At 44.4% G+C, this 144179-nt stretch overlaps 1 protein-coding gene and 1 long non-coding RNA gene across 2 annotated transcripts; both read left to right on the plus strand.

The window, feature by feature from the left end:
- The first annotated feature begins 679 nt into the window (after positions 1-679).
- LOC306974887 lies at positions 680-88271 on the plus strand. The gene is made up of 3 exons (XR_013793672.1): positions 680-767; positions 57030-57054; positions 88220-88271. It is a non-coding gene; the product is annotated as an uncharacterized lncRNA (long non-coding RNA).
- On the plus strand, positions 72750-79791 carry LOC306975050 (uncharacterized protein; the record flags this gene model as incomplete). The annotated part of the gene is made up of 11 exons (XM_079572470.1): positions 72750-72974; positions 73089-73148; positions 73664-73738; positions 73834-73920; positions 73999-74088; positions 75431-75517; positions 77394-77513; positions 77594-77674; positions 77982-78050; positions 79043-79732; positions 79783-79791. Exons 1-11 carry the CDS (start codon positions 72924-72926, stop codon positions 79789-79791), a joined length of 1419 nt encoding a protein of 472 aa, XP_079428596.1. The 5' UTR covers positions 72750-72923.
- Positions 88272-144179: the final 55908 nt, after the last annotated feature.

Consider the following 144179-nt stretch of genomic DNA (forward strand, 5'->3'; position numbering starts at 1 on the left):
CCTTTGGAGTTTGGTGCTTTGAAGGTGATGTTATCTAGATTTTGTCGATTATGGACAATTTTTATTACTATTAGGATTATGGTTGGTTTGATTTGATCAGGGTTAGACTAGTTTTGGTGTAATGCTCGTTTTTTGTAATGCTTGTTTTGGTCTGCTGTTGTGTTCTGCTTCTGGTCTGGTGTAGTGCTTTTTGTCTGGTCTGGTGCTTGTTTTGGTCTGGTGTGGTACTTTTTTTAGTCCGGTTTAGTGTTTTTTGGTCTGGTGTAGCGCTTTTTTTCTGGTGTAGTCTGGCCTGTTGCTTGTTTTGGTCTGGTGTGGTGCTTTTTTTTAGTCTGGTGTAGTGCTTTTTTGGTCCGGTGTAGTTCTTTTATTCTGGTGTAGTCTGGTCTGTTGCTTGTTTTGGTCTGGTGTGGTGCTTTTTTGGTCCGGTGTAGTTCTTTTATTCTGGTGTAGTCTGGTCTGTTGCTTGTTTTGGTCTGGTGTAGTGCTTTTTTGGTCCGGTGTAGTTCTTTTATTCTGATGTAATCTGTTCTGTTGCTTGTTTTTGTCTGGTGTGGTGCTTTTTTGGTCTGGTGTAGTTCTTTTATTCTGGTGTAGTCTGGTCTGTTGCTTGTTTTGGTCTGGTCTGGTGCTTTTTTTAGTCTGGTAGTGGTTTTTTGGTCTGGTGTAGTGCTTTTATTCTGGTGTAGTGCTTCTTTTATTCTGGTGTAGTGCTTCTTTTAGTCTGGTGTAGTGCTTCTTTTAGTCTGGTGTAGTGCTTCCTTTTGGTCTGGTTTTTGTTTTGGTTTGATCAGATGCTTGTTTTGTCCTGGTGTAGTGCTTCTTTTAGTCTAGTTTAGTGCTTGTTTAGTCAGGTGTAGTTCTTTTGGTCTGCTGTGGTGCTTGTGTTGGTCTGGTGTAGTGCTTGTGTGGGTCTGGTGTGGTGCTTGTGTGGGTCTGGTGTGGTGCTTGTGTTGGTCTGGTGTAGTGCTTGTGTTGGTCTGGTGTGGTGCTTGTGTGGGTCTGGTGTGGTGCTTGTGTTGGTCTGGTGTAGTGCTTGTGTGGGTCTGGTGTGGTGCTTGTGTGGGTCTGGTGTGGTGCTTGTGTTGGTCTGGTGTGGTGCTTGTGTGGGTCTGGTGTAGTGCTTGTGTGGGTCTGGTGTTGTGCTTGTGTGGGTCTGGTGTAGTGCTTGTGTTGGTCTGGTGTGGTGCTTGTGTTGGTCTGGTGTGGTGCTTGTGTGGGTCTGGTGTTGTGCTTGTGTTGGTCTGGTGAGGTGCTTGTGTTGGTCTGGTGTGGTGCTTGTGTTGTTCTGGTGTGGTGCTTGTGTGGGTCTGGTGAGGTGCTTGTGTTGGTCTGGTGCGGTGCTTGTGTTGGTCTAGTGCTTGTGTTGGTCTGGTGCTTGTGTTGGTCTGGTCTAGTGCTTGTGTTGGTCTGGTGCTTGTGTTGGTCTGGTGTGGTGCTTGTGTTTGTCTGGTGTGGTGCTTGTGTTGGTCTGGTGCGGTGCTTGTGTTGGTCTGGTGCGGTGCTTGTGTTGGTCTGGTGCTTGTGTGGGTCTGGTGTAGTGCTTGTGTTGGTCTGGTGTAGTGCTTGTGTGGGTCTGGTGTAGTGCTTGTGTTGGTCTGGTGTGGTGCTTGTGTGGGTCTGGTGTGGTGCTTGTGTGGGTCTGGTGTGGTGCTTGTGTGGGTCTGGTGTAGTGCTTGTGTTGGTCTGGTGTGGTGCTTGTGTGGGTCTGGTGTTGTGCTTGTGTTGGTCTGGTGTGGTGCTTGTGTGGGTCTGGTGTGGTGCTTGTGTGGGTCTGGTGTGGTGCTTGTGTGGGTCTGGTGTTGTGCTTGTGTTGGTCTGGTGTTGTGCTTGTGTTGGTCTGGTGTGGTGCTTGTGTTGGTCTGGTGTGGTGCTTGTGTGGGTCTGGTGTAGTGCTTGTGTGGGTCTGGTGTGGTGCTTGTGTTGGTCTGGTGTAGTGCTTGTGTGGGTCTGGTGTTGTGCTTGTGTGGGTCTGGTGTGGTGCTTGTGTGGGTCTGGTGTAGTGCTTGTGTGGGTCTGGTGTAGTGCTTGTGTGGGTCTGGTGTAGTGCTTGTGTTGATCTGGTGTGGTGCTTGTGTGGGTCTGGTGTGGTGCTTGTGTTGGTCTGGTGTGGTGCTTGTGTTGATCTGGTGTAGTGCTTGTGTTGGTCTGGTGCTTGTGTTGATCTGGTGTGGTGCTTGTGTTGGTCTGGTGCTTGTGTTGATCTGGTGTGGTGCTTGTGTTGGTCTGGTGTAGTGCTTGTGTTGGTCTGGTGTAGTGCTTGTGTTGATCTGGTGTGGTGCTTGTGTTGGTCTGGTGCTTGTGTTGGTCTGGTGTGGTCTGGTGTGGTGGTTGTGTTAGTCTGGTGTAGTGCTTGTGTGGGTCTGGTGTTGTGCTTGTGTGGGTCTGGTGTAGTGCTTGTGTTGGTCTGGTGTAGTGCTTGTGTTGGTCTGGTGTAGTGCTTGTGTGGGTCTGGTGTAGTGCTTGTGTTGGTCTGGTGTAGTGCTTGTGTGGGTCTGGTGTAGTGCTTGTGTTGGTCTGGTGTAGTGCTTGTGTTGGTCTGGTGTAGTGCTTGTGTTGGTCTGGTGTAGTGCTTGTGTGGGTCTGGTGTAGTGCTTGTGTTGGTCTGGTGTAGTGCTTGTGTGGGTCTGGTGTAGTGCTTGTGGGTCTGGTGTAGTGCTTGTGTTGGTCTGGTGTAGTGCTTGTGTTGGTCTGGTGTTGTGCTTGTGTGGGTCTGGTGTTGTGCTTGTGTTGGTCTGGTGTTGTGCTTGTGTTGGTCTGGTGTAGTGCTTGTGTGGGTCTGGTGTAGTGCTTGTGTGGGTCTGGTGTAGTGCTTGTGTGGGTCTGGTGTTGTGCTTGTGTGGGTCTGGTGTTGTGCTTGTGTGGGTCTGGTGTGGTGCTTGTGTTGTTCTGGTGTAGTGCTTGTGTGGTGCTTGTGTTGGTCTGGTGTGGTGCTTGTGTTGGTCTGGTGTTGTGCTTGTGTGGGTCTGGTGTAGTGCTTGTGTTGGTCTGGTGTAGTGCTTGTGTGGTGCTTGTGTTGGTCTGGTGTGGTGCTTGTGTTGGTCTGGTGTTGTGCTTGTGTGGGTCTGGTGTGGTGCTTGTGTTGGTCTGGTGTGGTGCTTGTGTGGGTCTGGTGTGGTGCTTGTGTGGGTCTGGTGTGGTGCTTGTGTGGGTCTGGTGTGGTGCTTGTGTTGGTCTGGTGTGGTGCTTGTGTTGGTCTGGTGTAGTGCTTGTGTGGGTCTGGTGTAGTGCTTGTGTGGGTCTGGTGTTGTGCTTGTGTTGGTCTGGTGTTGTGCTTGTGTTGGTCTGGTGTTGTGCTTGTGTTGGTCTGGTGTAGTGCTTGTGTGGGTCTGGTGTTGTGCTTGTGTTGGTCTGGTGTAGTGCTTGTGTGGGTCTGGTGTAGTGCTTGTGTTGGTCTGGTGTTGTGCTTGTGTTGGTCTGGTGTTGTGCTTGTGTGGGTCTGGTGTAGTGCTTGTGTGGGTCTGGTGTTGTGCTTGTGTTGGTCTGGTGTTGTGCTTGTGTGGGTCTGGTGTTGTGCTTGTGTGGGTCTGGTGTAGTGCTTGTGTTGATCTGGTGTGGTGCTTGTGTTGGTCTGGTGTAGTGCTTGTGTGGGTCTGGTGTGGTGCTTGTGTTGGTCTGGTGTGGTGCTTGTGTTGGTCTGGTGTAGTGCTTGTGTGGGTCTGGTGTTGTGCTTGTGTGGGTCTGGTGTGGTGCTTGTGTTTGTCTGGTGTAGTGCTTGTGTGGGTCTGGTGTTGTGCTTGTGTGGGTCTGGTGTTGTGCTTGTGTTGGTCTGGTGTTGTGCTTGTGTGGGTCTGGTGTTGTGCTTGTGTTGGTCTGGTGTGGTGGTTGTGTTGGTCTGGTGAGGTGCTTGTGTTGGTCTGGTGTAGTGCTTGTGTGGGTCTGGTGTGGTGCTTGTGTTGGTCTGGTGCTTGTGTTGATCTGGTGTGGTGCTTGTGTTGGTCTGGTGTGGCGCTTGTGTTGGTCTGGTGTGGTGCTTGTGTTGGTCTGGTGTGGTGCTTGTGTGGGTCTGGTGTTGTGCTTGTGTGGGTCTGGTGTGGTGCTTGTGTTGGTCTGGTGTGGTGCTTGTGTGGGTCTGGTGTAGTGCTTGTGTTGGTCTGGTGTGGTGCTTGTGTGGGTCTGGTGTGGTGCTTGTGTGGGTCTGGTGTGGTGCTTGTGTGGGTCTGGTGTGGTGCTTGTGTGGGTCTGGTGTGGTGCTTGTGTGGGTCTGGTGTGGTGCTTGTGTGGGTCTGGTGTGGTGCTTGTGTGGGTCTGGTGTGGTGCTTGTGTTGGTCTGGTGTAGTGCTTGTGTGGGTCTGGTGTTGTGCTTGTGTGGGTCTGGTGTGGTGCTTGTGTGGGTCTGGTGTAGTGCTTGTGTGGGTCTGGTGTAGTGCTTGTGTGGGTCTGGTGTAGTGCTTGTGTTGATCTGGTGTGGTGCTTGTGTGGGTCTGGTGTGGTGCTTGTGTTGGTCTGGTGTGGTGCTTGTGTTGATCTGGTGTAGTGCTTGTGTTGGTCTGGTGCTTGTGTTGATCTGGTGTGGTGCTTGTGTTGGTCTGGTGCTTGTGTTGATCTGGTGTGGTGCTTGTGTTGGTCTGGTGTAGTGCTTGTGTTGGTCTGGTGTAGTGCTTGTGTTGATCTGGTGTGGTGCTTGTGTTGGTCTGGTGCTTGTGTTGGTCTGGTGTGGTCTGGTGTGGTGGTTGTGTTAGTCTGGTGTAGTGCTTGTGTGGGTCTGGTGTTGTGCTTGTGTGGGTCTGGTGTAGTGCTTGTGTTGGTCTGGTGTAGTGCTTGTGTTGGTCTGGTGTAGTGCTTGTGTGGGTCTGGTGTAGTGCTTGTGTTGGTCTGGTGTAGTGCTTGTGTGGGTCTGGTGTAGTGCTTGTGTTGGTCTGGTGTAGTGCTTGTGTTGGTCTGGTGTAGTGCTTGTGTTGGTCTGGTGTAGTGCTTGTGTTGGTCTGGTGTAGTGCTTGTGTTGGTCTGGTGTAGTGCTTGTGTGGGTCTGGTGTAGTGCTTGTGTTGGTCTGGTGTAGTGCTTGTGTGGGTCTGGTGTAGTGCTTGTGGGTCTGGTGTAGTGCTTGTGTTGGTCTGGTGTAGTGCTTGTGTTGGTCTGGTGTTGTGCTTGTTTGGGTCTGGTGTTGTGCTTGTGTTGGTCTGGTGTTGTGCTTGTGTTGGTCTGGTGTAGTGCTTGTGTGGGTCTGGTGTAGTGCTTGTGTGGGTCTGGTGTTGTGCTTGTGTGGGTCTGGTGTTGTGCTTGTGTGGGTCTGGTGTGGTGCTTGTGTTGTTCTGGTGTAGTGCTTGTGTGGTGCTTGTGTTGGTCTGGTGTGGTGCTTGTGTTGGTCTGGTGTTGTGCTTGTGTGGGTCTGGTGTAGTGCTTGTGTTGGTCTGGTGTAGTGCTTGTGTGGTGCTTGTGTTGGTCTGGTGTGGTGCTTGTGTTGGTCTGGTGTTGTGCTTGTGTGGGTCTGGTGTGGTGCTTGTGTTGGTCTGGTGTGGTGCTTGTGTGGGTCTGGTGTGGTGCTTGTGTGGGTCTGGTGTGGTGCTTGTGTGGGTCTGGTGTGGTGCTTGTGTTGGTCTGGTGTGGTGCTTGTGTTGGTCTGGTGTAGTGCTTGTGTGGGTCTGGTGTAGTGCTTGTGTGGGTCTGGTGTTGTGCTTGTGTTGGTCTGGTGTTGTGCTTGTGTTGGTCTGGTGTTGTGCTTGTGTTGGTCTGGTGTAGTGCTTGTGTGGGTCTGGTGTAGTGCTTGTGTGGGTCTGGTGTAGTGCTTGTGTTGATCTGGTGTGGTGCTTGTGTTGGTCTGGTGTAGTGCTTGTGTGGGTCTGGTGTGGTGCTTGTGTTGGTCTGGTGTAGTGCTTGTGTGGGTCTGGTGTTGTGCTTGTGTGGGTCTGGTGTGGTGCTTGTGTTGGTCTGGTGTAGTGCTTGTGTGGGTCTGGTGTTGTGCTTGTGTGGGTCTGGTGTGGTGCTTGTGTTGGTCTGGTGTAGTGCTTGTGTGGGTCTGGTGTAGTGCTTGTGTGGGTCTGGTGTTGTGCTTGTGTGGGTCTGGTGTTGTGCTTGTGTTGGTCTGGTGTTGTGCTTGTGTGGGTCTGGTGTTGTGCTTGTGTTGGTCTGGTGTGGTGGTTGTGTTGGTCTGGTGTAGTGCTTGTGTGGGTCTGGTGAGGTGCTTGTGTTGGTCTGGTGTGGTGCTTGTGTGGGTCTGGTGCTTGTGTTGATCTGGTGTGGTGCTTGTGTTGGTCTGGTGTTGTGCTTGTGTTGATCTGGTGTGGTGCTTGTGTGGGTCTGGTGTAGTGCTTGTGTGGGTCTGGTGTTGTGCTTGTGTGGGTCTGGTGTAGTGCTTGTGTTGATCTGGTGTGGTGCTTGTGTGGGTCTGGTGTGGTGCTTGTGTGGGTCTGGTGAGGTGCTTGTGTTGGTCTGGTGTTGTGCTTGTGTTGGTCTGGTGTAGTGCTTGTGTTGGTCTGGTGCTTGTGTTGATCTGGTGTGGTGCTTGTGTTGGTCTGGTGTAGTGCTTGTGTTGGTCTGGTGCTTGTGTTGATCTGGTGTGGTGCTTGTGTTGGTCTGGTGTAGTGCTTGTGTTGGTCTGGTGTAGTGCTTGTGTTTGTCTGGTGTAGTGCTTGTGTTGATCTGGTGTGGTGCTTGTGTTGGTCTGGTGTAGTGCTTGTGTTGGTCTGGTGTGGTGCTTGTGTGGGTCTGGTGAGGTGCTTGTGTGGGTCTCGTGAGGTGCTTGTGTGGGTCTGGTGTGGTGCTTGTGTGGGTCTGGTGTGGTGCTTGTGTGGGTCTGGTGAGGTGCTTGTGTTGGTCTGGTGTGGTGCTTGTGTTGGTCTGGTGCGGTGCTTGTGTTGGTCTGGTGCTTGTGTTGATCTGGTGTGGTGCTTGTGTGGGTCTGGTGCTTGTGTTGATCTGGTGTGGTGCTTGTGTGGGTCTGGTGTGGTGCTTGTGTGGGTCTGGTGAGGTGCTTGTGTGGGTCTGGTGTAGTGCTTGTGTGGGTCTGGTGTGGTGCTTGTGTGGGTCTGGTGTGGTGCTTGTGTGGGTCTGGTGAGGTGCTTGTGTTGGTCTGGTGTAGTGCTTGTGTGGGTCTGGTGTTGTGCTTGTGTTGGTCTGGTGTTGTGCTTGTGTTGGTCTGGTGCGGTGCTTGTGTTGGTCTGGTGCGGTGCTTGTGTTGGTCTGGTGCTTGTGTTGGTCCGGTGCTTGTGTTGGTCTGGTGTGGTGCTTGTGTGGGTCTGGTGAGGTGCTTGTGTTGGTCTGGTGCGGTGCTTGTGTTGGTCTGGTGCTTGTGTTGGTCTGGTGTGGTGCTTGTGTTGGTCTGGTGCGGTGCTTGTGTTGGTCTGGTGCTTGTGTTGGTCTGGTGTGGTGCTTGTGTGGGTCTGGTGCTTGTGTTGGTCTGGTGTGGTGCTTGTGTGGGTCTGGTGAGGTGCTTGTGTTGGTCTGGTGCGGTGCTTGTGTTGGTCTGGTGCGGTGCTTGTGTTGGTCTGGTGCGGTGCTTGTGTTGGTCTGGTGCTTGTGTTGGTCTGGTGTGGTGCTTGTGTTGGTCTGGTGCGGTGCTTGTGTTGGTCTGGTGCTTGTGTTGGTCTGGTGTGGTGCTTGTGTGGGTCTGGTGCTTGTGTTGGTCTGGTGTGGTGCTTGTGTGGGTCTGGTGAGGTGCTTGTGTTGGTCTGGTGCGGTGCTTGTGTTGGTCTGGTGCGGTGCTTGTGTTGGTCTGGTGCGGTGCTTGTGTTGGTCTGGTGCTTGTGTTGGTCTGGTGTGGTGCTTGTGTGGGTCTGGTGCTTGTGTGGGTCTGGTGTGGTGCTTGTGTTTGTCTGGTGCGGTGCTTGTGTGGGTCTGGTGAGGTGCTTGTGTTGGTCTGGTGCGGTGCTTGTGTTGGTCTGGTGTGGTGCTTGTGTGGGTCTGGTGTGGTGCTTGTGTTGGTCTGGTGTGGTGCTTGTGTGGGTCTGGTGTAGTGCTTGTGTAGGTCTGGTGCGGTGCTTGTGTTGGTCTGGTGTGGTGCTTGTGTGGGTCTGGTGTGGTGCTTGTGTAGGTCTGGTGAGGTGCTTGTGTGGGTCTGGTGTGGTGCTTGTGTTGGTCTGGTGTAGTGCTTGTGTGGGTCTGGTGTGGTGCTTGTGTTGGTCTGGTGTGGTGCTTGTGTTGGTCTGGTGAGGTGCTTGTGTGGGTCTGGTGTGGTGCTTGTGTAGGTCTGGTGAGGTGCTTGTGTGGGTCTGGTGCTTGTGTTGGTCTGGTGTGGTGCTTGTGTAGGTCTGGTGAGGTGCTTGTGTGGGTCTGGTGTGGTGCTTGTGTTGGTCTGATGAGGTGCTTGTGTTGGTCTTATTTATTTCCTCTTTAGTGTGGTCCTATTTAGACTCTTTGGTCTGGATGGGACTGACTTTGACCCTTTGGTCTGATGTTTGTTTGTTCCTGACTTAATGTTGTCCTTTCTTCTTTTTCTGGTCCTATTTAGACTCTTTAGTCTTCAGTCCTTTCTCCGTTTCCTTTCTTTTATGTGGTCCTCCTTTGGTCCAGCTTTAGACCCTTTGGTCTCTCCTTGGTCGAGACAGACGACCCACCTTGAGCCGGGGTCTGTCCGAGGTTTCTGGCCGTTAAAGGGAGTTTTTCCTCGCCACTGTTGCTCAAGGTTAGCTTAGAGAGGGATAAATTAGTTCAATCAAACATTTAGGTTAATCCATAATATTAAATATTAACATTAACATGTAAATAATAATAATAATAGTCATAATAGTTATACTAATTGTAATAATAGTATTTTGAATAATGAATATTATTATAATAGTAGTTGTAAATAGTAGTTCAAACATAATTCTTATTGCAATAATTCTTATTTATCTCATTAATTGTAATCTACTGTTCAAAAATACTTTTTCATACATTTTAAATAAATATATTTAAACATGGTTTTGTAAAATTGTTTAATTGATTTCTATTAATGTCTAGTTCTCTTTAGTATTTTACTTATCTTGTTTTGTTTTTCCAACTTAACATAGATTTACAATTTAGATGTATATAGTTCATGTTTGGATGATTAATTTTGTAAAAGCCAAAATTAAAAGTTATTTTCAAATAATGTATCTTCAGTTTCCCCGTTTTTTTCTTACCTTTTTATTGAATAAAATTTTGCTGTGAAAACTATCTGAATGTGTGTCCCTTTTTTTCATGTGTTGCATTTAAATTCACTACCTAAATGAAAAGTAAATAAGCCTGCTAAAAGATATGTGTGTGTATTTTTCCCTCTTTTTTCATTGTTTTGTTGAATGTGTAAAGCTAAATTAACATTAATAGATATATACATTAAGCCAGGGGTTAGAATTAAATTTGACTGAGGTCCAAATAAAAAATAAAAGTCTAGCAAAGGTTGATTCATTGAATCCTGATTTGTTTTTTGTTCGAAATATATATTTTGGCCCCTATATCAGAAGCATATTGTCTATGTACACAATGTGCCAATGCACATTTCTTCTCAACATGAGCCCTGTTTCGTCCAGGTTTAATCCACTCCTGGTTTGGACCAGGTTTAGTCCAAGTTTAGTCCATGTTAATCTTTGTGTAGTACTTGTTTTGTCCAGGTTCAGACCAGTTTCCTGCTCTTATTTTAAACAAGTGGGAAACAGCTGAGCTATTTGCACTTATGAATACATATGCATATTTAATTATATGATTAAGTTGGGTTGAGCCATATTTCAATCATTTCGCGTCTGGCGGGGTGGCGTGTGTTTAGTGAGCAATTATGATAAGTCAATGTATGTATTAAAGACAATGTATACTGAACTATACATTTGGTCAAGTCTAGGAATTATATTGTGTAGACACAGATATCTACTTTATGAAATCCATTGCATTACTGAGGGCTAGACGGGAAAATCATCAAGTATTGATGGACATCAACCCACGTGATGTAGCACTCCTGAAATGATACATGCTGACAACTGAACCCAGGAGAAGGTAACATTCTGCTTTGATATCCTGATCCTCATACAACAACAAATAGTTCACTGGTTTTGTGAATTTTCAAGGGTCAAGGTGAAGGTCAAATTTATTTTTGAAGCACATTTACAAAACAGTCATCACTGCCCTCAGGTGCTATACAGGTACAGAGTGCATAAAAAAAGAAAGATGATGGAACCTAGGGTGAGGACAGAATTATAATGACATGGTTTACTCCTTGATGATTGTCATTGCATCCATATGGCTAGCGTTTGATTAGATTTACAGTGCATCACTATTAAAAACCAACATCTTCAATTATTTGAGTCAATTGATATCAGCACATTTTCGTGTAATGTGTTTTTATTACTATAATGTAATGATTTCAAATTATGACGAGTTGTATTTTAACAATCTGGTAAACAATACAACACATTGCCTTGTGGTGCTGAACTGGACAGCTCTAACTTTTGTTGCCGAATAAATGGCAGGATAATTCTAAAATAATTTGTGCGCATGTGTATTGGCCTCCTAAATGTACTTTAGGTTGAGTTTGTTATGATGCTCGTATGCACATAATTTGGTTTGGGTGTAACAAAGTTATGTTCAGGAAAACATACTGACAACCTTTTGCATCTGCACAAAATGGCATTGAATGGCTCTTGCCCATTGGCCAGTTGCCACCACAATAACCGAGGGTGTTGCCACACCCTCACCATTTTGCAATTATACGTTGCATAGATGATGTGGAGTGGTTATAATGTCGCTGCCACTCTCGGTGGAGTTTATAAAAGAGCAACGAAATGGTGCCTTCGGCACCAGGTCACTCGATTTATCCAAAATGGCCAACTTTCTGTTGGTTGCCTAGCAACCCTGTAATGTACTTTTTTAAATTCCGACAGTCATGACGCAAATGTGTACCAATTTTGGTTTGGCTGCACCTAAGTTGACTTTGGGTTGTTGCCATGGCAACACGGTGGGGAAATGGGCGTGGCCATTATTTAATTTTTGATCGGGGTCACGTGACGGATGTCTGTGCCAAATTGTATTTGTCTACGACAAAGTTTACTTTTTTTCTCCATTCATTTTTATTTGGTGCTCTGCAGGGGGCGCTATCGCGCCCATTTTTAAAATTCCTATATCAAAACATCCGGGGTCGATGACTCGACCAACGATTCAAGTTAGAGTAAAATCGGCCACAGTATGTGCAAGTTATGACTCTTCGAAGGTGACGGCGAGCGCCGAAAACGAACGCCAAATTCATGGCGTTGCCATGACAAAACCGGAAATCCTATTAGAAAGTTTTTAATAACTTTTAATGCCCCACATGTGTAGATGATCTGGAGCGACCGAGGGGTCGCTGCGTTCAACGCCCTAGGACGAGTTCGTTCAAATGCGAGGGCATGAAATGACGCCTTTGGTGCCAGATTACTTGATGCTTCCCAAAATGGCCGACTTCCTGTTGGTTGCCTAGCAACCATGTCATGTACTTTTTTGTTTGGACAGTCATGACGCACATGTGTACCAATTTTGGTTTGGCTACGCCAAACTTTATTGCGGGTCGTTGCCATGGCAACACGGTGGGAAAATGGGCGTGGCCATAATTTACTTTTTGATCGAGGTCACGTGACGGATGTCTGCGCCAAATTTTTTTTGTCTACGACAAAGTTTACTTTTTTCCCCCATTCATTTTTATTTGGTGCTCTGCAGGGGGCGCTATCGCGCCCATTTTCAAAATTCCTATATCAAAACATCCGGGGCCGACGACTCGACCAACGATTCAAGTTACGCTAAAATCAGCCACAGTATGTGCGAGTTATGACTCTTCGAAGGTGACGGCGAACGCCGAAAACGAACGCCAAATTCATGGCGTTGCCATGACAAAACCGGAAATCCTATTAGAAAGTTTTTAATAACTTTTAATGCCCCACATGTGTAGATGATCTGGAGCGACCGAGGGGTCGCTGCGTTCAACGCCCTAGGACGAGTTCGTTCAAATGCGAGGGCACGAAAAGGCGCCTTCGGCGCCAGGTCGCTCTTCTGGCCAATATGGCCGCCATACAGATGGTTACCTAGCAACCGCGTAATATCTTTTTTTTCTTGGCTTCATGTGACCAATCACTGTGCCGAATTTTTTTCGTCTACGACGAACTAAAATTTTCGGGGTTTTCGGGATTTTGGGGGGTCTGGCCATAGGCCGCAATGTTAACGTGGTTTTTCCAGGGGGCGCTGACGCGCCATTTTTTTGAATTTTTGAATTTTGGAGATGTGAAAGTTTTTTTCTTCACCTAATTGAATTTTGGGCAAAAACGACAAACTTAAATTTTTGAGTCTCTCCATAGGCGTAATGTAATCCTGATTTTCCAGGGGGCGCTGGTGCGCCATTTTTCGATATTTTTTAATGGGATTCATTGACACTGTGTATCGCCGGGATTTTTAATTTTGGGCAAAAAATGGTGACTTTTCGTCGACGACTCGTCAAGTTATTCCAAAAAAACACGGATAGATGAAAAATAATAATAATAAGAATAAGAATAAGAAAAACTCTTACAATAACAATATAGCGCCGCCTGCGGCGGCCCATATTTATATCGTCGGAAAGGTCTCACGTCCAGTAATCCACCCGTGAGGTTCATTGTCAAATACGAGCGCGTTGCGCTCGTATTTTACCTCTTCTTTGTCAATGTTTCTTAATGCGTTTTTTTTTCAGATTTTTGTGCGAGCAACTACAAATATGCCGCTTTCGCGGCAAACACCTATATCATTGGATAGGCCTCAATGCCCTGAGTCACTCTAGTAGTGTTTTGGGCACTGGGGAGTGGCCATGGTCGATGACGAGCGCGTTGCGCTCGTCATCGACTACTTTCTTGTCAATGTTGCGCCTTGCCTGTAGTTTTCACCTTTTTTCATGCGAGCAGTTACAAATGTGCCGCTTTCGCGGCACACGCCTATTTCACCGGACAGGGCGTGGTGCCGGGAGTCCCCCCATTACTGTCTAATGCATGGGGAGCGCTCCGCGCTCTGTTTCTTGAGCGCTGCGCGCTCTTTTCGGGACGTGCGCTACGCGCACGTCTTTCTTCAGTGCGCTCCGCGCACTGCCGTACAATTACAATAGGCCCGAGCCCTGCCAGGCCGCTCGGGCCTAATAAGAAAAACTCTTACAATAACAATATAGCGCCGCCTGCGGCGGCCCATATTTATATCGTCGGAAAGGTCTCACGTCCAGTAACCCACCCGTGAGGTTCATTGTCAAATACGAGCGCGTTGCGCTCGTATTTTACCACTTCTTTGTCAATATTTCTTAATGCGTTTTTTTTTCAGATTTTTGTGCGAGCAACAACAAATATGCCGCTTTCGCGGCAAACACCTATATCATTGGATAGGCCTTAATGCCCTGAGTCACTATAGTAGTGTTTTGGGCATTGGGAAATGGCCATGGTCGATGACGAGCGCGTTGCGCTCGTCATCGACTACTTTCTTGTCAATGTTGCGCCTTCACTGGATTTTTCACCTTTTTTCACACGAGCAGTTACAAATGTGCCGCTTTCGCGGCACACGCCTATTTCACCGGACAGGGCGTGGTGCCGGGAGTCCCCCTATTACTGTCTAATGCATGGGGAGCGCTCCGCGCTCTGTTTCTAGAGCTGGGCGCTCTTTTCGGGACGTGCGCTACGCGCACGTCTTTCTTCAGTGCGCTCCGCGCACTGCCGTACAATTACAATAGGCCCGAGCCCTGCCAGGCCGCTCGGGCCTAATAAGAAAAACTCTTACAATAACAATATAGCGCCGCCTGCGGCGGCCCATATTTATATCGTCGGAAAGGTCTCACGTCCAGTAACCCACCCATGAGGTTCATTGTCAAATACGAGCGCGTTGCGCTCGTATTTTACCACTTCTTTGTCAATATTTCTTAATGCGTTTTTTTTTCAGATTTTTGTGCGAGCAACAACAAATATGCCGCTTTCGCGGCAAACACCTATATCATTGGATAGGCCTTAATGCCCTGAGTCACTATAGTAGTGTTTTGGGCGTTGCGCTCGTCATCGACTACTTTCTTGTCAATGTTGCGCCTTTACTGGATTTTTCACCTTTTTTCACACGAGCAGTTACAAATGTGCCGCTTTCGCGGCACACGCCTATTTCACCGGACAGGGCGTGGTGCCAGGAGTCTCCCCATTACTGTCTAATGCATGGGGAGCGCTCCGCGCTCTGTTTCTTGAGCGCTGCGCGCTCTTTTCGGGACGTGCGCTACGCGCACGTCTTTCTTCAGTGCGCTCCGCGCACTGCCGTACAATTACAATAGGCCCGAGCCCTGCCAGGCCGCTCGGGCCTAATAAGAAAAACCCTTACAATAACAATATAGCGCCGCCTCCGGCGGCCCATATTTATATCGTCGGAAAGGTCTCACGTCCAGTAACCCACCCGTAAGGTTCATTGTCAAATACGAGCGCGTTGCGCTCGTATTTTACCACTTCTTTGTCAATATTTCTTAATGCGTTTTTTTTTCAGATTTTTGTGCGAGCAACTACAAATATGCCGCTTTCGCGGCAAACACCTATATCATTGGATAGGCCTTAATGCCCTGAGTCACTCTAGTAGTGTTTTGGGCATTGGGGAGTGGCCATGGTCGATGACGAGCGCGTTGCGCTCGTCATCGACTACTTTCTTGTCAATGTTGCGCCTTCACTGGATTTTTCACCTTTTTTCACACGAGCAGTTACAAATGTGCCGCTTTCGCGGCACACGCCTATTTCACCGGACAGGGCGTGGTGCCGGGAGTCCCCCCATTACTGTCTAATGCATGGGGAGCGCTCCGCGCTCTGTTTCTTGAGCGCTGCGCGCTCTTTTCGGGACGTGCGCTACGCGCACGTCTTTCTTCAGTGCGCTCCGCGCACTGCCGTACAATTACAATAGGCCCGAGCCCTGCCAGGCCGCTCGGGCCTAATAATTAAAGCCGCAAGCGGCATTTAGAGGCCCTCGCGAGCAGCGTTGGCCGGTTGGCGCACGCCGTCGCACGCCACCGCAATAACCGGGGGGCGCTGCCGCGCCGTACGTGGTTCTACTGTCGCTGCCACCCTCGGTTGAGTTTATAAAAGAGCAAAAGCAAGAAATGCGCCTTCGGCGCCAGATCACGCGATATTTCCCAAAATGGCCGACTTTGTGTGGGTTGCCTAGCAACCACGTAATGTACTTTTTTGTTCGGACGGTCATGACGAAGGTGTGTACCAATTTTGGTTTGGCTACGCCAAACTTTATTTCGGGTCGTTGCCATGGCAACACGGTGGGAAAATGGGCGTGGCCATAATTTACTTTTTGATCGGGGTCACGTGACGGATGTCTGTGCCAAATTTTGTTTGTCTACGACAAAGTTTACTTTTTTTCTCTATTCATTTTTATTTGGTGCTCTGCAGGGGGCGCTATCGCGCCCATTTTAAAAATTCCTATATCAAAACATCCGGGGCCGACGACTCGACCAACGATTCAAGTTTCACTCAAATCGGCCAAAGTATGTGCGAGTTATGACTCTTCGAAGGCGACGGCGAACGCCAAAAACAAACGCCAAATTCATGGCGTTGCCATGACAAAACCGGAATTCCTATTAGAAAGTTTTTAATAACTTTTAATGCCCCACATGTGTAGATGATCTGGAGCGACCGGGGAGTCGCTGCGTTCAACGCCCTAGGACGAGTTCGTTCAAATGCGAGGGCACGAAAAGGCGCCTTCGGCGCCAGGTCGCTCTTCTGGCCAATATGGCCGCCATACAGATGGTTGCCTAGCAACCGCGTAATATGTTTTTTTTTTTGGTTCCATGTGACCAATCACTGTGCCGAATTTTTTCCGTCTACGACGAACTAAAATTTTCGGGGTTTTCGGGATTTTGGGGGGTCTGGCCATAGGCCGCAATGTTAACGTGTTTTTTCCAGGGGGCGCTGACGCGCCATTTTTTTGAATTTTTGAAATTTGGAGATGTGGAGGTTTTTTTTTTCACCTAATTGAATTTTGGGCAAAAATTCAGGACTTTTCATCGGTGGGAAGTGGCCGAAACGGCCTCCGGGGGGGGAGAAGAAAAAAAATAATAATAATAATTAAAGCCGCAAGCGGCATTTAGAGGCCCTCGCGAGCAGCGTTGGCCGGTTGGCGCACGCCGTCGCACGCCACCGCAATAACCGGGGGGCGCTGCCGCGCCCTACGTTGTTAAAATGACGCTGCCACCCTCGGTTGAGTTTATAAAAGAGCAAAGGCAAGAAATGCGCCTTCGGCGCCAGATCACGCGATATTTCCCAAAATGGCCGACCTCCTGTTGGTTGCCTAGCAACCACGTAATGTACTTTTTTGTTCGGACGGTCATGACGAAGGTGTGTACCAATTTTGGTTTGGCTATGCCAAACTTTATTTCGGGTCGTTGCCATGGCAACACGGTGGGGAAATGGGCGTGGCCGTAATTTACTTTTTGATCGGGGTCACGTGACGGATATGTGTGCCAAATTTTTTTTGTCTACGACAAAGTTTACTTTTTTTCCCCATTCATTTTTATTCGGTGCTCTACAGGGGGCGCTATTGCGCCCATTTTCAAAATTCCCATATCAAAACATCCGGGGCCGACGACTCGACCAACGATTCAAGTTACAGTAAAATCGGCCACAGTATGTGCGAGTTATGACTCTTCGAAGGCGACGGCGAACGCCAAAAACGAACGCCAAATTCATGGCGTTGCCATGACAAAACCGGAAATCCTATTAGAAAGTTTTTAATAACTTTTAATGCCCCACATGTGTAGATGATCTGGAGCGACCGGGGAGTCGCTGCGTTCAACGCCCTAGGACGAGTTCGTTCAAATGCGAGGGCACGAAAAGGCGCCTTCGGCGCCAGGTCGCTCTTCTGGCCAATATGGCCGCCATACTGTTGGTTGCCTAGCAACCGCGTAATATGTTTTTTTTTTTGGCTTCACGTGACCAATCACTGTGCCGAATTTTTTTCGTCTACGACAAACTAAAATTTTGGGGTTTTTCGCTATTTTGGGGGGTCTGGCCATAGGCCGCAATGTTAACGTCGTTTTTCCAGGGGGCGCTGACGCGCCATTTTTTTGAATTTTTGAAATTTGGAGATGTGGAGGTTTTTTTTTTCACCTAATTGAATTTTGGGCAAAAATTCAGGACTTTTCATCAGTGGGAAGTGGCCGAAACGGCCTCCGGGGGGGGGAGAAGAAAAAAAAATAATAATAATAATAATAATTAAAGCCGCAAGCGGCATTTAGAGGCCCTCGCGAGCAGCGTTGGCCGGTTGGCGCACGCCGTCGCACGCCACCGCAACAACCGGGGGGCGCTGCCGCGCCCTACGTGGTTTTGAAATCGCTGCCACCCTCGGTCGAGTTTATAAAAGAGCAAAGGCAAGAAATGCGCCTTCGGCGCCAGATCACGCGATATTTCCCAAAATGGCCGACTCTGTGTGGGTTGCCTAGCAACCACGTAATGTACTTTTTCGTACGGAACGTCACGACGAAGGTGTGTACCAATTTTGGTTTGGCTACGCCAAACTTTATTTCGGGTCGTTGCCATGGCAACACGGTGGGAAAATGGGCGTAGTCATAATTTACTTTTTGATCGAGGTCACGTGACGGATGTTTGTGCCAAATTTTATTTGTCTACGACAAAGTTTACTTTTTTTCCCCATTAATTTTTATTCGGTGCTCTGCAGGGGGCGCTATAGCGCCCATTTTCAAAATTCCTATATCAAAACATCCGGGGCCGACGACTCGACCAACGATTCAAGTTTCACTAAAATCGGCCAAAGTATGTGCGAGTTATGACTCTTCGAAGGCGACGGCGAACGCCAAAAATGAACGCCAAATTCATGGCGTTGCCATGACAAAACCGGAAATCCTATTAGAAAGTTTTTAATAACTTTTAATGCCCCACATGTGTAGATGATCTGGAGCGACCGAGGAGTCGCTGCGTTCAACGCCCTAGGACGAGTTCGTTCAAATGCGAGGACACGAAAAGGCGCCTTCGGCGCCAGGTCGCTCTTCTGGCCAATATGGCCGCCATACAGATGGTTGCCTAGCAACCGCGTAATATGTTTTTTTTTCCGGCTTCATGCGACCAATCACTGTGCCGAATTTTTTTCGTCTACGACGAACTAAAATTTTCGGGGTTTTCGGGATTTTGGGGGGTCTGGCCATAGGCCGCAATGTTAACGCCGTTTTTCCAGGGGGCGCTGACGCGCCATTTTTTGGAATTTTTGAAATTTGGAGATGTGAAGTTTTTTCTTTTCACCAAATTGAATTTTGGGCAAAAATTCAGGACTTTTCGTCGGTGGGAAAGTGGATTTCTGGGGGAGAGGAAAAATAATAATAATAATAATAATAAGAAAAAGAAAAACTCTTACAATAACAATATAGCGCCGCCTGCGGCGGCCCATATTTATATCGTCGGAAAGGTCTCACGTCCAGTAACCCACCCGTAAGGCTCATTGTCAAATACGAGCGCGTTGCGCTCGTATTTTACCACTTCTTTGTCAATATTTCTTAATGCGTTTTTTTTTCAGATTTTTATGCGAGCAACTACAAATATGCCGCTTTCGCGGCAAATACCTATATTACCAGATAGGCCTCAATGCCCTGAGTCACTATAGTAGGGTTTTAGGGACTGTTTTAGGGCCATAGTCGATGACGAGCGCGTTGCGCTCGTCATCGACTACTTTCTTGTCAATGTTGCGCCTTGCCTGGATTTTTCACCTTTTTTCATGCAAGCAGTTACAAATGTGCCGCTTTCGCGGCACACGCCTATTTCACCGGACAGGGCGTGGTGCCGGGGTCCCCCCTATTACTGTCTAATGCATGGGGAGCGCTCCGCGCTCTGTTTCTTGAGCGCTGCGCGCTCTTTTCGGGACGTGCGCTACGCGCACGTCTTTCTTCAGTGCGCTCCGCGCACTGCCGTACAATTACAATAGGCCCGAGCCCTGCCAGGCCGCTCGGGCCTAATTAAAGCCGCAAGCGGCATTTAGAGGCCCTCGCGAGCAGCGTTGGCCGGTTGGCGCACGCCGTCGCACGCCACCGCAACAACCGGGGGGCGCTGCTGCGCCGTACGTGGTTAAAATGACGCTACCACCCTCGGTCGAGTTTTGAAAAGAGCAAAGGCAAGAAACGGCGCCTTCGGCGCCAGATTACGCAATGTTTCCAAAAATGGCCGACCTCCTGATGGTTGCCTAGCAATCACGCAATGTACTTTTTTGTTCGGACAGTCATGACGAAGGTGTGTACCAATTTTGGTTTGGCTACGCCAAACTTTATATCGGGTCGTTGCCATGGCAACATGGTGGGAAAATGGGCGTGGCCATAATTTATTTTTTGATCGGGGTCACGTGACGGATGTCTGTGCCAAATTTTGTTTGTCTACGACAAAGTTTACTTTTTTTCTCCATTCATTTTTATTCGGTGCTCTGCAGGGGGCGCTATCGCGCCCATTTTCAAAATTCCTATATCAAAACATCCGGGGCCGACGACTCGACCAACGATTCAAGTTTCACTAAAATCGGCCACAGTATGTGCGAGTTATGACTCTTCGAAGGCGACGGCGAACGCCAAAAATGAACGCCAAATTCATGGCGTTGCCATGACAAAACCGGAAATCCTATTAGAAAGTTTTTAATAACTTTTAATGCCCCACATGTATAGATGATCTGGAGCGACCGGGGAGTCGCTGCGTTCAACGACCTAGGACGAGTTCGTTCAAATGCGAGGGCACGAAAAGGCGCCATCGGCGCCAGGTCGCTCTTCTGGCCAATATGGCCGCCGTATAGGTGGTTGCCTAGCAACCGCGTAATATGTTTTTTTTTTTGGCTTCATGTGACCAATCACTGTGCCGAATTTTTTTCGTCTACGACGAACTAAAATTTTCGGGTTTTTCGGGATTTTGGGGGGTCTGGCCATAGGCCGCAATGTTAACGTGGTTTTTCCAGGGGGCGCTGACGCGCCATTTTTTAGAATTTTTGAAATATGGAGATGTGAAGTTTCTTCTTTTCACCAAATTGAATTTTGGGCAAAAATTCAGGACTTTTCGTCGGTGGGAAAGTGGATTTTGGGGGGGAGAGGAAAAATAATAAGAAGAATAATAAGAAAAACTCTTACAATAACAATATAGCGCCGCCTGCGGCGGCACATATGCGCGTCGTCGGAAAGGTCTCACGTCCAGTAATCCACCCGTGAGGTTAATTTTCAAATACGAGCGCGTTGCGCTCGTATTTTACTTCTACTTTGTCAATGTTTCTTAATGCGTTTTTTTTTATATTTTTTTGCGAGCAACTACAAATATGCCGCTTTCGCGGCAAACACCTATATCATTGGATAGGCCTTAATGCCCTGAGTCACTCTAGCAGTGTTTTGGGCACTGGGAAGTGGCCATGGTCGATGACGAGCGCGTTGCGCTCGTCATCGACTACTTTCTCGTCAATGTTGCGCCTTGCCTGGATTTTCCACCTTTTTTCACACGAGCAGTTACAAATGTGCCGCTTTCGCGGCACACGCCTATTTCACCGGACAGGGCGTGGTGCCGGGGTCCCCCCTATTACTGTCTAATGCATGGGGAGCGCTCCGCGCTCTGTTTCTTGAGCGCTGCGCGCTCTTTTCGGGACGTGCGCTACGCGCACGTCTTTCTTCAGTGCGCTCCGCGCACTGCCGTACAATTACAATAGGCCCGAGCCCTGCCAGGCCGCTCGGGCCTAATTAAAGCCGCAAGCGGCATTTAGAGGCCCTCGCGAGCAGCGTTGGCCGGTTGGCGCACGCCGTCGCACGCCACCGCAACAACCGGGGGGCGCTGCTGCGCCGTACGTGGTTAAAATGACGCTACCACCCTCGGTCGAGTTTTGAAAAGAGCAAAGGCAAGAAACGGCGCCTTCGGCGCCAGATTACGCAATGTTTCCAAAAATGGCCGACCTCCTGATGGTTGCCTAGCAATCACGCAATGTACTTTTTTGTTCGGACAGTCATGACGAAGGTGTGTACCAATTTTGGTTTGGCTACGCCAAACTTTATATCGGGTCGTTGCCATGGCAACATGGTGGGAAAATGGGCGTGGCCATAATTTATTTTTTGATCGGGGTCACGTGACGGATGTCTGTGCCAAATTTTGTTTGTCTACGACAAAGTTTACTTTTTTTCTCCATTCATTTTTATTCGGTGCTCTGCAGGGGGCGCTATCGCGCCCATTTTCAAAATTCCTATATCAAAACATCCGGGGCCGACGACTCGACCAACGATTCAAGTTTCACTAAAATCGGCCACAGTATGTGCGAGTTATGACTCTTCGAAGGCGACGGCGAACGCCAAAAATGAACGCCAAATTCATGGCGTTGCCATGACAAAACCGGAAATCCTATTAGAAAGTTTTTAATAACTTTTAATGCCCCACATGTATAGATGATCTGGAGCGACCGGGGAGTCGCTGCGTTCAACGACCTAGGACGAGTTCGTTCAAATGCGAGGGCACGAAAAGGCGCCATCGGCGCCAGGTCGCTCTTCTGGCCAATATGGCCGCCGTATAGGTGGTTGCCTAGCAACCGCGTAATATGTTTTTTTTTTTGGCTTCATGTGACCAATCACTGTGCCGAATTTTTTTCGTCTACGACGAACTAAAATTTTCGGGTTTTTCGGGATTTTGGGGGGTCTGGCCATAGGCCGCAATGTTAACGTGGTTTTTCCAGGGGGCGCTGACGCGCCATTTTTTAGAATTTTTGAAATATGGAGATGTGAAGTTTCTTCTTTTCACCAAATTGAATTTTGGGCAAAAATTCAGGACTTTTCGTCGGTGGGAAAGTGGATTTTGGGGGGGAGAGGAAAAATAATAAGAAGAATTAAAGCCGCAAGCGGCATTTAGAGGCCCTCGCGAGCAGCGTTGGCCGGTTGGCGCACGCCGTCGCACGCCACCGCAACAACCGGGGGGCGCTGCTGCGCCGTACGTGGTTAAAATGACGCTACCACCCTCGGTCGAGTTTTGAAAAGAGCAAAGGCAAGAAACGGCGCCTTCGGCGCCAGATTACGCAATGTTTCCAAAAATGGCCGACCTCCTGATGGTTGCCTAGCAATCACGCAATGTACTTTTTTGTTCGGACAGTCATGACGAAGGTGTGTACCAATTTTGGTTTGGCTACGCCAAACTTTATATCGGGTCGTTGCCATGGCAACATGGTGGGAAAATGGGCGTGGCCATAATTTATTTTTTGATCGGGGTCACGTGACGGATGTCTGTGCCAAATTTTGTTTGTCTACGACAAAGTTTACTTTTTTTCTCCATTCATTTTTATTCGGTGCTCTGCAGGGGGCGCTATCGCGCCCATTTTCAAAATTCCTATATCAAAACATCCGGGGCCGACGACTCGACCAACGATTCAAGTTTCACTAAAATCGGCCACAGTATGTGCGAGTTATGACTCTTCGAAGGCGACGGCGAACGCCAAAAATGAACGCCAAATTCATGGCGTTGCCATGACAAAACCGGAAATCCTATTAGAAAGTTTTTAATAACTTTTAATGCCCCACATGTATAGATGATCTGGAGCGACCGGGGAGTCGCTGCGTTCAACGACCTAGGACGAGTTCGTTCAAATGCGAGGGCACGAAAAGGCGCCATCGGCGCCAGGTCGCTCTTCTGGCCAATATGGCCGCCGTATAGGTGGTTGCCTAGCAACCGCGTAATATGTTTTTTTTTTTGGCTTCATGTGACCAATCACTGTGCCGAATTTTTTTCGTCTACGACGAACTAAAATTTTCGGGTTTTTCGGGATTTTGGGGGGTCTGGCCATAGGCCGCAATGTTAACGTGGTTTTTCCAGGGGGCGCTGACGCGCCATTTTTTAGAATTTTTGAAATATGGAGATGTGAAGTTTCTTCTTTTCACCAAATTGAATTTTGGGCAAAAATTCAGGACTTTTCGTCGGTGGGAAAGTGGATTTTGGGGGGGAGAGGAAAAATAATAAGAAGAATAATAAGAAAAACTCTTACAATAACAATATAGCGCCGCCTGCGGCGGCACATATGCGCGTCGTCGGAAAGGTCTCACGTCCAGTAATCCACCCGTGAGGTTAATTTTCAAATACGAGCGCGTTGCGCTCGTATTTTACTTCTACTTTGTCAATGTTTCTTAATGCGTTTTTTTTTATATTTTTTTGCGAGCAACTACAAATATGCCGCTTTCGCGGCAAACACCTATATCATTGGATAGGCCTTAATGCCCTGAGTCACTCTAGCAGTGTTTTGGGCACTGGGAAGTGGCCATGGTCGATGACGAGCGCGTTGCGCTCGTCATCGACTACTTTCTCGTCAATGTTGCGCCTTGCCTGGATTTTCCACCTTTTTTCACACGAGCAGTTACAAATGTGCCGCTTTCGCGGCACACGCCTATTTCACCGGACAGGGCGTGGTGCCGGGAGTCCCCCTATTACTGTCTAAAGCATGGGGAGCGCTCCGCGCTCTGTTTCTTGAGCGCTGCGCGCTCTTTTCGGGACGTGCGCTACGCGCACGTCTTTCTTCAGTGCGCTCCGCGCACTGCCGTACAATTACAATAGGCCCGAGCCCTGCCAGGCCGCTCGGGCCTAATTAAAGCCGCAAGCGGCATTTAGAGGCCCTCGCGAGCAGCGTTGGCCGGTTGGCGCACGCCGTCGCACGCCACCGCAACAACCGGGGGGCGCTGCCGCGCCCTACGTGGTTTTGAAATCGCTGCCACCCTCGGTCGAGTTTATAAAAGAGCAAAGGCAAGAAATGCGCCTTCGGCGCCAGATCACGCGATATTTCCCAAAATGGCCGACTCTGTGTGGGTTGCCTAGCAACCACGTAATGTACTTTTTCGTACGGAACGTCACGACGAAGGTGTGTACCAATTTTGGTTTGGCTACGCCAAACTTTATTTCGGGTCGTTGCCATGGCAACACGGTGGGAAAATGGGCGTAGTCATAATTTACTTTTTGATCGAGGTCACGTGACGGATGTTTGTGCCAAATTTTATTTGTCTACGACAAAGTTTACTTTTTTTCCCCATTAATTTTTATTCGGTGCTCTGCAGGGGGCGCTATAGCGCCCATTTTCAAAATTCCTATATCAAAACATCCGGGGCCGACGACTCGACCAACGATTCAAGTTTCACTAAAATCGGCCAAAGTATGTGCGAGTTATGACTCTTCGAAGGCGACGGCGAACGCCAAAAATGAACGCCAAATTCATGGCGTTGCCATGACAAAACCGGAAATCCTATTAGAAAGTTTTTAATAACTTTTAATGCCCCACATGTGTAGATGATCTGGAGCGACCGAGGAGTCGCTGCGTTCAACGCCCTAGGACGAGTTCGTTCAAATGCGAGGACACGAAAAGGCGCCTTCGGCGCCAGGTCGCTCTTCTGGCCAATATGGCCGCCATACAGATGGTTGCCTAGCAACCGCGTAATATGTTTTTTTTTCCGGCTTCATGCGACCAATCACTGTGCCGAATTTTTTTCGTCTACGACGAACTAAAATTTTCGGGGTTTTCGGGATTTTGGGGGGTCTGGCCATAGGCCGCAATGTTAACGCCGTTTTTCCAGGGGGCGCTGACGCGCCATTTTTTGGAATTTTTGAAATTTGGAGATGTGAAGTTTTTTCTTTTCACCAAATTGAATTTTGGGCAAAAATTCAGGACTTTTCGTCGGTGGGAAAGTGGATTTCTGGGGGAGAGGAAAAATAATAATAATAATAATAATAAGAAAAAGAAAAACTCTTACAATAACAATATAGCGCCGCCTGCGGCGGCCCATATTTATATCGTCGGAAAGGTCTCACGTCCAGTAACCCACCCGTAAGGCTCATTGTCAAATACGAGCGCGTTGCGCTCGTATTTTACCACTTCTTTGTCAATATTTCTTAATGCGTTTTTTTTTCAGATTTTTATGCGAGCAACTACAAATATGCCGCTTTCGCGGCAAATACCTATATTACCAGATAGGCCTCAATGCCCTGAGTCACTATAGTAGGGTTTTAGGGACTGTTTTAGGGCCATAGTCGATGACGAGCGCGTTGCGCTCGTCATCGACTACTTTCTTGTCAATGTTGCGCCTTGCCTGGATTTTTCACCTTTTTTCATGCAAGCAGTTACAAATGTGCCGCTTTCGCGGCACACGCCTATTTCACCGGACAGGGCGTGGTGCCGGGGTCCCCCCTATTACTGTCTAATGCATGGGGAGCGCTCCGCGCTCTGTTTCTTGAGCGCTGCGCGCTCTTTTCGGGACGTGCGCTACGCGCACGTCTTTCTTCAGTGCGCTCCGCGCACTGCCGTACAATTACAATAGGCCCGAGCCCTGCCAGGCCGCTCGGGCCTAATAATAAGAAAAACTCTTACAATAACAATATAGCGCCGCCTGCGGCGGCACATATGCGCGTCGTCGGAAAGGTCTCACGTCCAGTAATCCACCCGTGAGGTTAATTTTCAAATACGAGCGCGTTGCGCTCGTATTTTACTTCTACTTTGTCAATGTTTCTTAATGCGTTTTTTTTTATATTTTTTTGCGAGCAACTACAAATATGCCGCTTTCGCGGCAAACACCTATATCATTGGATAGGCCTTAATGCCCTGAGTCACTCTAGCAGTGTTTTGGGCACTGGGAAGTGGCCATGGTCGATGACGAGCGCGTTGCGCTCGTCATCGACTACTTTCTCGTCAATGTTGCGCCTTGCCTGGATTTTCCACCTTTTTTCACACGAGCAGTTACAAATGTGCCGCTTTCGCGGCACACGCCTATTTCACCGGACAGGGCGTGGTGCCGGGAGTCCCCCTATTACTGTCTAAAGCATGGGGAGCGCTCCGCGCTCTGTTTCTTGAGCGCTGCGCGCTCTTTTCGGGACGTGCGCTACGCGCACGTCTTTCTTCAGTGCGCTCCGCGCACTGCCGTACAATTACAATAGGCCCGAGCCCTGCCAGGCCGCTCGGGCCTAATTAAAGCCGCAAGCGGCATTTAGAGGCCCTCGCGAGCAGCGTTGGCCGGTTGGCGCACGCCGTCGCACGCCACCGCAACAACCGGGGGGCGCTGCCGCGCCCTACGTGGTTTTGAAATCGCTGCCACCCTCGGTCGAGTTTATAAAAGAGCAAAGGCAAGAAATGCGCCTTCGGCGCCAGATCACGCGATATTTCCCAAAATGGCCGACTCTGTGTGGGTTGCCTAGCAACCACGTAATGTACTTTTTCGTACGGAACGTCACGACGAAGGTGTGTACCAATTTTGGTTTGGCTACGCCAAACTTTATTTCGGGTCGTTGCCATGGCAACACGGTGGGAAAATGGGCGTAGTCATAATTTACTTTTTGATCGAGGTCACGTGACGGATGTTTGTGCCAAATTTTATTTGTCTACGACAAAGTTTACTTTTTTTCCCCATTAATTTTTATTCGGTGCTCTGCAGGGGGCGCTATAGCGCCCATTTTCAAAATTCCTATATCAAAACATCCGGGGCCGACGACTCGACCAACGATTCAAGTTTCACTAAAATCGGCCAAAGTATGTGCGAGTTATGACTCTTCGAAGGCGACGGCGAACGCCAAAAATGAACGCCAAATTCATGGCGTTGCCATGACAAAACCGGAAATCCTATTAGAAAGTTTTTAATAACTTTTAATGCCCCACATGTGTAGATGATCTGGAGCGACCGAGGAGTCGCTGCGTTCAACGCCCTAGGACGAGTTCGTTCAAATGCGAGGACACGAAAAGGCGCCTTCGGCGCCAGGTCGCTCTTCTGGCCAATATGGCCGCCATACAGATGGTTGCCTAGCAACCGCGTAATATGTTTTTTTTTCCGGCTTCATGCGACCAATCACTGTGCCGAATTTTTTTCGTCTACGACGAACTAAAATTTTCGGGGTTTTCGGGATTTTGGGGGGTCTGGCCATAGGCCGCAATGTTAACGCCGTTTTTCCAGGGGGCGCTGACGCGCCATTTTTTGGAATTTTTGAAATTTGGAGATGTGAAGTTTTTTCTTTTCACCAAATTGAATTTTGGGCAAAAATTCAGGACTTTTCGTCGGTGGGAAAGTGGATTTCTGGGGGAGAGGAAAAATAATAATAATAATAATAATAAGAAAAAGAAAAACTCTTACAATAACAATATAGCGCCGCCTGCGGCGGCCCATATTTATATCGTCGGAAAGGTCTCACGTCCAGTAACCCACCCGTAAGGCTCATTGTCAAATACGAGCGCGTTGCGCTCGTATTTTACCACTTCTTTGTCAATATTTCTTAATGCGTTTTTTTTTCAGATTTTTATGCGAGCAACTACAAATATGCCGCTTTCGCGGCAAATACCTATATTACCAGATAGGCCTCAATGCCCTGAGTCACTATAGTAGGGTTTTAGGGACTGTTTTAGGGCCATAGTCGATGACGAGCGCGTTGCGCTCGTCATCGACTACTTTCTTGTCAATGTTGCGCCTTGCCTGGATTTTTCACCTTTTTTCATGCAAGCAGTTACAAATGTGCCGCTTTCGCGGCACACGCCTATTTCACCGGACAGGGCGTGGTGCCGGGGTCCCCCCTATTACTGTCTAATGCATGGGGAGCGCTCCGCGCTCTGTTTCTTGAGCGCTGCGCGCTCTTTTCGGGACGTGCGCTACGCGCACGTCTTTCTTCAGTGCGCTCCGCGCACTGCCGTACAATTACAATAGGCCCGAGCCCTGCCAGGCCGCTCGGGCCTAATTAAAGCCGCAAGCGGCATTTAGAGGCCCTCGCGAGCAGCGTTGGCCGGTTGGCGCACGCCGTCGCACACCACCGCAATAACCGGGGGGGCGCTGCCGCGCCGTACGTGCTTAAAATGACGCTACCACCCTCGGTCGAGTTTATAAAAGAGCAAAGGCAAGAAATGCGCCTTCGGCGCCAGATCACGCAATATTTCCCAAAATGGCCGACTTTGTGTGGGTTGCCTAGCAACCACGTAATGTACTTTTTTGTTCGGACGGTCATGACGAAGGTGTGTACCAATTTTGGTTTGGCTATGCCAAACTTTATTTCGGGTCGTTGCCATGGCAACACGGTGGGAAAATGGGCGTGGCCATAATTTACTTTTTGATCGGGGTCACGTGACGGATGTCTGTGCCAAATTGTTTTTGTCTACGACAAAGTTTACTTTTTTTCCCTATTCATTTTTATTCGGTGCTCTGCAGGGGGCGCTATTGCGCCCATTTTCAAAATTCCTATATCAAAACATCCGGGGGCGACGACTCGACCAACGATTCAAGTTACGGTAAAATCGGCCACAGTTTGTGCGAGTTATGACTCTTCGAAGGCGACGGCGAACGCCGAAAACGAACGCCAAATTCATGGCGTTGCCATGACAAAACCGGAAATCCTATTAGAAAGTTTTTAATAACTTTTAATGCCCCACATGTGTAGATGATCTGGAGCGACCGGGGAGTCGCTGCGTTCAACGCCCTAGGACGAGTTCGTTCAAATGCGAGGGCACGAAAAGGCGCCTTCGGCGCCAGGTCGCTCTTCTGGCCAATATGGCCGCCATACAGATGGTTGCCTAGCAACCGCGTAATATGTTTTTTTTTCTGGTTCCATGTGACCAATCACTGTGCCGAATTTTTTTCGTCTACGACGAACTAAAATTTTCGGGGTTTTCGGGATTTTGGGGGGTCTGGCCATAGGCCGCAATGTTAACGTCGTTTTTCCAGGGGGCGCTGACGCGCCATTTTTTTGAATTTTTAAAATTTGGAGATGTGAAAGTTTTTTTTTTCACCTAATTGAATTTTGGGCAAAAATTCAGGACTTTTCATCAGTGGGAAGTGGCCGAAACGGCCTCCGGGGGGGGAGAAGAAAAATAATAATAATAAGAATTAAAGCCGCAAGCGGCATTTAGAGGCCCTCGCGAGCAGTGTTGGCCGGTTGGCGCACGCCGTCGCACGTCACCGCAATAACCGGGGGGCGCTGCCGCGCCGTACGTGGTTATGCCGTCCCTGCCACCCTCGGTTGAGTTTATAAAAGAGCAAAGGCAAGAAATGCGCCTTCGGCGCCAGATCACGCAATATTTCCCAAAATGGCCGACTTTGTGTGGGTTGCCTAGCAACCACGTAATGTACTTTTTTGTTCGGACGGTCATGACGAAGGTGTGTACCAATTTTGGTTTGGCTACGCCAAACTTTATTTCGGGTCGTTGCCATGGCAACACGGTGGGAAAATGGGCGTGGCCATAATTAATTTTTTGATCGGGGTCACGTGACGGATGTCTGTGCCAATTTTTTTTTGTCTACGACAAAGTTTACTTTTTTTCTCCATTCATTTTTATTCGGTGCTCTGCAGGGGGCGCTATTGCGCCCATTTTCAAAATTCCCATATCAAAACATCCGGGGCCAACGACTCGACCAACGATTCAAGTTTCACTCAAATCGGCCAAAGTATGTGCGAGTTATGACTCTTCGAAGGCGACGGCGAATGCCAAAAATGAACGCCAAATTCATGGCGTTGCCATGACAAAACCGGAAATCCTATTAGAAAGTTTTTAATAACTTTTAATGCCCCACATGTGTAGATGATCTGGAGCGACCGGGGAGTCGCTGCGTTCAACGCCCTAGGACGAGTTCGTTCAAATGCGAGGGCACAAAAAGGCGCCTTCGGCGCCAGGTCGCTCTTCTGGCCAATATGGCCGCCGTATAGTTGGTTGCCTAGCAACCGCGTAATATGTTTTTTTTTTTGGTTCCATGTGACCAATCACTGTGCCGAATTTTTTTCGTCCGCGACGAACTAAAATTTTCGGGGTTTTCGGGATTTTGGGGGGTCTGGCCATAGGCCGCAATGTTAATGCCGTTTTTCCAGGGGGCGCTGACGCGCCATTTTTTTGAATTTTTGAAATTTGGAGATGTGGAGGGTTTTTTTTTCACCTAATTGAATTTTGGGCAAAAAATCAGGACTTTTCGTCGGTGGGAAAGTGGCCGAAACGGCCTTCGGGGGGGAGAGGAAAAATAATAAGAATAAGAAAAACCCTTACAATAACAATATAGCGCCGCCTCCGGCGGTCCATATTTATATCGTCGGAAAGGTCTGACGTCCAGTAACCCACCCGTGAGGTTCATTGTCAAATACGAGCGCAACGCGCTCGTATTTTACCTCTTCTTTGTCAATATTTCTTAATACGTTTTTTTTTTATATTTTTTGCGAGCAACTACAAATATGCCGCTTTCGCGGCAAATACCTATATCATTGGATAGGTCGTGGTGCCGGGAGTCCCCCTATTACTGTCTAATGCATGGGGAGCGCTCCGCGCTCTGTTTCTTGAGCGCTGCGCGCTCTTTTCGGAACGTGCGCTACGCGCACGTCTTTCTTCAGTGCGCTCCGCGCACTGCCGTACAATTACAATAGGCCCGAGCCCTGCCAGGCCGCTCGGGCCTAATTAAAGCCGCAAGCGGCATTTAGAGGCCCTCGCGAGCAGCGTTGGCCGGTTGGCGCACGCCGTCGCACGCCACCGCAACAACCGGGGGGCGCTGCCGCGCCCTACGTTGTTAAAATGACGCTGCCACCCTCGGTCGAGTTTATAAAAGAGCAAAGGCAAGAAATGCGCCTTCGGCGCCAGATCACGTGATATTTCCCAAAATGGCCGACTTTGTGTGGGTTGCCTAGCAACCACATAATGTACTTTTTTGTTCGGACAGTCACGACGAAGGTGTGTACCAATTTTGGTTTGGCTACGCCAAACTTTATTTCGGGTCGTTGCCATGGCAACACGGTGGGAAAATGGGCGTGGCCATAATTTACTTTTTGATCGGGGTCACGTGACGGATGTCTGTGCCAAATTTTATTTGTCTACGACAAAGTTTACTTTTTTTCTCCATTCATTTTAATTTGGTGCTCTGCAGGGGGCGCTATCGCGCCCATTTAAAAATGTCCTATATCAAAACATCCGGGGCCGAGGACTCGATCAACGAATCAAGTTTCACTAAAATCGGCAAAAGTATGTGCGAGTTATGACTCTTCAAAGGCGACGGCGAACGCCGAAAACGAACGCCAAATTCATGGCGTTGCCATGACAAAACCGGAAATCCTATTAGAAAGTTTTTAATAACTTTTAATGCCCCACATGTGTAGATGATCTGGAGCGACCGGGGAGTCGCTGCGTTCAACGCCCTAGGACGAGTTCGTTCAAATGCGAGGGCACGAAAAGGCGCCTTCGGCGCCAGGTCGCTCTTCTGGCCAAGATGGCCGCCATACAGATGGTTGCCTAGCAACCGCGTAATATCTTTTTTTTTTTGGCTTCATGTGACCAATCACTGTGCCGAATTTTTTTCGTCTGCGACGAACTAAAATTTTCGGGGTTTTCGGGATTTTGGGGGGTCTGGCCATAGGCCGCAATGTTAACGTCGTTTTTCCAGGGGGCGCTGACGCGCCATTTTTTTGAATTTTTGAAATTTGGAGATGTGAAAGTTTTTTTTTTCACCTAATTGAATTTTGGGCAAAAATTCAGGACTTTTCGTCGGTGGGAAAGTGGATTTTGGGGGGGAGAAGAAAAATAATAATAATAATAATAATAAGAAAAACCCTTACAATAACAATATGGCGCCGCCTTTGGCGGCGCATATTCCTATTTTCTGAAAGGTCTCACGTCCAGTAACCCACCCGTAAGGTTCATTGTCAAATACGAGCGCGTTGCGCTCGTATTTTACCACTTCTTTGTCAATATTTCTTAATGCGTTTTTTTTTCAGATTTTTGTGCGAGCAACTACAAATATGCCGCTTTCGCGGCAAACACCTATATCATTGGATAGGCCTTAATGCCCTGAGTCACTATAGTAGTGTTTTGGGCATTGGGAAGTGGCCATGGTCGATGACGAGCGCGTTGCGCTCGTCATCGACTACTTTCTCGTCAATGTTGCGCCTTGCCTGGATTTTCCACCTTTTTTCACACGAGCAGTTACAAATGTGCCGCTTTCGCGGCACACGCCTATTTCACCGGACAGGGCGTGGTGCCGGGAGTCCCCCTATTACTGTCTAAAGCATGGGGAGCGCTCCGCGCTCTGTTTCTTGAGCGCTGCGCGCTCTTTTCGGGACGTGCGCTACGCGCACGTCTTTCTTCAGTGCGCTCCGCGCACTGCCGTACAATTACAATAGGCCCGAGCCCTGCCAGGCCGCTCGGGCCTAATTAAAGCCGCAAGCGGCATTTAGAGGCCCTCGCGAGCAGCGTTGGCCGGTTGGCGCACGCCGTCGCACGCCACCGCAATAACCGGGGGGCGCTAACGCGCCCTATGTGGTTATGCTGTCGCTACCACCCTCGGTCAAGTTTATGAAAGAACAAAGGCAAGAAACGGCGCCTTCGGCGCAAGATCACGCGATATTTCCCAAAATGGACGACTTTGTGTGGGTTGCCTAGCAACCACGTAATGTACTTTTTTGTTTGGACAGTCATGACGAAGGTGTGTACCAATTTTGGTTTGGCTACGCCAAACTTTATTTCGGGTCGTTGCCATGGCAACACGGTGGAAAAATGGGCGTGGCCATAATTTATTTTTTGATCGGGGTCACGTGACGGATGTCTGTGCCAAATTTTTTTTGTCTACGACAAAGTTTACTTTTTTTCTCCATTCATTTTTATTTGGTGCTCTGCAGGGGGCGCTATTGCGCCCATTTTCAAAATTCCTATATCAAAACATCCGGGGCCGAGGACTCGACCAACGATTCAAGTTTCACTCAAATCGGCCACAGTTTGTGCGAGTTATGACTCTCCGAAGGCGACGGCGAACGCCAAAAACGAACGCCAAATTCATGGCGTTGCCATGACAAAACCGGAAATCCTATTAGAAAGTTTTTAATAACTTTTAATGCCCCACATGTGTAGATGATCTGGAGCGACCGGGGAGTCGCTGCGTTCAACGCCCTAGGACGAGTTCGTTCAAATGCGAGGGCACGAAAAGGCGCCTTCGGCGCCAGGTCGCTCTTCTGGCCAATATGGCCGCCATACAGATGGTTGCCTAGCAACCGCGCAATATGTTTTTTTTTTTGGTTCCATGTGACCAATCACTGTGCCGAATTTTTTTCGTCTACGACGAACTAAAATTTTTGGCGTTTTCGGGATTTTGGGGGGTCTGGCCATAGGCCGCAATGTTAACGTCGTTTTTCCAGGGGGCGCTGACGCGCCATTTTTTTGAATTTTTTAAATTTGGAGATGTGAAAGTTTTTTTTTTCACCTAATTGAATTTTGGGCAAAAATTCAGGACTTTTCATCAGTGGGAAGTGGCCGAAACGGCCTCCGGGGGGGGAGAAGAAAAAAAAAAATAATAATAATAATAATTAAAGCCGCAAGCGGCATTTAGAGGCCCTCGCGAGCAGCGTTGGCCGGTTGGCGCACGCCGTCGCACGCCACCGCAATAACCGGGGGGCGCTAATGCGCCATACGTGGTTTTGCTATCGCTGCCACCCTCCGTTGAGTTTATAAAAGAGCAAAGGCAAGAAATGCGCCTTTGGCGCCAGATCACGCGATATTTCCCAAAATGGCCGACTTCGTGTGGGTTGCCTAGCAACCACGTAATGTACTTTTTTGTTCGGACGGTCATGACGAAGGTGTGTACCAATTTTGGTTTGGCTATGCCAAACTTTGTTTCGGGTCGTTGCCATGGCAACACGGTGGGAAAATGGGCGTGGCCATAATTTACTTTTTGATCGGGGTCACGTGACGGATGTGTGTGCCCAATTTTTTTTGTCTACGACAAAGTTTACTTTTTTTCCCTATTCATTTTTATTCGGTGCTCTGCAGGGGGCGCTATTGCGCCCATTTTCAAAATTCCTATATCAAAACATCCGGGGCCGACGACTCGACCAACGATTCAAGTTACGGTAAAATCGGCCACAGTTTGTGCGAGTTATGACTCTTCGAAGGCGACGGCGAACGCCAAAAACGAACGCCAAATTCATGGCGTTGCCATGACAAAACCGGAAATCCTATTAGAAAGTTTTTAATAACTTTTAATGCCCCACATGTGTAGATGCTCTGGAGCGACCGGGGAGTCGCTGCGTTCAACGCCCTAGGACGAGTTCGTTCAAATGTGAGGGCACGAAAAGGCGCCTTCGGCGCCAGGTCGCTCTTTTGGCCAAGATGGCCGCCATACTGTTGGTTGCCTAGCAACCGCGTAATATCTTTTTTTTTTTGGTTCCATGTGACCAATCACTGTGCCGAATTTTTTTCGTCTACGACGAACTAAAATTTTCGGGGTTTTCGGGATTTTGGGGGGTCTGGCCATAGGCCGCAATGTTAACGTCGTTTTTCCAGGGGGCGCTGACGCGCCATTTTTTTGAATTTTTGAAATTTGGAGATGTGGAGGTTTTTTTTTTCACCTAATTGAATTTTGGGCAAAAATTCAGGACTTTTCATCAGTGGGAAGTGGCCGAAACGGCCTCCGGGGGGGGAGAAGAAAAAAAATAATAATAATAATAATAATAATAAGAAAAACCCTTACAATAACAATATAGCGCCGCCTCCGGCGGCCCATCTTTATATCGTCGGAAAGGTCTCACGTCCAGTAACCCACCCGTAAGGTTCATTGTCAAATACGAGCGCGTTGCGCTCGTATTTTACCACTTCTTTGTCAATATTTCTTAATGCGTTTTTTTTTCAGATTTTTTTGCGAGCAACAACAAATATGCCGCTTTCGCGGCAAACACCTATATCATTGGATAGGCCTCGATGCCCTGAGTCACTCTAGTAGTGTTTTGGGCATTGGGAAGTGGCCATGGTCGATGACGAGCGCGTTGCGCTCGTCATCGACTACTTTCTCGTCAATGTTGCGCCATGCCTGGATTTTTCACCTTTTTTCACGCGAGCAGTTACAAATGTGCCGCTTTCGCGGCACACGCCTATTTCACCGGACAGGGCGTGGTGCCGGGAGTCCCCCCATTACTGTCTAATGCATGGGGAGCGCTCCGCGCTCTGTTTCTTGAGCGCTGCGCGCTCTTTTCGGGACGTGCGCTACGCGCACGTCTTTCTTCAGTGCGCTCCGCGCACTGCCGTACAATTACAATAGGCCCGAGCCCTGCCAGGCCGCTCGGGCCTAATAAGAAAAACCCTTACAATAACAATATAGCGCCGCCTCCGGCGGCCCATATTTATATCGTCGGAAAGGTCTCACGTCCAGTAACCCACCCGTAAGGTTCATTGTCAAATACGAGCGCGTTGCGCTCGTATTTTACCACTTCTTTGTCAATATTTCTTAATGCGTTTTTTTTTCAGATTTTTGTGCGAGCAACTACAAATATGCCGCTTTCGCGGCAAACACCTATATCATTGGATAGGCCTTAATGCCCTGAGTCACTCTAGTAGTGTTTTGGGCATTGGGGAGTGGCCATGGTCGATGACGAGCGCGTTGCGCTCGTCATCGACTACTTTCTTGTCAATGTTGCGCCTTCACTGGATTTTTCACCTTTTTTCACACGAGCAGTTACAAATGTGCCGCTTTCGCGGCACACGCCTATTTCACCGGACAGGGCGTGGTGCCGGGAGTCCCCCCATTACTGTCTAATGCATGGGGAGCGCTCCGCGCTCTGTTTCTTGAGCGCTGCGCGCTCTTTTCGGGACGTGCGCTACGCGCACGTCTTTCTTCAGTGCGCTCCGCGCACTGCCGTACAATTACAATAGGCCCGAGCCCTGCCAGGCCGCTCGGGCCTAATAATAAGAATAAGAATAAGAAAAACTCTTACAATAACAATATAGCGCCGCCTGCGGCGGCCCATATTTATATCGTCGGAAAGGTCTCACGTCCAGTAACCCACCCGTGGGGTTCATTGTCAAATACGAGCGCGTTGCGCTCGTATTTTACCACTTCTTTGTCAATATTTCTTAATGCGTTTTTTTTTCATATTTTTATGCGAGCAACTACAAATATGCCGCTTTCGCGGCAAACACCTATATCATTGGATAGGCCTTAATGCCCTGAGTCACTCTAGTAGTGTTTTGGGCATTGGGAAGTGGCCATGGTCGATGACGAGCGCAACGCGCTCGTCATCGACTACTTTCTTGTCAATGTTGCGCCTTGCCTGGATTTTTCACCTTTTTTCACACTAGCAGTTACAAATGTGCCGCTTTCGCGGCACACGCCTATTTCACCGGACAGGGCGTGGTGCCGGGGTCCCCCCTATTACTGTCTAATGCATGGGGAGCGCTCCGCGCTCTGTTTCTTGAGCGCTGCGCGCTCTTTTCGGGACGTGCGCTACGCGCACGTCTTTCTTCAGTGCGCTCCGCGCACTGCCGTACAATTACAATAGGCCCGAGCCCTGCCAGGCCGCTCGGGCCTAATAAGAAAAACCCTTACAATAACAATATAGCGCCGCCTCCGGCGGCCCATATTTATATCGTCGGAAAGGTCTCACGTCCAGTAACCCACCCGTGAGGTTCATTGTCAAATACGAGCGCGTTGCGCTCGTATTTTACCACTTCTTTGTCAATATTTCTTAATGCGTTTTTTTTTCATATTTTTTTGCGAGCAACAACAAATATGCCGCTTTCGCGGCAAACACCTATATCATTGGATAGGCCTCAATGCCCTGAGTCACTATAGTAGTGTTTTGGGCATTAGGAAGTGGCCATGGTCGATGACGAGCGCGTTGCGCTCGTCATCGACTACTTTCTTGTCAATGTTGCGCCTTCACTGGATTTTTCACCTTTTTTCATGCGAGCAGTTACAAATGTGCCGCTTTCGCGGCACATGCCTATTTCACCGGACAGGGCGTGGTGCCGGGAGTCCCCCTATTACTGTCTAATGCATGGGGAGCGCTCCGCGCTCTGTTTCTTGAGCGCTGCGCGCTCTTTTCGGGACGTGCGCTATGCGCACGTCTTTCTTCAGTGCGCTCCGCGCACTGCCGTACAATTACAATAGGCCCGAGCCCTGCCAGGCCGCTCGGGCCTAATAATAATTAAAGCCGCAAGCGGCATTTAGAGGCCCTCGCGAGCGGCGTTGGCCGGTTGGCGCACGCCGTCGCACGCCACCGCAACAACCGGGGGGCGGTGCCGCGCCCTACGTGGTTATGCCGTCCCTGCCACCCTCGGTTGAGTTTATAAAAGAGCAAAGGCAAGAAATGCGCCTTCGGCGCCAGATCACGCAATATTTCCCAAAATGGCCGACTTTGTGTTGGTTGCCTAGCAACCACGTAATGTACTTTTTTGTTCGGAAAGTCATGACGAAGGTGTGTACCAATTTTGGTTTGGCTACGCCAAACTTTATTTCGGGTCGTTGCCATGGCAACACGGTGGAAAAATGGGCGTGGCCATAATTTACTTTTTGATCGGGGTCACGTGACGGATGTCTGTGCCAAATTTTTTTTGTCTACGACAAAGTTTACTTTTTTTCTCCATTCATTTTTATTCGGTGCTCTGCAGGGGGCGCTATCGCGCCCATTTTCCAAAATTCCTATATCAAAACATCCGGGGTCGGGGACTGTAGCAACTAATAATTCAAGTTAACTTTTTGCTTTTGCTTTTTGCCCACTGAACTTCTGATCAAAGCAAGTACAATATAGATCTTGTGCAAATTTGTTGCTAATAAAATGGCGCTGTCGCGCCTCTTGGAGTTTTGTGCCACTTTTTTATTTTTTTTATTTTTATTTTTCAGACCATTCACTCATAGACCCAGAGTTACGGAAAGTAACTGAGCACATGCATCAGGGCCAGTGGCCACACCCATTTATTTTTGTGTAAAGTCATATATTTGCTCCACTGACACTAAGTCTTTGTATCAGTTTGTTGGACTCACAGGTGAGTTACACCATTTCTGTGAAAGTGACTCTGATAAGAGACCCTGCAGTGAAATGCAGCTGTGAACTCACCCCTGTGAAGAATCAGGATGCTACAAATATGTTATGTGTTTAATATGTTATTAAATATGAACCACATATAATGGCCTCCTCTTCCATTATTGTAAAAAATATTGGGTACTGTGGCTTTAAGGCACCACGGTGTAAACAAGGAGGCCACGCGGAGGATTGTCACGAACAGCTCCGCACGCGGAGAGAGAGAGAGAGAGAGAGAGAGAGAGAGAGAGAGACGCACAGTTGAATCAAGCGTGATTACGTATGTTTTTATATGGTTTGACCTATCAGCCTATCAGCACTATGAAACGTGAGTGACGTCACGCGTTGGACCGGTATATAAACTCCGCGGACCCGCCCCTCTTTGGAAGTTTTCAGTTCTTCGAGAGCCGATAACTTTCTCCCTCTGCGTCTCTGAGCCTAATCCTTTTTGGACCAAGCCCCGAGAAGCCCTTTTCAGCCCTTTCTGAGCCTTTTTCCTGTGGATTACTTTGCTGTTTCTGAGTTGATTCTTTTTTGGATTCTTCTCTGAAAACGTCTTAAGGTAAGAACTGTTTTTCTTCTCTGTAGTAGCTCTGGTTTAAGCTAAACGCTGCATTAAAGCAGTAGCCACACATGTATGCCCTGCCCAGGGTTGTAATAAGTATATTTTCTGTATATTCAAGCGTTATTAAGCGTAAATATCGAGCTCTATCGTGGTGACCGTGGGGAAAGCTTGGTTTTGTGCGCTGCTGCCACAGCCAGGCTGATGTAATGTCTGAGATGGTGGAAATGAAATGGTTTCTTTGAGCTGCTCGTGTTATTTAAGTCCGTGGCTTGAGAGCATGTGTTTAGATGTGTGTGCCTGTGGTGGTTTTAGTCACATAAGGTGATTATTAGTTTTATTTTATTTGGTTTTTATGGGTAAAAAGAAAGCTAAATACTGAAAAGTCCCGGAGAGTGTGTGCGGGAGATGGTGCCGCGCGCTCATTGGCTGTGTGTGCGCGGGAAGCTTGGGGAGACAGCCAATGAGTGGCTCCGTTGCTATGCCGTTGCTATGCCGTTGCTATGCCGTTGCTATGCTGTTGCCATGCTGTTGCTGAGAGCAGGGGGAGAGACTCAGAGGAGCAGTATACTGTGTAAGGCAGGACTTTTCTGTTGGAGTTCTGGGTTAGACCAAGTCTTTCACTGTTAGACCTCATGTAGTCCTGGTTTGGTTCTGGTTCTAACTTGAGATGTTAAAGCTAATGATGACTTGTTTCTGGTAGAAGTGGCCATTGCATGTGCAGCACAGTTACTATGTCAGTGTAGATTGAGAGCTTAGAGCCAATCAGAGGAGCTGAGGGTGGAGTCAGCCAATGAACTTGTTCCTCTGTCCAGCAGCCACATTTGAAGTTCTGTTGCCGTGGTGACGAGTATAGACTGTAGGGGCGGGAAAAATATTTGAAAAATGCACCTGAGGAGGCGTTTCCTAGAGGAGCTGGGACAGGCGGGGGAGGGGGGTGTTTATGTGTGTGTGAGGCTGACGTCACAGCAGAGCCAATGATTCAACATTAAAACAAAGTATATTTTTAACCATAAGAGAGAGTTTCAGGTTAAGACAAATACTCACTGAAGTGCCAAAATAATGACACATGTACACAGTACTGTTAAACACTCATTGTACACAGTACTATTAAACACTCATTGTACACAGTACTATTAAACACTCATTGTACACAGTACTATTAAACACTCATTGTACACAGTACTATTAAACACTCATTTATACAGTTTATCAGCCCAAAAACATTGATTTGGTCATTTACGTAGATTATATCTTTGCTTACATTTTTCTATAACATGTTAAATGTTTTATGTTAAATGTTTTATCTGACATATTTCAGATGCCTCGTGGAAAGTCTTTCCGTCGTTCCCAGGCAGCAAGGGAGAGGATGGCAGAGCGGACCCCCGCTCCTGTGCAGCCTCCCACAGCTGATGATGCGGAACTTTACCGTAAGTGTTACTCATTTGTGTCACTATCTTAAGTGTAAACTGTACAGTCATATAAAATAAATACATGTACAACATAAAGATTAATAATTGAATTATTTGTTTCTTTTCTTATTAGCGAAAGGAACAGGATTCCGCCATAAGGTCCGCCGATGGCCAATGTCCAAGCTGACGGGAAAGCAGCACAAATTGGCCATCCCTCCTCCGAGCCCCAGCAAGAAGGTTTGCCTTTTTTATATTAAAGAAAAACATTACAATAATCCTTATGAACTGAAATGACTGTGCATTGTGATATTATAGGTCCAAATGATTTTCCTCTATTTTAAGTGTAAACAATTGTACTCAATTGGCAGATGATTCTACCTATCTACTCAAATCTATGTTACATCGTATTATTTAAAGAAAATTGGACTTGGTTTAGTAACTTTTCATGTTATTAACTGCCATTATTGTGCTGTGTTTTTCCAGTTTGTTCTGATTGTTGGAGCCAGCCATCTGCGCCACTTCGTAGATGGCTATGTCAAGATACCTGGCAACAAGGTATCGTTTGGCATCAGCTGCACCCCTGGAGCGAGCGCCGCGCAGCTCGAGGTCGAGCTCGCGAACGACAGCCGCCATCCATCGCTCATGGATCGCAGGCCATCGCTCGTGGTCGTGACCGCTCCCTCCAACAACCTCAAGTCCAGCCGTACCATCTCTGAGGCTGGTGTGGACTTTGGCCACTACCTGGCATCTGTCTGCAGCCGCTGGCCTGAGGTCTGTGTCCTGGACTTTCCACCTCGCGGTGATAGTCCAGTGTATCTACAAGAGCACCTGCGGCAGGAGTACCACCGTGTTGCAGCACGCATGGGTGAGTGTTATAGGGATACATTTAACTATAGAGTCTAATCACTATATATGTTTAATTTTATTTGAGCTTTCATAGACATTAATACTATGTTTGTATTTTTATGTTCAAGGTATCAAGTTCTACCCTGCGGCTGAGTACTTCCCGCTGAAAGAACAGCACTTGCGGTGCCATGATGGTGTAAGTACTCTGATATAGTTTGAATCAGATGCAAGTTCATCTGCATTACAAGTCTAGTAGAAATAATTAACTCAGTAAAATGGTGCCCAGAATAACTGTTTTTGTCCCATATCTTTCACAGGTCCATCTGAGCGACACTGATGGGGGGATGAAGCTGTACGCTGACCTGCTGTTCCAAGTGTCCTACATCCACATGGAGACACATCCCAGTCCACCCCCTGTGTCTCCACCCCCCCCCCAACCAGTCATCAGTGATCCAACACCGGATCCTGATGCCTTCACCCTGGTGGAAAGGAGACGGAGGAACAAGGTGAGACTTGCCCCTACTTTCAAAGCTTCAGCTCCATCAGTGCATGTTATTAAGACTGTGGATACTGTCCTTACAGAGGAGCCAGCTGGGGAGCCCCGCGCACTCCCAAAGGGGTCCCAAGAGGCGGCTGGTTCAGCAGGAGGTTTGTAATATTTCTAAACCATTTGGCATCTTTGTATTATTGAATTGTTATATATTAATGATTGTGTTTATTTTTATTCTTTTAAGGTGGAGTCTGTCTTCTCCATCCCGCTTTCCCCCGTTCTCTTCAGCAGAGCCATGCTTAAGAAGATGGACAAGCTTGTCCCTTCTGGCTCTGTGGAGTGCAAGGTGAGCTCTTGTGCTTTGCAACACAATGTTGAAATAATTGAAGTAAAAGTGGATGATTTGCCTTGTGTACAAATAAGTATTAATGTTGTTTTTTTTGTTCTTTAATTATTAGGCGTCACGTGCGAGACGTCAGAAAGCTGCTGCCTCAAAGCCAAGCCAACCCCAGCGGAAGGTTTGTACCTTTTTCTGCTTGATATATTGTATATTTAACCTCTTAACCCCCACCTTGACTGAGCACATTTATTCCAGTGCACCTTTACCCAAATCTAAAAGCTTCTTGGCCAGTGTAACAGCTCATTTAAAAGCTAAGATCTGCAAAAGTGATCATAACTTTTTTTGTCACATTTTTACCCCGTTTTTTTAAGTGCTTTTGCTGTGTTTTCATTGTGTTTTTATGCTTTTTCACCGCTTTTTGTCATTTTCATTGTATTTCTGTGGCTTCTTTGTTTCATTGTCATGACTCTTTAGTCGCCTTTTCAGGCCTTTTTTATTGTGTTACTGTCGCTTTTCTAGCATGTTTTTTCCAGTCTTTTTTTGAACACTTTTTATGGTTGCGTTTTCATTCTCGTTTTTATCTCCATTTTGACACTTTGGTCAAGAAGCTTTTAGATTTGGGTAAATGTGCTCAGTTCAGGTGGGGGTAAAAAGATTAGACTGAATATTTAAATACATTTCAGGTGAAGGCAGCAAAGGCAGTGAAGGTGAAAGCCAGTTCACCTCCCACTCCTACAGCACCTGCGGTGCCAGACCTGGTAAGTGTTTTAGAATGTAAACGATTTGCATGTTATTATTATAAAGCCTTTCAGACGTGAACCACAACATTCTTTTCATTTTGTCATTTCTTAAGCGGCCCCCCGCCGAGGTCGTGGTGGTGACACCTGCTCCGTCACCCACCGGTGCCGTGAAGATCCTGGACTTGAAGCTGAAGGACCGGGTAGGTGTCTTTAGTGTGGGCTTACATTATTAGTATTCAAGTATTTGTCTCATCGTATTTTGTTTATTTACTGTCCAGGCGGTGCCAGCTGTGGAGGTGACGCCTGGAAGGTCATCTACCAGTGCTGATGTGACCGCCGTTTCCCCTGCTGTGATGGAGAAGGACCAGGTTGGTGTCTTTAGTGTGAACTTATTTTATTACTACCTAATACTGATGCGCAGGTTGACCCGACACCCGCAGTGTTTTGTTGAACGTTTAGTTTTATGGGGTAAACGTATCATTAGCGTTTTTGTTTAGATGTCACCTGGCCTATCACTTCTGTATAATTTTGATCACGACTACAAATGTGGTACATTAGCAGCGCCCAAGCACATATGGGAAACACACATGTGATTAAAATAATGCATCAACAAGACACAAGGTAAAACTAAAATAAAAAAGACACAGCATCTCGTTAACCTGAGGAGAGCAACACCTTGTAGCGTCAGGTAAAGGCTGCTCCACTTTAGTCCCAAACTCTGTTTAGTTTGACGGAAAGATATTTTCATAACGTGATGGAAGTAAAGCCTCATGATAGTTTCTGCTCCTTGTTTCATGATAAGCGATTTCAAAGGTTCCTCAGCGGTGCAGTAGCAAAACAAAGCATCAAGTGTTAATTCTCCACTGACGCGCTCCTGTTTAAAGGAATAGGCCACCGTTTTTACATACTGAGATATGTTCTTACCTTAGCTTTGACGAGTTCTTTAGGACCTGTCTGGTCTTCACCCGTGCCTTCAGTCACGTAAACACAGCGCAGACGGCGTTAGCATTTAGCCTCTCTCCCCCTCTCCTCTATAGCTCCAAAACTGGTCAAGATAGAATCTGCCAAGTTCCCAAGGGGAACTATATTGTAAGGCGTAATAATACCAGGAGTAGTTTGGCATCCGCGCAGTAAAGTGAAGATTACTGGGCGGATTTCGAACTACTCCTGGTATTATTACACCTTACAATATAGTTCCCCCTTTTATCCGCTTAGAAAATCCACATCGTTTAATTTTGTGTAATTATACTTTGTAGTGTAACACTTCACGTAACCATATTTAAATAGGGAAAACGTGGAAGAGCTTGGTAGCTTCTATCTTGACCTGTTTTGGAGCTATAGAGGAGAGAGGGAGGGGCTAAATGCTAACGCCGTATGCTCTGTGTTTACGTGACTGAAGGCACGGGTGAAGATCAGACAGGTCCTAAAGAACTTGTCAAAGCTCAAGTAAGAACATATCTCAGTATGGAAAAACGGTGGCTTATTCCTTTAAGTCAGAGCAGCTGCAACGTGACTCATGTTGCAGTTTTTCAATGTGTGCGGGTTCGGGGGTTCGGGTTGGGTTGGCAAACTTTTTTTTCGGGTCGGGTGGGTCAGGTTTGATATACAGTGGGTCAGGAAAGAAAACGACCCGTACTATCTAAATATTTGTCTCATTGTGTTTTATTCATTTACTGTCCAGGCGGTGCCAGCTGTGGAGGTGACACCCGGAGCGTCATCTACCAGTGCTGATGTGGGCGCCGTTTCTCCTGATGCAATGAAGGACCAGGTTGGTGTCTCCAGCATGACCTTTATCCTCTTAACCCCTGCATTAACCGGGCACATTTTCTCCAGTTCAACTTTACCCAAATGTAAAAGCTTCTTGAAAAAAACATATCTTAATAGTGACAAAAACACAGCATAACAAAAAAGTCACGGGCTATGTCCACAACACAACGGCGGTTGTGTCCACATTGGGAACATTTTAGAGCAGTTTTGTAGGTCTTTGCTTTCAAATGAGGTATTACACTGGCCTACAGGCTGTGAACTCTCCAATCAAGAAGCTTTTAGATTTGGGTAAAGCTGAACTGGAAAAAATGTGCTTGGTTAAAGGAATAGGCCACCGTTTTTCCATACTGAGATATCTTCTTACCTGAGCTTAGGAGTTCTTTTGTAGCTGTCTGGTCTTTATGTGCGCTCAGTCACGTAAACAGAGCACAGATGGCATTAGCATTTAGCCTCTTCTATGGGACCAAACAGGAGTGAAGTTAGAAGCGACCAAGCTCTTCCAGGTTTCCCCTATTTACATACGGTTACATGAGCCTTTACACAATCCAAGTATAGTTACACAAAATTAAACATGACGATTTTGTAAGCGAATAAAAAGGGAACTATATTGCAAGGCGTGGTGATATTACTACGCCTTGCAATATAGTTTATATATCTTTTTATCCGCTCAGAATATGCACATGTTTAATTTTGTGTAACTATACTTGGATTGTGTAAAGGCTCATGTAACCGTATGTAAATAGGGGAAACGTGGAAGAGCTTGGTCGCTTCTAACTTGACCTTCTTTGGAGCTATAGAGGAGAGGGGGAGAGGCTAAATGCTAACGCCGTCCGTAATCTGTGAAGCACCTGCACCTGTGAAGACCAGACAGCTACAAAAGAACTCCTAAGCTCAGGTATGAAGATATCTCAGTATGGAAAAACGGTGGCCTATTCCTTTAAGCTTATGCTTGCCTATATTATGGTAAAAATCTGTTTTCATTAACAAAACTTCCAGCATCTGTACATGCAATGTGATTTAACCTCTTAACCCCCAACATAACCGAGCACATTTTCTCCAGTTCGGCTTTACCTAAATCTAAGCTTCTGTACTGTAGAGCAACAGTGTTACGCCTCATTTGAAAGCCAAGGCCTACAAAACTGATCCTGTTTTTGTTGTGTTATCGTTGCATTTTTGTTACGCTCTTTTGTCATGTTTTTGTTGCATTATTGTTTCTTTTCTGGCACGTTTTTGTCGCTCTTTTTCTCACTTACTTGCTTAGCTTTTGTCACTTTTTCATGGTCTTTCTTTTTTGTTGGTCCTTTTTCTTATGTTTTCATCGCTCTTTTGTCACATTTTCATCCTCGTTTTTGTTGCTATAACTTTTCCCAAAAGCTTTTAGATTTGGGTAAAGCTGGAGAAAATGTGCTCAGTTCAGGTGGGGGTTAAGAGGTTAAAGCCTGATGTACTAAACTGAAATCTAAAGTCTGTCTGTTACATTTGTTTATCAGATTTGCACAAGTAATATAAAAAGGTTTCTACTGATGAATAGCTTGTACCATTCTGTGAAATGTCCCTGTTTCAGTTTGAAGTAGTGCTTGCTATTAACCTCCTGCATTAGTAAATCATCTTTTGTATTAGTAGAGGTTAATTCACTGTTAATACAGAATTAGTTATTTTGTAGTATATTCTCAACCAAACATAAACTTTCAGGCCTTTGCCATGAAGGAAGCCTGGTTCCCCTCTCAAGTTTTTCCCACAGCATTATGAATAAACCAAGTATTGTTTTTTTCCCTATTACACATTGCTGTATCATATGCTTTGTATCTTTTATAGGGCAGGAAGAAGAGGAGGAAGGGTCACAACCGCAGTCCAAGGAAACTCCTTGTTAGGACCAAGAGTGACCAGTCACCCACTGATGACCTGAAGATCCTGGACTCGTTGCTGGAGGACCTGGTCGGTGTCTTTGATGTGAACTTATTTTATTACTATATATTAATACTTTGCTCATTGTGTTTTATTCATTTACTGTCCAGGCGGTGCCAGCTGTGAAGGTGACCCCTGGAGCATCACCTGCCAGTGCTGATGTGGGCGGTGTTTCTCCTGCTGTGATGGAGAAGGACCAGGTTGGTGTCTCTAACTTTAAAAGCATACTTTACATGCATAACCTGTCTGTGTTCCCAAGTCTGTTTAAAGCAAATATAGGCTTTACTGATGACTATTGTGATATTATTTACAATTACAAAAACACTCTACACGCTAATGTTTTACATATACTTTTTTTTAAGCCCTTAAAGACATTTATTCAATTGTAGTTCACAATAAGCCCATCAAGCCCTAATTAGTGCTAGTGCAGCCGAGAGTTGAAGCTCAGTGAGTGAATTCTGGAGGTTATTGTTTTGGTTAATTATATGACTTTATTTACCACATAGACGGAGCCCGGAGCTGGGCCACTTGGAACACCGCCTGCCAACGACGCTGATGTTCTGGTGAAAGGCCAGGTTGGTATTGGAGTGTTCATTTGAGTATTATCATTATAGGTATTATAAGTCAAAAAGTGTTATTCTTGATGAACGTAAAAAGGGTCTGTATAGTGTGAATGTTCTGTGACTTTACCTGATAGCCAAGTGCATTTTCTACAGTTTGACTTTACCCAATTATAAAAGCATCTGTACTGGAGAGCAACAGTGTTATACTTCATTTGAAAGCTAAGACCTACAAAACTGATCCCAACTGCTTTGTCGTATAGCCGCATTTTTTTACACTCTTTTCACTTTTTGTGTTATTTTTGCTTTTTTGGCATGTTTTTGTTGCTCATTTATTGCTTCTTTGTCTCTTTTTTGGCACATATTTGCTTCATTTTTGTCTTTGTGTGGCCTTTTATTTGTAGCTTTTTAGTTTCTGCTTTTGCTGTCGCATTTGTTATATTTTTGTGAACGTTTAATCATTTTTTCGTTGTATTTCTGTCACTTTTTTGTCATATTATTGTCGCTCTTCTGTAACATTTTTGTTCCATTTTCATCCACTTTTTTGTTCTATTTTGACACCTTTTCCAAAAAGCTTTTAGATTTGGGTAAAGTCAAACTGGAGAAATGTGCTCAGTTCAGGTGGGGGTTAAGAGGTTAAAGCCTGATGTACTAAACTGAAATCTAAAGTTCAGGTGCCGTTGTCTGTCACACTCGTTTATCAGATTTGTGCAATTAATAATATAAAACAGTTTGTAATGAGAAATCACTTCAAACTTACTATAAAATGACATGTTCTAGATTTAGTTTGAAGTAGTGCTTTACCACCTTATTTGGAGGTAATTCCCTGTTAAAACAGAATTAGTTATTTTTACTATATTCTCAGTCCAACAAACCTTTGTGATGAAGGAAACCTGGTTCCCCCACACTATTATCTCATAGCTTGATAAATATAAATCAAGTATTGATTTTTTCTTTGTATTATACATTGCTCAAGCATATTTATTGTCTTTTTTACAGAAGAGGAAGAAGAACAGGAAGCGTCACATCCGCAGTCCAAGGAAGGCCGATGGAAGGACCAAGAAGACCAGGAGTGATGTTGTTGTCGATGTAGATGATGGTGATGTTGAGATTGTTGGTTTTGGTCTTGATGTACCGGTTAAAGCAGGTTGTAGAAGAAAAGAAGACTCCCCCGGTGTTTCTGAGGTAAGTCAAGGTGAGTCGGTGCCGGTCACTCTTCCACGGAACATCCGTGGCTCCTTTCACCAGGGGAGTAATCGGTTCGCGTTTGCTGGCTCTCAGTGTATGGGGATTGCACTGATGAGTCTTGCTAAGCACACTGTGGGTCGTGTGTCGTTGTGGCAGAAGCAGGACTTAGACCGGACTCTTGTTTTGGGTGATGAGTTGTATAGATACTGCAAAGTTAGTGGCAGGATTGCTCCCGGGTCAAGTATGTTGTTGGTCCCAGAGCTCCCACATGAGTGGGACATTGAGGGACAAAAGGTTTGTTTTGAGTTCACTGAAGGTCTTCCCGGTGTAGTTGGTGTTGACAGTGGGGAGTTTATTGATAACATGATCATTGTTAGCCTGCGCAGTGGTTTAGAAAGAATGTTGGCACTGTATGACACCTGCCTGTTCACCATGTGTGGCAGCACTTGTGCCATCATTCATGATAACGGTGTGTACGCTGTGGTCGACTCTCACTCTCGGAGTGTGATTGGGATGGTCGATGCTTATGGCAAAAGTGTTGTGGTGTTCTTTAGGTCTATTGAAGATCTGTCTGGGCACTTTTGTCGTTTAGCACGTTGTTATAAGCGTGCGGAGAAACAGTTTGAGCTGACTGGTGTTGTTGTAACTGTTGCATTTGAGGATGTTGCCATCAGCGAGGATGTTGCCATCGTCGAGGATGTTGCCATCGGCGAGGATGTTGCCATCGTCGAGGATGTTGCCATCGTCGAGGATGTTGCCATCGTCGAGGATGTTGCCATCGTCGAGGATGTTGCCATCGTCGAGGATGTTGCCATCGTCGAGGATGTTGCCATCGTCGAGGATGTTGGCATCAGCGAGGATGTTGGCATCAGCGAGCATGCTAACATTAGCGAGCAGATGCAGTCAGTTGGTTGTAGTGTGCCTAAGGTTAATGCAAAGCCTCCAAACACCAAGGGCGTTCACAGATCAAAGAAATCTAAAACTATCCTCTCTAAAAAAGTTGATGCAGGTTTAGAGTTTATCAGCCATACTCAAAGAACGAGATATTTCACCCCTATAGATAATGATATTTGCCAGTCTTTGTGTAGGAAATTAGAAATACAGTTTGAACATATTGCTATGCCCCAAATTACCACCAGTAGGTCATTAGGCGCCCCATGTAAAAATGAGTCCATTGTTGCTGATGGGAATTGTTTTTTCCGTGCAATCTCCCTTGCAGTAAGTGGAACTCAAAAGAATCATAGAAGAATTAGGATTTCAGTTGTAAAAGAACTAGAAAAGAATCCTTTAAAATATAAGAGTTTATGGTGTCCCTATTCCCCCTCAGTTTATGAGTATATCCAAACTAAAAGAATGAAATATGTAGGTAGTTGGGCCACAGAGGTAGAGATACAGGTAACAGCCGACATTTTAGGGGTAGGTATATTTACATTCTTTAATGGGAATTGGCTTGAATACACATGTAAGGGTAGAGCACAGTCAAGTCAATCTATATATTTAGAAAACTGCAATCGAAATCATTACGAGGTAGTTAAATGTGTTAAAGATTCTGGGGGGCAGGGTTGTTGTGGTATTTGTCAAAATAATAACAATAACACAGGGCGTAGTTTGAGATCTAGCACAATCTCAGCAACACATGATGCACAAGCACAAAAAGTAAGCGGTGATTTCGAAGTAAATAGGAAAGTGAGTAAATTTGTACTTAGACGTCGAGAGACAATGAAAGAGTATTTTAGAACGAAATATGAGCAGGCCCAATACAAACAGAAAGTTAATACTCTTCAGAGAGTAACATATCGACATAACACTGCCCATAGACAGAAAATAAGGCAAATGAACAGACAGAAGTACTGGAAACAACTTTCGTTAAGAAACATGTTGAAAAAAAGAAGTATAGAGTTGTATAAAGAAAATTTGCTGCACAGGGATAAAGTTAAAGCAATGAGCATTCAAAAATATAGGAGGGATAAGCTGCACCAGGAAAGCATTAAAGCTTACAGCACAGAAAAATATAGTAGGGATATGCTGCACCAAGAAAGCGTTAAAGCTTACAGCACAGAAAAATATAGTAGGGATATGCTGCACCAAGAAAGCGTTAAAGCTTACAGCACAGAAAAATATAGTAGGGATATGCTGCACCAAGAAAGCGTTAAAGCTTACAGCAAAATAAAATATACTACAGATAAGTTGCATAGAGATAAAAAGAAAGCACTTAGTAAGGAGAAATATAGTAGGGATTTGCTGCATCAAGAAAGCGTTAAAGCTCACAGCAAAGTAAAATATAGTACAGATAAGTTGCATAGAGATGAGAAGAAAGCACTTAGTAAGGAAAAATATAGGATAAGTTTATCACATCGGGAGAAATCAAAAGCAGCCAGTAAAAGAAAGTATGAAAATCCCATTTTTAGAGAAGATAAAATAATAAGTAGTAAAACTAGATATCATACTAGTGAAAATAAAAAGCATATTCAAGAGACTTTGAAAAAAGAGCATAAACTTAAATTAAAAGACTTTGATTATGTAGCACAGTGTTTCTTAGCGAAAGTTGAAAAAGGGCCAGAATACATCTGTTCTGTTTGCCATAGGTTATTCTTTGAAAAATCTGTAAAACCCTGTAGCTTAAATAACTATAGAAAGAATGACAGAGTTTTAGATGTAGCTAATAAGTGCATTAAAGACACATATTTACATAAATGTAGTAAAGCCTGTGCCCGCCCATGTTCAGTTAAGAAAACAGCTAGAGGTAAGTTGTGGATTTGTTTCACCTGTCACCGTAAGATTCTTAGGGGTTGCATTCCACCAGAAAGTTCTTTTAACAACTTGGAACTTGATCCCATCCCAGAAGAATTGGCATTTTTAAACGATGTGGAGGAACTTTTGGTCTCGCCCAATGTAGCTTTGATGAAGATGGTAGCGTTACCTAAGGGAGGCCAAAAGGGAATTCACGGGCCAGTCACCTGTGTCCCTTCAAATATAGCAGAAACAGCCAAGTTATTGCCCCGTTCAGATTTGGGTGGTGTTGTGTTGCCAATTAAACTTAAGCGCAAACTCACTTATAAAGGCCATTATAAATATAGGTTTGTCAACACAATGCGTATTAAGTTAGCAATTCAGCGTTTAAAGAGCATTAATAGGTATTTTTCTGATATTAATTTTGATGAAACGTGGATTAATGAATTTTCTAGAGAAGATCAGGATGATCAGGATCCGGACATTGAAGAAATGGATGTTTCTTTAGATGAAGGTAAGGACAAGTCATCAAATTCACATCAAGAGGATGGAAAACCTCCTGATGTGAACCTTGATGACGAAGTCCTGCATGACCAACAGCGATACTGCATCTTTCAGGATACTTGTTCTTTGCCTGTGAATTTAGGCCAACACATATTGGATCAGTACTTGGATGGTGTTTTAAATCTAGCACCTACTGAAGGTAACAACCCTATCAAATTACTTTCAGATAAGGGAAATGAAGCCAAATGCTTTCCTTGTTTGTTTCCACGCGGCCGCGGTACATTTCTTGACAGAAGACTGATTCGTATAACTTTATATCGCTATTTAAACAATCGTATAATGCATGCCGATGGCCGATTTGCGCGGTGTTTATCATTCATTTTTTATGCATATTATTTATCGGTTCTTCAGCAAGTGGTCTCTAGTGTATCCATCGCACTTCGGAAGGGCGACACTAATCCTAACCGACCTCACGATCGCGGCAGCAATGATTCGGATCTAAAAGAATCACTTAAGAAGATGGTAGAGCGCGATTGTGGCTATCGTTTTCTTAGGCCGATTAGAGGCTCTCCACCATATTGGGGCGGTGGTAAGAGACACATGATGGCATTGCTGCACAAGCGCGAAAACCCAACCTGGTTCTGTTCCTTTTCCAGCGCAGATATGCGCTGGAAAAACTTGATTAACACCGTTCTTAGACAGGATGGCCGAGATCAAACTGTAGAGGACTTAGAGTGGGCAGAACGTTGTGAACTCTTGCAGCGTAATCCGGCTACCGCGGCAAGGATGTTTGATTATCGCTGGCGCATATTTCTCAAGGACGTTTTAATGTCCCCAGCACATCCTATAGGAGAAATAGATGACTATTTTTACCGCGTTGAGTTCCAACAGCGAGGCTCCCCACATGTCCATATACTTCTGTGGGTGCGAGGAGCACCTAAATTAGATGTAAACACAGATGAAGAGGTGATCGCGTTTATAGATAAATACGTCACCTGTGAGCTGCCACCAGAGGACGATGCGTTACACGAAATCGTCACCTCTGTGCAGAAACATTCAGAGAACCACTCCAAATCATGTAGGAAAAACAAAACTGTTTGTCGTTTTAATTTCCCCCGCCCCCCGTCTGCGCGCACTTTTATAAAACGATCAAGCAAACCTAAATGCCCAAAGTGTCACAAAGACAATAAAGATAACCCCCAGGATGAAGCCCGAGAAGTGCCATGTATATGCCATAGGACCATAAATGCTGAGCGAGCTGCAGCGCTTGTGGCTGCCGTCAAAAAAGCTAGTTCTGCCAAAGACTGCGCATATGTCCTCCCCGAAGATCTGTTTGATTCTCTGGGGTTTAATCAGGAAGTTTTTGAAATTGCTTATTGTTCTTTGGGTGGTCGTACACATATTGTTTTGATGAGGAAAGTCAACGCGATTTGGATTAATAATTTCAGTAGGGGGATCGCCAAATTATGGAATGCAAATTTTGATATTCAATATGTTTGCAATCCCTATGCTTGCATTGTGTACGTAATATCATATATGGGCAAATCTGAACGGGAGATAGGATTATTATTGGCTAACTCTCAAAAGGAAGCACAGAAAGGGAATCTAGACGCCAAGGAGGCATTGAAAAAAGTGGGTACAGTTTTCCTCCATAATAGAGAAGTATCTGCTCAGGAGGCCATTTATTTATTAACGGGGATGCATTTGATGGAGTCTTCCAGGAAACTTGTTTTTATTCCAACGGGAGAAAACATAGTTAGAATGAGCAAACCATTAAGCACCATTGAGGAAACAGATCGCGAGGAGGACATATGGATGCTCAACATTGTGGACCGGTATAAGAACCGTCCCGACGATAGCGTGTTTAATGATATGTGTATTGCGACGTTTGCGTCAGAGTATCGCGTCCTTTCAAACAGCCAAAGATCTAAGAAGTCCATTCAACTTCAGAATGATTGCGGATATATTGTTAAACGAACGAGATCTGAAGCTGCCGTAATCGATCATATGCGTCCTTCAAAAACCAAAAATCCAGAACTGTACTATAGGGTCCTGATTGAACTGTATGTGCCCTATCGTACAGAATTGAAACCGGATACTTGCGAGACGTTTTTGCTGTTTTATAAAAATGGCAGGATTGAGTTCTCCGACGGTTCAATACATAGTGTACATTCAATAGTTAAATTGAATAGAAGCAAATTTGATGTCATAAAAGAAGACATCGAAAAGCTCCAGGAGGAAGTCGTCTCTGACGAAGTCCTGGAGAGCGGATGGGCTTCGTTGTGTCCCGAGCAGGAATCTGAACGTTTAGACAGCATCGAGGAAATAGAACAGCAACGAGCCCAATACCCTGAAGAAGAGGAGCCTCTTCCCATTCCTGAGTTGGCCGTACGCCACGAGGAAATAGCCCACATAGAAAGACAAAATAATATCCTTAGTAGGCAAGAGGGTTTAGCTTTAGTTCGTTCATTAAATGAACAGCAAATGGCCATTTTTTACAAAATCCGGGCATGGTGTTTGAACAAAGTAGCGGGTACCAAACCAGAGCCATTTCATGTATTCATTACGGGTGGGGCGGGAACCGGGAAGAGTCACCTGATTAGAGCAATACAGTATGAAGCTACCAGGTTGCTGGCACCTTTGTGCCGGGATCCTGATGGCATCAGCATCCTACTTACCGCACCAACAGGGGTAGCAGCATACAATTTAAGAGCAGCTACTATCCATAACACTTTTCACATACCAGTCCCCCCAACAAAGCCAGTCAAAACATTATTAGAAGACAAGGCAAATAGCGCCCGTGTCAGATTTAGGGATTTACAGATTTTGATTATTGATGAGATTTCCATGGTCGGCCATAATTTAATGCTATATATTGACAGTAGACTGACACAAATCAAACAATCAGGTGACTCTTCCCGGTTTGGTAATATTTGTGTAATAGCTGTAGGGGATTTTTATCAGTTAAGGCCAATTAAAGATACAGCCCTGTATAGAGACGGAGACAGTTCAGACTTGTGGGCAAAATTCTCATTTGTGGAATTGACGACGATCATGCGTCAGAAAGATGAGGATTTTGCCCAATTGCTGAACCGTTTAAGAACACGATCTAGAACTACGTCCCTGCTAAATTCAGATATTGAATTATTAAAACTTTGTGAAACCGGGGAAGAGTCTGATGCTTTGCATATTTATTCCAGAAATAGGCAAGTTGACGACTTTAATCACCATAAACTTTGTGAAACCTGCCCGGATTTTGTAAAGATCGTTGCAAAGGATTATAGTCGCAATAAGAAAACAGGGAAATTGGAGGATAGAATGACCCCTCTGTTAAATACCGAGCATACATGCTTGCCAGAGGAGGTATTTTTGGGTAACGGAGCACGCATTATGCTATGTAAAAATATAGATGTTAATGATGGCCTTGTTAATGGCATATGCGGCACAATTACAGATATTATTTGGTCCGGTAGAACATTCCCAGTAGCAGTTTACATTTTATTTGATGATAGCGTTGCTGGTTCTCAAAAAAGGCAACGTTATAGACACCCGTCCCCTGATCTAGCTGGATGTACACGTATTGAACCGGAGGAGGAACGTGCAAACAATCAAGGTGGCATTCGGCGTCAGTTTCCTCTTAGACTTGCGTGGGCCTGTACTGTTCATAAGGTCCAAGGCATTTCTGTTGATAACGCAGTTGTGTCCCTTGATCAAATAGATTCTGCTGGTCAAGCGTATGTTGCGTTAAGTAGAGTAAGAACCCTGTCTGGTCTCACCATCCAAGACTTCAAAGAAAAAGCCATTTATTGCAATGATCAGGTTAAGTTTGCTCTACATTTTATGCCTCCCTTCTTGACAGAAAGTGTGTCTCGGCCCATCTACAATGAACACTTTTTTGTGTTGTTTTTGATGAATGTTCAAGGTTTAAGTAGGCATGTGTCCGATTTGACACAGTGCACACAGCTTTGGCGGCCTAACTGCATTGCTGTGACAGAGACATGGCTAAGTGCTGACTCGTGTTTAGACACGGTGCAAATTGATAATTTCCTATTTCATAGTCGGTCCCGTAGTGATAGTTACAATAGTAGCACCAATCCAGCACTTATAGAGTTATGTGGCCAACAACATGGGGGAGTTGGCGTGTACTGTGATGTAAATGGGGCTTATGATGTCACAGTACCTCATTTTGATTTGGAATGTATAGCATATAATAATCAGGCTTTCAATATTTTAGTTGTTGTGATTTATCGTCCCCCATCTTATGCCATGTCTTTGTTCATCAAAAACCTGAAGAGGCTATTTAATTGGCTGCAGTCTAAGAGTGGAACCATTGTTATTGTTGGAGACTTTAATGAGGACATACTGAAATCTTCCAAATTGTCCAAATTGATGCTTGATAGAGGCTATATTCAGTATGTTGACTCTCCTACAACCGAGAGAGGGACCCTAATTGACCATATATATGTCAAAACAACACAGTTTGAAGTTCACTCTGTGGTTGTGCCAACATATTTCTCTGATCACGAAGGGATTGCCTGTTCTTTTAAGTATTTGACTGGTTAGATTATGTGTTGCTGTCGGTCATGCAAGATCATGTTTAAGTTGTAGATATTGATAACATAATCATGTTAATACATTATCATATTTATTCATTATCATGTTTATACATTATCATGCATGATCATGTTTGAGTAGTATGTACTGATTACATTATCATGTCTAAAAGCTCATTCATACTTCACAAGACGCAAGAACCTTTTCTTGCACTCTGAGCTGCAGAACTAAGTGAAGTCACTTTTGCCTTTTAACCATGGAAGCGTTTTTTAACTGAGGACAGTTCCATGGTTAAGACAATAATGACTTCATTTTGTTCTGCAGCTCAGGGTGCAAGAACAAGAAGTTCTTGCATCTTGTGAAGTATGAATGAGCCTTAGTACATTATCATGTTTATACATTGTCATGCATAATCATTTTTGATTAGTAGATACTGATTACATTATCATGTTTATTCATAATCATGTTTATACATTATCATGTTTATTCATAATCATGTTTATACATTGTCATGCATGATCATGTTTGATTAGTAGATACTGATACATTATCATGTCTAAGGGCTCATTCATACTTCACAAGACACATGAACTTCATGTTCTTGCGCTCTGAGCTGCAGAACAAAATGAAGTCACTTTTGCCTTGCAACCATGGAAATGTTTTCTAACTGAGGACAGTTCCATGGCAACAAGGAAATAATGACTTCATTTTGTTCTGCAGCTCAGGGTGCAAGAACAAGAAGTTCTTGCATCTTAAGTATGAATGAGCCTTAATACATTATCTTGTTTATATATTATCATGCATGATCATCTTTGAGTAGTAGATAGTGATATCATGTTTATACATTATCATGCATGATCATGTTTGATTAGTAGGTACTGATTACATAATCATGTTTATTTATTATTATGTTTATACATTATCATGCGTGATCATGTTTGAGTAGTAGATACTGATACATTATCATGTGTAGAGGCTCATTCATACTTCACAAGGCGCAAGAACTTCTTGTTCTTGCACTCTGAGCTGCAGAACAAAATCAAGTCACTTTTGCCTTGAAACCATGGAAGCGTTTTCTAACTGAGGACAGTTCCATGGCATTTTGTTCTGCAGCTCAGGGTGCAAGAACAATAAGTTCTTGCGTCTTGTTAAGTATGAATGAGCCTTAATGGATTATCTTGTTTATACATTATCATGCATGATCATGTTTGAGTAGTAGATAGTGATTACATTATCATGTTTCTTCATTATTATGTTTATAATTATCATGTTTATATATACCATAATTTTTATACCTTATCATGTGAATGCCTTTGGAGTTTGGTGCTTTGAAGGTGATGTTATCTAGATTTTGTCGATTATGGACAATTTTTATTACGATTAGGATTATGGTTGGTTTGATTTGATCAGGGTTAGACTAGTTTTGGTGTAATGCTCGTTTTTTGTAATGCTTGTTTTGGTCTGCTGTTGTGTTCTGCTTCTGGTCTGGTGAAGTGCTTTTTGTCTGGTCTGGTGCTTGTTTTGGTCTGGTGTGGTACTTTTTTTAGTCTGGTTTAGTGTTTTTTGGTCTGGTGTAGTTCTTTTATTCTGGTGTAGTCTGGTCTGTTGCTTGTTTTGGTCTGGTGTGGTGCTTTTTTGGTCCGGTGTAGCGCTTTTTTTCTGGTGTAGTCTGGCCTGTTGCTTGTTTTGGTCTGGTGTGGTGCTTTTTTTTAGTCTGGTGTAGTGCTTTTTTGGTCCGGTGTAGTTCTTTTATTCTGGTGTAGTCTGGTCTGTTGCTTGTTTTGGTCTGGTGTGGTGCTTTTTTTTAGTCTGGTGTAGTGCTTTTTTGGTCCGGTCTAGTTCTTTTATTCTGGTGTAGTCTGGTCTGTTGCTTGTTTTGGTCTGGTGTGGTGCTTTTTTGGTCCGGTGTAGTTCTTTTATTCTGGTGTAGTCTGGTCTGTTGCTTGTTTTGGTCTGGTGTGGTGCTTTTTTGGTCCGGTGTAGTTCTTTTATTCTGGTGTAGTCTGGTCTGTTGCTTGTTTTGGTCTGGTGTGGTGCTTTTTTGGTCCGGTGTAGTTCTTTTATTCTGGTGTAGTCTGGTCTGTTGCTTGTTTTGTTTTGGTCTGGTGTGGTGCTTTTTTGGTCCAGTGTAGTTCTTTAATTCTGGTGTAGTCTGGTCTGTTGCTTGTTTTGGTCTGGTCTGGTGCTTTTTTTAGTCTGGTAATGTTTTTTTGGTCTGGTGTAGTGCTTTTATTCTGGTGTAGTGCTTCTTTTATTCTGGTGTAGTCTGGTCTGTTGCTTGTGTTGGTCAGGTGTGGTGCTTGTGTTGGTCTGGTGTGGTGCTTGTGTGGGTCTGGTGTGGTGCTTGTGTTGGTCTGGTGTGGTGCTTGTGTTGGTCTGGTGTGGTGCTTGTGTTGGTCTGGTGTGGTGCTTGTGTTGGTCTGGTGGGGTGCTTGTGTTGGTCTGGTGTGGTGCTTGTGTTGGTCAGGTGTGGTGCTTGTGTTGGTCTGGTGTGGTGCTTGTGTTGGTCTGGTGTGGTGCTTGTGTTGGTCTGGTGTGGTGCTTGTGTTGGTCTGGTGTGGTGCTTGTGTTGGTCTGGTGTGGTGCTTGTGTTGGTCTGGTGTGGTGCTTGTGTTGGTCTGGTGTGGTGCTTGTGTTGGTCTGGTGTGGTGCTTGTGTTGGTCTGGTGAGGTGCTTGTGTTGGTCTGGTGTGGTGCTTGTGTTGGTCTGGTGTGGTGCTTGTGTTGGTCAGGTGTGGTGCTTGTGTTGGTCTGGTGAGGTGCTTGTGTTGGTCTGGTGGGGTGCTTGTGTTGGTCTGGTGGGGTGCTTGTGTTGGTCTGGTGTGGTGCTTGTGTTGGTCAGGTGTGGTGCTTGTGTTGGTCTGGTGAGGTGCTTGTGTTGGTCTGGTGGGGTGCTTGTGTTGGTCTGGTGGGGTGCTTGTGTTGGTCTGGTGTGGTGCTTGTGTTGGTCTGGTGTGGTCCTTGTGTTGGTCTGGTGGGGTGCTTGTGTTGGTCTGGTGGGGTGCTTGTGTTGGTCTGGTGTGGTGCTTGTGTTGGTCTGGTGTGGTGCTTGTGTTGGTCTTATTTATTTCCTCTATTTAGTGTGGTCCTATTTAGACTCTTTGGTCTGGATGGGACTGGCTTTGACCCTTTGGTCTGATGTTTGTTTGTTCCTGACTTAATGTTGTCCTTTCTTCTTTTTCTGGTCCTATTTAGACTCTTTAGTCTTCAGTCCTTTCTCCGTTTCCTTTCTTTTATGTGGTCCTCCTTTGGTCCAGCTTTAGACCCTTTGGTCTCTCCTTGGTCGAGACAGACGACCCACCTTGAGCCGGGGTCTGTCCGAGGTTTCTGGCCTTTAAAGGGAGTTTTTCCTCGCCACTGTTGCTCAAGGTTAGCTTAGAGAGGGATAAATTAGTTCAATCAAACATTTAGGTTAATCCATAATATTAAATATTAACATGTAAATAATAATATTAATACTCATAATAGTTATACTAATTGTAATAATAGTATTTTGAATAATGAATATTATTATTATAGTAGTTGTAAATAGTAGGTCTAACATAATTCTTATTGCAATAATTCTTATTTATCTCATTACTTGTAATCTACTGTTCAAAAATACTTTTTCATACATTTTAAATAAATATATTTAAACATGGTTTTGTAAAATTGTTTAATTGATTTCTATTAATGTCTAGTTCTCTTTAGTATTTTACTTATCTTGTTTTGTTTTTCCAACTTAACATAGATTTACAATTTAGATGTATATAGTTCATGTTTGGATGATTAATTTTGTAAAAGCCAAAATTAAAAGTTATTTTCAAATAATGTATCTTCAGTTTCCCCGTTTTTTTATTACCTTTTTATTGAATACAATTTTGCTGTGAAAACTATCTGAATGTGTGTCCCTTTTTTTCATGTGTTGCATTTAAATTCACTACCTAAATGAAAAGTAAATAAGCCTGCTAAAAGATATGTGTGTGTGTGCATTTTTCCCTCTTTTTTCATTGTTTTGTTGAATGTGTAAAGCTAAATTAACATTAATAGATATATACATTAAGCCAGGGGTCCTGAATTAAATTTGACTGAGGTCCAAATAGAAAATAAAAGTCTAGCAAAGGTTGATTCATTGAATCCTGATTTGTTTTTTGTTCGAAATATATATTTTGGCCCCTATATCAGAAGCATATTGTCTATGTACACAATGTGCCAATGCACATTTCTTCTCAACATGAGCCCTGTTTCGTCCAGGTTTAATCCACTCCTGGTTTGGACCAGGTTTAGTCCAAGTTTAGTCCATGTTTAATCTTTGTGTAGTACTTGTTTTGTCCAGGTTCAGACCAGTTTCCTGCTCTTATTTTAAGCAAGTGGGAAACAGCTGAGCTATTTGCACTTATGAATACATATGCATATTTAATTATATGATTAGGTTGGGTTGAGCCATATTTCAATCATTTCGGGTCTGGCGGGGTGGCGTGTGTTTAGTGAGCAATTATGATAAGTCAATGTATGTATTAAAGACGATGTATACTGAACTATACATTTGGTCAAGTCTAGGAATGATATTGTGTAGACACAGATATCAACTTTATGAAATCCATTGCATTACTGAGGGCTAGACGGGAAAACCATCAAGTATTGATGGACATCAACCCACGTGATGTAGCACTCCTGAAATGATACATGCTGACAACTGAACCCAAGAGAAGGTAACATTCTGCTTTGATATCCTGATCCTCATACAACAACAAATAGTTCACTGGTTTTGTGAATTTTCAAGGGTCAAGGTGAAGGTCAAATTTATTTTTGAAGCACATTTACAAAACAGTCATCACTGCCCTCAGGTGCTATACAGGTACAGAGTGCATAAAAAAAGAAAGACGATGGAACCTAGGGTGAGGACAGAATTATAATGACATGGTTTACTCCTTGATGATTGTCATTGCATCCATATGGCTAGCGTTTGATTAGATTTACAGTGCAACACTATTAAAAACCAACATCTTAAATTATTTGAGTCAATTGATATCAGCACATTTTCGTGTAATGTGTTTTTATTACTATAATGTAATGATTTCAAATTATGACGAGTTGTATTTTAACAATCTGGTAAACAATACAACACATTGCCTTGTGGTGCTGAACTGGACAGCTCTAACTTTTGTTGCAGAATAAATGGCAGGATAATTCTGAAATAATTTGTGCGCATGTGTATTGGCCTCCTAAATGTACTTTAGGTTGAGTTTGTTAAGATGCTCGTATGCACATAAGTTATGTTCAGGAAAACATACTGACAACCTTTTGCATCTGCACAAAATGGCATTGAATGGCTCTTGCCCGTTGGCCAGTTGCCACCACAATAACCGAGGGTGTTGCCACACCCTACCCGCCCATTTTGCAATTATACGTTGCATAGATGATGTGGAGTGATTATAATGTCGCTGCCACTCTCGGTGGAGTTTATAAAAGAGCAACGAAATGGTGCCTTCGGCACCAGGTCACTCGATTTATCCAAAATGGCCAACTTTCTGTTGGTTGCCTAGCAACCCTGTAATGTACTTTTTTTTAAATTCCGACAGTCATGACGCACATGTGTACCAATTTTGGTTTGGCTAAACCTAAGTCGACTTTGGGTTGTTGCCATAGCAACACGGTGGGGAAATGGGCGTGGCCATTATTTACTTTTTGATCGGGGTCACGTGACGGATGTCTGTGCCAAATTTTATTTGTCTACGACAAAGTTTACTTTTTTTCTCCATTCATTTTTATTCGGTGCTCTGCAGGGGGCGCTAACGCGCCCACTTTCAAAATTCCTATATCAAAACATCCGGGGCCAACGACTCGACCAACGATTCAAGTTAGAGTAAAATCGGCCAAAGTATGTGCGAGTTATGACTCTTTGAAGGCGACGGCGAGCGCCGAAAACGAACGCCAAATTCATGGCGTTGCCATGACAAAACCGGAAATTCTATTAGAAAGTTTTTAATAACTTTTAATGCCCCACATGTGTAGATGATCTGGAGCGACCGAGGGGTCGCTGCGTTCAACGCCCTAGGGCGAGTTCGTTCAAATGCGAGGGCATGAAATGACGCCTTTGGTGCCAGATCACTCGATGTTTCCCAAAATGGCCGACTTCCTGTTGGTTGCCTAGCAACCATGTCATGTACTTTTTTGTTTGGACAGTCATGACGCACATGTGTACCAATTTTGGTTTGGCTACGCCAAACTTGATATTGGGTCGTTGCCATGGCAACACGGTGGAAAAATGGGCGTGGCCATCATTGACTTTTTTCATCGGGGTCACGTGACGGACGTCTGTGCCAAATTTTATTTGTCTACGACAAAGTTTACTTTTTTTCCCCATTCATTTTTATTCGGTGCTCTGCAGGGGGCGCTATTGCGCCCATTTTCAAAATTCCCATATCAAAACATCCGGGGCCGACGACTCGACCAACGATTCAAGTTACAGTAAAATCGGCCACAGTTTGTGCGAGTTATGACTCTTCAAAGGCGACGGCGAACCCCGAAAACGAACGCCAAATTCATGGCGTTGCTATGACAAAACCGGAAATCCTATTAGAAAGTTTTTAATAACTTTTAATGCCCCACATGTGTAGATGATCTGGAGCGACCGGGGAGTCGCTGCGTTCAACGCCCTAGGACGAGTTCGTTCAAATGCGAGGGCACGAAAAGGCGCCTTCGGCGCCAGGTCGCTCTTCTGGCCAATATGGCCGCCATACAGATGGTTGCCTAGCAACCGCGCAATATGTTTTTTTTTTTGGCTTCATGCGACCAATCACTGTGCCGAATTGTTTTCGTCTACGACGAACTAAAATTTTCGGGTTTTTCGGGATTTTGGGGGGTCTGGCCATAGGCCGCAATGTTAACGTGGTTTTTCCAGGGGGCGCTGACGCGCCATTTTTTTGAATTTTTTAATTTTGGAGATGTGAAAGTTTTTTTTTTCACCTAATTGAATTTTGGGTAAAAACGACGAACATAAATTTTCGAGTCTCTCCATAGGCGCAATGTAATCCTGATTTTCCAGGGGGCGCTGATGCGCCATTTTTCGACATTTTTTAATGGGATTTATTGACACTGTGTATCGCCGGGATTTTTAATTTTGGGCAAAAAATGGTGACTTTTCGTCGACGACTCGTCGAGTTATTCCAAAAAAACACGGATAGATGAAAAATAATAATAATAATTAAAGCCGCAAGCGGCATTTAGAGGCCCTCGCGAGCAGCGTTGGCCGGTTGGCGCACGCCGTCGCACGCCACCGCAACAACCGGGGGGCGCTGCCGCGCCCTACGTGGTTATGCCGTCCCTGCCACCCTCGGTCGAGTTTATAAAAGAGCAAAGGCAAGAAATGCGCCTTTGGCGCCAGATCACGCAATATTTCCCAAAATGGCCGACTTTGTGTGGGTTGCCTAGCAACCACGTAATGTACTTTTTTGTTCGGACGGTCATGACGAAGGTGTGTACCAATTTTGGTTTGGCTACGCCAAACTTTATTTCGGGTCGTTGCCATGGCAACACGGTGGGAAAATGGGCGTGGCCATAATTTACTTTTTGATCGGGATCACGTGACGGATGTGTGTGCCAATTTTTTTTTGTCTACGACAAAGTTTACTTTTTTTCCCCATTCATTTTTATTCGGTGCTCTGCAGGGGGCGCTATTGCGCCCATTTTCAAAATTCCCATATCAAAACATCCGGGGCCGACGACTCGACCAACGATTCAAGTTACAGTAAAATCGGCCAAAGTATGTGCGAGTTATGACTCTTCGAAGGCGACGGCGAACGCCAAAAACGAACGCCAAATTCATGGCGTTGCCATGACAAAACCGGAAATCCTATTAGAAAGTTTTTAATAACTTTTAATGCCCCACATGTGTAGATGATCTGGAGCGACCGAGGGGTCGCTGCGTTCAACGCCCTAGGACGAGTTCGTTCAAATGCGAGGGCATGAAAAGGCGCCTTCGGCGCCAGGTCGCTCTTCTGGCCAAGATGGCCGCCATACAGATGGTTGCCTAGCAACCGCGTAATATCTTTTTTTTTTTGGTTCCATGTGACCAATCACTGTGCCGAATTTTTTTCGTCTACGACGAACTAAAATTTTCGGGGTTTTCGGGATTTTGGGGGGTCTGGCCATAGGCCGCAATGTTAACGTCGTTTTTCCAGGGGGCGCTGACGCGCCATTTTTTTGAATTTTTGAAATTTGGAGATGTGGAGGGTTTTTTTTTCACCTAATTGAATTTTGGGCAAAAATTCAGGACTTTTCATCAGTGGGAAGTGGCCGAAACGGCCTCCGGGGGGGGAGAAGAAAAAAAATAATAATAATAATTAAAGCCGCAAGCGGCATTTAGAGGCCCTCGCGAGCAGCGTTGGCCGGTTGGCGCACGCCGTCGCACGCCACCGCAATAACCGGGGGGCGCTAACGCGCCCTATGTGGTTATGCTGTCGCTACCACCCTCGGTCAAGTTTATGAAAGAACAAAGGCAAGAAACGGCGCCTTCGGCGCAAGATCACGCGATATTTCCCAAAATGGACGACTTTGTGTGGGTTGCCTAGCAACCACGTAATGTACTTTTTTGTTTGGACAGTCATGACGAAGGTGTGTACCAATTTTGGTTTGGCTACGCCAAACTTTATTTCGGGTCGTTGCCATGGCAACACGGTGGAAAAATGGGCGTGGCCATAATTTATTTTTTGATCGGGGTCACGTGACGGATGTCTGTGCCAAATTTTTTTTGTCTACGACAAAGTTTACTTTTTTTCTCCATTCATTTTTATTTGGTGCTCTGCAGGGGGCGCTATTGCGCCCATTTTCAAAATTCCTATATCAAAACATCCGGGGCCGAGGACTCGACCAACGATTCAAGTTTCACTCAAATCGGCCACAGTTTGTGCGAGTTATGACTCTCCGAAGGCGACGGCGAACGCCAAAAACGAACGCCAAATTCATGGCGTTGCCATGACAAAACCGGAAATCCTATTAGAAAGTTTTTAATTAATAACTTTTAATGCCCCACATGTGTAGATGATCTGGAGCGACCGGGGAGTCGCTGCGTTCAACGCCCTAGGACGAGTTCGTTCAAATGCGAGGGCACGAAAAGGCGCCTTCGGCGCCAGGTCGCTCTTCTGGCCAATATGGCCGCCATACAGATGGTTGCCTAGCAACCGCGCAATATGTTTTTTTTTTTGGTTCCATGTGACCAATCACTGTGCCGAATTTTTTTCGTCTACGACGAACTAAAATTTTTGGCGTTTTCGGGATTTTGGGGGGTCTGGCCATAGGCCGCAATGTTAACGTCGTTTTTCCAGGGGGCGCTGACGCGCCATTTTTTTGAATTTTTTAAATTTGGAGATGTGAAAGTTTTTTTTTTCACCTAATTGAATTTTGGGCAAAAATTCAGGACTTTTCATCAGTGGGAAGTGGCCGAAACGGCCTCCGGGGGGGGAGAAGAAAAAAAAAAATAATAATAATAATAATAATAAGAAAAACCCTTACAATAACAATATAGCGCCGCCTCCGGCGGCCCATATTTATATCGTCGGAAAGGTCTCACGTCCAGTAACCCACCCGTAAGGTTCATTGTCAAATACGAGCGCGTTGCGCTCGTATTTTACCACTTCTTTGTCAATATTTCTTAATGCGTTTTTTTTTCAGATTTTTGTGCGAGCAACTACAAATATGCCGCTTTCGCGGCAAACACCTATATCATTGGATAGGCCTTAATGCCCTGAGTCACTCTAGTAGTGTTTTGGGCATTGGGGAGTGGCCATGGTCGATGACGAGCGCGTTGCGCTCGTCATCGACTACTTTCTTGTCAATGTTGCGCCTTCACTGGATTTTTCACCTTTTTTCACACGAGCAGTTACAAATGTGCCGCTTTCGCGGCACACGCCTATTTCACCGGACAGGGCGTGGTGCCGGGAGTCCCCCCATTACTGTCTAATGCATGGGGAGCGCTCCGCGCTCTGTTTCTTGAGCGCTGCGCGCTCTTTTCGGGACGTGCGCTACGCGCACGTCTTTCTTCAGTGCGCTCCACGCACTGCCGTACAATTACAATAGGCCCGAGCCCTGCCAGGCCGCTCGGGCCTAATTAAAGCCGCAAGCGGCATTTAGAGGCCCTCGCGAGCAGCGTTGGCCGGTTGGCGCACGCCGCCGCACGCCACCGCACGCCACCGCAATAACCGGGGGGCGCTAACGCGCCCTACGTGGTTATGCCGTCCCTGCCACCTTCGGTTGAGCTTATAAAAGAGCAAAGGCAAGAAATGCGCCTTTGGCGCCAGATCACGCGATATTTCCCAAAATGGCCGACTTCGTGTGGGTTGCCTAGCAACCACGTAATGTACTTTTTTGTTCGGACAGTCACGACGCACGTGTGTACCAATTTTGGTTTGGCTGTGCCAAACTTTATTTCGGGTCGTTGCCATGGCAACACGGTGGGGAAATGGGCGTGGCCACAATTTACTTTTTGATCGGGGTCACGTGACGGATGTGTGTGCCAAATTTTTTTTGTCTACGACAAAGTTTACTTTTTTTCCCCATTCATTTTTATTCGGTGCTCTGCAGGGGGCGCTATTGCGCCCATTTTCAAAATTCCTATATCAAAACATCCGGGGCCGAGGACTCGACCAACGATTCAAGTTTCACTCAAATCGGCCAAAGTATGTGCGAGTTATGACTCTTCGAAGGCGACGGCGAACGCCGAAAACGAACGCCAAATTCATGGCGTTGCCATGACAAAAGCGGAAATCCTATTAGAAAGTTTTTAATAACTTTTAATGCCCCACATGTGTAGATGATCTGGTGCGACCGGGGAGTCGCTGCGTTCAACGCCCTAGGACGAGTTCGTTCAAATGCGAGGGCACGAAAAGGCGCCTTCGGCGCCAGGTCGCTCTTCTGGCCAAGATGGCCGCCATACAGATGGTTGCCTAGCAACCGCGTAATATCTTTTTTTGTTTGGTTCCATGTGACCAATCACTGTGCCGAATTTTTTTCGTCTACGACGAACTAAAATTTTCGGGGTTTTCGGGATTTTGGGGGGTCTGGCCATAGGCCGCAATGTTAACGTCGATTTTCCAGGGGGCGCTGACGCGCCATTTTTTTTAATTTTTGAAATTTGGAGATGTGGAGGTTTTTTTTTCCCCCTAATTGAATTTTGGGCAAAAATTCAGGACTTTTCGTCGGTGGGAAGTGGCCGAAACGGCCTCCGGAGGGGGAGAGGAAAAATAATAATAATTAAAGCCGCAAGCGGCATTTAGAGGCCCTCGCGAGCAGCGTTGGCCGGTTGGCGCACGCCGTCGCACGCCACCGCAACAACCGGGGGCGCTGCCACGCCGTACGTGGCTATGCTGTCGCTGCCACCCTCGGTCGAGTTTATAAACGAGCAAAGGCAAGAAATGCGCCTTCGGCGCCAGATTAAGCAATGTTTCCCAAAATGGCCGACTTCGTGTGGGTTGCCTAGCAACCACGTAATGTACTTTTTTGTTCGGACGGTCATGACGAAGGTGTGTACCAAATTTGGTTTGGCTACGCCAAACTTTATTTCGGGCCGTTGCCATGGCAACACGGTGGGAAAATGGGCGTGGCCATAATTTACTTTTTGATCAGGGTCACGTGACGGACGTCTGTGCCAAATTTTTTTTGTCTACGACAAAGTTTACTTTTTTTCCCCATTCATTTTTATTCGGTGCTCTGCAGGGGGCGCTATTGCGCCCATTTTCAAAATTCCTATATCAAAACATCCGGGGCCGACGACTCGACCAACGATTCAAGTTTCACTAAAATCGGCCACAGTTTGTGCGAGTTATGACTCTTCGAAGGCGACGGCGAACGCCAAAAACGAACGCCAAATTCATGGCGTTGCCATGACAAAACCGGAAATCCTATTAGAAAGTTTTTAATAACTTTTAATGCCCCACATGTGTAGATGATCTGGAGCGACCGGGGAGTCGCTGCGTTCAACGCCCTAGGACGAGTTCGTTCAAATGCGAGGGCACAAAAAGGCGCCTTTGGCGCCAGGTCGCTCTTCTATCCAATATGGCCGCCATACAGATGGTTGCCTAGCAACCGCATAATATCTTTTTTTGTTTGGCTTCATGTGACCAATCACTGTGCCGAATTTTTTTCGTCTGTGACGAACTAACATTTTCGGGGTTTTCGGGTCTTGCCATAGGGCGCAATGTAAACTTGATTTTCTAGGGGGCGCTGACGCGCCATCTTTTTGAATTTTTGAATTTCGGAGATGTGAAGTTTTTTCTTTTCACCAAATTGAATTTTGGGCAAAAATTCAGGACTTTTCGTCGGTGGGAAAGTGGATTTCTGGGGGAGAGGAAAAATAATAAGAATAATAAGAAAAACCCTTACAATAACAATATAGCGCCGCCTCCGGCGGCCCATATTTATATCGTCGGAAAGGTCTCACGTCCAGTAACCCACCCGTAAGGTTCATTGTCAAATACGAGCGCGTTGCGCTCGTATTTTACCACTTCTTTGTCAATATTTCTTAATGCGTTTTTTTTCCCGATTTTTTTGCGAGCAACAACAAATATGCCGCTTTCGCGGCAAACACCTATATCATTGGATAGGCCTTAATGCCCTGAGTCACTCTAGTAGTGTTTTGGGCATTGGGGAGTGGCCATGGTCGATGACGAGCGCATTGCGCTCGTCATCGACTACTTTCTTGTCAATGTTGCGCCTTCACTGGATTTTTCACCTTTTTTCACACGAGCAGTTACAAATGTGCCGCTTTCGCGGCACACGCCTATTTCACCGGACAGGGCGTGGTGCCGGGAGTCCCCCCATTACTGTCTAATGCATGGGGAGCGCTCCGCGCTCTGTTTCTTGAGCGCTGCGCGCTCTTTTCGGGACGTGCGCTACGCGCACGTCTTTCTTCAGTGCGCTACGCGCACTGCCGTACAATTACAATAGGCCCGAGCCCTGCCAGGCCGCTCGGGCCTAATTAAAGCCGCAAGCGGCATTTAGAGGCCCTCGCGAGCAGCGTTGGCCGGTTGGCGCACGCCGTCGCACGCCACCGCAACAACTGGGGGGCGCTGCCGCGCCCTACGTGGTAATGCCGTCCCTGCCACCCTCGGTTGAGTTTATAAAAGAGCAAAGGCAAGAAATGCGCCTTCGGCGCCAGATCACGCTATTTTTCCCAAAATGGCCGACTTTGTGTTGGTTGCCTAGCAACCACGTAATGTACTTTTTTGTTCAGAAAGTCATGACGAAGGTGTGTACCAATTTTGGTTTGGCTACGCCAAACTTTATTTCGAGTCGTTGCCATGGCAACACGGTGGAAAAATGGGCGTGGCCATAATTTACTTTTTGATCGGGGTCACGTGACGGATGTCTGTGCCAAATTTTTGTTGTCTACGACAAAGTTTACTTTTTTCCTCCATTCATTTTTATTCGGTGCTCTGCAGGGGGCGCTATCGCGCCCATTTTCCAAAATTCCTATATCAAAACATCCGGGGTCGGGGACTGTAGCAACTAATAATTCAAGTTAACTTTTTGCTTTGCTTTTTGCCCACTGAACTTCTGATCAAAGCAAGTACAAAACAGATCTTGTGCAAATTTGTTGCTAATAAAATGGCGCTGTCGCGCCTCTTGGAGTTTTGTGCCACTTTTTTATTTTTAGTCCTAATGCCACTGTTTTTTCCCAGCTTGATAGCATTTCCGTTTCAGACCATTCACTCATAGACCCATAGTTACGGAAAGTAACTGAGCACATGCGTGAGGGCCAGTGGCCACACACATTTATTTTTGTGTAGTCAGATATTTGCTCCACTGACACTAAGTCTTTGTATCAGATGTTGGACTCACAGGTGAGTTACACCATTTCTGTGAAAGTGACTCTGATAAGAGACCCTGCAGTGAAATGCAGCTGTGAACTCACCCCTGTGAAGAATCAGGATGCTACAAATATGTTATGTGTTTAATATGTTATTCAATATGAACCACATATAATGGCCTCCGCTTCCATTATTGTAAAAAATATTGGGTACTGTGGCTTTAAGGCACCACGGTGTAAACAAGGAGGCCACGCGGAGGATTGTCACAACAGAGCTCTGCACGCGGAGAGAGAGAGAGAGAGAGAGAGAGAGAGAGAGAGAGAGAGAGAGACGCACAGTTGAATCAAGCGTGATTACGTATGTTTTTATATGGTTTGACCTATCAGCCTATCAGCACTATGAAACGTGAGTGACGTCACGCGTGTGGACCGGTATATAAACTCCGCGGACCCGCCCCTCTTTGGAAGTTTTCAGTTCTTCAAGAGCCGATAACTTTCTCCCTCTGCGTCTCTGAGCCTAATCCTTTTTGGACCAAGCCCCGAGAAGCCCTTTTCAGCCCTTTCTGAGCCTTTTTCCTGTGGATTACTTTGCTGTTTCTGAGTTGATTCTTTTTTGGATTCTTCTCTGAAAACGTCTTAAGGTAAGAACTGTTTTTCTTCTCTGTAGTAGCTCTGGTTTAAGCTAAACGCTGCATTAAAGCAGTAGTCACACATGTATGCTCTGCCCGGGGCTGTAATAAGTATATTATCTGTATATTCAAGCGTTATTAAGCGTACATATTGAGCTCTATCGTGGTGACGAGGGGAAAGCTTGGTTTTGTGCGCTGCTGCCACAGCCAGGCTGATGTAATGTCTGAAATGGTGGAAATGAAATGGTTTCTTTGAGCTGCTCGTGTTATTTAAGTCCTTGGCTTGAGAGCATGTGTTTAGATGTGTGTGCCTGTGGTGGTTTTAGTCACATAAGGTGATTATTAGTTTTATTTTATTTGTTTTTTATGGGTAAAAAGAAAGCTAAATACTGAAAAGTCCCGGAGAGTGTGTGCGGGAGATGGTGCCGCGCGCTCATTGGCTGTGTGTGCGCGGGAAGCTTGGGGGACAGCCAATGAGTGGCTCCGTTGCTATGCCGTTGCTATGCCGTTGCCATGCTGTTGCCATGCTGTTGCTCAGAGCAGGGGGAGAGACTCAGAGGAGCAGGTATACTGTGTAAGGCAGGACTTTTCTGTTGGAGTTCTGGGTTAGACCAAGTCTTTCACTGTTAGACCTCATGTAAGTCCTGGTTTGGTTCTGGTTCTAACTTGTTAAAGCTAATTATGACTTGTTTCTGGTAGAAGTGGCCATTGCATGTGCAGCACAGTTGCTATGTCAGTGCAGAGTGAGAGCTTAGAGCCAATCAGAGGAGCTGAGGGTGTAGTCAGCCAATGAAAATCCTCTGTCCAGCAGCGCCACATTTGAAGTCCTGTTGCCGTGGTGACGAGTGTAGACTGTAGGAGCAGGAAAAATATTTGAAAAATGCACCAAAGCGTTTCCTAGAGGAGCTGGGACAGGCGGGGGAGGGGGGTGTTTATGTGTGTGTGAGGCTGACGTCACAGCAGAGCCAATGATTCAAATTAAAACAAGGTATATTTTTAACCGTAAGAGAGAGTTTCAGGTTAAGACAAATACTCACTGAAGTGCCAAAATAATGACACATGTACACAGTACTGTTAAACACTCATTTATACAGTACTATTAAACACTCATTGTACACAGTACTATTAAACACTCATTGTACACAGTACTATTAAACACTCATTGTACACAGTACTATTAAACACTCATTGTACACAGTACTATTAAACACTCATTTATACAGTACTATTAAACACTCATTGTACACAGTACTATTAAACACTCATTTATACAGTACTATTAAACACTCATTGTACACAGTACTATTAAACACTCATTGTACACAGTACTATTAAACACTCATTGTACACAGTACTATTAAACACTCATTGTACACAGTACTATTAAACACTCATTGTACACAGTACTATTAAACACTCATTTATACAGTACTATTAAACACTCATTGTACACAGTACTATTAAACACTCATTTATACAGTTTATGAGCCCAAAAACATTGATTTGGTCATTTACATAGATTATATCCTTGCTTACATTTTTCTATAACATGTTAAATGTTTTCTCATATTTCAGATGCCTCGTGGAAAGTCTTTCCGTCGTTCCCAGGCAGCTAGGGAGAGGTTGGCAGAGCGGACCCCCGCTCCTGTGCAGCCTCCCACAGCTGATGATGCGGAACTTTACCGTGAGTGTTACTCATTTGTGTCACTATCTTAAGTGTAAACTGTACAGTCATATAAAATAAATACATGTACAATATAAAGATTAATAATTGAATTATTTGTTTCTTTTCTTATTAGCGAAAGGAACAGGATTCCGCCATAAGGTCCGCCGATGGCCAATGTCCAAGCTGACGGGAAAGCAGCACAAATTGGCCATCCCTCCTCCGAGCCCCAGCAAGAAGGTTTGCCTTTTTTATATTAAAGAAAAACATTACAATAATCCTTATGAACTGAAATGACTGTGCATTGTGATATTATAGGTCCAAATGATTTTCTTCTATTTTAAGTGTAAAAAATTGTACTCAATTGGCAGATGATTTTACCTATCTACTCAAATCTATGTTACATCGTATTATTTAAAGAAAATTGGACTTGGTTTAGTAACTTTTCATGTTATTAACTGCCATTATTGTGCTGTGTTTTTCCAGTTTGTTCTGATTGTTGGAGCCAGCCATCTGCGCCACTTCGTAGATGGCTATGTCAAGATACCTGGCAACAAGGTATCGTTTGGCATCAGCTGCACCCCGGGAGCGAGCGCCGCGCAGCTCGAGGTCGAGCTCGCGAACGACAGCCGCCATCCATCGCTTGTGGATCGCAGGCCATCGCTCGTGGTCGTGACCGCTCCCTCCAACAACCTCAAGTCCAGCCGTACCATCTCTGAGGCTGGTGTGGACTTTGCCCACTACCTGGCAGCCGTCTGCAGCCGCTGGCCTGAGGTCTGTGTCCTGGACTTTCCACCTCGCGGTGATAGTCCAGTGTATCTGCAAGAGCACCTGCGGCAGGAGTACCACCGTGTCGCAGCACGCATGGGTGAGTATTATAGGGATACATTTAACTATAGAGTCTGATCACTATATATGTTTAATTTTATTTGAGCTTTCATAGACATTAATGCTATGTTTGTATTTTTATGTTCTAGGTATCAAGTTCTACCCTGCTGCTGAGTACTTCCCGCTGAAAGAACAGCACTTGCGGTGCCATGATGGTGTAAGTACTCTGATATAGTTTGAATCAGATTCATCTGCATTACAAGTCTAGTAGAAATAATTAACTCAGTAAAATGGTGCCCAGAATAACTGTTTTTGTCCCATATCTTTCACAGGTCCATCTGAGCGACACTGATGGGGGGATGAAGCTGTACGCTGACTTGCTGTTCCAAGTGTCCTACATCCACATGGAGACACATCCCAGTCCACCCCCTGTGTCTCCACCACCCCCCCCACCAGTCATCAGTGATCCAACGCCGGATCCTGATGCCTTTACCCTGGTGGAAAGGAGACGGAGGAACAAGGTGAGACTTGCCTCTACTTTCAAAGCTTCAGCTCCATCAGTGCATGTTATTAAGACTGTGGATACTGTCCTTACAGAGGAGCCAGCTGGGGAGCCCCGTGCACTCCCAAAGGGGTCCCAAGAGGCGGCTGGTTCAGCAGGAGGTTTGTAATATTTCTGGGCCATTTGGCATCTTTGTATTATTGAATTGTTATATATTAATGATTGTGTTTATTTTTATTCTTTTAAGGTGGAGTCTGTCTTCTCCATCCCGCTTTCCCCCGTTCTCTTCAGCAGAGCCATGCTAAAGAAGATGGACAAGCTTGTCCCTTCTGGCTCTGTGGAGTGCAAGGTGAGCTCTTGTGCTTTGCAACACAATGTTGAAATAATTGAAGTAAAAGTGGATGATTTGCCTTGTGTACAAATATGAAGTATTTATGTTTTTTTTTTGTTCTTTAATTATTAGGCGTCACGTGCGAGACGTCAGAAAGCTGCTGCCTCAAAGCCAAGCCAACCCCAGCGGAAGGTTTGTACCTTTTTCTGCTTGATATATTGTATATTTAACCTCTTAACCCCCACCTTGACTGAGCAAATTTATTCCAGTGCACCTTTACCCAAATCTAAAAGCTTCTTGGCCAGTGTAACAGCTCATTTAAAAGCTAAGATCTGCAAAAGTGATCATAGCTTTTTTGTCACATTTTTACCCCGTTTTTTTAAGCGCTTTTGCTGTGTTTTCATTGTGTTTTTATCCTTTTTCACAACTTTTTGTCATTTTCGTTTTATTTTTGTGGCTTCTTTGTTTCATTGTCATGACTCTTTAGTCGCCTTTTCAAGCCTTTTTTATTGTGTCATTGTTGCTTTTCCGGCACGTTTTTTCCAGTCTTTTGCAGTTTTTTTGAACACTTTTGTTTGGTTGCGTTTTCATTCTCATTTTTATCTCCATTTTGACACTTTGGTCAAGAAGCTTTTAGATTTGGTTAAATGTGCCCAGTTCAGGTGGGGGTAAAGAGATTAAAGACTGAATATTTACATACATTTCAGGTGAAGGCAGCAAAGGCAGTGAAGGTGAAAGCCAGTTCACCTCCCACTCCTACAGCACCTGCGGTGCCAGACCTGGTAAGTGTTTTAGAATGTAAACAATGTGCATGTTATTATTATAAAGCCTTTCAGACGTGAACCACAACATTCTTTTCATTTTGTCATTTCTTAAGCGGCCCCCCGCCGAGGTCGTGGTGGTGACACCTGCTCCGTCACCCACCGGTGCCGTGAAGATCCTGGACTTGAAGCTGAAGGACCGGGTAGGTGTCTTTAGTGTGGGCTTACATTATTAGTATATAAGTATTTGTCTCATCGTATTTTGTTTATTTACTGTCCAGGCGGTGCCAGCTGTGGAGGTGACGCCTGGAAGGTCATCTACCAGTGCTGATGTGACCGCCGTTTCCCCTGCTGTGATGGAGAAGGACCAGGTTGGTGTCTTTAGTGTGAACTTATTTTATTACTACCTAATAGTGATGCGCGGGTCGACTCGACACCCGCAGTGTTTTGTTGAACGTTTAGTTTTATGGGGTAAACGTATCATTAGTGTTTTTGTTTAGATGTCACCTGGCCTATCACTTCTGTATAACTTTGATCACGACTACAAATGTGGTACATTAGCAGCGCCCAAGCACATATGGGAAACACACATGTGATTAAAATAATGCATCAACAAGACACAAGGTAAAACTAAAATAAAAAAGACACAGCATCTTGTTAACCTGAGGAGAGCAACACCTTGTAGCGTCAGGTAAAGGCTGCTCCACTTTAGTCCAAACTCTGTTTAGTTTGACGGAAAGATATTTTCATAACGTGATAGAAGTAAAGCCTCATGATAGTTTCTGCTCCTTGTTTCATGATAAGCGATTTCAAAGCTTCCTCCGCGGTGCAGTAGCAAAACAAAGCATCAAGTGTTAATTCTCCACTGACGCGCTCCTGTTTTAAAGGAATAGGCCACCGTTTTTACATACTGAGATATGTTCTTACCTTAGCTTTGACGAGTTCTTTAGGACCTGTCTGATCTTCACCCGTGCCTTCAGTCACGTAAACACAGCGCAGACGGCGTTAGCATTTAGCCTCTCCCTCTCTCCTCTATAGCTCCAAACAGGTCAAGATAGAAGCTACCAAGCTCTTCCATGTTTTCCCTATTTAAATATGGTTACAGGAAGTGTTCCACTACAAAGTATAATTACGCAAAATTAACCAGGAGTAATTTGGTATCCGCACAGTAAAGTGAAGATTACTGGGCGGATTTCGAACTACTCCTGGTATTATTACGCCTTACAATATAGTTCCCCCTTTTATCCGCTTAGAAAATCCACATTGTTTAATTGTGTGTAATTATACTTTGTAGTGGAACACTTCACGTAACCATATTTAAATAGGGAAAACGTGGAAGAGCTTGGTAGCTTCTATCTTGACCTGTTTTGGAGCTATAGAGGAGAGAGGGAGAGGCTAAATGCTAACGCCGTCTGCGCTGTGTTTACGTGACTGAAGGCACGGGGGAAGATCAGACAGGTCCTAAAGAACTCGTCACAGCTCAGGTAAGAACATATCTCAGTATGTAAAAACGGTGGCCTGTTCCTTTAAGTCATAGCAGCTGCAACGTGACTCATGTTGCAGTTTTTCAATGTGTGCGGGTTCGGGTTGGGTTGGCAAACTTTTTTTTTTCGGGTCGGGTGGGTCAGGTTTGATTTACAGTGGGTCAGGAAAGAAAACGACCCGTACTATCTAAATATTTGTCTCATTGTGTTTTATTCATTTACTGTCCAGGCGGTGCCAGCTGTGGAGGTGACACCCGGAGCGTCATCTACCAGTGCTGATGTGGGCGCCGTTTCTCCTGATGCGATGAAGGACCAGGTTGGTGTCTCCAGCATGACCTTTATCCTCTTAACCCCTGCATTAACCGGGCACATTCTCTCCATTTCAACTTTATCCAAATGTAAAAGCTTCTTTAAAAAAACATGTCTTGATAGCGACAAAAACACAGCATAACAGGTGACAAAAAAGTCACGGGTTATGTCCACAACACAGCGGCGGTTGTGTCCACATTTGGGAACATTTTAGAGCAGTTTTGTAGGTCTTCGCTTTCAAATGAGGCATTACACTGGCCTACAGGCTGTGAACGCTCCAATCAAGAAGCTTTTAGATTTGGGTAAAGCTGAACTGGAAAAAATGTGCTTGGTTAAAGGAATAGGCCACCGTTTTTCCACACTGAGATATCTTCATACCTGAGCTTAGGAGTTCTTTTGTAGCTGTCTGGTCTTTATGTGCGCTCAGTCACGTAAACAGAGCACAGATGGCATTAGCATTTAGCCTCTTCTACGGGACCAAACAGGAGTGAAGTTAGAAGCGACCAAAATCTTCCAGGTTTCCCCTTATTTACATACGGTTACATGAGCCTTTACACAATCCAAGTATAGTTACACAAAATTAAACATGACGATTTTGTAAGCGAATAAAAAGGGAACTATATTGCAAGGCGTGGTGATATTACTACGCCTTGCAATATAGTTTATATATCTTTTTATCCGCTTAGAATATGCACATGTTTAATTTTGTGTAACTATACTTGGATTGTGTAAAGGCTCATGTAACCGTATGTAAATAGGGGAAATGTGGAAGATTTTGGTCGCTTCTAACTTGACCTTTTTTGGAGCTATAGAGGAGAGGCGGAGAGGCTAAATGCTAACGCCGTCTGCGCTCTGTGAAGCACCTGCACCTGTGAAGACCAGACAGCTACAAAAGAACTCCTAAGCTCAGGTATGAAGATATCTCAGTGTGGAAAAACGGTGGCCTATTCCTTTAAGCTTATGCTTGCCTATATTATGGTAAAAATCTGTTTTCATTAACAAAACTTCCAGCATCTGTACATGCAATGTGATTTAACCTCTTAACCCCCACCATAACTGAGCACATTTTCTCCAGTTCGGCTTTACCTAAATCTAAGCTTCTGTACTGTAGAGCAACAGTGTTACGCCTCATTTGAAAGCCAAGGCCTACAAAACTGATCCTGTTTTTGTCGTATTATCGTTGCATTTTTGTTACGCTCTTTTGTCATGTTTTTGTTGCATTATTGTTTCTTTTCTGGCACTTTTTCGTCGCTCTTTTTCTCACTTATTTGCTTTTTGTCACTTTTTCATGGTCTTTCTTTTTTGTTGGTCCTTTTTGTTATGTTTTCATTGCTCTTTTGTCACATTTTCATCCTCGTTTTTGTTGCTATAACTTTTGCCAAAAGCTTTTAGATTTGGGTAAAGCTGGAGAAAATGTGCTCAGTTCAGGTGGGGGTTAAGAGGTTAAAGCCTGATGTACTAAACTGAAATCTAAAGTGCAGGTGCCGTTGTGTGTCACATTCGTTAATCAATCAATCAATCAATCAATCAATCAATCAATCAATCAATCAATCAATCAGATTTGCACAAGTAATATAAAAAGGTTTCTACTGATGAATAGCTTGTACCAGTCTGTGAAATGTGCCTGTTTCAGTTTGAAGTAGTGCTTGCTATTAACCTCCTGCATTAGTAAATCATCTTTTGTATTAGTAGAGGTTAATTCACTGTTAATACAGAATTAGTTATTTTGTAGTATATTCTCAACCAAACATAAACTTTCAGGCCTTTGCCATGAAAGAAGCCTGGTTTCCCTCTCAAGTTTTTCCCACAGCATTATGAATAAACCAAGTATTGTTTTTTCCCTATTACACATTGCTGTATCATATGCTTTGTCTCTTTTATAGGGCAGGAAGAAGAGGAGGAAGGGTCACAACCGCGATCCAAGGAAACTCCTTGTTAGGACCAAGAGTGACCAGTCACCCTCTGATGACCTGAAGATCCTGGACTCGTTGCTGGAGGACCTGGTCGGTGTCTTTGGCGTGAATGTATTTTATTACTGTATAATACTTAACTCATTGTGTTTTATTCATTTACTGTCCAGGAGGTGCCAGCTGTAAAGGTGACCCCTGGAGCATCCAGTGCTGATGTGGGCGGTGTTTCTCCTGATGTGATGGAGAAGGACCAGGTTGGTGTCTCTAACTTTAAAAGCATACTTTATATGCATAACCTGCCTGTGTTCCCAAGTCTGTTCAAAGCAAATATAGGCTTTACTGATGACTATTGTGATATTATTTACAATTACAAAAACACTCTACACGCTAATGTTTTTACATATGCTTTTTTTTAAGCCCTTTAAAGACACTTGTTCAATTGTAGTTCACAATAAGCCCAATCAAGCCCTTATTAGTGCTAGTGCAGCCGAGAGTTGAAGCTCAGTGAGTGAATTCTGGAGGTTATTGTTTTGGTTAATCATGACTTTATTTACCACATAGACGGAGCCCGGAGCTGGGCCACTTGGAACACCGCCTGCCAACGACGCTGATGTTCTGGTGAAAGGCCAGGTTGGTATTGGAGTGTTCATTTGAGTATTATCATTATTGGTATTATAAGTCAAAAAGTGTTATTCTTGATGAACGTAAAAAGAGGCTGTATAGTGTGAATGTTCTGTGACTTTACCTGATAGCCAAGTGCATTTTCTACAGTTTGACTTTACCCAATTATAAAAGCATCTGTACTGGAGAGCAACAGTGTTACACTTCATTGGAAAGCTAAGACCTACAAAACTGATCCCAACTGCTTTGTCGTATAGCCGCATTTTTTTACACTCTTTTCACTTTTTGTGTTATTGTTGCTTTTTTGGCATGTTTTTGTTGCTCTTTTATTGCTTCTTTGTCTCTTTTTTGTCACATATTTGCTTCATTTTTGTCTTTGTGTGGCCTTTTATTTGTAGCTTTTTAGTTTCTGCTTTTGCTGTCGCATTTGTTATATTTTTGTGAACGTTTTATCATTTTTTCGTTGTATTTCTGTCACTTTTTTGTCATATTATTGTCGCTCTTCTGTAACATTTTTGTTCCATTTTCATCCACTTTTTTGTTCTATTTTGACACCTTTTCCAAAAAGCTTTTAGATTTGGGTAAAGTCAAACTGGAGAAATGTGCTCAGTTCAGGTGGGGGTTAAGAGGTTAAAGCCTGATGTACTAAACTGAAATCTAAAGTTCAGGTGCCGTTGTCTGTCACACTCGTTTATCAGATTTGTGCAATTAATAATATAAAACAGTTTGTAATGAGAAATCACTTCAAACTTACTATAAAATGACATGTTCTAGATTTAGTTTGAAGTAGTGCTTTACCACCTTATTTGGAGGTAATTCCCTGTTAAAACAGAATTAGTTATTTTTACTATATTCTCAGCCCAACAAACTTTCAGGCCTTTGCGATGAAGGAAACCTGGTTCCCCCACGCTATTTTCTCATAGCTTTATCAATATAAATCAAGTATTGATTTTTTCTTTGTATTATACATTGCTCAAGCATATTTATTTTTCTTTTTACAGAAGAGGAAGAAGAACAGGAAGCGTCACATCCGCAGTCCAAGGAAAGCCGATGGAAGGACCAAGAAGACCCGGAGTGATGTTGTTGATGTAGATGATGGTGATGTTGAGATTGTTGGTTTTGGTCTTGATGCACCGGTTAAAGCAGGTTGTAGAAGAGAAGAAGACGGCCCCGGTGTTGCTGAGGTAAGTCAAGGTGAGTCGGTGCCGGTCACTCTTCCACGGAACATCCGTGGCTCCTTTCACCAGGGGAGTAATCGGTTCGCGTTTGCTGGCTCTCAGTGTATGGGGATTGCACTGATGAGTCTTGCTAAGCACACTGTGGGTCGTGTGTCGTTGTGGCAGAAGCAGGACTTAGACCGGACTCTTGTTTTGGGTGATGAGTTGTATAGATACTGCAAAGTTAGTGGCAGGATTGCTCCCGGGTCAAGTATGTTGTTGGTCCCAGAGCTCCCACATGAGTGGGACATTGAGGGACAAAAGGTTTGTTTTGAGTTTACTGAAGGTCTTCCCGGTGTAGTTGGTGTTGACAGTGGGGAGTTTATTGATAACATGATCATTGTGAGCCTGCGCAGTGGTTTAGAAAGAATGTTGGCACTGTATGACACCTGCCTGTTCACCATGTGTGGCAGCACTTGTGCCATCATTCATGATAACGGTGTGTACGCTGTGGTCGACTCTCACTCTCGGAGTGTGAGTGGGATGGTAGATGCTTATGGCAAAAGTGTTGTGGTGTTCTTTAGGTCTATTGAAGATCTGTCTGGGCACTTTTGTCGTTTAGCACGTTGTTATAAGCGTGCGGAGAAACAGTTTGAGCTGACTGGTGTTGTTGTAACTGTTGCATCTGAGGATGTTGCCATCAGCGAGGATGTTGCCATCAGCGAGGATGTTGCCATCGTCGAGGATGTTGCCATCGTCGAGGATGTTGGCATCGTCGAGGATGTTGCCATCGTCGAGGATGTTGCCATCGTCGAGGATGTTGCCATCGTCGAGGATGTTGCCATCGTCGAGGATGTTGCCATCGTCGAGGATGTTGCCATCGTCGAGGATGTTGCCATCGTCGAGGATGTTAACATCAGTGAGGATGCTAACATTAGCGAGCAGATGCAGTCAGTTGGTAATAGTGTGCCTAAGGTTGAAGCAAAGCCTCCAAACACCAAAGGCATTCACAGATCAAAGAAATCCAAAACTATCCTCTCTAAAAAGGTTGAGGCCGGTTTACAGTTTATCAGCCATACTCAAAGAACGAGATATTTCACCCCTATAGATAATGATATTTGCCAGTCTTTGTGTAGGAAGTTAGAAATACAGTTTGAACATATAAATATATCACAAACTACCACCAGTAGGTCATTAGGCGCCCCATGTAAAAATGAGTCCATTGTTGCTGATGGGAATTGTTTTTTCCGTGCAATCTCCTTTGCAGTAAGTGGAACTCAAAAGAATCATAGAAGAATAAGGATTTCGATAGTAAAAGAACTAGAAAAGAATTCTCTAAAATATAAGAGTTTATGGTGTCACTATTCCCCCTCAGTTTATGAGTATATCCAAACAAAAAGAATGAAATATGTAGGTAGTTGGGCCACAGAGGTCGAGATACAGGTAACGGCTGACCTTTTAGGGGTAGGTATATTTACATTCTTGGATGGGAATTGGCTTGAATACACATGTAAGGGTAAAGCACAGTCAAGTCAATCTATTTACTTAGAAAACTGCAATCGAAATCATTACGAGGTAGTTATATGTGTTAAAGATTCTGGAGGGCAGGGTTGTTGTGGTGTTTGTCAGATAAATAACAATAACACAGGGCGTAGTTTGAGATCTAGCACAATCTCAGCAACACATGATGCACGAGTACCAAAGGTAAGTGGGGACTCAGACGTAACTAAGAAAGTGAGTAAATTTGTACTTGGACGTCGAGAGAAAATGAAAGAGTATTTTAGAACGAAATATGAGCAGGCTCATTTCAAAGAGAGTATTAAGGACCTACGTAGAGTAACATATAGACAGAACACAGCCCATAGACAAAACATTAGGCAAATGAACAGACAGAAGTACTGGCAACAACTTTCATTAAGAAACATGTTGAAAAAAAGAAGTATAGAGTTGTACAAAGAAAATATGCTACACAGGGATCAAGTTAAAGCAATGAGCATTCAAAAATATAGGAGGGATAAGCTGCACCAAGAAAGCGTTAAAGCTTACAGTGTCGATAAATATAGTAGGGACAAGCTGCACCAAGAAAGCGTTAAAGCTTACAGTGTCGATAAATATAGTAGGGACAAGCTGCACCAAGAAAGCGTTAAAGCTTACAGTGTAGAAAAATATAGTAAGGACAAGCTGCACCAAGAAAGCGTTAAAGCTTACAGCAAAGTAAAATATAGTACAGATCAGTTACATAGAGATAAAAAGAAATCACTTAGTAAAGAAAAGTATAGGGGAAGTTTATCACATCGAGAGAAATCAAAAGCAGCAAGTAAAATTAAGTACAAAAATCCCATATATAGGGAAGATAAAATTATAAGCAGTAAAACAAGATATCATACTCAGGAAAATAAAAAGCATATTCAAGAGACTTCTAAAAAACAGCATAAACTCAAATTAAAGGACTTTGATTATGTAGCACAGTGTTTCTTAACGAAAGTTGAAAAGGGGCCAGAATTCATCTGCTCTGTCTGCCATAGATTATTCTTTGAAAAATCTGTAAAACCTTGTAGCTTAAATAACTATAGAAAGAACGACAGAGTTTTAGATGTAGCTAATAAGTGTATTAAAGACACATATTTACATAAATGTAGTAAAGCCTGTGCCCGCCCATGTTCGGTGAAGAAAACAGCCAGAGGTAAGTTGTGGATTTGTTTCACCTGTCACCGTAAGATTCTTAGGGGTTGCATTCCACCAGAAAGTTCTTATAACAACTTGGAACTTGATCCCATCCCAGAAGAATTGGCATTTTTAAACGATGTGGAGGAACTTTTGGTCTCGCCCAATGTAGCTTTGATGAAGATGGTAGCGTTACCTAAGGGAGGCCAAAAGGGAATTCACGGGCCAGTCACCTGTGTGCCTTCAAATATAGCAGAAACAGCCAAGTTATTGCCCCGTTCAGACTTGGGTGGTGTTGTGTTGCCAATTAAACTTAAGCGCAAACTCACTTATAAAGGCCATTATAAATATAGGTTTGTCAACACAATGCGTATTAAGTTAGCAATTCAGCGTTTAAAGAGCATTAATAGGTATTTTTCAGATATTAATTTTGATGAAGCGTGGATTAATCAATTTTCTAGAGAAGATCAGGATCCAGACATTGAAGAAATGGATGTTTCTTTAGATGAAGGTAAGGACAAGTCATCAAATTCACATCAAGAGGATGGAAAACCTCCTGATGTGAACCTTGATGACGAAGTCCTGCATGACCAACAGCGATACTGCATCTTTCAGGATACTTGTTCTTTGCCCGTGAATTTAGGCCAACACATTTTAGATCAGTACTTGGACGGCGTTTTAAATCTAGCTCCCACTGAGGGTAACAACCCTATCAAATTACTTTCAGATAAGGGAAATGAAGCCAAATGCTTTCCTTGTTTGTTTCCACAAGGCCGCGGTACATTTCTTGACAAAAGACTGATTCGTATAACTTTATATCGCTATTTAAACAATCGTATAATGCATGCCGATGGACGATTTGCGCGGTGTTTATCGTTCATTTTTTATGCATATTATTTATCGGTTCTTCAGCAAGTGGTGTCTAGTGTATCCATCGCACTTCGGAAGGGTGATACTAATCCTAACCGACCTAACGATCGCGGCAGCAATGATTCGGATCTAAAAGAATCACTTAAGAAGATGGTAGAGCGCGATTGTGGCTATCGTTTTCTTAGGCCGATTAGAGGCTCTCCACCATATTGGGGCGGTGGTAAGAGACACATGATGGCATTGCTGCACAAGCGCGAGAATCCGACCTGGTTTTGTTCTTTTTCCAGCGCAGATATGCGCTGGAAAAACTTAATTAACACCGTTCTTAGACAGGATGGCCGTGATCAAACTGTAGAGGACTTAGAGTGGGCAGAGCGTTGTGAACTCTTGCAGCGTAATCCAGCTACCGCGGCTAGGATGTTTGATTATCGCTGGCGTATATTTCTGAAGGACGTTTTAATGTCCCCAGCACATCCTATAGGTGAAATAGATGACTATTTTTACCGCGTTGAGTTCCAACAGCGAGGCTCCCCACATGTCCATATACTTCTGTGGGTTCGAGGAGCACCTAAATTAGATGTTAATACAGATGAAGAGGTGATCGCGTTTATAGATAAATACGTCACCTGTGAGCTGCCACCAGAGGACGATGCGTTACACGAAATCGTCACCTCTGTGCAGAAACATTCAGAGAACCACTCCAAATCATGTAGGAAAAACAAAACTGTTTGTCGTTTTAATTTCCCCCGTCCCCCGTCTGCACGCACTTTTATAAAACGATCTAGTAAACCTAAATGCCCCAAGTGTCACAAAGACAATAAAGATAACCCCCAGGATGAAGCCCGAGAAGTGCCATGCATATGCCATAGGACCATAAATGCTGAACGAGCTGCAGCGCTTGTGGCTGCTGTCAAAAAAGCTAGTTCTGCCAAAGACTGCGCATATGTCCTCCCCGAAGATCTGTTTGATTCTCTGGGGTTTAATCAGGAAGTTTTTGAAATAGCTTATTGTTCTTTGGGTGGTCGTACACATATTGTTTTGATGAGGAAAGTCAACGCTATTTGGATTAATAATTTTAGTAGGGGGATCGCCAAATTGTGGAATGCAAATTTTGATATTCAGTATGTTTGCAATCCCTATGCTTGCATTGTGTACGTAATATCATATATGGGCAAATCTGAACGGGAGATAGGATTATTATTGGCTAACTCTCAAAAGGAAGCACAGAAAGGGAATCTAGACGCCAAGGAGGCATTGAAAAAAGTGGGTACAGTTTTCCTCCATAATAGAGAAGTATCTGCTCAGGAGGCCATTTATTTATTAACGGGTATGCATTTGATGGAGTCTTCCAGGAAGCTCGTTTTTATTCCAACGGGAGAAAACATAGTTAGAATGAGCAAACCGTTAAGCACCATTGAGGAAACAGATCGAGAGGAGGACATATGGATGCTAAACATTGTAGACCGGTATAAGAACCGCCCAGACGATGACGTGTTTAGTGATATGTGTATTGCGACGTTTGCGTCAGAGTATCGCGTCCTTTCAAACAGCCAAAAATCTAAGAAGTCCATTCAACTTCAAAATGATTGCGGATATATTGTAAAACGAACGAGATCTGAAGCTGCCGTAATTGATCATATGCGTCCTTCAAAAACCAAAAATCCAGAACTGTACTATAGGGTCCTGATTGAACTGTTTGTGCCCTATCGTACAGAATTGAAACCGGATAATTGCGAGACGTTTTTGCTGTTTTATAAAAATGGCAGCATTGAGTTCTCCGACGGTTCAATACATAGTGTACGTTCAATAGTTAAATTGAATAGAAGTAAATTTGATGTCATAAAAGAAGACATCGAAAAGCTCCAGGAGGAAGTCGTCTGTGACGAAGTCCTAGAGAGCGGATGGGCTTCGTTGTGTCCCGAGCAGGAATCTGAACGTTTAGACTGCATCGAGGAAATAGAACAGCAACGAGCCCAATACCCTGAAGAAGAGGAGCCTCTTCCCATTCCTGAGTTGGCTGTACGCCACGAGGAAATAGCCCATATAGAGAGACAAAATAATATCCTTAGTAGGCAAGAGGGTTTAGCTTTAGTCCGTTCATTAAATGAACAGCAATTGGCCATTTTTTACAAAATCCGGGCATGGTGTTTGAACAAAGTAGCGGGTAACAAACCAGAGCCATTTCATGTATTTATTACGGGTGGGGCGGGAACCGGGAAGAGTCACCTGATTAGAGCAATACAGTATGAAGCTACCAGGTTGCTGGCACCTTTGTGCCGGGATCCTGATGGCATCAGCGTCCTCCTTACCGCACCAACAGGGGTAGCAGCATACAATTTAAAGGCAGCTACTATCCATAATACTTTTCACATACCAGTCCCCCCAACAAAGCCAGTCAAAACGTTATTAGAAGACAAGGCAAATACTGTCCGTGTCAGATTTAGGGATTTACAGATTTTGATTATTGATGAGATTTCCATGGTCGGCCATAATTTAATGCTATATATTGACAGTAGACTGACACAAATCAAACAATCAGGTGACTCTTCCCGGTTTGGTAATATTTGTGTAATAGCTGTAGGGGATTTTTATCAGTTAAGGCCAATTAAAGATACAGCCCTGTATAGAGATGGAGACAGTTCAGACTTGTGGGCAAAATTCTCATTTGTGGAATTGACGACGATCATGCGTCAGAAAGATGAGGATTTTGCCCAATTGCTGAACCGTTTGAGAACGCGATCCAGGACTACATCCCTGCTAAATTCAGATATTGAATTGTTAAAACTTTGTGAAACCGGGGAAGAGTCTGAGGCTTTGCATATTTATTCCAGAAATAGGCAAGTTGACGACTTTAATCACCATAAACTTTGTGAAACCTGCCCGGATTTTGTAAAGATAGTTGCGAAGGATTATAGTCGTAATAAGAAAACAGGGAAATTGGAGGATAGAATGACCCCTCTGTTAAATACCGAGCATACATGCTTGCCAGAGGAGGTATTTTTGGGTAACGGAGCACGCATTATGCTATGTAAAAATATAGATGTTAATGATGGCCTTGTTAATGGCATATGCGGCACAATTACAGATGTTATTTGGTCAGGTAGAACATTCCCAGTAGCAGTTTACATTTTATTTGATGATAGCGTTGCTGGTTCTCAAAAAAGGCAACGTTATAGACACCCGTCCCCTGATCTAGCTGGATGTACACGTATTGAACCGGAGGAGGAACGTGCAAACAATCAAGGTGGCATTCGGCGTCAGTTTCCTCTTAGACTTGCGTGGGCCTGTACTGTTCATAAGGTCCAAGGCATTTCTGTTGATAACGCAGTTGTGTCCCTTGATCAAATTGATTCTGCTGGTCAAGCATATGTAGCATTAAGTAGAGTAAGAACCCTGTCTGGTCTCATCATCCAAGACTTCAAAGAAAAGGCCATTTATTGCAATGATCAGGTTAAATTTGCTTTACATTTTATGCCTCCCTTCTTGACAGAAAGTATGTCTCGGCCCATCTACAATGAACCCTTTTTTGTGTTGTTTTTGATGAATGTTCAAGGTTTAAGTAGGCATGTGTCCGATTTGACACGGTGCACACAGCTTTGGCGGCCTAACTGCATTGCTGTGACAGAGACATGGCTAAGTGCTGACTCGTGTTTAGACACGGTGCAAATAGATAATTTCCTATTTCATAGTCGGTCCCGTAGTGATAGTTACAATAGTAGCACCAATCCAGCACTTGTAGAGTTATGTGGCCAACAACATGGGGGAGTTGGCATGTACTGTGATGTAAATGGGGCTTATGATGTCACAGTACCTCATTTTGATTTGGAATGTATGGCATATAATAATCAGGCTTTCAATATTTTAGCTGTTGTGATTTATCGTCCCCCATCTTATGCCATGTCTTTGTTCATCAAAAACCTGAAGAGGCTATTAAATTGGCTGCAGTCTAAGGGCGGAACCATTGTTATTGTAGGAGACTTTAATGAGGACATACTGAAATCTTCCAAATTGTCCAAATTGATGCTTGATAGAGGCTATATTCAGTATGTTGACTCTCCTACAACCGAGAGAGGGACCCTAATTGACCATATATTTGTCAAAACAACACAGTTTGAAGTTCACTCTGTAGTGGTGCCAACATATTTCTCTGATCACGAAGGGATTGCCTGTTCTTTTAAGTATTTGACTGACTAGATTATGTGTTGCTGTTGGTCATGCAAGATCATGTTTGAGTTGTACATATTGATTACATAATCATGTTTATTATCATGTTTATACATTATCATGCAAGATCATGTTTGAGTAGTAGTTACTGATTACATAATCATGTTTATATATTATCATGTTTATATATTATCATGCATGATCATGTTTGAGTAGTAGATACTGATTATGTCTAAGGGCTCATTCATACTTCACAAGACGCATGAACTTCTTGTTCTTGCACCCGTAAGCTGCAGAACAAAATGAAGTCACTTTTGCCTTGGAAACGTTTTCTAACTGAGGACAGTTCCATGGTTGCAAGGCAATAATGACTTTTGTACTGTAGCTCAGGGTGCAAGTACAATAAGTGTGAAGTATGAATGAGCCTTAATATATTGTCATGTTTATATATTATCATGCACAATCATCTTTGAGTAGTAGATAACGATATCATGTTTATACATTATCATGCATGATAATGTTTGATTACTAGATTACATTGTCATAAATAAATCATGTTTATAAATGATCATGTTTATTTATCGTCATGTTTATACATTATCATGCGTGATCATGTTTGAGTAGTAGATACTGATACATCATCATGTCTAAAAGCCCATTCATACTTCACAAGACACAAGAACTTGCTCTTGCACTCTGAGCTGCAGAACAAAATGAAGTCACTTTTGCCTTTTAACCATGGAAACGTTTTCTAACTGAGGACAGTTCCATGGTGACAAGGTAATAATGACTTCATTTTGTTCTGCAACTCCGGGTGCAAGAACAAGAAGTTCTTGCATCTTGTGAAGTATGAATGAGCCTTAATACATTATCATGTTTATGTATTATCATGCATGATCATGTTTGATTAGTAGGTACTGATTAAATTATCATGTTTTTTTTCATAATCATGTTTTTTCATTATCACGCATGATGATGTTTGAGTAGTTGATATTGATTACATTATCATGTTGATTTATTATCATGTTTATAATTATCATGTTTATATACCTTCATGTTCATACATTTTCATGTGAATGCCTTTGGAGTTTGATGCTTTGAAGGTGAAGTTGTCTAGATTTTGTCGATTATGGACAATTTTTATTATTATGATGATTATGGTTGGTTTGATTTGATAACGGTTAGAGTAGTTTTGGTGTAATGCTTGTTTTGGTCTGCTGTTGTGTTCTGCTTCTGGTCTGGTGTAGTGCTTCTTTTTGTCTGGTCTGGTGCTGCTTTTGGTCTGGTGTAGTTCTTTTTTGGTCTGGTTTTTGTTTTGGTCAGGTCTGGTGCTTGTTTTGTCCTGGTGTAGTGCTTCCTTTGTCCTGGTGTAGTGCCTCCTTTGTCCTGGTGTAGTTCTTTTTTGGTCTGGTGTAGTGCTTCTTGTGGTCTGGGGTAGTGCTTCTTGTGGTCTGGGGTAGTGCTTCTTGTGGTCTGGTGTAGTGCTTCTTGTGGTTTGGGGTAGTGCTTCTTGTGGTTTGGGGTAGTGCTTCTTGTGGTTTGGGGTAGTGCTTCTTGTGGTTTGGGGTAGTGCTTCTTGTGGTTTGGGGTAGTGCTTCTTGTGGTCTGGGGTAGTGCTTCCTTTGGTCTGTGTTTTGTTTTGTTTTGGTCTGGTCTGGTGCGTGTTTCATCCTGGTGTAGTACTTCTTTTAGTCTGGTTCAGTATCTTTTTGGTCTGGGGTCGTGCTTCCTTTCAGTTATGGCGCTTGTGTCAGTCTGGATGGGGCTTGTTTTGGTTTTGTTGTGGTGCTTGTGTTGGTCTGGTGTGATGTTTGTATTGGTCTGGTGTGATGTTTGTGTTGGTCTGGTGAGGTGCTTGTGTTGGTCTGGTGTGATGTTTGTGTTGGTCTGGTGTGGTGCTTGTTTTGGTCTGGTGTGATGTTTGTGTTGGTCTGGTGTGGTGCTTGTGTTGGTCTGATGAGGTGCTTGTGTTGGTCTTTGTGGTGCTTGTGTTGGTCTGGTGAGGTGCTTGTGTTGGTGTGGTGAGGTGTTTGTGTTGGTCTGGTGAGGTGCTTGTGTTGGTCTGGTGTGGTGCTTGTGTTGGTCTGAAGAGGTGCTTGTGTTAGTCTGATGAGGTGCTTGTGTTGATCTGGTGTGATGTTTGTGTTGGTCTGGTGAGGTGCTTGTTTTGGTCTGGTGTGGTGTTTGTGTTGGTGTGGTGAGGTGTTTGTGTTGGTCTGGTGAGGTGCTTGTGTTGGTCTGGTGTGGTGCTTGTGTTGGTCTGAAGAGGTGCTTGTGTTAGTCTGATGAGGTGCTTGTGTTGGTCTGGTGAGGTGCTTGTGTTGGTCTGGTGTGGTGCTTGTGTTGGTCTGAAGAGGTGCTTGTGTTAGTCTGATGAGGTGCTTGTGTTGGTCTGGTGTGGTGTTTGTGTTGGTCTAGTGTGGTGCTTGTGTTGGTCTGATGAGGTGCTTGTGTTGATCTGGTGTGATGTTTGTGTTGGTCTGATGAGGTGCTTGTGTTGGTCTGGTGAGGTGATTGTGTTGGTCTGGTGTGGTGCTTGTGTTGGTCTGGTGTGGTGCTTGTGTTGGTCTGATGTGGTGTTTGTGTTGGTCTTATTTATTTCCTCTCTTTAGTGTGGTCCTATTTAGACTCTTTGGTCTGGATGGGTCGGCTTTGACCCTTTGGTCAGATGTTTGTTTGTTTGTTCCTGACTCAATGTTGTCCTTTCTTCTTTTTCTAGCCCTATTTTGACTCTTTTGTCTTCAGTCCTTTCTCCGTTTCCTTTCTTTTATGTGGTCCTCCTTTGGTCCAGCTTTAGACCCTTTGGTCTCTCCTTGGTCGAGACAGACGACCCACCTTGAGCCGGGGTCTGTCCGAGGTTTCTGGCCGTTAAAGGGAGTTTTTCCTCGCCACTGTTGCTCAAGGTTAGCTTAGAGAGGGATAAATTAGTTCAATATAACATTTAGGTTAATCTAATACTAAATTTTAACACGTTAATAAAATAATAATAATAGTTGTAGTAGTAGTAGTAATAATAATAATAATAATAATAATAATAATAATAATAATAATAATAATAATAATAGATTTCAATCCCCAGATCACAAATCAATCTCGATATAATAATAGTTGTAATATTTAGTATTTACATATAATAGTTGTAATAATAGTTTAAAAATACTTTGAATAAATATGGTGTTCTAAAAGTGTTCTTTAATTACGATTGATGTTTGTGTATAAAATAATCAACTTATCTAGTTCTCTTTAGTGTTTTACTTATATCTTGTTCTATTTTCCTTCTTACATGTATTTACAATTAAAATTAATTCTGCAATCAATGTATCTATGCGTTTCTGTTGTCTAATTTTTTTTTTTTAATTCTTATTATTAAATATTATTAAATATTGCTGTGAAAACTAGAATGTGTGTCCTTTATTTTTCATGTGCTGCATTTAAATTCATTACGTGAATGAGAAGTAAATAAATAAATCTGTAAAAACATTTCTGTCTGTGTATTTTTGTAATCATGTTCTTTTATTATTGTTTTGTTGAAGGTGTACAGCTAAATGATCATTAATTTATACATTAAGCCAGGGGTCCTGAATTAAATTTAACTGAGGTCCAAATAAAAAATAAAAAGTCAATCAATGAAAGATACACAGTTAATTCACAGTTATATGGGGGGTTTTAAGCCTTTATTTAATGCAATTCATTGAATCCTGTTTTTTTTTAACTGTAAATATATTTTGGCTCCTAAACATCACAATATGTATTATACAAGCAAAGTGCCAATCCAGTCATGTGTTTCTTTAGTCCTGGTTTGGTCCAGGTGTAGTCCTTGTGTAGCCCTTGTTATGTCCAGGAAAACAGCCGTGTTATTTGCACTTAACGATTATTAGGCGCTCCTTAGTTTTGAGCCACATTTCAATTTTTTTAAAGTGCTTTTATTATTGCAATACTAAGATTTCAAATTAAGATGTTATATGAACAATCTGGTAAACAAATACACCACATTCTCTTGTTGTGCTGAACTGGACAGCGCTCACATTTGTAGCTAAATTAATGTCTGCATTCAGCACCATGGACAGTTCCAAAGGCACTTCTTGACCGCAGAAATCAGGGAAATCAAATGACAGGATGCTTCTGAAATAATTTGCTGCACCAAACTTGACTCACCACCTTTGCTAGGCCCGATCCCGTCAGACCTCGGAAGCTCAGCAGGGAAGGGCCTGGCTAGGACTTGGATGGGAGACCGTTTGGGAACACCAGGAAGCCTGGCGAATGTAGTGAGTATGTGAGTGGTTGGTGGTGGGGGCTGATGTGCGCAGACTGGTTGCGTCGCTTATCATCACCGAGTATGAAGTGAATGAATAATGCACCAAATTGTAAAGCGACTTTGAGTGTCTGGAAAAGCGCTATATAGGACTAATGCATTATTATTATTAGATATTGGGATGTTACCATGGCAACTTGTTCAGAGATGGGGCGTAGGCATCATTTCCTTTTTTTAATCGGTGTCACGTGGCTCATGTCTGTGCCAAATTTCTTTTGTCTGCAACAAACTTTATTTTTAAATTTTGTTGTTTACTCCCGGAGGAGGGAGGCCACTCCATATCATCTTTTTGCATGGATGATGTGGAGTGGTTTAAAGAGTAAAGGCAAGACATGGTGCCTTCGGCCAGGTCGGTTGATTTACCCAAAATGGCCAACCTCCTGTTGGAGGTTGGCCATTTGGTTGGCCATTTGTTGGGACTGTCATGACTCTACCAATTAGGATTTGGCTGTGCCAAATTTAAATGCGGGTTGTTGTATTGGTAAGTGTTGCTTTGGAAGTCGTTACAATGGCAACACAATGGGAAAGGTGGCATGGGCATCGTTTACTTTTTTGATTGGGGTCATGTGACGTATGTCTGCCAAATAATTCCTGAACTCTCCTATTCATTTTTTTAATTTGGTGCTCTGAAGGAGGGCGCTTTTGTGCCCATTTTGAAATTCCCTATATCTGAACACCCAGGACTGGGGACTCTATCAACGATTCAAGTTACACTCAAATCGGCCCCAGTATGTGCGAGTTATTACTCTTTGAATGGTGACAGCGTGTGCTGAAAACATGCGCAAAATGCATGGCGTTGCCATGACAACACCGTAAATCCTATTGGCAATTTTTTAATGACTTTTAATGTCCCACTTGTGTAGATGATCTGGAGTGACTGGGGAGTCGCTGCGTTCAAAGGACGAGTTTGTTCAAATGCGAGGGCATGAAATGGCGCCTTGGCGGATCACTTGATGTTTCCCAAATGACCGACTTCATGTGGGTTGCCTAGCAACCACGTAATGTACTTTTTTGTTCGGACAGTCACGACCAATTTTGGTTTGGCTACGCCAAACTTTATATTGGGTCGTTGCCATGGCAACACGGTGGGAAAATGGGCGTGGCCATAATTTACTTTTTGATCGGGGTCACATGACGGATGTCTGTGCCAAATTTTATTTGTCTACGACAAAGTTTACTTTTTTTCTCCATTCATTTTTATTTGGTGCTCTGCAGGGGGCGCTATCGCGCCCATTTTCAAAATTCCCATCTCAAAACATCCGGGGCCGACGACTCGACCAACGATTCAAGTTACACTAAAATCGGCCACAGTATGTGCGAGTTATGACTCTTCGAAGGTGACACCGAGCGCTGAAAACGTACGCCAAATTCATGGTGTTGCCATGACAAAACCGGAAATCCTATTAGAAAGTTTTTAATAACTTTTAATGCCCCACATGTGTAGATGATCTGGAGCGACCGGGGAGTCGCTGCGTTCAACGCCCTAGGACGAGTTCGTTCAAATGCGAGGGCATGAAATGGCACCTTCGGCGCCAGATCACGCGATATTTCCCAAAATGGCCGACTTTGTGTGGGTTGCCTAGCAACCACGTAATGTACTTTTTTGTTCGGAAAGTCATGACGAAGGTGTGTACCAATTTTGGTTTGGCTACGCCAAACTTGATATCGGGTCGTTGCCATGGCAACACGGTGGGAAAATGGGCGTGGCCATAATTTACTTTTTTATCGGGGTCACATGACGGATGTCTGTGCCAAATTTTATTTGTCTGCGACAAAGTTTACTTTTTTTCTCCATTCATTTTTATTTGGTGCTCTGCAGGGGGCGCTATTGCGCCCATTTTCCAAATTCCTATATCAAAACATCCGGGGCCGACGACTCGACCAACGATTCAAGTTACACTAAAATCGGCCTCAGTATGTGCGAGTTATGACTCTTCAAAGGCGACGGCGAGCGCCGAAAATGAACGCCAATTTCATGGCGTTGCCATGACAAAACCGGAAATCCTATTAGAAAGTTTTTAATAACTTTTAATGCCCCACATGTGTAGATGATCTGGAGCGACCGGGGAGTCGCTGCGTTCAACGCCCTAGGACGAGTTCGTTCAAATGCGAGGGCACGAAAAGGCGCCTTCGGCGCCAGGTCGCTCTTCTCGCCAAGATGGCCGCCATACAGATGGTTGCCCAGCAACCGCGTAATATGTTTTTTTTTTGGCTTCACGTGACCAATCACTGTGCCGAATTATTTTCGTCTACGACGAACTTAAATTTTCGGGTCTCTCCATAGGCGCAATGTAATCCTGATTTTCTAGGGGGCGCTGACGCGCCATTTTTCGTTATTTTTTAATGGGATTTATTGACACTGTGTATCGCCGGGATTTTTAATTTTGGGCAAAAAATGGTGAGTTTTCGTCGACGACTCGTCGAGTTATTCCAAAAAAACACGGATAGAAGAAAAATAATAATAATTAAAGCCGCAAGCGGCATTTAGAGGCCCTCGCGAGCAGCGTTGGCCGGTTGGCGCACGCCGTCGCACGCCACCGCAACAACCGGGGGCGCTGCCACGCCGTACGTGGCTATGCTGTCGCTGCCACCCTCGGTCGAGTTTATAAACGAGCAAAGGCAAGAAATGCGCCTTCGGCGCCAGATTAAGCAATGTTTCCCAAAATGGCCGACTTCGTGTGGGTTGCCTAGCAACCACGTAATGTACTTTTTTGTTCGGACGGTCATGACGAAGGTGTGTACCAAATTTGGTTTGGCTACGCCAAACTTTATTTCGGGCCGTTGCCATGGCAACACGGTGGGAAAATGGGCGTGGCCATAATTTACTTTTTGATCAGGGTCACGTGACGGACGTCTGTGCCAAATTTTTTTTGTCTACGACAAAGTTTACTTTTTTTCCCCATTCATTTTTATTCGGTGCTCTGCAGGGGGCGCTATTGCGCCCATTTTCAAAATTCCTATATCAAAACATCCGGGGCCGACGACTCGACCAACGATTCAAGTTTCACTAAAATCGGCCACAGTTTGTGCGAGTTATGACTCTTCGAAGGCGACGGCGAACGCCAAAAACGAACGCCAAATTCATGGCGTTGCCATGACAAAACCGGAAATCCTATTAGAAAGTTTTTAATAACTTTTAATGCCCCACATGTGTAGATGATCTGGAGCGACCGGGGAGTCGCTGCGTTCAACGCCCTAGGACGAGTTCGTTCAAATGCGAGGGCACAAAAAGGCGCCTTTGGCGCCAGGTCGCTCTTCTATCCAATATGGCCGCCATACAGATGGTTGCCTAGCAACCGCATAATATCTTTTTTTGTTTGGCTTCATGTGACCAATCACTGTGCCGAATTTTTTTCGTCTGTGACGAACTAACATTTTCGGGGTTTTCGGGTCTTGCCATAGGGCGCAATGTAAACTTGATTTTCTAGGGGGCGCTGACGCGCCATCTTTTTGAATTTTTGAATTTCGGAGATGTGAAGTTTTTTCTTTTCACCAAATTGAATTTTGGGCAAAAATTCAGGACTTTTCGTCGGTGGGAAAGTGGATTTCTGGGGGAGAGGAAAAATAATAAGAATAATAAGAAAAACCCTTACAATAACAATATAGCGCCGCCTCCGGCGGCCCATATTTATATCGTCGGAAAGGTCTCACGTCCAGTAACCCACCCGTAAGGTTCATTGTCAAATACGAGCGCGTTGCGCTCGTATTTTACCACTTCTTTGTCAATATTTCTTAATGCGTTTTTTTTCCCGATTTTTTTGCGAGCAACAACAAATATGCCGCTTTCGCGGCAAACACCTATATCATTGGATAGGCCTTAATGCCCTGAGTCACTCTAGTAGTGTTTTGGGCATTGGGGAGTGGCCATGGTCGATGACGAGCGCATTGCGCTCGTCATCGACTACTTTCTTGTCAATGTTGCGCCTTCACTGGATTTTTCACCTTTTTTCACACGAGCAGTTACAAATGTGCCGCTTTCGCGGCACACGCCTATTTCACCGGACAGGGCGTGGTGCCGGGAGTCCCCCCATTACTGTCTAATGCATGGGGAGCGCTCCGCGCTCTGTTTCTTGAGCGCTGCGCGCTCTTTTCGGGACGTGCGCTACGCGCACGTCTTTCTTCAGTGCGCTACGCGCACTGCCGTACAATTACAATAGGCCCGAGCCCTGCCAGGCCGCTCGGGCCTAATAATAAGAATAAGAAAAACTCTTACAATAACAATATAGCGCCGCCTGCGGCGGCCCATATTTATATCGTCGGAAAGGTCTCACGTCCAGTAACCCACCCGTGAGGTTCATTGTCAAATACGAGCGCGTTGCGCTCGTATTTTACCACTTCTTTGTCAATATTTCTTAATGCGTTTTTTTTTCAGATTTTTGTGCGAGCAACAACAAATATGCCGCTTTCGCGGCAAACACCTATATCATTGGATAGGCCTCGATGCCCTGAGTCACTCTAGTAGTGTTTTGGGCATTGGGAAGTGGCCATGGTCGATGACGAGCGCGTTGCGCTCGTCATCGACTACTTTCTTGTCAATGTTGCGCCTTGCCTGGATTTTTCACCTTTTTTCACACGAGCAGTTACAAATGTGCCGCTTTCGCGGCACATGCCTATTTCACCGGACAGGGCGTGGTGCCGGGAGTCCCCCCTATTACTGTCTAATGCATGGGGAGCGCTCCGCGCTCTGTTTCTTGAGCGCTGCGCGCTCTTTTCGGGACGTGCGCTACGCGCACGTCTTTCTTCAGTGCGCTCCGCGCACTGCCGTACAATTACAATAGGCCCGAGCCCTGCCAGGCCGCTCGGGCCTAATTAAAGCCGCAAGCGGCATCGAACGGCCCTCGCGGGCCGTGCCTCCTTTAGCGCCTCTATCTATCCGTGCCACAACCCACCCAAGGGCGTCAGCGTGGCCACACTGCATTTTATTGCCCCGATGTGCCATTAATCTTGGTCAGTAAACATCAAAACAACATTTTTAGCCTCTCCATGTGAATAATGGCTCCAGCCTGCAGAGGGCGCTAGCGCGCCCGTAATCTTTTTAATTTCACAAGTAGCATCAGACGCCCCTGACGGGCTGTACTTCCATGACCACTGTCCACAAGCTCCTGACAGGTGGCGCTAACGCGCTGTAATGTTGCATAAGGTGACATTTATGTGTCAGCCCCATTACAATAACATGGGGGGCCCCGGACGTCACCATGGCAACACCGTACAAAGTATGATAGGCGTCTCATTGGCTTTTTGGATCGGGACGCCATCAACTATTTTTGTACCGAATTTCATCCATTTCCGACAAACTAATTTTTTTCCCATAATGCAATTTTTCTTCTGCATCTGGAGGGGGCGCTATCACGCCCAGTGTAACTTTTTCACATTTGTTGTGTCCAGGGGTGAAAGGTCAAAAAAATGTATATTTCCGATTTTTAATCGGAGTTTGTTTGTGCGAATGGGAGCGATTTTTAGTTTTTGATGAATCGCAAAATACTTCGGAAAGATTGCGGCTTCGCCGCAAACAAACCGTAAGACTTAGCCAAAAAATTTGGATAACTTTTGATGCCCCACATCTCGAGATGAGCTGGAGCGATTTTGAGCTCATTTGGTCAAACGCCCTAGGAGGAGTTCGTTAAAATGCGATGTCAGCGAAAACCATGACTCAGCATTCTCCAGGCTTCCAGTCAAAATGGCGGACTTCCGGTTTGTCAGGGGGCGTGGCCACAATAATATTTTTTGTTTGTCGTTACATGATGAATATCTGTACCGAATCTCGTCGCTCTATGACAAAGTTGACGTTGGCCCCGGTTGGTCCCGCCTCCATCGACGCAATGTATTTTGATTCACCATGGCAACACCGTACAAAATACGATATAGGTGTCATTGGCTTTTTGGATCGGGACACCATCAACTATTTTTGTACCGAATTTCATCCATTTCCGACAAACTAATTTTTTTCCCATAATGCATTTTTTCGGCTGCACCTGGAGGGGGCGCTATCGCGCCCAATGTCACTTTTTCACATTTCTTGTGTCCAGGGGTGAAGGGTCAATAAAATGTATATTTCCGATTTTTAATCAGAGTTTGTTTGTGCGAATGGGAGTGATTTTTAGTTTTTGATGAATCGCTAAATACTTCGGAAAGATTGCGGCTTCGCCGCAAACAAACCGAAAAAGTTAGCCAAAAAATTTGGATAACTTTTGATGCCCCATATCTCGAGATGAACTGGAGCGATTTTGAGCTCATTTGGTGAAACGCCCTAGGAGGAGTTCGTTAAAATGCGACGTCAGCGAAAACGCTGACTCAGCATTCTCCGGGCTTCCTGTCAAAATGGCGGACTTCCGGTTTGTCAGGGGGCGTGGCCACAATAATATATTTTTTTTGTCGTCACATGACGAATGTCTGTACCGAATCTCGTCGCTCTACGACAAAGTTTACTTCGGCCCCTCCCCCATTGGCGTAATGTATTTTGACTTTTGTAGGTGGCGCTGTCGCGCCATTTTTTTTTTCCCCAATATGAAACACACATTTTAATAAATTTTTCACCGGACCTGAATTTTGGGCAAAGTTTGGTGAGTTTTCGACTATGTTCAGGGGGTCAAATTCCTGCTCAAAGAGCAGAAGAAGACGGAAAGAAGAAGAAGAAGAAAGAAAGAAAGAATAATTAAAGCCGCAAGCGGCATCGAACGGCCCTCGCGGGCCGTGCCTCCTTTAGCGCCTCTATGTAACCGTACCTAGGGCGCCAGCGTGGCCGAAATGCATTTTATTGTCCTGATGTGCCATTAATTTTTGTCAGTAAACATCTAAGCTACATTTTTAGCCTCTCCATGTGAACAATGGCTCCAGCCTGCAGAGTGCGCTAGCGCGCCCGTAATCTTTTTAATTTCACAAGTAGCATCAGACGGCCCTAACGGGCCATACTTCCATGACCACTGTCCAAAAGCTCCTGACAGGGGGCGCTAACACGCTGTAATGTTGTATAATGTGAGATTTATGTGTCAGCCCCATTAGAATTACATGGGGGGCCCCGGGCGTCACCATGGCAACACCGTACAAAATACGGTATGGGTCTCATTGGCTTTTTGGATCGGGACGCCATCAACTATTTTTGTGCCGAATTTCATCCATTTCCGACAAACAAATTTTTTTCCCATAATGCAATTTTTCTTCTGCACCTAAAGGAGGCGCTATCACGGCCAATGGCACTTTTTCACATTTGCTGTGTCCAGGGGTGAAAGGTCAATAAAATGTATATTTCCAATTTTTAATCGGAGTTTGTTTGTGCGAATGGGAGCGATTTTCAGTTTTTGATGAATCGCAAAATTCTTCGTAAAGATTGCGGCTTCGCCGCAAACAAACCGTAAAACATAGACAAAAAATTTGGATAGCTTTTGATGCCCCACATCTCGAGATGAGCTGGAGCGATTTTGAGCTCATTTGGTGAAACGCCCTAGGAGGAGTTCGTTAAAATGCGAGGTCAGCGAAAACGCTGACTCAGCATTGTCCAGATTCCTGTGAAAATGGCGGACTTCCGGTTTGTCAAGGGGCGTGGCCACAATAATATTTCTTGTGTGTCGTCACATGACGAATATCTGTACCGAATCTCGTCGCTCTACGACAAAGTTGACGTTGGTCCCGCCTCCATGGACGCAATGTATTTTGATTCACCATGGCAACACCGTGCAAAATACGATATGGGTCTCATTGGCTTTTTGGATCGGGACGCCATCAACTATTTTTGTACCGAATTTCATCCATTTCCGACAAACTAATTTTTTTCCCACAATGCATTTTTTCTTCTGTACCTGGAGGGGGCGCTATCGCGCCCAGTGTCATTTTTTCACATTTGTTGTGTCCAGGGGTGAAAGGTCAAAAAAATGTATATTTCCGATTTTTAATCGGAGTTTGTTTGCGCAAATGGGAGCAATTTTTAGTTTTTGATGAATCGCAAAATACTTCGGAAAGATTGCGGCTTCGCCGCAAACAAACCGTAAAACATAGCCAAAAAATTTGGATAACTTTTGATGCCCCACATCTCGAGATGAACTGGAGCGATTTTGAGCTCATTTGGTGAAACGCCCTAGGAGGAGTTCGTTAAAATGCGATGTCAGCGAAAACGCTGACTCAGCATTCTCCGGTCTTCCTTTCAAAATGGCGGACTTCCGGTTTGTCAGGGGGCGTGGCCACAATAATATTTTTTTTTTGGCGTCACATGACGAATGTCTGTACCGAATCTCGTCGCTCTATGACAAAGTTTACTTCGGCCCCTCCCCCATTGGCGTAATGTATTTTCACTTTTGTAGGTGGCGCTGTCGCGCCATTTTTTTCCCCCCCAATATGAAACACACATTTTAATTAATTTTTCACCAAACCTGAATTTTGGGCAAAGTTTGGTGAGTTTTCGACTATGTTCAGGGGGTCAAATTCCTGCTCAAAGAGCAGAAGAAAGAAAGAAAGAAGAAGAAGAAGCGAGAAAGAATAATAATATTTTCGGCAAAAACAATATAGTCGCTTTCGCGACGATATCGTATTATACATTTTTGGAAAGCTTTCAACGATCCGCACGCATCCGTGGGGTTCCTGGGTGGATGACGAGCGCTTCGCGCTCGTCATCCACTATATACCCCCATTCACACTATATACCCCCACTATATATACTATATATACCCCACATATATACCCTTTAATGCAATAATAAGTATAAAGGGCCCACACCTCTGGTGTGGGCTGTCACTGTTTTACATGGTGAGTTTACGGTTGACATGGGGACAGCGCTTCGCGCTGTTTTCGTGCGCTCCGCGCACTTGGGTTCAGTGCGCTGCGCGCACTGCGCTGTGATTGCGATTACAATAGGCCCTTGCGACGGCAGGCCGCTCGGGCCTAATTAAAGCCGCAAGCGGCATCGAACGGCCCTCGCGGGCCGTGCCTCCTTTAGCGCCTCTATCTATCCGTGCCACAACCCACCCAAGGGCGTCAGCGTGGCCACACTGCATTTTATTGCCCCGATGTGCCATTAATCTTGGTCAGTAAACATCAAAACAACATTTTTAGCCTCTCCATGTGAATAATGGCTCCAGCCTGCAGAGGGCGCTAGCGCGCCCGTAATCTTTTTAATTTCACAAGTAGCATCAGACGCCCCTGACGGGCTGTACTTCCATGACCACTGTCCACAAGCTCCTGACAGGTGGCGCTAACGCGCTGTAATGTTGCATAAGGTGACATTTATGTGTCAGCCCCATTACAATAACATGGGGGGCCCCGGACGTCACCATGGCAACACCGTACAAAGTATGATAGGCGTCTCATTGGCTTTTTGGATCGGGACGCCATCAACTATTTTTGTACCGAATTTCATCCATTTCCGACAAACTAATTTTTTTCCCATAATGCAATTTTTCTTCTGCATCTGGAGGGGGCGCTATCACGCCCAGTGTAACTTTTTCACATTTGTTGTGTCCAGGGGTGAAAGGTCAAAAAAATGTATATTTCCGATTTTTAATCGGAGTTTGTTTGTGCGAATGGGAGCGATTTTTAGTTTTTGATGAATCGCAAAATACTTCGGAAAGATTGCGGCTTCGCCGCAAACAAACCGTAAGACTTAGCCAAAAAATTTGGATAACTTTTGATGCCCCACATCTCGAGATGAGCTGGAGCGATTTTGAGCTCATTTGGTCAAACGCCCTAGGAGGAGTTCGTTAAAATGCGATGTCAGCGAAAACCATGACTCAGCATTCTCCAGGCTTCCAGTCAAAATGGCGGACTTCCGGTTTGTCAGGGGGCGTGGCCACAATAATATTTTTTGTTTGTCGTTACATGATGAATATCTGTACCGAATCTCGTCGCTCTATGACAAAGTTGACGTTGGCCCCGGTTGGTCCCGCCTCCATCGACGCAATGTATTTTGATTCACCATGGCAACACCGTACAAAATACGATATAGGTGTCATTGGCTTTTTGGATCGGGACACCATCAACTATTTTTGTACCGAATTTCATCCATTTCCGACAAACTAATTTTTTTCCCATAATGCATTTTTTCGGCTGCACCTGGAGGGGGCGCTATCGCGCCCAATGTCACTTTTTCACATTTCTTGTGTCCAGGGGTGAAGGGTCAATAAAATGTATATTTCCGATTTTTAATCAGAGTTTGTTTGTGCGAATGGGAGTGATTTTTAGTTTTTGATGAATCGCTAAATACTTCGGAAAGATTGCGGCTTCGCCGCAAACAAACCGAAAAAGTTAGCCAAAAAATTTGGATAACTTTTGATGCCCCATATCTCGAGATGAACTGGAGCGATTTTGAGCTCATTTGGTGAAACGCCCTAGGAGGAGTTCGTTAAAATGCGACGTCAGCGAAAACGCTGACTCAGCATTCTCCGGGCTTCCTGTCAAAATGGCGGACTTCCGGTTTGTCAGGGGGCGTGGCCACAATAATATATTTTTTTTGTCGTCACATGACGAATGTCTGTACCGAATCTCGTCGCTCTACGACAAAGTTTACTTCGGCCCCTCCCCCATTGGCGTAATGTATTTTGACTTTTGTAGGTGGCGCTGTCGCGCCATTTTTTTTTTCCCCAATATGAAACACACATTTTAATAAATTTTTCACCGGACCTGAATTTTGGGCAAAGTTTGGTGAGTTTTCGACTATGTTCAGGGGGTCAAATTCCTGCTCAAAGAGCAGAAGAAGACGGAAAGAAGAAGAAGAAGAAAGAAAGAAAGAATTAAAGCCGCAAGCGGCATCGAACGGCCCTCGCGGGCCGTGCCTCCTTTAGCGCCTCTATTGCCGCGTCTATGTAACCGTACCAAGGGCGCCAGCATTGCCACACTGCATTTTATTGCCCTGATGTGCCATTAATCGTTGTGAGTAAACATCTCAGCTACATTTTTAGCCTGTCCATGTGAACAATGGCTCCAGCCTGCAGAGGGCGCTAGCGCGCCCGTAATCTTTTTAATTTCACAATTAGCATCAGACGCCCCTGACGGGCCGTACTTCCATGTCCACTGTCCACAAGCTCCTGACAGGGGGCGCTAACGCGCTGTAATGTTGCATAAGGTGACATTTATGTGTCAGCCCCATTACAATAACATGGGGGGCCCCGGACGTCACCATGGCAACACCGTACAAAGTACGATAGGCGTCTCATTGGCTTTTTGGATCGGGATGCCATCATCTATTTTTGTACCGAATTTCATCCATTTCCGACAAACTAATTTTTTTCCCATAATGCATTTTTTCTTCTGGACCTGGAGGGGGCGCTATTGCACCCAATGTCACTTTTTCACATTTGTTGCGTCCAGGGGTGACAGGTCAACAAAATGTATATTTCCGATTTTTAATCGGAGTTTGTTTGTGCGAATGGGAGCGATTTTTAGTTTACGATGAATCGCAAATTTCTTGGGAAAAATTGCAGCTTCGCCGCAAACAAACCGTAAAACTTCGTCAAAAAATTTGGATAACTTTTGATGCCCCACATCTCGAGATGAGCTGGAGCGATTTTGAGCTCATTTGGTGAAACGCCCTAGGAGGAGTTCGTTAAAATGCGACGTCAGCGTAAACGCTGACTCAGCATTCTCCAGATTTCCTGTGAAAATGGCGGACTTCCGGTTTGTCAGGGGGCGTGGCCACCATATTATTTTTTGTTTGTCGTCACATGACGAATATCTGTACCGAATCTCGTCGCTCTACGACAAAGTTGACGTTGGCCGGGATTGGTCCCGCCTCCATAGACGCAATGTATTTTGATTCACCATGGCAACACCGTACAAAATACGATATGGGTCTCATTGGCTTTTTGGATCGGGACGCCATCATCTATTTTTGTACCGAATTTCATCCATTTCCGACAAACTAATTTTTTTCCCATAATGCATTTTTTCTTCTGCACCTGGAGGGGGCGCTATCGCGCCCAATGTTACTTTTACACATTTGTTGTGTCCAGGGGTGAAAGGTCAATAAAATGTATATTTCCGATTTTTAATCGGAGTTTGTTTGTGCGAATGGGAGCGATTTTTAGTTTTTGATGAATCGCAAAATACTTCGTAAAGATTGCGGCTCCGCCGCAAACAAACCGTAAAACTTTGCCAAAAAATTTGGATAACTTTTGATGCCCCACATCTCGAGATGAGCTGGAGCGATTTTGAGCTCATTTGGTGAAACGCCCTGGGAGGAGTTCGTTAAAATGCGAAGTCAGCGAAAACGCTGACTCAGCATTCTCCGGTCTTCCTTTCAAAATGGCGGACTTCCGGTTTGTCAGGGGGCGTGGCCACAATAATATTTTTTTTTTGTCGTCACATGACGAACGTCTGTACCGAATCTCGTCGCTCTACGACAAAGTTTACTTCGGCCCCTCCCCCATTGGCGCAATGTATTTTGATTTTTGTAGGTGGCGCTGTCGCGCCATTTTTTTTTTCCCCAATATGAAACACACATTTTAATTAATTTTTCGCCGGACCTGAATTTTGGGCAAAGTTTGGTGAGTTTTCGACTATGTTCAGGGGGTCAAATTCCTGCTCAAAGAGCAGAAGAAGAAGAAGAAGAAGAAGAAAGAATAATAATATTTCCGAGAAAAACAATATCGTCGCTTTCGCGACGATATCATATTATACATTTTTGGAAAGCTTTCAACGATCCGCACGCATCCGTGGGGGTCCTGGGTGGATGACGAGCGCTTCGCGCTCGTCATCCACTATATACCCCCATTTACACTATATACCCCCATTCATTTTAATGCAATAATAAGTATAAAGGGCCCACACCTTCGGTGTGGGCTGTCACTGTTTTGCATGGTGAGTTTACGGTTGACATGGGGACAGCGCTTCGCGCTGTTTTTGTGCGCTCCGCGCACTTAGGTTCAGTGCGCTGCGCGCACTGCGCTGTGATTGCGATTACAATAGGCCCTTGCGACGGCAGGCCGCTCGGGCCTAATTAAAGCCGCAAGCGGCATCGAACGGCCCTCGCGGGCCGTGCCTCCTTTAGCGCCTCTATCTATCCGTGCCACAACCCACCCAAGGGCGTCAGCGTGGCCACACTGCATTTTATTGCCCCGATGTGCCATTAATCTTGGTCAGTAAACATCAAAACAACATTTTTAGCCTCTCCATGTGAATAATGGCTCCAGCCTGCAGAGGGCGCTAGCGCGCCCGTAATCTTTTTAATTTCACAAGTAGCATCAGACGCCCCTGACGGGCTGTACTTCCATGACCACTGTCCACAAGCTCCTGACAGGTGGCGCTAACGCGCTGTAATGTTGCATAAGGTGACATTTATGTGTCAGCCCCATTACAATAACATGGGGGGCCCCGGACGTCACCATGGCAACACCGTACAAAGTATGATAGGCGTCTCATTGGCTTTTTGGATCGGGACGCCATCAACTATTTTTGTACCGAATTTCATCCATTTCCGACAAACTAATTTTTTTCCCATAATGCAATTTTTCTTCTGCATCTGGAGGGGGCGCTATCACGCCCAGTGTAACTTTTTCACATTTGTTGTGTCCAGGGGTGAAAGGTCAAAAAAATGTATATTTCCGATTTTTAATCGGAGTTTGTTTGTGCGAATGGGAGCGATTTTTAGTTTTTGATGAATCGCAAAATACTTCGGAAAGATTGCGGCTTCGCCGCAAACAAACCGTAAGACTTAGCCAAAAAATTTGGATAACTTTTGATGCCCCACATCTCGAGATGAGCTGGAGCGATTTTGAGCTCATTTGGTCAAACGCCCTAGGAGGAGTTCGTTAAAATGCGATGTCAGCGAAAACCATGACTCAGCATTCTCCAGGCTTCCAGTCAAAATGGCGGACTTCCGGTTTGTCAGGGGGCGTGGCCACAATAATATTTTTTGTTTGTCGTTACATGATGAATATCTGTACCGAATCTCGTCGCTCTATGACAAAGTTGACGTTGGCCCCGGTTGGTCCCGCCTCCATCGACGCAATGTATTTTGATTCACCATGGCAACACCGTACAAAATACGATATAGGTGTCATTGGCTTTTTGGATCGGGACACCATCAACTATTTTTGTACCGAATTTCATCCATTTCCGACAAACTAATTTTTTTCCCATAATGCATTTTTTCGGCTGCACCTGGAGGGGGCGCTATCGCGCCCAATGTCACTTTTTCACATTTCTTGTGTCCAGGGGTGAAGGGTCAATAAAATGTATATTTCCGATTTTTAATCAGAGTTTGTTTGTGCGAATGGGAGTGATTTTTAGTTTTTGATGAATCGCTAAATACTTCGGAAAGATTGCGGCTTCGCCGCAAACAAACCGAAAAAGTTAGCCAAAAAATTTGGATAACTTTTGATGCCCCATATCTCGAGATGAACTGGAGCGATTTTGAGCTCATTTGGTGAAACGCCCTAGGAGGAGTTCGTTAAAATGCGACGTCAGCGAAAACGCTGACTCAGCATTCTCCGGGCTTCCTGTCAAAATGGCGGACTTCCGGTTTGTCAGGGGGCGTGGCCACAATAATATATTTTTTTTGTCGTCACATGACGAATGTCTGTACCGAATCTCGTCGCTCTACGACAAAGTTTACTTCGGCCCCTCCCCCATTGGCGTAATGTATTTTGACTTTTGTAGGTGGCGCTGTCGCGCCATTTTTTTTTTCCCCAATATGAAACACACATTTTAATAAATTTTTCACCGGACCTGAATTTTGGGCAAAGTTTGGTGAGTTTTCGACTATGTTCAGGGGGTCAAATTCCTGCTCAAAGAGCAGAAGAAGACGGAAAGAAGAAGAAGAAGAAAGAAAGAAAGAATTAAAGCCGCAAGCGGCATCGAACGGCCCTCGCGGGCCGTGCCTCCTTTAGCGCCTCTATTGCCACAACCCTACCAAGGGCGCCAGCGTTGCCACACTGCATTTTATTGCCCCGATGTGCCATTAATCTTTGTCAGTAAACATCAAAACTACATTTTTAGCCTCTCCATGTGAATAATGGCCCCAGCCTGCAGAGGGCGCTAGCGCGTAATCTTTTTAATTTCACAATTAGCGTCAGACGGCCCTGACGGGCCGTACTTCCATGACCACTGTCCACAAGCTCCAAACAGGGGGCGCTAACGCGCTGCAATGTTGCATAATGTGAGATTTAAGTGTGTCAGCTCCATTAGAATTACATGGGGGCCCCCGGGCATCACCATGGTAACACCGTACAAAATACGATATGGGTCTCATTGGCTTTTTGGATCGGGACGCCATCAACTATTTTTGTGCCGAATTTCATCCATTTCCGACAAACTAATTTTTTTCCCATAATGCAATTTTTCTTCTGCACCTGGAGGGGGCGCTATCGCGCCCAGTGTCACTTTTTCACATTTTTTGCGTTCAGGCGTGAAAGGTTAAAAAAATGTATATTTCCGATTTTTAATCGGAGTTTGTTTGTGCGAATGGGAGCGATTTTTAGTTTACGATGAATCGCAAATTTCTTCGGAAAAATTGCGGCTTCGCTGCAAACAAACCGTAAAACGTAGCAAAAAAAAATTGATAACTTTTGATGCCCCACATCTCGACATGAGCTGGAGCGATTTTGAGCTCATTTGGTGAAACGTCCAAGGAGGAGTTCGTTAAAATGCGATGTCAGCGAAAACAATGACTCAGCATTCTCCGGACTTCCTGTCAAAATGGCGGACTTCCGGTTTGTCAGGGGGCGTGGCCACAATAATATTTTTTGTTTGTCGTCACATGACGAATATCTGTACCGAATCTCGTTGCTCTACGACAAAGTTGACGTTGGCCCCGGTTGGTCCCGCCTCCTTACACGCAATGTATTTTGATTTACCATGGCAACACTGTACAAAATACGATATGGGTCTCATTGGCTTTTTGGATCGGGACGCCATCAAGTATTTTTGTACCGAATTTCATCCATTTCCGACAAACTAATTTTTTTCCCATAATGCATTTTTTCTTCTTTACCTGGAGGGGGCGCTCGCGCGCCCAATGTCATTTTTTCACATTTGTTGTGTCCAGGGGTGAAAGGTCAATAAAATGTATATTTCCGATTTTTAATCGGAGTTTGTTTGTGCGAATGGGAGCGATTTTTAGTTTTTGATGAATCGCAAAATACTTCGTTAAGATTGCGGCTTCGCCGCAAACAAACCGTAAAACATAGCAAAAAAATTTGGATAACTTTTGATGCCCCACATCTCGACATGAGCTGGAGTGATTTTGAGCTCATTTGGTGAAACGCCCTAGGAGGAGTTCGTTAAAAGGCGACGTCAGCGAAAACGCTGACTCAGCATTCTCCGGGCTTCCTGTCAATATGGCGGACTTCCGGTTTGTCAGGGGGCGTGGCCACAATAATATTTTTTTTTTGTCGTCACATGACGAATATCTGTACCGAATCTCGTCGCTCTACGACAAAGTTTACTTCGGCCCCTCCCCCATTGGCGCAATGTATTTTGACTTTTGTAGGTGGCGCTGTCGCGCCATTTTTTTTTTCCCCAATATGAAACACACATTTTAATTAATTTTTCACCGGACCTGAATTTTGGGCAAAGTTTGGTGAGTTTTCGACTATGTTCAGGGGGTCAAATTCCTGCTCAAAGAGCAGAAGAAAGAAGAAGAAGAAAGAATAATAATATTTTTTACAAAAACAATATCGTCGCTTTCGCGACGATGTCATATTATACATTTTTGGAAAGCTTTCAACGATCCGCACGCATCCGTGGGGCTCCTGGGGGTCCTGGGTGGATGACGAGCGCTTCGCGCTCGTCATCCACTATATACCCCCATTCACACTATATACCCCCATTCATTTTAATGCAATAATAAGTATAAAGGGCCCACACCTCCGGTGTGGGCTTCACTGTTTTACATGGTGAGTTTACGGTTGACATGGGGACAGCGCTTCGCGCTGTTTTTGTGCGCTCCGCGCACTTAGGTTCAGTGCGCTGCGCGCACTGCGCTGTGATTACGATTACAATAGGCCCTTGCGACGGCAGGCCGCTCGGGCCTAATTAAAGCCGCAAGCGGCATCGAACGGCCCTCGCGGGCCGTGCCTCCTTTAGCGCCTCTATTGCCACAACCCTACCAAGGGCGCCAGCGTTGCCACACTGCATTTTATTGCCCCGATGTGCCATTAATCTTTGTCAGTAAACATCAAAACTACATTTTTAGCCTCTCCATGTGAATAATGGCCCCAGCCTGCAGAGGGCGCTAGCGCGTAATCTTTTTAATTTCACAATTAGCGTCAGACGGCCCTGACGGGCCGTACTTCCATGACCACTGTCCACAAGCTCCAAACAGGGGGCGCTAACGCGCTGCAATGTTGCATAATGTGAGATTTAAGTGTGTCAGCTCCATTAGAATTACATGGGGGCCCCCGGGCATCACCATGGTAACACCGTACAAAATACGATATGGGTCTCATTGGCTTTTTGGATCGGGACGCCATCAACTATTTTTGTGCCGAATTTCATCCATTTCCGACAAACTAATTTTTTTCCCATAATGCAATTTTTCTTCTGCACCTGGAGGGGGCGCTATCGCGCCCAGTGTCACTTTTTCACATTTTTTGCGTTCAGGCGTGAAAGGTTAAAAAAATGTATATTTCCGATTTTTAATCGGAGTTTGTTTGTGCGAATGGGAGCGATTTTTAGTTTACGATGAATCGCAAATTTCTTCGGAAAAATTGCGGCTTCGCTGCAAACAAACCGTAAAACGTAGCAAAAAAAAATTGATAACTTTTGATGCCCCACATCTCGACATGAGCTGGAGCGATTTTGAGCTCATTTGGTGAAACGTCCAAGGAGGAGTTCGTTAAAATGCGATGTCAGCGAAAACAATGACTCAGCATTCTCCGGACTTCCTGTCAAAATGGCGGACTTCCGGTTTGTCAGGGGGCGTGGCCACAATAATATTTTTTGTTTGTCGTCACATGACGAATATCTGTACCGAATCTCGTTGCTCTACGACAAAGTTGACGTTGGCCCCGGTTGGTCCCGCCTCCTTACACGCAATGTATTTTGATTTACCATGGCAACACTGTACAAAATACGATATGGGTCTCATTGGCTTTTTGGATCGGGACGCCATCAAGTATTTTTGTACCGAATTTCATCCATTTCCGACAAACTAATTTTTTTCCCATAATGCATTTTTTCTTCTTTACCTGGAGGGGGCGCTCGCGCGCCCAATGTCATTTTTTCACATTTGTTGTGTCCAGGGGTGAAAGGTCAATAAAATGTATATTTCCGATTTTTAATCGGAGTTTGTTTGTGCGAATGGGAGCGATTTTTAGTTTTTGATGAATCGCAAAATACTTCGTTAAGATTGCGGCTTCGCCGCAAACAAACCGTAAAACATAGCAAAAAAATTTGGATAACTTTTGATGCCCCACATCTCGACATGAGCTGGAGTGATTTTGAGCTCATTTGGTGAAACGCCCTAGGAGGAGTTCGTTAAAAGGCGACGTCAGCGAAAACGCTGACTCAGCATTCTCCGGGCTTCCTGTCAATATGGCGGACTTCCGGTTTGTCAGGGGGCGTGGCCACAATAATATTTTTTTTTTGTCGTCACATGACGAATATCTGTACCGAATCTCGTCGCTCTACGACAAAGTTTACTTCGGCCCCTCCCCCATTGGCGCAATGTATTTTGACTTTTGTAGGTGGCGCTGTCGCGCCATTTTTTTTTTCCCCAATATGAAACACACATTTTAATTAATTTTTCACCGGACCTGAATTTTGGGCAAAGTTTGGTGAGTTTTCGACTATGTTCAGGGGGTCAAATTCCTGCTCAAAGAGCAGAAGAAAGAAGAAGAAGAAAGAATAATAATATTTTTTACAAAAACAATATCGTCGCTTTCGCGACGATGTCATATTATACATTTTTGGAAAGCTTTCAACGATCCGCACGCATCCGTGGGGCTCCTGGGGGTCCTGGGTGGATGACGAGCGCTTCGCGCTCGTCATCCACTATATACCCCCATTCACACTATATACCCCCATTCATTTTAATGCAATAATAAGTATAAAGGGCCCACACCTCCGGTGTGGGCTTCACTGTTTTACATGGTGAGTTTACGGTTGACATGGGGACAGCGCTTCGCGCTGTTTTTGTGCGCTCCGCGCACTTAGGTTCAGTGCGCTGCGCGCACTGCGCTGTGATTACGATTACAATAGGCCCTTGCGACGGCAGGCCGCTCGGGCCTAATAATAATATTTCCGAGAAAAACAATATCGTCGCTTTCGCGACGATATCATATTATACATTTTTGGAAAGCTTTCAACGATCCGCACGCACCCGTGGGGTTCCTGGGTGGATGACGAGCGCTTCGCGCTCGTCATCCACTATATACCCCCATTCACACTATATACCCCCATTCATTTTAATACAATAATAAGTATAAAGGGCCCACACCTCCGGTGTGGGCTGTCACTGTTTTACATGGTGAGTTTATGTTTGACATGGGGACAGCGCTTCGCGCTGTTTTCGTGCGCTCCGCGCACTTAGGTTCAGTGCGCTGCGCGCACTGCGCTGTGATTGCGATTACAATAGGCCCTTGCGACGGCAGGCCGCTCGGGCCTAATAAGAAAAACCCTTACAATAACAATATAGCGCCGCCTCCGGCGGCCCATCTTTATATCGTCGGAAAGGTCTCACGTCCAGTAACCCACCCGTGAGCTTCATTGTCAAATACGAGCGCGTTGCGCTCGTATTTTACCACTTCTTTGTCAATATTTCTTAATGCGTTTTTTTTTCAGATTTTTGTGCGAGCAACAACAAATATGCCGCTTTCGCGGTAAACACCTATATCATTGGATAGGCCTTAATGCCCTGAGTCACTCTAGTAGTGTTTTGGGCATTGGGGAGTGGCCATGGTCGATGACGAGCGCGTTGCGCGTTGCGTACGCGCACGTCTTTCTTCAGTGCGCTCCGCGCACTGCCGTACAATTACAATAGGCCCGAGCCCTGCCAGGCCGCTCGGGCCTAATAAGAATAAGAATAAGAAAAACTCTTACAATAACAATATAGCGCCGCCTGCGGCGGCCCATATTTATATCGTCGGAAAGGTCTTACGTCCAGTAACCCACCCGTGAGGTTCATTGTCAAATACGAGCGCGTTGCGCTCGTATTTTACCACTTCTTTGTCAATATTTCTTAATGCGTTTTTTTTTTCAGATTTTTGTGCGAGCAACAACAAATATGCCGCTTTCGCGGCAAACACCTATATCATTGGATAGGCCTCGATGCCCTGAGTCACTCTAGTAGATTTTTGGGCACTGGGGAGTGGCCATGGTCGATGACGAGCGCGTTGCGCTCGTCATCGACTACTTTCTTGTCAATGTTGCGCCTTCACTGGATTTTTCACCTTTTTTCACACGAGCAGTTACAAATGTGCCGCTTTCGCGGCACACGCCAATTTCACCGGACAGGGCGTGGTGCCGGGAGTCCCCCCATTACTGTCTAATGCATGGGGAGCGCTCCGCGCTCTGTTTCTTGAGCGCTGTGCGCTCTTTTCGGGACGTGCGCTACGCGCACGTCTTTCTTCAGTGCGCTCCGCGCACTGCCGTACAATTACAATAGGCCCGAGCCCTGCCAGGCCGCTCGGGCCTAATTAAAGCCGCAAGCGGCATTTAGAGGCCCTCGCGAGCAGCGTTGGCCGGTTGGCGCACGCCGTCGCACGCCACCGCAACAACCGGGGGGCGCTGCCGCGCCCTACGTGGTTTTGAAATCGCTGCCACCCTCGGTCGAGTTTATAAAAGAGCAAAGGCAAGAAATGCGCCTTCGGCGCCAGATCACGCGATATTTCCCAAAATGGCCGACTTTGTGGGGGTTGCCTAGCAACCACGTAATGTACTTTTTTGTTCGGAAAGTCATGACGAAGGTGTGTACCAATTTTGGTTTGGCTACGCCAAACTTTATTTCGGGTCGTTGTCATGGCAACACGGTGGGAAAATGGGCGTGGCCATAATTTACTTTTTGATCGGGGTCACGTGACGGATGTCTGTGCCAATTTTTTTTTGTCTACGACAAAGTTTACTTTTTTTCCCCATTCATTTTTATTCGGTGCTCTGCAGGGGGCGCTATTGCGCCCATTTTCCAAATTCCCATATCAAAACATCCGGGGCCGACGACTCGACCAACGATTCAAGTTACGGTAAAATCGGCCACAGTTTGTGCGAGTTATGACTCTTCGAAGGCGACGGCGAACGCCAAAAACGAACGCCAAATTCATGGCGTTGCCATGACAACACCGGAAATCCTATTAGAAAGTTTTTAATAACTTTTAATGCCCCACATGTGTAGATGATCTGGAGCGACCGGGGAGTCGCTGCGTTCAACGCCCTAGGACGAGTTCGTTCAAATGCGAGGGCACGAAAAGGCGCCTTCGGCGCCAGGTCGCTCTTCTGGCCAAGATGGCCGCCATACAGATGGTTGCCTAGCAACCGTGTAATATCTTTTTTTTTTTGGTTCCATGTGACCAATCACTGTGCCGAATTTTTTTCGTCTACGACGAACTAAAATTTTCGGGGTTTTCGGGATTTTGGGGGGTCTGGCCATAGGCCGCAATGTTAACGTCGTTTTTCCAGGGGGCGCTGACGCGCCATTTTTTTGAATTTTTGAAATTTGGAGATGTGAAAGTTTTTCTTTTCACCAAATTGAATTTTGGGCAAAAATTCAGGACTTTTCGTCGGTGGGAAAGTGGATTTCTGGGGGAGAGGAAAAATAATAATAATAAGAATTAAAGCCGCAAGCGGCATTTAGAGGCCCTCGCGAGCAGCGTTGGCCGGTTGGCGCACGCCGTCGCACGCCACCGCAACAACCGGGGGGCGCTGCCGCGCCCTACGTGGTTATGCCGGTCCTGCCACCCTCGGTCGAGTTTATAAAAGAGCAAAGGCAAGAAATGCGCCTTCGGCGCCAGATCACGCGATATTTCCCAAAATGGCCGACTTTGTGTGGGTTGCCTAGCAACCACGTAATGTACTTTTTTGTTCGGACGGTCATGACGAAGGTGTGTACCAATTTTGGTTTGGCTACGCCAAACTTTATATCGGGTCGTTGCCATGGCAACACGGTGGGAAAATGGGCGTGGCCTTCATTGACTTTTTTGATCGGGGTCACGTGACGGATGTCTGTGCCAAATTTTGTTTGTCTACGACAAAGTTTACTTTTTTTCTCCATTCATTTTTATTCGGTGCTCTGCAGGGGGCGCTATCGCGCCCATTTTCAAAATTCCTATATCAAAACATCCGGGGCCGACGACTCGACCAACGATTCAAGTTTCACTAAAATCGGCCACAGTATGTGCGAGTTATGACTCTTCGAAGGCGACGGCGAACGCCAAAAATGAACGCCAAATTCATGGCGTTGCCATGACAAAACCGGAAATCCTATTAGAAAGTTTTTAATAACTTTTAATGCCCCACATGTGTAGATGATCTGGAGCGACCGGGGAGTCGCTGCGTTCAACGCCCTAGGACGAGTTCGTTCAAATGCGAGGGCACGAAAAGGCGCCTTCGGCGCCAGGTCGCTCTTCTGGCCAATATGGCCGCCGTATAGGTGGTTGCCTAGCAACCGCGTAATATGTTTTTTTTTTTGGCTTCATGTGACCAATCACTGTGCCGAATTTTTTTCGTCTACAACGAACTAAAATTTTCGGGTTTTTCGGGATTTTGGGGGGTCTGGCCATAGGCCGCAATGTTAACGCCGTTTTTCCAGGGGGCGCTGACGCGCCATTTTTTTGAATTTTTGAATTTTGGAGATGTGAAAGTTTTTTTTTTCACCTAATTGAATTTTGGGCAAAAACGCCGATCTTAAATTTTCGAATCTCTCCATAGGCGCAATGTAATCCTGATTTTCCAGGGGGCGCTGACGCGCCATTTTTCAACATTTTTTAATGGGACTTTTTGACACTGTGTATCGCCGGGATTTTTAATTTTGGGCAAAAAATGGTGAGTTTTCGTCGACGACTCGTCGAGTTATTCCAAAAAAACACGGATAGATGAAAAATAATAATAATTAAAGCCGCAAGCGGCATTTAGAGGCCCTCGCGAGCAGCGTTGGCCGGTTGGCGCACGCCGTCGCACGCCACCGCAATAACCGGGGGGCGCTGCCGCGCCCTACGTGGTTAAAATGACGCTACCACCCTCGGTCGAGTTTATAAAAGAGCAAAGGCAAGAAATGCGCCTTCGGCGCCAGATCACGCAATATTTCCCAAAATGGCCGACTTTGTATGGGTTGCCTAGCAACCACGTAATGTACTTTTTTGTTCGGACGGTCATGACGAAGGTGTGTACCAATTTTGGTTTGGCTACGCCAAACTTTATTTCGGGTCGTTGCCATGGCAACACGGTGGGAAAATGGGCGTGGCCATAATTTACTTTTTGATCGGGGTCACGTGACGGATGTGTGTGCCAAATTTTTTTTGTCTACAACAAAGTTTACTTTTTTTCCCTATTCATTTTTATTCGGTGCTCTGCAGGGGGCGCTATTGCGCCCATTTTCAAAATTCCCATATCAAAACATCCGGGGCCGACGACTCGACCAACGATTCAAGTTTCACTCAAATCGGCCAAAGTATGTGCGAGTTATGACTCTTCGAAAGTGACGGCGAACGCCGAAAACGAACGCCAAATTCATGGCGTTGCCATGACAAAACCGGAAATCCTATTAGAAAGTTTTTAATAACTTTTAATGCCCCACATGTGTAGATGATCTGGAGCGACCGGGGAGTCGCTGCGTTCAACGCCCTGGGACGAGTTCGTTCAAATGCGAGGGCACGAAAAGGCGCCTTCAGCGCCAGGTCGCTCTTCTGGCCAAGATGGCCGCCATACAGATGGTTGCCTAGCAACCGCGTAATATCTTTTTTTTTTTGGTTCCATGTGACCAATCACTGTGCCGAATTTTTTCCGTCTACGACGAACTTAAATTTTCGGGTCTCTCCATAGGCGCAATGTAATCCTGATTTTCTAGGGGGCGCTGACGCGCCATTTTTCGTTATTTTTTAATGGGATTTATTGACACTGTGTATCGCCGGGATTTTTAATTTTGGGCAAAAAATGGGGACTTTTCGTCGACGACTCGTCGAGTTATTCCAAAAAAACACGGATAGATGAAAAATAATAAGAATAATTAAAGCCGCAAGCGGCATTTAGAGGCCCTCGCGAGCAGCGTTGGCCGGTTGGCGCACGCCGTCGCACGCCACCGCAACAACCGGGGGGCGCTGCCGCGCCCTACGTGGTTTTGAAATCGCTGCCACCCTCGGTCGAGTTTATAAAAGAGCAAAGGCAAGAAATGCGCCTTCGGCGCCAGATCACGCGATATTTCCCAAAATGGCCGACTCTGTGTGGGTTGCCTAGCAACCACGTAATGTACTTTTTCGTACGGAACGTCACGACGAAGGTGTGTACCAATTTTGGTTTGGCTACGCCAAACTTTATTTCGGGTCGTTGCCATGGCAACACGGTGGGAAAATGGGCGTAGTCATAATTTACTTTTTGATCGAGGTCACGTGACGGATGTTTGTGCCAAATTTTATTTGTCTACGACAAAGTTTACTTTTTTTCCCCATTAATTTTTATTCGGTGCTCTGCAGGGGGCGCTATAGCGCCCATTTTCAAAATTCCTATATCAAAACATCCGGGGCCGACGACTCGACCAACGATTCAAGTTTCACTAAAATCGGCCAAAGTATGTGCGAGTTATGACTCTTCGAAGGCGACGGCGAACGCCAAAAATGAACGCCAAATTCATGGCGTTGCCATGACAAAACCGGAAATCCTATTAGAAAGTTTTTAATAACTTTTAATGCCCCACATGTGTAGATGATCTGGAGCGACCGAGGAGTCGCTGCGTTCAACGCCCTAGGACGAGTTCGTTCAAATGCGAGGACACGAAAAGGCGCCTTCGGCGCCAGGTCGCTCTTCTGGCCAATATGGCCGCCATACAGATGGTTGCCTAGCAACCGCGTAATATGTTTTTTTTTCCGGCTTCATGCGACCAATCACTGTGCCGAATTTTTTTCGTCTACGACGAACTAAAATTTTCGGGGTTTTCGGGATTTTGGGGGGTCTGGCCATAGGCCGCAATGTTAACGCCGTTTTTCCAGGGGGCGCTGACGCGCCATTTTTTGGAATTTTTGAAATTTGGAGATGTGAAGTTTTTTCTTTTCACCAAATTGAATTTTGGGCAAAAATTCAGGACTTTTCGTCGGTGGGAAAGTGGATTTCTGGGGGAGAGGAAAAATAATAATAATAATAATAATAAGAAAAAGAAAAACTCTTACAATAACAATATAGCGCCGCCTGCGGCGGCCCATATTTATATCGTCGGAAAGGTCTCACGTCCAGTAACCCACCCGTAAGGCTCATTGTCAAATACGAGCGCGTTGCGCTCGTATTTTACCACTTCTTTGTCAATATTTCTTAATGCGTTTTTTTTTCAGATTTTTATGCGAGCAACTACAAATATGCCGCTTTCGCGGCAAATACCTATATTACCAGATAGGCCTCAATGCCCTGAGTCACTATAGTAGGGTTTTAGGGACTGTTTTAGGGCCATAGTCGATGACGAGCGCGTTGCGCTCGTCATCGACTACTTTCTTGTCAATGTTGCGCCTTGCCTGGATTTTTCACCTTTTTTCATGCAAGCAGTTACAAATGTGCCGCTTTCGCGGCACACGCCTATTTCACCGGACAGGGCGTGGTGCCGGGGTCCCCCCTATTACTGTCTAATGCATGGGGAGCGCTCCGCGCTCTGTTTCTTGAGCGCTGCGCGCTCTTTTCGGGACGTGCGCTACGCGCACGTCTTTCTTCAGTGCGCTCCGCGCACTGCCGTACAATTACAATAGGCCCGAGCCCTGCCAGGCCGCTCGGGCCTAATTAAAGCCGCAAGCGGCATTTAGAGGCCCTCGCGAGCGGCGTTGGCCGGTTGGCGCACGCCGTCGCACGCCACCGCAACAACCGGGGGGCGCTGCCGCGCCCTACGTGATTCAGCTGTCGCTGCCACCCTCGGTCGAGTTTATAAAAGAGCAAAGGCAAGAAACGGCGCCTTCGGCGCCAGATCACACGATATTTCCCAAAATGGCCGACTTTGTGTGGGTTGCCTAGCAACCACGTAACGTACTTTTTTGTTCGGAAAGTCACGACGAAGGTGTGTACCAATTTTGGTTTGGCTACGCCAAACTTGATATCGGGTTGTTGCCATGGCAACACGGTGGGGAAATGGGCGTCGCCATAATTTACTTTTTGATCAGGGTCACGTGACGGATGTCTGTGCCAAATTTTTTTTGTCTACGACAATGTTTACTTTTTTTCTCCATTCATTTTTATTTGGTGCTCTGCAGGGGGCGCTAACGCGCCCACTTTCAAAATTCCTATATCAAAACATCCGGGGTCGGGGACTGTAGCAACTAATAATTCAAGTTAACTTTTTGCTTTTGCTTTTTGCCCACTGAACTTCTGATCAAAGCAAGTACAAAACAGATATTGTGCAAATGTGTCGCTAATAAAATGGCGCTGTTGCGCCTTCATGGAGTTTTGTGCCACTTTTTTATTTTTAGTCCTAATGCCACTTTTTTTTCCCAGCTTGATGGCATTTCCGTTTCAGACCATTCACTCATAGACCCATAGTTACGGAAAGTAACTGAGCACATGCATCAGGGCCAGAGGCCACACCCATTTATTTTTGTGTAAAGTCAGATATTTGCTCCACTGACACTAAGTCTTTGTATCAGTTTGTTGGACTCACAGGTGAGTTACACCATTTCTGTGAAAGTGACTCTGATAAGAGACCCTGCAGTGAAATGCAGCTGTGAACTCACCCCTGTGAAGAATCAGGATGCTACAAATATGTTATGTGTTTAATATGTTATGAAATATGAACCACATATAGTGGCCTCCTCTTCCATTATTGTTATCAAAAATATTGGGTACTGTGGCTTTAAGGCACCACGGTGTAAACAAGCGAGCCAGGAGGAGAAGAGTCACGAACAGAGCTCTGCACGCGGAGAGAGAGAGAGAGAGAGAGAGAGAGAGAGAGAGAGAGAGAGAGGGAGAGAGAGAGAGAATCAAGCGTGATTACGTATGTTTTTATATGGTTTGACCTTTCAGCCTATCAGCACTATGAAACGTGAGTGACGTCACGCGTTGGACCGGTATATAAACTCCGCGGACCCGCCCCTCTTTGGAAGTTTTCAGTTCTTCAAGAGCCGATAACTTTCTCCCTCTGCGTCTCTGAGCCGAATCCTTTTTGGTCCAAGCAAGAGAAGCCCTTTTTCAGCCCTTTTCAGCCTTTCTCTGTGGATCATTTGGACTATTCTGAGTTGATTCTTTTTTGGATTCATCTCTGAAAACGTCTTAAGGTAAGAACTGTTTTTTCTTCTCTGTAATAGCTCTGGTTTAAGCTAAACGCTGCATTAAAGCAGTAGCCACACATGTATGCTCTGCCCGGGGCTGTAATAAGTATATTTTCTGTATATTCGAGCGTTATTAAGCGTACATATTGAGCTCTATCGTGGTGACGAGGGGAAAGCTTGGTTTTGTGCGCTGCTGCCACAGCCAGGCTGATGTAAATGTCTGAAATGGTGGAAATGAAATGGTTTCTTTGAGCTGCTCGTGTTATTTAAGTCCGTGGCTTGAGAGCATGTGTTTAGATGTGTGTGCCTGTGGCGTTTTAGTCACATAAGGTGATTATTAGTTTTATTTTATTTGTTTTTTATTGTTAAAAAGAAAGCTAAATACTGAAAAGTCCCGGAGAGTGTGTGCGGGAGATGGTGCCGCGCGCTCATTGGCTGTGTGTGGGCGGGAAGCTTGGGGGACAGCCAATGAGTGGCTCCGTTGCTATGCCGTTGCTATGCCGTTGCTATGCCGTTGCCATGCTGTTGCTGAGAGCAGGGGGAGAGACTCAGAGGAGCAGGTATACTGTGTAAGGCAGGACTTTTCTGTTGGAGTTCTGGGTTAGACCAAGTCTTTCACTGTTAGACCTCATGTAGTCCTGGTTTGGTTCTGGTTCTAACTTGATGTTAAAGCTAATGATGACATGTTTCTGGTAGAAGTGGCCATTGCATGTTCAGCCCAGTTGCTATGTCCGTGTAGAGTGAGAGCTTAGAGCCAATCAGAGGAGCTGAGGGTGGAGTCAGCCAATGAAGTTCCTCTGTCCAGCAGCGCCACATTTGAAGTTCTGTTGCCGTGGTGACGAGTATAGACTGTAGGAGCAGGAAAAACATTTGAAAAATGCACCTGAGGAGGCGTTTCCTAGAGGAGCTGGGACAGGCGGGGGAGGGGGATGTTTATGTGTGTGTGAGGCTGACGTCACAGCAGAGCCAATGATTCAAAATTCAAGGTATATTTTTAACCACAAGAGGGAGTTTCAGGTTAAGACAAATACTGAAGTGCCAAAATAATGACACATGTACACAGTACTATTAAACACTCATTGTACACAGTACTATTAAACACTCATTGTACACAGTACTATTAAACACTCATTGTACACAGTACTATTAAACACTCATTGTACACAGTACTATTAAACACTCATTTATACAGTTTATCAGCCCACAAACATTGATTTGGTCATTTACATAATTATATCTTTGCTTACATTTTTCTACAAGAAAAACATGTTAAATGTTTTATGTTAAATGTTTTCTCATATTTCAGATGCCTCGTGGAAAGTCTTTCCGTCGTTCCCAGGCAGCTCGGGAGAGGTTGGCAGAGCGGACCCCCGCTCCTGTGCAGCCTCCCACAGCTGATGATGCGGAACTTTACCGTAAGTGTTACTCATTTGTGTCACTATCTTAAGTGTAAACTGTGCAGTCATATAAAATAAATACATGTACAACATAAAGATTAATAATTGAATTATTTGTTTATTTTCTTATTAGCGAAAGGAACAGGATTCCGCCATAAAGTCCGCCGATGGCCAATGTCTAAGCTGACGGGAAAGCAGCACAAATTGGCCATCCCTCCTCCGAGCCCCAGCAAGAAGGTTTGCCTTTTTTATATTAAAGAAAAACATTACAATAATCCTTATGAACTGAAATGACTGTGCATTGTGATATTATAGGTCCAAATGATTTTCCTCTATTTTAAGTGTAAACAATTGTACTCAATTGGCAGATGATTTTATCTATCTACTCAAATCTATGTTACATTGTATTATTTAAAGAAAATTGGACTTGGTTTAGTAACTTTTCATGTTATTAACTGCCATTATTGTGCTGTGTTTTTCCAGTTTGTTCTGATTGTTGGGGCCAGCCATCTGCGCCACTTCGTAGATGGCTATGTCAAGATACCTGGCAACAAGGTATCGTTTGGCATCAGCTGCACCCCTGGAGCGAGCGCCGCGCAGCTCGAGGTCGAGCTCGCGAACGACAGCCGCCATCCATCGCTCATGGATCGCAGGCCATCGCTCGTGGTCGTGACCGCTCCCTCCAACAACCTCAAGTCCAGCCGTACCATCTCTGAGGCTGGTGTGGACTTTGCCCACTACTTGGCATCTGTCTGCAGCCGCTGGCCTGAGGTCTGTGTCCTGGACTTTCCACCTCGCGGTGATAGTCCAGTTTACCTGCAAGAGCACCTGCGGCAGGAGTACCACCGTGTCGCAGCACGCATGGGTGAGTGTTATAGGGATACATTTAACTATAGAGTCTGATCACTATATATGTTTAATTTTATTTGAGCTTTCATAGACATTAATGCTATGTTTGTATTTTTATGTTCAAGGTATCAAGTTCTACCCTGCTGCTGAGTACTTCCCGCTGAAAGAACAGCACTTGCGGTGCCATGACGGTGTAAGTTCTCTGATATAGTTTGAATCAGATGCAAGTTCATCTGCATTACAAGTCTAGTAGAAATAATTAACTCAGTAAAATGGTGCCCAGAATAACTGTTTTTGTCCCATATCTTTCACAGGTCCATCTGAGCGACACTGATGGGGGGATGAAGCTGTACGCTGACCTGCTGTTCCAAGCGTCCTACATCCACATGGAGACACATCCCAGTCCACCCCCTGTGTCTCCACCCCCCCCCCCACCAGTCATCAGTGATCCAACGCCGGATCCTGATGCCTTCACCCTGGTGGAAAGGAGACGGAGGAACAAGGTGAGACTTGCCTCTACTTTCAAAGCTTCAGCTTCATCAGTGCATGTTATTAAGACTGTGGATACTGTCCTTACAGAGGAGCCAGCTGGGGAGCCCCGCGCACTCCCAAAGGGGTCCCAAGAGGCGGCTGGTTCAGCAGGAGGTTTGTAATATTTCTAAACCATTTGACATCTTTGTATTATTGAATTGTTATATATTAATGATTGTGTTTATTTTTATTCTTTTAAGGTGGAGTCTGTCTTCTCCATCCCGCTTTCCCCCGTTCTCTTCAGCAGAGCCATGCTTAAGAAGATGGACAAGCTTGTCCCTTCTGGCTCTGTGGAGTGCAAGGTGAGCTCTTGTGCTTTGCAACACAATGTTGAAATAGTTAGTAAAAGTAAAAGTGGATGATTTGCCTTGTTTACAAATATGAAGTATTTATGGTGTTTTTTTTTTGTTCTTTAATTATTAGGCGTCACGTGCGAGACGTCAGAAAGCTGCTGCCTCAAAGCCAAGCCAACCCCAGCGGAAGGTTTGTACCTTTTTCTGCTTGATATATTGTATATTTAACCTCTTAACCCCCACCTTGACTGAGCAAATTTATTCCAGTGCATCTTTACCCAAATCTAAAAGCTTCTTGGCCAGTGTAACAGCTCCTTTAAAAGCTAAGATCTGCAAAAGTGATCATAGCTTTTTTGTCACATTTTTACCCCGTTTTTTTTAAGCGCTTTTGCTGTGTTTTCATTGTGTTTTTATGATTTTTCACAGCTTTTTGTCATTTTCGTTTTATTTTTGTGGCTTCTTTGTTTCATTGTCATGACTCTTTAGTCGCCTTTTCAGGCCTTTTTTATTGTGTCATTGTTGCTTTTCCGTTTTTTTTGAACACTTTTGTTTGGTTGCGTTTTCATTCTCATTTTTATCTCCATTTTGACACTTTGGTCAAGAAGCTTTTAGATTTGGGTAAATGTGCTCAGTTCAGGTGGAGGTAAAGAGATTAAAGACTGAATATTTACATACATTTCAGGTGAAGGCAGCAAAGGCAGTGAAGGTGAAAGCCAGTTCACCTCCCACTCCTACAGCACCTGCGGTGCCAGACCTGGTAAGTGTTTTAGAATGTAAACGATGTGCATGTAATCATTACAAAGCCTTTCAGACGTGAACCACAACATTCTTTTCATTTTGTCATTTCTTAAGCGGCCCCCCGCCGAGGTCGTGGTGGTGACACCTGCTCCGTCACCCACCGGTGCCGTGAAGATCCTGGACTTGAAGCTGAAGGACCGGGTAGGTGTCTTTAGTGTGGGCTTACATTATTAGTATATAAGTATTTGTCTCATCGTATTTTGTTTATTTACTGTCCAGGCGGTGCCAGCTGTGGAGGTGACGCCTGGAAGGTCATCTACCAGTGCTGATGTGACCGCCGTTTCCCCTGCTGTGATGGAGAAGGACCAGGTTGGTGTCTTTAGTGTGAACTTATTTTATTACTACCTAATACTGATGCGCGGGTCGACCCGACACCCGCAGTGTTTTGTTGAACGTTTAGTTTTATGGGGTAAACGTATCATTAGCGTTTTTGTTTAGATGTCACCTGGCCTATCACTTCTGTATAATTTTGATCACCACTACAAATGCGGCACATTAGCAGTGCCCAAGCACATATGGGAAACATACATGTGATTAAAATAATGCATCAACAAGACACAAGATAAAACTAAAATAAAAAAGACACAGCATCTTGTTAACCTGAGGAGAGCAACACCTTGTAGCGTCAGGTAAAGGCTGCTCCACTTTAGTCCAAACTCTGTTTAGTTTGACGGAAAGATATTTTCATAACGTGATAGAGGTAAAGCCTCATGATAGTTTCTGCTCCTTGTTTCATGATAAGCGATTTCAAAGGTTCCTCAGCGGTGCAGTAGCAAAACAAAACATCAGTGTTAATTCTCCACTGACGCGCTCCTGTTTTAAAGGAATAGGCCACCGTTTTTACATACTGAGATATGTTCTTACCTTAGCTTTGACGAGTTCTTTAGGACCTGTCTGATCTTCAGTCACGTAAACACAGCACAGACGGCGTTAGCATTTAGCCTCTCTCTCTCTCCTCTATAGCTCCAAAACAGGTCAAGATAGAAGCTGCCAAGCTCTTCCACGTTTTCCCTATTTAAATATGGTTACGTGAAGTGTTCCACTACAAAGTATAATTACACAGAATTAACCAGGAGTAATTTGGTATCCGCACAGTAAAGTGAAGATTACTGGGCGGATTTCGAACTACTCCTGGTATTATTACGCCTTACAATATAGTTCCCCCTTTTATCCGCTTAGAAAATCCACATTGTTTAATTGTGTGTAATTATACTTTGTAGTGTTACACTTCACGTAACCATATTTAAATAGGGAAAATGTGGAAGAGCTTGGTAGCTTCTATCTTGACCTGTTTTGGAGCTATAGAGGAGAGAGGGAGGGGCTAAATGCTAACGCCGTCTGCGCTGTGTTTACGTGACTAAAGGCACGGGTGAAGAAGATCAGACAGGTCCTAAAGAACTCGTCAAAGCTCAAGTAAGAACATATCTCAGTATGTAAAAACGGTGGCCTATTCCTTTAAGTCAGGGGTGCCCAAAGTGGGGCCGAAACAGTTCTGTTGGCCCGCCAAAGAGTGACCTACTTTTGCGCTGCGTGTGGTTAAAACTAACGCATTCTCAATGGTAAATATGGATGCAGTACACTTTTTGACCACCACCGTCAAATTGGGGGCGCTGTTTCACTCCTTTCACAAAGCTAAGGAAACACTTTTGTGGTGTCTATTTATCAATTACAGGGCTTTGTAGCATCAACTTTCACAGTTTTCCAACTTTTATTGCAAGAGTTGTTGACATCGACAACAGTATATGTTAAAAATTGACTTATAAAAGAATTGATGCTGAACTGACACTTTCAAAATAATCTAATGTGGCATTTTCTTTGAGTGAACCTCTTAACCGAGGGGATCTTTTTCCTCACGTCATCAGATTTTTTTTCCATAATTTTTTTGTTGGGTATTCAACTCATTTTTGTAACTTTTTGGTCACATTTTTGTCCTTTTTTAGTCAATTTTTTGTCATTTTTTGTCATTTTTTTGGTCATTTTTTGTCATTTTTTTTTGTCATTTTTTGTCATTTTTTTGTCACATTTTTGTAAAAAAAAAAAGTCATTTTTTTGTCAATTTTTTATCACATTTTTGTCACATTTTTGTCATTTTTTTCGTCACTTTTTGTCAATGTTTTCTCACTTTTTTCTCACATTTCCATCATTGCTTTCGTCTCAGAATGAGGTAAAGTTACTGTAGGTGCTGCAGATACAGGTGTTTTTTTTTTGGCACTAAATGCTACAATTGGCATAGTATACCATTTGTTTTAATATAGCATGTTATTTGCAGTTATATGTGTTTTTCGTGCTTGACATCGCTGTGTTTGGCCCGCGACTCACAGGCACTTTTTAATTTTGGCCCTCGGAGACAAAAAGTTTGGGCACCCCTGCTTTAAGTCATAGCAGCTGCAACGTGACTCATGTTGCAGTTTTTCAATGTGTGCGGGTTCGGGTTGGGTTGGAAAACTTTTTTTTTCGGGTTGGGTGGGTCAGGTTTGATTTACAGTGGGTCAGGAAAGAAAACGACCCGTACTATCTAAATATTTGCCTCATTGTGTTTTATTCATTTACTGTCCAGGCGGTGCCAGCTGTGGAGGTGACACCCGGAGCGTCATCTACCAGTGCTGATGTGGGTGCCGTTTCTCCTGACGCGATGAAGGACCAGGTTGGTGTCTCCAGCATGACCTTTATCCTCTTAACCCCTGCATTAACCGGGCCCATTTTCTCCAGTTCAACTTTACCCAAATGTAAAAGCTTCTTGAAAAAAAACATATCTTAATAGCGACAAAAACACAGCATAACAGGTGACAAAAAAGTCACGGGTTATGTCCACAACACAGCGGCGGTTGTGTCCACATTGGGAACATTTTAGAGCAGTTTTGTAGGTCTTTGCTTTCAAATGAGGCATTACACTGGCCTACAGGCTGTGAACGCTCCAATCAAGAAGCTTTTAGATTTGGGTAAAGCTGAACTGGAAAAAATGTGCTTGGTTAAAGGAATAGGTCACCGTTTTTCCACACTGAGATATCTTCATACCTGAGCTTAGGAGTTCTTTTGTAGCTGTCTGGTCTTTATGTGCGCTCAGTCACGTAAACAGAGCACAGATGGCATTAGCATTTAGCCTCTTCTACGGGACCAAACAGGAGTGAAGTTAGAAGCAACCAAGCTCCTCCATGTTTCCCCTATTTACATACGGTTACATGAGCCTTTACGCAATCCAAGTATAGTTACACAAAATTAAACATGACGATTTTGTAAGCAAATAAAAAGGGAACTATATTGCAAGGCGTGGTGATATTACTACGCCTTGCAATATAGTTTTTATATCTTTTTATCCGCTTAGAATATGCACATGTTTAATTTTGTGTAACTATACTTGGATTGTGTAAAGGCTCATGTAACCGTATGTAAATAGGGGAAACGTGGAAGATTTTGGTCGCTTCTAACTTGACCTTCTTTGGAGCTATAGAGGAGAGGGGGAGAGACTAAATGCTAACTCCGTCCGTGCTCTGTGAAGCACCTGCACCTGTGAAGACCAGACAGCTACAAAAGAACTCCTAAGCTCAGGTATGAAGATATCTCTGTGTGGAAAAACGGTGGCCTATTCCTTTAAGCTTATGCTTGCCTATATTATGGTAAAAATCTGTTTTCATTAACAAAACTTCCAGCATCTGTACATGCAATGTGATTTAACCTCTTAACCCCCACCATAACTGAGCACATTTTCTCCAGTTCGGCTTTACCTAAATCTAAGCTTCTGTACTGTAGAGCAACAGTGTTACGCCTCATTTGAAAGCCAAGGCCTACAAAACTGATCCTGTTTTTGTCGTGTTATCGTTGCATTTTTGTTACTCTCTTTTGTCATGTTTTTGTTGCATTATTGTTTCTTTTCTGGCACTTTTTCGTCGCTCTTTTTCTCACTTATTTGCTCGGCTTTTGTCACTTTTTCATGGTCTTTCTTTTTTGTTGGTCCTTTTTCTTATGTTTTCATCGCTCTTTTGTCACATTTTCATCCTCGTTTTTGTTGCTATAACTTTTCCCATAAGCTTTTAGATTTGGGTAAAGCTGGAGAAAATGTGCTCAGTTCAGGTGGGGGTTAAGAGGGTAAAGCCTGATGTACTAAACTGAAATTTAAAGTGCAGGTGCCGTTGTTTGTCACATTCGTTTATCAGATTTGCACAAGTTATATAAAAAGGTTTCTACTGATGAATAGCTTGTACCATTCTGTGAAATGTCCCTGTTTCAGTTTGAAGTAGTGCTTGCTATTAACCTCCTGCATTAGTAAATCATCTTTTGTATTGGTAGAGGTTAATTCACTGTTAATACAGAATTAGTTATTTTGTAGTATATTCTCAACCAAACATAAACTTTCAGGCCTTTGCCATGAAGGAAGCCTGGTTCCCCTCTCAAGTTTTTCCCACAGCATTATGAATAAACCAAGTATTGTTTTTTCCCTATTACACATTGCTGTATCATATGCTTTGTCTCTTTTATAGGGCAGGAAGAAGAGGAGGAAGGGTCACAACCGCGCTCCAAGGAAACTCCTTGTTAGGACCAAGAGTGACCAGTCACCCACTGATGACCTGAAGATCCTGGACTCGTTGCTGGAGGACCTGGTCGGTGTCTTTGGCGTGAATGTATTTTATCACTGTATAGTAATACTTAACTCATTGTGTTTTATTCATTTACTGTCCAGGCGGTGCCAGCTGTGAAGGTGACCCCTGGAGCATCCAGTGCTGATGTGGGCGGTGTTTCTCCTGCTGTGATGAAGGACCAGGTTGGTGTCTCTAACTTTAAAAGCATACTTTATATGCATAACCTGCCTGTGTTCCCAAGTCTGTTCAAAGCAAATATAGGCTTTACTGATGACTATTGTGATATTATTTACAATTACAAAAACACTCTACACGCTAATGTTTTTACATATACTTTTTTTTTAAGCCCTTAAAGACACTTGTTCAATTGTAGTTCACAATAAGCCCAATCAAGCCCTTATTAGTGCTAGTGCAGCTGAGAGTTGAAGCTCAGTGAGTGAATTCTGGAGGTTATTGTTTTGGTTAATTATATTACTTTATTTACCACACAGACGGAGCCCGGAGCTGGGCCACTTGGAACACCGCCTGCCAACGACGCTGATGTTCTGGTGAAAGGCCAGGTTGGTATTGGAGTGTTCATTTGAGTATTATCATTATAGGTATTATAAGTCAAAAACTATTATTCTTGATGAACGTAAAAAGAGGCTGTATAGTGTGAATGTTCTGTGACTTTACCTGATAGCCAAGTGCATTTTCTACAGTTTGACTTTACCCAATTATAAAAGCATCTGTACTGGAGAGCAACAGTGTTACACTTCATTTGAAAGCTAAGACCTACAAAACTGATCCCAACTGCTTTGTCGTATAGCTGCATTTTTTTACACTCTTTTCACTTTTTGTGTTATTGTTGCTTTTCTGGCATGTTTTTGTTGCTCTTTTATTGCTTCTTTGTCTCTTTTTTGGCACATATTTGCTTCATTTTTGTCTTTGTGTGGCCTTTTATTTGTAGCTTTTTAGTTTCTGCTTTTGCTGTCGCATTTGTTATATTTTTGTGAACGTTTTATCATTTTTTCGTTGTATTTCTGTCACTTTTTTGTCATATTATTGTCGCTCTTCTGTAACATTTTTGTTCCATTTTCATCCACTTTTTTGTTCTATTTTGACACCTTTTCCAAAAAGCTTTTAGATTTGGGTAAAGTCAAACTGGAGAAATGTGCTCAGTTCAGGTGGGGGTTAAGAGGTTAAAGCCTGATGTACTAAACTGAAATCTAAAGTTCAGGTGCCGTTGTCTGTCACACTCGTTTATCAGATTTTTGCAATTAATAATATAAAACAGTTTGTAGTGAGAAATCACTTCAAACTTACTATAAAATGACATGTTCTAGATTTAGTTTGAAGTAGTGCTTTACCACCTTATTTGGAGGTAATTCCCTGTTAAAACAGAATTTGTTATTTTTACTATATTCTCAGCCCAACAAACTTTCAGGCCTTTGCGATGAAGGAAACCTGGTTCCCCCACGCTATTTTCTCATAGCTTTATCAATATAAATCAAGTATTGATTTTTTCTTTGTATTATACATTGCTCAAGCATATTTCTTTTTCTTTTTACAGAAGAGGAAGAAGAACAGGAAGCGTCACATCCGCAGTCCAAGGAAAGCCGATGGAAGGACCAAGAAGACCCGGAGTGATGTTGTTGATGTAGATGATGGTGATGTTGAGATTGTTGGTTTTGGTCTTGATGCACCGGTTAAAGCAGGTTGTAGAAGAGAAGAAGACGGCCCCGGTGTTGCTGAGGTAAGTCAAGGTGAGTCGGTGCCGGTCACTCTTCCACGGAACATCCGTGGCTCCTTTCACCAGGGGAGTAATCGTTTCGTGTTTGCTGGCTCTCAGTGTATGGGGATTGCACTGATGAGTCTTGCTAAGCACACTGTGGGTCGTGTGTCGTTGTGGCAGAAGCAGGACTTAGACCGGACTCTTGTTTTGGGTGATGAGTTGTATAGATACTGTAAAGTTAGTGGCAGGATTGCTCCCGGGTCAAGTATGTTGTTGGTCCCAGAGCTCCCACATGAATGGGACATTGAGGGACAAAAGGTTTGTTTTGAGTTTACTGAAGGTCTTCCCGGTGTAGTTGGTGTTGACAGTGGGGAGTTTATTGATAACATGATCATTGTGAGCCTGCGCAGTGGTTTAGAAAGAATGTTGGCACTGTATGACACCTGCCTGTTCACCATGTGTGGCAGCACTTGTGCCATCATTCATGATAACGGTGTGTACGCTGTGGTCGACTCTCACTCTCGGAGTGTGGGTGGGATGGTCGATGCTTATGGCAAAAGTGTTGTGGTGTTCTTTAGGTCTATTGAAGATCTGTATAGGCACTTTTGTCGTTTAGCACGTTGTTATAAGCGTGCAGAGAAACAGTTTGAGCTGACTGGTGTTGTTGTAACTGTTGCATCTGAGGATGTTGCCATCAGCGAGGATGTTGCCATCGTCGAGGATGTTGCCATCGTCGAGGATGTTGCCATCGTCGAGGATGTTGCCATCGTCGAGGATGTTGCCATCGTCGAGGATGTTGCCATCGTTGAGGATGTTGGCATCGTCGAGGATGTTGGCATCGTCGAGGATGTTGGCATCAGCGAGGATGTTAACATTAGCGAGCAGATGCAGTCAGTTGGTAATAGTGTGCCTAAGGTTGAAGCAAAGCCTCCAAACACCAAAGGCATTCACAGATCAAAGAATAAAACTATCCTCTCTAAAAAGGTTGATGCAGGTTTAGAGTTCATTAGCCACACTCACAAAACTAGATATTTCACCCCCATAGATAAGGATGTTTGCCAGTCTTTGTGTAGGAAGTTAGAACTACAGTTTGAACATATTACTATGCCCCAAATTACCACCAGTAGGTCATTAGGCGCCCCATGTAAAAATGAGTCCATTGTTGCTGATGGGAATTGTTTTTTCCGTGCAATCTCCCTTGCGGTAAGTGGAACTCAAAAGAATCATAGACGAATTAGGATTTTGGTTGTAAAAGAACTAGAAAAGAGTCCTTTAAAATATAAAAGTTTATGGTGTCCCTATTCCCCCTCTGTATTTGAGTATATCCAAACGAAAAGAATGAAATATGTAGGTAGTTGGGCCACAGAGGTAGAGATACAGGTAACGGCTGACATTTTAGGGGTAGGTATATTTACATTCTTTGATGGAAATTGGCTTGAATACACATGTAAGGGTAAAGCACAGTCAAGCCAATCTATATACTTAGAAAACTGCAATCGAAATCATTACGAGGTAGTTAAATGTGTTAAAGAATCTATGGGGGAGGGTTGTTCTGGAGTTTGTCAGATTAATGGTAATAAAACAGGGTACAGACTCCGATTTCGTAAGGACTCTCCATCAAAAGCTGCACAGGTAGGTGAGGTAAGTAGTACCAATAAATATGTGCAAAACTCTAAGGAAAGAGAGAAATTCAGAAAACGGTATGCACAGGGAGTGTTCAAAGAGAAATTTAATGAACTGCGTAGGATAAAATATACACAGCAATCTGTGTATAAACAGTATAAAAAGGAAATTAACAGGAATAGGTACCAACTACAACTTTCGTCAAGAAACAGGTTAAAGCAAAGAAGTATAGAGTTGTATAGACAAAATATATTACACAGAGAAAAACTTAAGGCATTGAGCATTCAAAAATATAGAACAAATTTGCTGCACCAAGAAAGCCTTAAAGCTTCCAGCAAAGAAAAATATAGTACAGATGAGTTACATAGAGATAAAAAGAAATCCCTAAGCAAAGTAAAATATAGTAGGGATATGCTGCACCAAGAAAGCGTTAAAGCTTACAGCAAAGAAAAATATAGTACAGATGAGTTACATAGAGATAAAAAGAAATCCCTAAGTAAAGTAAAATATAGTAGGGATATGCTGCACCAAGAAAGCGTTAAAGCTTACAGCAAAATAAAATATAGTACAGATGAGTTACATAGAGATAAAAAGAAATCACTTAGTAAAGAAAAGTACAGGGGAAGTTTATCACATCGGGAGAAATCAAAAGCAGCAAGTAAACGTAAGTATGAAGATCCCATTCATAGGGAGGAAAAAATAATAGGCAGTAAAACCAGATACCATTCTAGTGAAAATAAAAAGCATATTCAAATGACTTCCAAAAAACTACATAAACTCAAATTAAAAGACCTTGATTATGTAGCACAGTGTTTCTTGGCGAAAGTTGAAAAGGGGCCAGAATTCATCTGTTCTGTTTGCCATAGGTTATTCTTTGAAAAATCTGTAAGACCTTGTAGCTTAAAGAACTATAGAAAGAATGACAGAGTTTTAGATGTAGCTAATAAGTGCATTAAAGACACTTATTTACATAAATGTAGCAAAGCCTGTGCCCGCCCATGTTCAGTTAAGAAAACAGCCAGAGGTAAGTTGTGGATTTGTTTCACCTGTCACCGTAAGATACTTAGGGGTTGCATTCCACCGGAAAGTTCTTTTAACAACCTGGAACTTGATCCCATCCCAGAAGAATTGGCATTTTTAAACGATGTGGAGGAACTTTTGGTCTCGCCCAATGTAGCTTTGATGAAGATGGTAGCGTTACCTAAGGGAGGCCAAAAGGGAATTCACGGGCCAGTCACCTGTGTCCCTTCAAATATAGCAGAAACAGCCAAGTTATTGCCCCGTTCAGATTTGGGTGGTGTTGTGTTGCCAATTAAACTTAAGCGTAAACTCACATATAAAGGCCATTATAAATATAGGTTTGTCAACACAATGCGTATTAAGTTAGCAATTCAGCGTTTAAAAAGCATTAATAAGTATTTTTCTGAAATTAATTTTGATGAAGCGTGGATTAATGAATTTTCTAGAGATGATCAGGATGATCAGGATCCAGACATTGAAGAAATGGATGTTTCTTTAGATGAAGGTAAGGACAAGTCATCAAATTCACACCAAGAGGATGGAAAACCTCCTGATGTGAACCTTGATGACGAAGTCCTGCATGACCAACAGCGATACTGCATCTTTCAGGATACTTGTTCTTTGCCTGTGAATTTAGGCCAACACATATTAGATCAGTACTTGGATGGTGTTTTAAATTTAGCTCCTACTGAAGGTAACAACCCTATCAAATTACTTTCAGATAAGGGAAATGAAGCCAAATGCTTTCCTTGTTTGTTTCCACAAGGCCGCGGTACATTTCTTGACAAAAGACTAATTCGTATAACTTTATATCGCTATTTAAACAATCGTATAATGCATGCCGATGGCCGATTTGCGCGGTGTTTATCGTTCATTTTTTATGCATATTATTTATCGGTTCTTCAGCAAGTGGTCTCTAGTGTATCCATCGCACTTCGGAAGGGTGATACTAATCCTAACCGACCTCACGATCGCGGCAGCAATGATTCGGATCTAAAAGAATCACTTAAGAAGATGGTAGAGCGTGATTGCGGCTATCGTTTTCTTAGGCCGATTAGAGGCTCTCCACCATATTGGGGCGGTGGCAAGAGACACATGATGGCATTGCTGCACAAGCGCGAAAACCCGACCTGGTTCTGTTCTTTTTCCAGCGCCGATATGCGCTGGAAAAACTTAATTAACACCGTTCTTAGACAGGATGGCCGTGATCAAACTGTAGAGGACTTAGAGTGGGCAGAGCGTTGTGAACTCTTGCAGCGTAATCCGGCTACCGCGGCAAGGATGTTTGATTATCGCTGGCGTATATTTCTCAAGGACGTTTTAATGTCCCCAGCACATCCTATAGGTGAAATAGATGACTATTTTTACCGCGTTGAGTTCCAACAGCGAGGCTCCCCACACGTCCATATACTTCTGTGGGTTCGAGGAGCACCTAAATTAGATGTTAACACAGATGAAGAGGTGATCGCATTTATAGATAAATACGTCACCTGTGAGCTGCCACCAGAGGACGATGCGTTACACGAAATCGTCACCTCTGTGCAGAAACATTCAGAGAACCACTCCAAATCATGTAGGAAAAACAAAACTGTTTGTCGTTTTAATTTCCCCCGCCCCCCGTCTGCGCGCACTTTTATAAAACGATCTAGCAAACCCAAATGCCCCAAGTGTCACAAAGACAATAAAGATAACCCCCAGGATGAAGCCCGAGAAGTGCCATGCATATGCCATAGGACCATAAATGCTGAACGAGCTGCAGCGCTTGTGGCTGCCGTCAAAAAAGCTAGTTCTGCCAAAGATTGCGCATATGTCCTCCCCGAAGATCTGTTTGATTCTCTGGGGTTTAATCAGGAAGTTTTTGAAATAGCTTATTGTTCTTTGGGTGGTCGTACGCATATTGTTTTGATGAGGAAAGTCAACGCGATTTGGATTAATAATTTTAGTAGGGGGATCGCCAAATTGTGGAATGCAAATTTTGATATTCAATATGTATGCAATCCCTATGCTTGCATTGTGTATGTAATATCATATATGGGCAAATCGGAACGGGAGATAGGATTATTATTGGCTAACTCTCAAAAGGAAGCACAGAAAGGGAATCTAGACGCCAAGGAGGCATTGAAAAAAGTGGGTACAGTTTTCCTCCATAATAGAGAAGTATCTGCTCAGGAGGCCATTTATTTATTAACGGGGATGCATTTGATGGAGTCTTCCAGGAAGCTAGTTTTTATTCCAACGGGAGAAAACATAGTTAGAATGAGCAAACCGTTAAGCACCATTGAGGAAACAGATCGAGAGGAGGACATATGGATGCTAAACATTGTGGACCGGTATAAGAACCGTCCCAACGATGGCGTGTTTAATGATATGTGTATTGCGACGTTTGCGTCAGAGTATCGCGTCCTTTCAAACAGCCAAAGATCAAAGAAGTCCATTCAACTTCAAAATGATTGTGGATATATTGTAAAACGAACGAGATCTGAAGCTGCCGTAATCGATCATATGCGTCCTTCAAAAACCAAAAATCCCGAACTGTACTATAGGGTCCTGATTGAACTGTTTGTGCCCTATCGTACAGAATTGAAACCGGATACTTGCGAGACGTTTTTGCTGTTTTATAAAAATGGCAGGATTGAGTTCTCCGACGGTTCAATACATAGTGTACGTTCAATAGTTAAATTGAATAGAAGCAAATTTGATGTCATAAAAGAAGACATCGAAAAGCTCCAGGAGGAAATCGTCTGTGACGAAGTCCTGGAGAGCGGATGGGCTTCGTTGTGTCCCGAGCAGGAATCTGAACGTTTAGACTGCATCGAGGAAATAGAACAGCAACGAGCCCAATACCCTGAAGAAGAGGAGCCTCTTCCCATTCCTGAGTTGGCCGTACGCCACGAGGAAATAGCCCATATAGAAAGGCAAAATAATATCCTTAGTAGGCAGGAGGGTTTAGCTTTAGTCCGTTCATTAAATGAACAGCAATTGGCCATTTTTTACAAAATCCGGGCATGGTGTTTGAACAAAGTAGCGGGTACCAAACCAGAGCCATTTCATGTATTTATTACGGGTGGGGCGGGAACCGGGAAGAGTCACCTGATTAGAGCAATACAGTATGAAGCTACCAGGTTGCTGGCACCTTTGTGCCGGGATCCTGATGGCATCAGCGTCCTCCTTACTGCACCAACAGGGGTAGCAGCATACAATTTAAGAGCAGCTACTATCCATAATACTTTTCACATACCAGTCCCCCCAACAAAGCCAGTCAAAACTTTATTAGAAGACAAGGCAAATACTGTCCGTGTCAGATTTAGGGATTTACAGATTTTGATTATTGATGAGATTTCCATGGTCGGCCATAATTTATTGCTATACATTGACAGTAGACTGACACAAATCAAACAATTAGGTGACTCTTCCCGGTTTGGTAATATTTGTGTAATAGCTGTAGGGGATTTTTATCAGTTAAGGCCGATTAAAGATACAGCCCTGTATAGAGATGGAGACAGTTCAGACTTGTGGGCAAAATTCTCATTTGTGGAATTGACGACGATCATGCGTCAGAAAGATGAGGATTTTGCCCAATTGCTGAACCGTTTGAGAACACGATCCAGGACTACATCCCTGCTAAACTCAGATATTGACTTATTAAGACATTGTGAAACCGGGGAAGAGTCTGATGCTTTGCATATTTATTCCAGAAATAGGCAAGTTGACGACTTTAATCACCATAAACTTTGTGAAACCTGCCCGGATTTTGTAAAGATAGTTGCAAAGGATTATAGTCGCAATAAGAAAACAGGGAAATTGGAAGAAAGAATGACCCCTCTGTTAAATACCGAGCATACATGCTTGCCAGAGGAGGTATTTTTGGGTAACGGAGCACGCATTATGCTATGTAAAAATATAGACGTTAATGATGGCCTTGTTAATGGCATATGCGGCACAATTACAGATATTATTTGGTCAGGTAGAACATTCCCAGTAGCAGTTTACATTTTATTTGATGATAGCGTTGCTGGTTCTCAAAAAAGGCAACGTTATCGACACCCGTCCCCTGATCTAGCTGGATGTACACGTATTGAACCGGAGGAGGAACGTGCAAACAATCAAGGTGGCATTCGGCGTCAGTTTCCTCTTAGACTTGCGTGGGCCTGTACTGTTCATAAGGTCCAAGGCATTTCTGTTGATAACGCAGTTGTGTCCCTTGATCAAATAGATTCTGCTGGTCAAGCATACGTTGCATTAAGTAGAGTAAGAACCCTGTCTGGTCTCACCATCCAGGACTTCAAAGAAAAGGCCATTTATTGCAATGATCAAGTTAAATTTGCTCTACATTTTATGCCTCCCTTCTTGACAGAAAGTGTGTCTCGGCCCATCTACAATGAACCCTTTTTTGTGTTGTTTTTGATGAATGTTCAAGGTTTAAGTAGGCATGTGTCTGATTTGACACGGTGCACACAGCTTTGGCGGCCTAACTGCATTGCTGTGACAGAGACATGGCTAAGTGCTGACTCGTGTTTAGACACGGTGCAAATTGATAATTTCCTTTTTCATAGTCGGTCCCGTAGTGATAGTTACAATAGTAGCACCAATCCAGCACTTGTAGAGTTATGTGGCCAACAACATGGGGGAGTTGGCGTGTACTGTGATGTAAATGGGGCTTATGATGTCACAGTACCTCATTTTGATTTGGAATGTATAGCATATAATAATCAGGCTTTCAATATTTTAGTTGTTGTGATTTATCGTCCCCCATCTTATGCCATGTCTTTGTTCATCAAAAACCTGAAGAGGCTATTTAATTGGCTGCAGTCTAAGGGCGGAACCATTGTTATTGTAGGAGACTTTAATGAGGACATACTGAAATCTTCCAAATTGTCCAAATTGATGCTTGATAGAGGCTATATTCAGTATGTTGACTCTCCTACAACCGAGAGAGGGACCCTAATTGACCATATATATGTCAAAACAACACAGTTTGAAGTTCACTCTGTGGTGGTGCCAACATATTTCTCTGATCACGAAGGGATTGCATGTTCTTTTAAGTATTTGACCGACTAGATTATGTGTTGCTGTTGGTCATGCAAGATCATGTTTAAGTTGTAGATATTGATTACATAATCATGTTTATTTATTATCATGTTTATATATTATCATGCATGATCATGTTTGAGTAGTGTGTACTGATTGCATTATCATGTTTTTTCATAATCATGTTTATACATTATCATGTTTGAGTAGTAGATACTGATTATGTCTAAGGGCTCATTCATACTTCACAAGACACAAGAACTTCTTGTTCTTGCACTCTGAGCTGCAGAACAAAATGAAGTCACTTTTGCCTTGCAACCATGGAAATGTTTTCTAACTGAGGACAGTTCCAGGGCAACAAGGCAATAATGACTCCATTTTGTTCTGCAGCTCAGGGTGCAAGAACAAGAAGTTCTTGCATCTTGTGAAGTATGAATGAGCCTTAGTACATAATCATGTTTATACATTGTCATGCATGATCATGTTTGATTAGTAGATACTGATTACATTATCATGTTTATTCATAATCATGTTTATACATTGTCTTGCATGATCATGTTTGATTAGTAGATACTGACTACATTATCATGTTTATTCATAATCATGTTTATACATTGTCATGCATGATCATGTTTGATTAGTAGATACTGACTACATTATTATGTTTATTCATAATCATGTTTATACATTGTCATGCATGATCATGTTTGAGTAGTAGATACTGATACATTATCATGTCTAAGGGCTCATTCATACTTCACAAGACACATGAACTTCTTGTTCTTGCACCCTGAGCTGCAGAACAAAATGAAGTCACTTTTGCCTTGCAACCATGGAAATGTTTTCTAACTGAGGACAGTTCCAGGGCAACAAGGCAAAAATGACTTCATTTTGTTCTGCAGCTCAGGATGCAAGAACAAGAAGTTCTTGCGTCTTGTCAAGTATGAATGAGCCTTTATATATTATTATGTTTATACATAATCAAGGTATGATCATGTTTGAGTATTAGTTACTGATTACATTATCATGTTTATTCATTATCATGTTTATACATTATCATGCATGATCATGTTCGAGTAGCAGATATTGATTACATTATCATGTCTAAGGCTCATTCATGCTTCACAAGATGCAAGAACTTCTTGTTCTTGCGTCTTGTGAAGCATGAATGAGCCATTATATATTATTATGTTTATACATTATCATGGTATGATCATGTTTGAGTAGTAGATGCTGATTAAATTATCAGGTTTGTGCATTATCATGTTTATACATAATCACCTTTACATCTAATCATGTGAATGCGTTTGGAGTTTGGTGCTTTGAAGGTGAAGTTATCTTGATTTAGTCAATTATGGACAATGATTATGGTTGGTTTGATTTGATCAGGGTTAGACTTGTTTTGGTATAATGCTTGTTTTGGTCTGCCTCGACCCTTTGGTCTGCTGTGGTACTTGTTTTGGTCCGGTGTTGTCCTTGTTGTGGTCTGGTGTGATCCTTGCTTTGGTGTGGTCCTTGATTTGGTCGGATGTGGTCCTTGATTTGGTCGGATGTGGTCCTTGCTTTGGTCTGGTGTGGTCCTTGCTCTGGTCTGGTCTTTGCTTTGGTCTGGTGTAGTTTCTTTTTTCCTGGTGTAGTGCGTCTTTTGGTCTTCTGCGGTGCTTGTTTTGGTCTGCAGTGGTGCTTGTTTTGGTCTGCAGTGGTGCTTGTTTTGGTCTGCAGTGGTGCTTGTTTTGGTCTGCACTGGTGCTTGTTTTGGTCTGGCTTGTTTTGGTCTGCAGTGGTGCTTGTTTTGGTCTGCAGTGGTGCTTGTTTTGGTCTGCACTGGTGCTTGTTTTGGTCTGCACTGGTGCTTGTTTTGGTCTGGCTTGTTTTGGTCTGCAGTGGTGCTTGTTTTGGTCTGCAGTGGTGCTTGTTTTGGTCTGCACTGGTGCTTGTTTTGGTCTGGCTTGTTTTGGTCTGCAGTGGTGCTTGTTTTGGTCTGCAGTGGTGCTTGTTTTGGTCTGCACTGGTGCTTGTTTTGGTCTGGCTTGTTTTGGTCTGCAGTGGTGCTTGTTTTGGTCTGCAGTGGTGCTTGTTTTGGTCTGCAGTGGTGCTTGTTTTGGTCTGGCTTGTTTTGGTCTGCAGTGGTGCTTGTTTTGGTCTGCAGTGGTGCTTGTTTTGGTCTGCACTGGTGCTTGTTTTGGTCTGCAGTGGTGCTTGTTTTGGTCTGCAGTGGTGCTTGTTTTGGTCTGCAGTGGTGCTTGTTTTGGTCTGCAGTGGTGCTTGTTTTGGTCTGCAGTGGTGCTTGTTTTGGTCTGGCTTGTTTTGGTCTGCAGTGGTGCTTGTTTTGGTCTGGCTTGTTTTGGTCTGCAGTGGTGCTTGTTTTGGTCTGCAGTGGTGCTTGTTTTGGTCTGCAGTGGTGCTTGTTTTGGTCTGCAGTGGTGCTTGTTTTGGGCTGCAGTGGTGCTTGTTTTGGTCTGCAGTGGTGCTTGTTTTGGTCTGCAGTGGTGCTTGTTTTGGTCTGGCTTGTTTTGGTCTGCACTGGTGCTTGTTTTGGTCTGGCTTGTTTTGGTCTGCAGTGGTGCTTGTTTTGGTCTGGCTTGTTTTGGTCTGCAGTGGTGCTTGTTTTGGTCTGCAGTGGTGCTTGTTTTGGTCTGCAGTGGTGCTTGTTTTGGTCTGCAGTGGTGCTTGTTTTGGTCTGGCTTGTTTTGGTCTGCAGTGGTGCTTGTTTTGGTCTGCAGTGGTGCTTGTTTTGGTCTGCAGTGGTGCTTGTTTTGGTCTGCACTGGTGCTTGTTTTGGTCTGCACTGGTGCTTGTTTTGGTCTGGCTTGTTTTGGTCTGCACTGGTGCTTGTTTTGGTTTGCACTGGTGATTGTTTTGGTCTGCACTGGTGGTTGTTTTGATTTGCACTGGTGGTTGTTTTGGTCTGCCGTGGTGCTTGTTTTGGTCTGCAGTGACCCTTTAGTCTGTTTTAGTTTAGCTTATATTGATTTCTTAAATCTGGACTTGCTTTGAACCTGTTTGTTTTTATGGAGATCCTATTTAGAGTCTTTGGTCTGGATCGGTTTGGCTTTGACCTTTTGGTCTTTAGTGATTGTGTGGTCTTCCTTAGCCATTTTTTCCTTTTTTCTATGTCTGTGGTCCTATTTAGACTCTTTAGTCTTCTTCAGTCCTTTCTCTGTTTCCTTTCTTTTATGTGGTCCTCCTTTGGTCCGGCTTTAGACCCTTTGGTCTTTCCTTGGTCGAGACAGACGACCCACCTTGAGCCGGGGTCTGTCCGAGGTTTCTGGCCGTTAAAGGGAGTTTTTCCTCGCCACTGTTGCTCAAGGTTAGCTTAGAGAGGGATAAATTAGTTCAATAAAACATTTAGGTTAAGCCATAATTTTAAATATTAACATAATAATAATAATAATGATAATGATGATAATAATAACAATGATAACAATAATAATAATAGTAGTAATAGTAATAATTGTAATAATAGTATTTTATTAATGAATATTATAAATAATAGTTGTTACATTTAATTAAATATAGTTATAAATAATAGTTGTAAATAGTTTTTATAATAATAATAATTCCTATTGTAATAATTCTTATTTATCAAATTGTTATCTACTGTTCAAAAACACTTTAAATATGGTTTTGTAAAATTATTTAATTGATTACTATTAATGTGTAGTTCTCTTTAGTATTTTATCTTGTTTTATTTTCCCAACTTAACATGGATTTACAATTGAGATGTATATAGTTCATAATGTTTGGATTTTGTAAAAAACAAAATTAAAAGTAATTTTCAAATAATGTATCCTTCAGTTTCCCCATTTTCTTATTACCTTTTTATTGAATAAAATTTTGCTGTGAAAACTATATAAATGTGTGTTCCTTGTTTCATGTGCTGCATTTAAATTCATTACCTGAATTAAAAGCAAACAAACCTGCTAAAAGACGTGTGTGTATTTGTCCCTCTTTTTTATTGTTTTGTTGAATGTGTGAAGCTAAATAAACATTAATTGATGTATACATTAAGCCAGTGGTCCTGAATTAAATTTGACTGAGGTCAAAAAAAAAAAAAAAAGTCAGGCAAAGGTTTATTCATTGAATCTTGATTTGTTTTTTGTTCGAAATATATATTTTGGCTCCTATATCAGAAGTATATAGTCTATGTACACAATGTGCCAATGCACATTTCTCCTCAACATGAGCCCTGTTTAGTCCAGGTTTAATCCACTCCTGGTTTAGTCCAGTTTTAATCTTGGTTTGGACCAGATTTAGTTCAAGTTTAGTCCATGTTTAATCTTTGTGTAGTACTTGTTTTGTCCAGGTTCAGACCAGCATCCTGCTCTTGTTACACGTTACACGATAACACGTGCATATTTAATTACATGATTAGGTTGGTTTGAGCCATATTTCAATCATTTCGGGTCTTGGCGTGTGTTTAATGAGCATTTATGATAAGTCAATGTCTTTCAATGTATTTTTTAAAGAACATTTATACTGTACTATACAGGACAAGTCTAGGAATTATATTGTGTACACACAAATATTTTTATGGAATCCATTGCATTACTGAGAGCTAGACGGGAAAAACATGAACACAAGTACTGATGGACATCAACCCACGTGATGCAACAATCTGATCTGCTTTAACATACTGGTCCTCATACAACAACAAATAGTTCACTGGTTTTGTGAATTTTCAAGGGTCAAGGTGAAGGTCAAATTTATTTTTGAAGCACATTTACAAAACAGTGATCACTGCCCCAAAGTGCTGTACAGGTACAGAGTGCATGAAAAAAGAAAGACGATGGAACCTAAGGTGAGGACATAATCATAATGACACGGTTTACTCTTTGATGATCGTTATTGCATCCATATGGTTGGAGTTTGATTAGATTTACAGTGCAACACTATTAAAATCCAACATCTTCAATTATTTGAATCAATTTATATCATCACATTTTCATGTAATGTGTTTTTATTACTATAATGTAAAGATTTCAGATTACATATAACACATAAGTAATAATTTGAACAATCTGGTAAACGATACAACACATTGCCTTGTGGTGCTGAACTGGACAGCTCTAACTTTTGTTGCAGAATAAATGGCTGAGCATTCAGCACCATGGACAGTTCCCGAAGCACTACAGGACAGCAGAAATCAGGGTAAATCAAATGACAGGATAATTCTGAAATAATTTGTGCGCATGTAGTTTAGGTTGAGTTTTTTGTGATGCTCGTATGCACATAATTTGGTTTGGGTGCAACAAAGTTATGTTCAGGAAAACATACTGACAACTTTTTGCATCTGCACAAAATGGCATTGAATGGCTCTTGAATGGCCAGTTGCCACTACAATAACCGAGGGCGTTGCCACACCCTACCCGCCCATTTTCCAATTATACTTTGCATAGATGATGTGGAGTGGTTATAATGGCGCTGCCACTCTCGGTTGAGTTTATAAAAGAGCAAAGAAATGGCGCCTTCGGCACCAGGTCACTCGATTTATCCAAAATGGCCAACTTTCTGTTGGTTGCCTAGCAACCCTGTAATGTACTTTTTTGTCCGGAAGGTCATGACACATGTGTGGACCAATTGTGGTTTGACACACCAAAGTTTACACAGGGTCGTTGCCATGGCAACACAGTGGGATATGTGGCCATCTTTGAATTTTTTGAACGGGGTCATGTGACGGATGTCTGTGCCAATTTTTTTTAAATCTACGACAAAGTTAAGTTTTTTTCTTCATTCATTTTTATTTGGTGCTCTGCAGGGGGCGCTGCAACAACTTTCAATGTCCCACTTGTGTAGATGATCTGGAGTGTCACTCCAGATTCTGGAGTGACCGGGGTGTCGCTGCGTTCAACGCCCTAGGACAAGTTAGTTCAAATTTGAGGGCATTAAATTGAGATCACTCAATTTACCGAAAATGGCCGACTTCCTGTTGGTTGCCTAGCAACCATGTAATATACTTTTTTGTTTGGACAGTCATGACGCACATGTGTACCAATTTTGGTTTGGCTGCACCTAAGTTGACTTTGGGTTGTTGCCATGGCAACGCGTTGGGAAAAGGGGCGTGGCCATCATTGACTTTTTTGATAGGGGTCACGTGACGGATGTCTGTGCCAAATTTTATTTGTCTACGACAAAGTTCACTTTTATTCTTCATTCATTTTTATTTGGTTCTCTGTAGGGGGCGCTATCGCGCCCATTTTAAAATTTCCTATATTACAACATCCAGGGTCGACGACTCGACCAATGGTTGAAATTATGCAGAAATCGGTCACAGTATGTGCGAGTTATGACTCTTCGAAGGTGACGGCGAGCGCTGAAAACGTACGCCAAATTCATAGCGTTGCCATGACAAAACCGGAAATCCTATTAGAAAGTTTTTAATAACTTTTAATGCCCCACATGTGTAGATGATCTGGAGCGACCGGGGAGTCACTGAGTTAAACGCCCTAGGACGAGTTCGTTCAAATGCGAGGGCACGGAATGGCGCCTTTGGCGCCAGATCACTCGATGTTTCCTAAAATGGCCGACCTCCTGTTGGTTGCCTAGCAACCATGTAATGTACTTTTTTGTTCGGACAGTCACGACGCACGTGTGTACCAATTTTGGTTTGGCTACGCCAAACTTGACATCGGGTCGTTGCCATGGCAACACGGTGGGAAAATGGGCGTGGCCATAATTTACTTTTTGATCGAGGTCACGTGACGGATGTCTGTGCCAAATTTTATTTGTCTACGACAAAGTTTACTTTTTTTCTCCATTCATTTTCATTCGGTGCTCTGCAGGGGGCGCTATCGCGCCCATTTTCAAAATTCCTATATCAAAACATCCGGGGCCGACGACTCGACCAACGATTCAAGTTACAGTAAAATCGGCCAAAGTATGTGTGAGTTATGACTCTTCGAAGGTGACGGCGAGCGCTGAAAACAAACGCCAAATTCATAGCGTTGCCATGACAAAACCGGAAATCCTATTAGAAAGTTTTTAATAACTTTTAATGCCCCACATGTGTAGATGATCTGGAGCGACCGGGGAGTCACTGAGTTAAACGCCCTAGGACGAGTTCGTTCAAATGCGAGGGCACGGAATGGCGCCTTTGGCGTCAGATCACTCGATGTTTCCTAAAATGGCCGACCTCCTGTTGGTTGCCTAGCAACCATGTAATGTACTTTTTTGTTCGGACAGTCACGACGCACGTGTGTACCAATTTTGGTTTGGCTACGCCAAACTTGACATCGAGTCGTTGCCATGGCAACACGGTGGGAAAATGGGCGTGGCCATAATTTACTTTTTGATCGAGGTCACGTGACGGATGTCTGTGCCAAATTTTATTTGTCTACGACAAAGTTTACTTTTTTTCTCCATTCATTTTCATTCGGTGCTCTGCAGGGGGCGCTATCGCGCCCATTTTCAAAATTCCTATATCAAAACATCCGGGGCCGACGACTCGACCAACGATTCAAGTTTCACTCAAATCTGCCAAAGTATGTGCGAGATATGACTCTTCGAAGGCGACGGCGAACGCCGAAAACGAACGCCAAATTCATGGCGTTGCCATGACAAAACCGGAAATCCTATTAGAAAGTTTTTAATAACTTTTAATGCCCCACATGTGTAGATGATCTGGAGCGACCGGGGAGTCGCTGCGTTCAACGCCCTAGGACGAGTTCGTTCAAATGCGAGGGCACGAAAAGGCGCCTTCGGCGCCAGGTCGCTCTTCTGGCCAATATGGCCGCCATACAGATGGTTGCCTAGCAACCGCGTAATATGTTTTTTTTTTTGGTTCCATGTGACCAATCACTGTGCCGAATTTTTTTCGTCTGCGACGAACTAAAATTTTCGAGTTTTTCG

Source organism: Gobius niger (assembly GCF_951799975.1).
Source record: "Gobius niger genome assembly, chromosome: 15".
NCBI lineage: Eukaryota > Metazoa > Chordata > Actinopteri > Gobiiformes > Gobiidae > Gobius > Gobius niger.